This window comes from Mustelus asterias, chromosome 15 (assembly GCF_964213995.1).
Source record: "Mustelus asterias chromosome 15, sMusAst1.hap1.1, whole genome shotgun sequence".
NCBI lineage: Eukaryota > Metazoa > Chordata > Chondrichthyes > Carcharhiniformes > Triakidae > Mustelus > Mustelus asterias.
Genome location: NC_135815.1, coordinates 13,067,033 through 13,206,295, shown reverse-complemented (window position 1 = coordinate 13,206,295; position 139,263 = coordinate 13,067,033). Strand labels below are relative to the sequence as shown.

The 139,263-nt window shown below is 42.2% G+C and overlaps 1 protein-coding gene across 3 annotated transcripts; it reads left to right on the top strand.

The window, feature by feature from the left end:
* The first annotated feature begins 45,772 nt into the window (after nucleotides 1–45,772).
* On the top strand, nucleotides 45,773–132,579 carry ahctf1 (AT hook containing transcription factor 1). 3 transcript variants are annotated; one of them, XR_013499615.1, is made up of 37 exons: nucleotides 45,773–46,010; nucleotides 56,471–56,599; nucleotides 71,025–71,278; nucleotides 72,982–73,162; nucleotides 74,986–75,193; nucleotides 75,457–75,573; nucleotides 76,419–76,503; nucleotides 78,094–78,244; nucleotides 79,277–79,409; nucleotides 80,914–81,095; nucleotides 82,146–82,207; nucleotides 83,063–83,191; nucleotides 87,974–88,064; nucleotides 90,696–90,785; nucleotides 92,801–92,941; nucleotides 93,231–93,335; nucleotides 93,452–93,551; nucleotides 93,793–93,916; nucleotides 93,998–94,054; nucleotides 94,225–94,371; nucleotides 96,597–96,787; nucleotides 97,746–97,890; nucleotides 98,091–98,219; nucleotides 100,289–100,433; nucleotides 103,565–103,715; nucleotides 105,131–105,238; nucleotides 110,096–110,291; nucleotides 110,639–110,836; nucleotides 112,209–112,722; nucleotides 113,118–113,223; nucleotides 113,941–114,050; nucleotides 114,158–114,259; nucleotides 119,689–119,867; nucleotides 121,444–123,039; nucleotides 129,273–129,384; nucleotides 129,779–129,915; nucleotides 131,226–132,575. XR_013499615.1 is itself a non-coding variant. In XM_078229513.1 (37 exons), exons 2-37 carry the CDS (start codon nucleotides 56,479–56,481, stop codon nucleotides 131,446–131,448), a joined length of 6,819 nt encoding a protein of 2,272 aa, XP_078085639.1. In that variant the 5' UTR covers nucleotides 45,773–46,010; nucleotides 56,471–56,478; the 3' UTR covers nucleotides 131,449–132,579. The 3 variants fall into 3 exon arrangements, 2 of the variants coding, with proteins under 2 accessions (XP_078085639.1, XP_078085640.1); XM_078229513.1 differs by having other exon boundaries at nucleotides 121,444–123,031; nucleotides 129,266–129,384; nucleotides 131,226–132,579; XM_078229514.1 differs by lacking the exon at nucleotides 114,158–114,259 and having other exon boundaries at nucleotides 121,444–123,031; nucleotides 129,266–129,384; nucleotides 131,226–132,579.
* The last annotated feature ends 6,684 nt before the right edge of the window (nucleotides 132,580–139,263 follow it).

The window sequence follows — 139,263 nt, the reverse complement described above, 5'->3', positions numbered from 1 at the left end:
AACATGCAAACTCCACACAGACAGTCACTCAAGGCCGGAATTGAACCCGGGTCCCTGGCACTGTGAGGCAGCAGTGCTAACCACTGTGCCGGTTTATCTTGATGAAAGAAAAGAACGATTATTTTGAGTGGGTTTACAGGACATTTACAAGAAGAATTTGAAATGGACCTAAGACCATAACATATAGGAGCAGTATTAAGCCGTTTGGCCCCTTGAGTCTGCTCCGCCATTCAATCGTGGCTGATATGATTCTAATCCCCATTCTCCTGCCTTCTCCCCATAACCCTTGATCCCCTTATTGATCAAGAACCTATCTATCGCTGTCTTAAGGACACTCAATGACCTATTTATGGCAATGAGTTCCACAGATTCACCACCCTCTGGCTGAAGAAATTCCTCCTCAGTGGTGGGCCTCATGAGTGCCAATTGTGGCATAAGTGATACCACTTGTTGAGTTAGCTCTAAAATTATCTAGTGGGACGAGTGCTCAAGCAGCCAAATTGACTGCTGTGGTTTATATGGTTAGCCACCCTGATACATTTCCACCACTGGCAGATATAAATTTCGACAGTATGCATGTCTGCAATAGTTTAACTGACTTTCTGCCATTCAGGAGGGGGAGAGGTTTTGTTTCAGCTACCATCTGCACCTTTGCTGAAATATATTTTTCAAATTGCCCAAGGATGGGGATATGGGATTATTAAGGTTAGGGCACATCATATATCTTCTCCAGTTGGGAATTCTGGAGCAGATGAATTAGCAAAACAGGGTGCTCAAGAGGGAGAACTATGGCAGCCCCCAATGGGTGAATAGGTAGATGCTGTTACTATTAATCAGGTTAAAGTGGAAGATCTCAAACAGGCTCAGTGCGGTGATGATGCTTTAATACAGTTACAGGTGGATCATATCTGCTTCTTACTGAAAGATAAGTTATAACTCCAGAATGGAATTGTTCTTAAAAATGGACAGAATGTGGTGCCAACCCAAGATCATTTATTAATGTCATGATGTTCAGAGTCATCAGGGAGCAGAAACAACTGCTAATCAAATTAAAAGGCTATGTTGGTGGCCTAATATGGATAAAGATGTAAAGCATATGTGGACAATTGTTTAGCATATGTTCAACCCTGATATGTATGCAGGTGAAGAGAAATTGAGGCATAGAAGACCAGTTGAAGGACCATGGACAAATTTGAAGGATTGAGCGGAATTTTACGAGAAAAATTCTAAGTGTCCAGCTTACAGTTACAGATCCATTTTTTGGGTGAGTTTTTATGTCCAATCTTGTGCACATAGTGCATGAGAAAATGGGCTAGACTGTTTCTGGCTACTACAGGCAGTAGGGCTTAATTCACCAGCCAGCAACAGAGGGAGCTATTGCACATGTGCAAACCTCTGCGTCTGCACATACACAATTCCAACAACAAAGGTCAGACAGAGAGAGAGAGAAGGCTATCAGGCCTCTGCTGCTGCAACCAGCCTGAACCAATTCCCCCGTCCCCCCACTCCCACAATCACGGACAATTGGGCGCCGTGCTCAGTAAACACATGCTAATGGAGATTTAAATATATTTGAATAAATTATTCAGCCACTTGCTGGAAATGGGCAAGAGGCTGACCTTGCCAGAAATCTGGTTCTGGTAAGATTGCAAGAGCCCATCCGCGCTGATTTCTCGGCCCTCCTGCGATTTTACCGGCTTTCTCCGCCCATCGATGGATGGGGTGAACCTGTAAAATTCTGCCCATTATGTTGGTCCTTTACCACCATGTCAGGGTGGATATAGATATATCCTAGTAATAATTGACACTTTCAGTAAATGGGTTGAAGCATTCCCTGCCCAAAGTAATACAGCTAAAGTGATAACTAATATCCTGGTACAACAAGTATTTACTAGATGAGTGCTCCCATGTAGCACTGAATCAGATTAAGGCACTCATTTTACTGTTCAAGTAATGCAGGATGTCATGACCATATTTGGGATCAATCAAAGGTTCCATATTGCCTATCATCCTCAATCAAATGGGATAGTAGAAAGGATGAATCATACCTTAAAAAAACCCTGATTCAGAAAACTGTACAGCAAAATAATTCCACATTGAACCCTTTGTACTGGTGATTGTGTGAAATACAGTCTCAAGTTCAACTTGAATTACTGCATGTTCTAATGACTGGACGTCCCATGATGGAAATTGAACTTTTGGGATTGAACTTTTCTGAAATTATTGACCTTAGACATGAGAGAATTGTACAGCAATTGCTGGACAATGTTCAAGCTGCCTAGATGTTAGCCACTGTTAAAATGAGACATAGAAGGAAACAGAGTAAGGCTTATTTCGATGGTAAAGTGAATCCCATAGAGTTTAAGGTGGGACAACAGATTATGGTCCAAATTTATCAACCAGATACATTCTTGTTTCTGAGATATTCTGGACTCCATTCCATTGTACATAAAGTAGGTCATCTGTGTATAAGGTGTTAATGGATGCAGGAAGGAGTGGATGGTATCAAGTAAATCAAATAAAAGCACATGGTGCCCAGTATAAGCATCAATATCATGTTATGTTGGAAGCATGTGATCTATATGTTCATTCTTTTCCTCTTGGGTCTGGTTCCGATCCTTTATCAACACAGACTTACCTCGCATTAAGTTGATCTTTCTCTACACCCTAGCTATGATTGTAACACTATATTCTGCACTCTCTCGTTTCCTTCTTTATGAACGGTATGCCTTGTCTGTATAGTGCGCAAGAAACAATATTTTTCACTGTATGCTAATACATGTGACAATAATAAATCAAATCAAATCAAATCAAATCAGATAGTCAGACAGTCAATCAGATAGTCAGATTCTTTGTCAATCCAGTCACAGGGATCAATGAAGCGAGGTTGGGTATGAGATGAGCAAAATTGTTTAGTTAGAATCCCAGGTGAGAACGAGGGGACGAGTGATGATCCAACAGGTGTTCAAAATGTAGAACTTGAGGATGAGGGAAATCTGCTAGAGAATGAGGGGCGGCACGGTAGCACAGTGGTTAGCACTGCTGCTTCACAGCTCCAGGGACCTGGGTTCAATTCCCGGCTTGGGTCACTGCCTGTGTGGAGTTTGCACATTCTCCTCGTGTCTGCAAGGGTTTCCTCCGGGTGCTCTGGTTTCCTCCACAGTCCAAAGATGTGCGGGTTAGGTTGATTGGGCAAGCTAAAATTGCCCCTTAGTGCCCTGAGATGCGTAGGTTAGAGGGATTAGGGGTAAATATGTAGGGATATGGGGGTAGGGCCTGGGTTGGATTGTGGTCGGTGCAGACTCGATGGGTCAAATGGCCTCTTTCTGCACTGTGGGGTTTCTATGATTCTAATGATACGGCAAGAGGATTCTTCCAGACAGGATGTATTCCCACTTGGAAATAAGTGGACGTATTAATGAGAGGCAACATGGCTTTGTGAAGGGGAGGTCGTGTCTCACGAACTTGATTGAGTTTTTCGAGGAAGTGACGAAGATGATTGATGAGGGTAAGGCAGTGGATGTTATCTACATGGACTTCAATAAGGCCTTTGACAAGGTCCCTCATGGCAGACAGGTGCAGAAGGTGAAGTCGCATGGGATCAGAGGTGAGCTGGCAAGGTGGATACAAAACTGGTTCGGTCAAAGAAGACAGAGGGTAGCAGTGGAAGGGTGCGTTTCTGAATGGAGGGCTGTGACAAGTGGTGTTCCTCAGGGATCAGTGCTGGGACCTTTGCTGTTTGTAATATATATAAATGATTTGGAGGAAAATGTAACTGGTTTGATTACTAAGTTTGCGGACGACACAAGGTTGGTGGATTTGCGGATAGCGATGAGAACCATCAGAGGATACAGCAGGATACAGATCAGTTGGAGCCTTGGGCGGAGAGATGGCAGATGGAGTTTAATCCGGACAAATATGAGGTAATGCATTTTGGAAGGTCTAATACAGATAGGAAATACACAGTAAATGGCAGAATCCTTAAGAGTATTGATAGGCAAAGGGAACTTGGTGTACAGGCACACAGGTCACTGAAAGTGGCAATGCAGGTGGAGAAGGTAGTCAAGAAGGCATACGGCATGCTTGCCCTCATCGGCTGGGGCATTGAGTTTAAAAATTGGCAAGTCATGTTGCAGCTTTATAGAACTTTAGTTAGGCCGCACTTGGAATATAGTGTTCAATTCTGGTCGCCACAATACCAGAAGGATGTGGAGGCTTTGGAGAGGGTACAGAAAAGATTTACCAGGATGTTGCCTGGTATGGAGGGCATTAGCTATGAGGAGAGGTTGGAGAAACTTGGTTTATTCTCACTGGAATGACGGAGGTTGAGAGGTGACCTGATAGAAGTCTACAAGATTATGAGCGGCATGGACAAAGTGGATAGTCAGAAGCTTTTTCCCAGGGTGGAAGAGTCAATTACTAGGGGGCACAGGTTTAAGGTGCGAGGAGCAAGGTTTAAAGGAAACGTATGAGGCAGATTTTGTACACAGAGAGTGGTGGGTGCCTGGAACTCACCAGGGGGAAGTAGTGGAAGCGGACACGGTAGTGACTTTTAAGGGGCGTCTTGACAAATACATGAATAGGATGGAAATAGAGGGATATGGTCCCCGGAAGGGTAGGGGGTTTTAGTTAAGTCGGGCAGCATGGTCGGTGCAGGCTTGGAGGGCCGAAGGGCCTGTTACCGTGCTGTAATTTTCTTTGTTCTTAGTGTTGGGCAAGTATTGGGCAAATGTTGGGCAAATGTTGGGCAAGTATTGGGCAAATTTAAATGATGAGATGATTCCTGTTCACCAGAATGCTCACGATTAATTGTTTCTGATGCCCAAGAACTGATTTTCATTTTTTACTGGTTTTTGGACTGGCAGTTGTGGCCAAACGGGCCACCTAAAATGGCGGTTTACAGTACACGGTGGGATAATTGGACAAGCACTGAAACAGCAGGCTGCAGCTTAAAAGACAGAGATAAACAGACTGCAGCTCAGAAGACTGGATACACAGGAAATAGGCCATCCGAAAGACAATGGACACTCTCTGGTCAAACATACTTGTTTACCAGACAAAGGGGACACACAGTAAGAAGTCTAACAACACCAAGTTCAGGTGACGAAGGGACAGCCTGTTCCGAAAGCTAGTGGCTTTAACTGTTGGACTTTAACCTGGTGTTGTTAGACTTCTTACTGTGTTTACCCCAGTCCAACGCCGGCATCTCCACATCATGTTGGGGGCACACCCAGAGATCGGTGTGGCAGCACCTGATTAGACTCTTATCGATCAGGGTGATCACGCCCTGATCGATTGATTGACAAGAATTAGGAGACCACCCAAGAGGACACGAAAGCAAGGAGGGATAAAAGGTGCTGCACAACAGAAGAAGCTCTCTTTCTCTCTCTGACCCCACGAACGACCTACAATAACGGTGACCATCGCCAGCAACGACCAGCGCAAGGAGAGCCACCACACCCGAGAAGGAAGGAAGACCAGAGCCAGAGTGTCAGACCAGACCAAAGGACCAGACTACACAGAGGGCTATAAGACCACCACACAGATAAAGACCAATATCAGCCTGGGTACTTGCCAGTCACGCAAAAGTTAAGTCAAGGTCTAGTATTGGACTTGAACTTCAGTATTTCTGAAAGATGACTTATTGTTGGTTGAGTGGATGATTATTGATTGTGTGTTTAAATAAATATTGTTGTACTAACAAGAAGTCTACTCGCAATTCTTTGTCTACCGTATAAAGGTTAAAACAAGACTGTGTGGCAGGCACAACATTGCCATTATCATCATACATAGGTGAAGTTTTGGTTTTGACACTTTATCAATATTTTTATTGCTGGAGGTAACTTGTCGACGCCTTATCAATATTTTTATTGTTTGATGTAATTTGAAAGTTTGGCTTGTCTTCCGTGTGCAGATCATTGCAATTAATGGATCTCTGCGATTTATGATAGGGGTGTATTTACTCTCGCTGTTAATATATAGCTCACTAATAGTCTGCTAGGGTTTAGTCTTCTAAGGTTTATTCTTCTAAGGTGTAGCTTTTAGGTTTGGTCTTCTAGGGAAATCTTATAGCATATGTTGTCATCCTAACCATTAATATCTGCACAAACTGGTTGTAAAGTAGTAAAGGTTGTATATCAACTGTTTCTGGAAATTAAAATAATTAAAATAAGGAATTGATTGTAAACTGTACGTAATAGCAGGTACTATTTTGATTCTATTACAGAGTGATTGAAGATGGAGTTCTTCATTGAAATCATTCTTCTTGGTTTGGTGATCAATGCATTATTGGGGGAAGCAGTGTTTCGAGATAAATATACTGAAGATCAGATGGGAGATCCATGGTTTACTCCACGAAGTTCCAGGATATTGTAAAAATTGACATTTATGTGTTGCATTTGATACGTTGACAATGTTTGGGTACGAATATCAATTTGTGGGAGATTTTTTGTTAGATGGTACAATAGATTCTATTTTGACATAATTCAGGTTCAATCTGACCCAGATCAAAGTCTTGCTGGATCCATATTGTTTACATTTCGGGATTCTATGTAAAGCAGGTAATTCAGAATATTCCTTATGATAGTGAAGATAGGGATATTTGTAGGGGTTATCGAAATAAAGTGATTATATTTTTTTATAATATAAAGAGGTAACCTAAACCTAGTGCAGCACCTTCAACAAGGGGTGCCTAGAGTGAGTTTACCTGGATGACATTTTAATCTCAGGAACTACTGCAAAGGAATATTTGGAGAGTCTGGAGAAGGTCTTGAAGCTTTTTTTCTAGTGCTGGTGTCCAATTAAAAAGGGAAACATGTGTGTTCCAGGTCAACGAAGTAACATACCTTGGGTACAGAGTTGACAAGGATAGAGGAGGTGAAGGCCGTAAAAGGGTCTCCGACTCCAAGGGACGCAGCAGAGTCGAAGTCTTTTCTAGGTCTTGTAAATTACTATGGATATTTAATACTAAACTATGTATTGTTAAAAAAATCAGAAATGGTCATAGCCAATGTCACAAGAGAAAGCCTTTCCAAACGTCAAGCAACAATTGCTGTCAACAAATATACTAGCCCTGAGACCACTCATTGTTAGCTGCAATGCCTCTCCCAATGGGAAATAGGAGCGGTATTATCATACAGTTGGGATGATAGGACAGAATGTCCAATCGTGAATGCTGTAAGTATCCCCATGTCGAAAAAGAAGGTTTGGCCTTGGTGTTCACAGTGAAAAAGTTCCACCAGTATGTTTCAGTCGGCATTTCACCTGAGTAACCGATCACAAAGCTCTGTTGGACCTCTTCAAGGAAGACAAGGTGATTCCTCCCATTGCATCAGCACAGATCCAATGCTGGGCACTGCTAATAGGTGCCTATGAATATACCTTAGAATATCGTCCAGCGAGACATGTAGCCAAACCACATGCCTTGAGCCACCTGCTGCTACCCACCAGCCTACCTTCTCCTCCGAAGGTAGACAAAGTCTTCATGGCTCTAAACTTCATAGACACTCTGTCAATATCTGCCAAACTAATCCAGTTATGGACCCCAAAGGACTCTGTTGGTGAAACTACATCACGTCATCCTATGTGGTGGACCACAAGGGTGTCCCACGGAGGATTTGAAACCTTATCTCTCTAAGTATCAGGAGCTGAGTTTAGAAGATGGCATCAGTTTGTGTGGAGCCTGGGTGGTTGTCCCATGTCCAGGCAGGTGACCAATACTTCAAAAATTGCATGATGGCCACCCAGAAATTTCTAAGATGAAAATACTCACAAGGAGCTATGTCTGGTAGTTTGGTGTAGACAGTGATATTAAAAACCTGGTCAAGTGGTATGAAATGTGCCAGGAAAACCAGAAGGCCCACAAGTAGCCTCGTTGCCAATGGGAATGGCCGGGAAGACCCTGGGTGTGAGTACATGCAGGCTTTGCAGGGCCATTTATGGGCTCCATGATTTAATTCTCATCAAAGCCCATTCAAAATGGATTGATGTGCACCGAATGGCCTCTACTGTCACTTACAATACCATAGAAAAACACCATCAATCTTTTAGATTGCATGGTATACCCAAGGCTCTCGTGACAGACGCTCCTTGACCAGATGCTATAAGCGATGGAGATGAGGCTACGGGAAATGAGATGGAGAAGGTCCCATCATCATGGGAGCAAGGGGTAACCCTTGGACTCAGGAAGGGGAGGCTGTGATAACCCCCACAAGATCCATGGGGAATAACTGATTGACCAATTTGTAGGGTTCGTTGAGTCTGAGTTCCTCTGGTAACAGACAGCGAACAGCCTGCCCAGCTAGAACTCATTACCAGAGCCTTTTAAAGGACTGAGCCTGCTGAACTGTAGTCCCAGGCAGGGACCAGTGTGTGTACACCATGGTAGTGGTTTTACTTTGTATTCTGTAATAAACTATGTTTCTTATCAGTCAGGCTTCCTGAGTCATTATAGTAATGAAGCAAATTTTTTGCTGTCCTTGTAGAGGGGAGATATTGGATTTCCTGAGAGTGAACATGGAGGTGGAATACAAAGTAAAATAATGGGTGAGGGAAACAGCAAAATTATTAGCCCATCTATTAAAGTGATGAAAACAGACTAGCTTAGAATCACTCATTGCTTCCCACCTGATTTACCTTGCTGTGCCCAGGTGATCTAATAGCATCCGGATTAGGAAGAGGAAACCTACCCTGTTGAATATTGTACTGTATGTGTTAAAGTTACTACATGCTATATTTTTCTAAATGATTTAATGTACTACATTTAAAAGCAACTCCTTCATCCAAACATTATTATACACTTGCAGATTTTAAAAGTTTCAATGTTTCCAGTCCTAGGTGAAGCTTGAACGAAAACGGTCCATCTTTACTTAACTCCATCAGTTATTGATCTACTTGCAGAGTACAGCGTGCCAAGGCATATTCAAACATTGATATGATTTAACAGGGACAAATCTGGACAGTTTGTTCACCATTGCTACTGACCAACTGCAACTCATCCCAGTTTGTACATGGTATCATTGTTCTCTTCTCATTTAACATTTTGCAGTGACCAGAGATAACACTTCTACATCTACACTGTCCAAAGATGTGTGGATTAGGTTGATTGGCCATGTTAAAATTGCCCCTTAGTGTCCTGAGATGCGTAGGTTAGAGGGATTAGCGGGTAAATGTGTAGGGATAAGGGGATAGGGCCTGGGTGGGATTGTGGTCGGTGCAGACTCGATGGGCCAGATGGCCTCTTTCTGCACTGTAGGGTTTCTATGATTCTATGATCTATTAACAAAATCAATTTTGCCTGCATTTAGAGCTCACCTATCTTTTATTGAACAAGTTGGGACTCTTTCTCCTTTGAAAGAAGATGAGGCTGAAAGATGATCATTAGAGGTCTTTTAAATTATGAAGGAGTTAATAGAGGTGATGTAGTGAAAATGTTTCCCTTCAGGGGAAGAGCAGAATAGGGCCTATGAATATCAGACCACTAATACATCTATACAATTGGACAGAAATATCGATAGAGAGTGATTAGAATGTGAAATTTTTACCACATGGAACAAATAGTGCACATGCATTTGAGAGGAGCAAGTCAAGGATATGAGGAAGACTAGAAGTTAGGGCTGATGGGAAGGAGGAGACCTGTGTGAAGTGTAAACATCAGTGTAGATCAGTCAGGTCAACTGGAATTTGATATTTGATATTTTTGGTTTCCCATTTCTTTTAGTATTTTGGGAGATTTATATCAGCATTTCCAGTTATTGTAGTATTTAGAAATACTGTTTCAGACTACTCCAGTAATAACTAACTTGGTAATTTCCACTTCCTATTGCTTCACCATGCTCCTGTCATGTGCTCACTGCAAGAGCAACTCATTTATATACTACTTTTAAAATAGTAAAAATCCTGAATTACTTATTAGAGCATTCATTATCAAATATAATTTGGCATTAAGTCACATAAAGGAGATATTATCAAGGAGCAGTGTTGAACAAACATGTAATTGCAGCATTGCTGCTGATATGTAAGTCACGTATGATCTCTGTGCAAGCAAAGGATTCCTTTATCTGAATGAAATACTCACTCAGAACTGTTACAGCAACTTGTTCAACTACTTGGCCAGTTCATGTTGCACAAAACCTGTTCTTCGATAAGATAACTAAATGAGACACCACTTCTGTGTCTTGGGCAGTGTGGTGAACCATCGTTGGTTACCACTGGGGGTTGTTATTATGTTACTGTTGGGCTAGGGTGTTGTTACTGTGGGGGTTGTACAATGTTGTTGGGTTAGGGTGTTTACCTGTTATAAGTGTTATCATGGCACATCCCAGTGGGGCCCCGCCTCCGGTGGCGAGGTATAAGACCCTCTGCTCCGGCAGGACCCCTTCAGTCTGAACTGGTGTATTCGTGTTAGTAGTTCCATTGTTACACAATAAAAGCCTTCAATATCGAAGCCTTGGTTCCACGTGCTTGATTGTCGCGCATCAGGCAGCACGTACATTTGTGGACAAATCCTGTCACAGACCTCACAAGGCAGCTCGTTATACTTACGAAAGTTACAAAAACGTCTGTTACACTTGAGCAAGAGTAACAAGCTTGTGGTGTCTGTGGTAGGATTCATCCTCTTGATTCACTATGTCCCATGTAAATATGTCTGTTTCCAATGTGTAGATGATAGAACATAGAAAAGCTACAGCACAAACAGGCCCTTCGGCCCACAAGTTGCGCCGAACATGTCCCTACCTACTAGGCTTACCTATAACCCTCTATCTCACTAACTTCCATGAACTTATCCAAAAGTCTCTTAAAAGACCCTATCAAATCTGCCTCCACCACCACTACCGGCAGCCGATTCCACGCACCCACCACCCTCTGAGTGAAAAACTTACCCCTAACATCTCCTCTGTACCTACTCCCCAGCACCCTAAACCTGTGACCTCTTGTGGCAACCATTTCAGCCCTAGGTAAAAGCCTCTGAGAATCCACTCTATCAATACCTCTCAACATCTTATACACCTCTATCCTTCGCTTCTCCAAGGAGAAAAGACCTAGCTCTCTCAACCTATCCTCATAAGGCATGCCACCTAATCCAGGCAACATCCTTGTAAATCTCCTCTGCACCCGTTCTATGGCTTCCACATCCTTTCTGTAATGAGGCGACCAGAACTGGGCACAGTACTCCAGATGGGGTCTGACCAGGGTCCTATACAGCTGCAGCATTATCTCCCGATTTCTAAACTCAGTCCATACGCCTTCTTAACCACAGCTCTCTACCTGCGACGTTGCTTTGAGCCTCCTATGAACCCGGACCCCAAGATCCTTCTGATCTTCCACACTGCCAAGCGTCTTACCCTTAATATTATATTCTTTCATCCTATTCGACCTGCCAAAATGAACCACCACACATTTATCTGGGTTGAAGTCCATCTGCCACTTCTCCGCCCAGTCTTGCATCTTATCTATGGCTCGTTGCAACTGCTGACATCCCTCTACACTATCCACAACACCACCAACCTTTGTGTCATCAGCAAACTTGCCAACCCATCCTTCCACTTCCTCATCCAGGTACATGATACATTTGCTATTTTTGAATCCGCAGCTTAAAAGTTTATTTATTAGTGTCACAAGCAGGTTTACATCAACACTGCAATGAAGTTACTGTGAAAATCCCCTCATCGCCACACTCTGGCACCTGTTTGGGTACTGAGGGAGCATTTAGCATGGCCAGCACATCTTTCGGACTGTGGGAGGAAACTGGAGCATCCGGAGGGGATCCGCGCAGACATGGGGAGAACATGCAGACTTCGCACAGACAGTGACCCAAGCCAGGAATCAAACCCAGGTCCCTGGCGCTGAGGCAGCAGTGCTAACCACTGTGCCACCATGCTGCATGTATGAATTTCCTTACACACTTTAATGCGCTTTATCCCATTTTCAAATTCATATTTTGAAATGGAACAGTTTAACAAGCTCCTTTTCCCTATGTTAGTCGAGAAATTGCAAATGGGTTCTTAATTGCTAAATGTTAATGGTAACACTTGTTCTTAGTATATTGGGCCCAGTCTTCCCCACTGATGTCATAGGGCTCAAAAAGAGGCATAATGGCTTTTTCTTACCAGAGAAGATTATTGACTTGCAGAGGTTGCCTGGAGGGAAAGATGGACAAAAAAAATTCTCCTGCTTGCCAATGTAGTAATTTAGCCAAACGCCAGTTTCCCGTCACCAACACCCTTTATCATGCACCAAAGAAAAGGGCCGTGTCTGCAGCTTACAGTCAGGTCGTCTTCAGCTTGGGACTTACAACATTGGTCTGGGTGGAATAACAGATTTAAAAACCACACTGACTGCTTCCCATTGGGCGAGCCTCTGCTCACTCAATAAGGCAGCCTGTATTCTATGAAGCCCGGTAAGAAGTTTAACAACACCAGGTTAAAGTCCAACAGGTTTATTTGGTAGCAAAAGCCACACAAGCTTTCGAGGCTCTAAGCCCCTTCTTCAGGTGAGTGGGAGAGAGATCTATGGATGACCCCCCGTGGCCTTTGTGGCTATCATAATAGTCATCATTAAACTTCCAAATGGAATTCAAATTTAATCTCTCATGTTGGGATTCAAACCCAGGTTCCCAGATCTTAGAGGGGTTTAGGCTAACTAGGGACCAAAACACTAATAGATTAAGATAAACTAATTTAGAGAGAATGTAGTATAGAAAAAGTACAAAGTACCTCGAGTTACAAAGGTATTGTTTTGCATAGAAATGCATATAACCACTTTTAGAGGATTTAAACATGTATTTTTGAATATTCTGTGCACCTTGGCAAATGACACTCTAAAGCATGATGGGATATAGCTGAGCAAGAAGAACCACAGTCCTACAGTTACTGAGTGGAACAAAAATAATTCTTTTATCAGTGTGGGCTTTATAAAGTTCAATCTTCCCAGACAGAAGAATGAATAGAATAATTCAATTTTCCCGATAAGGGAAAGTAGCGGACTGTGGGAAAAGAACTTTTGAACTCTACGGATCTACGTATTAAGGTTGCTTAGGAGACAGTGGGATGAACTTACATATTCTCACGCTGCCAGAGAGTAAAATGTCATTGGCCAAGGTAAATGTTTCATACTAAAATGATTGGCTCATGCCCGGCTAGGATGAGCAAAAGAGGCAGGAAAATGATTTTTGAAAACTACAATTGTACTACCGATAACAATGCAATTTAGAATGATTTGGGCTGCCCTAAATCATTTCTCCCACATGTGTGGACCAGACCAGGGCAACAATAAAGTACGTCTTCAATCAGAATTGTGAGTTCTGTGTACTTGCAGGGCTGTAATTAATAAAGAGAAATCGCTCACATGAAAGCCAGCATAATACATAGGTCTCTGAAAAACTCCTAGACTAGAGCATTACCCTGGGTCTCTGGATTACTAGTCCAGTGACAATACCACTATACCAGAGTCTCTTCAGATTGGAGGTTGGTAGACCGTGCTGTTTTATGAGAATTGGTGCTGGGACCACTTCATAATTTGGACTTGGGAGCAATAAATAACAACATTTGCAAATGATCTCAAATTGGGAAGATAGCTAACAAACACTGAGGAAGAATTATACAAGAACCCACTAAAGAACTTAATTTGCCTCTCAACTGCCTAATCTTTAACAGGTAAAATGTAAGTTGATGCACTTTGGTAGGGGAAAATAGAAACACCATCTACAACTTTAGAAAACAAATGGGGGTAGCAGAACAAAGAGATCCAGATGAACAAATCATTAACATCAGGCTCATAGATCAACAAAATAACTCTAAAAAACTAATAAAGCACTGGGATTTATTTTTCAGGGTACTAAATTCAAAAGAAGGAGTTATTCAAAAATTTTATAGGTCCATGGTCAAGTTATGCTTGAACTGCTGTCACGGTTCTGGTCGCCATACTATCTTAAAGGACACAGAAGCATTGGATACATCAAAAATAACTTACAAGTTTGGGAGCAGAACTGAGATTACCCCAACAGGAAAAATTGAACAGGTCTCTTCAGAAATGAGAAAAGATACAGGAGGTCTTTAAAATTATGAATGAGTTGGACATGGTAGATGTGGAGTGAACATTTTCACTTGTGGGAGATGTTGATATTCCTGCATTTTTTTCTCCCAAGTATTTTTATCAATTGCTTTTTGGACAGCTACAATTGAAGCTCTCCACATCCCTATCACGCAATGCACTCCATATCTTAACCAGCAATGCAGTTTCTCCTCCTTGTGTTGTCTCTCGTTCTTTTGTCTCTGCCTCCTTTCAGCTTTTCCTATTGCAAGGGGTCATCATAATGCAATGCTGGTTAATCACCCTTCTTCATCGCCACCTGTATGTCATCCATTCTTCTTTAATCTTGCTTTGTTTAAGTATCCTCCAGTTGGTCTTAAGCTTTCCTTTTTGATTTGATACAGATAAAGCCTACCATTCATAGAGTACAGAGGGGAGAAGGAATGAGAGAGTGCAGAATGCAGTGTTACAGTCATAGCTAGGGTGTGAAGGGAGATCAACTTAATATAAGACCATTAGACATAGGAGCAGAATTAGGCCACTTGGCCCATCAAGTCTGCTCTGCCATTCAATCATGGCTGATATTTTTCTCATTCCCATTCTCCTGCCTTTTCCCCATAACGCCTGATCTCCTTATTAATCAAGAACCTATCTATTTCTGTCTTAAAGACACTCAATGACCTGGCCTCTACAGCCTTCTGCGGCAAAGAGTTCCACAGATTCACCACTGTCTGGCTGAAGCAATTCCTCCTCATCTCTGTTTTAAAGGATCGTCCCTTTAACCTGAGGTTGTGCCCTTGGGTTCTAATTTTTCTTACCAGTGGAAACATCCTCTTCACATCCATCTTTCTAGGCCTTGCAGTATCCTGTAAGTTTCAATAAGATTCCCCCGCATCCTTCTAAACTCCAATGACTACAGACCCAGAGTGTTCAACCGTTTCTCATACGACAAGCTCTTCATTCCAGGGATCATTCTTGTGAACCTGCTCTGGACCCTTTCCAAGGCCAGCATATCCTTCCTTAGATACAGGGCCCAAATGGGGTCTGACCAGATCCTTATACAGCCTCAGAAGTACATCCTTGCTCTTGTATTCTAGCCCTCTTGACATGAATGCTAACATTGCATTTGCCTTCCTAATTGCTGACTGAACCTGCACGTTAACCTTAAGAGAATCTTGAATCTTGTGCTTCTGCTTCCCTAAGTATTTCCCCATTTAGAAAAAAGTCTATGCCTCCATTCCTCCTTCCAAAGTGCATAATCTCATACTTTTCCACATTGTGTTCCATCTGCCACTTCTTTGCCCACTTTCCTAACCTGTCCAAATCCTTCTGCAGCCCCCCTGCTTCCTCAATACTACCTGTCCCTCTACATATCTTTGTATCATCTACAAACTTAGCAACAGTGCCTTCAGTTCCTTCTTCCAAATCGTTAATGTATATTGTGAATAGTTGTGGCCCCAGCATCGACCCCTGAGGCGCACCACTAGTCACCGGCTGCCATCCTGAAAAAGACCCCTTTATCCCTACTCTCTGCCTTCTGCCAGTCAACCAATCCTCTATCCATGCCAGGATCTTACCCTTAACACCATGGGCTCTTAACTTATTTAACAATCTTCTATGCGGCACCTTGTCAAAGGCCTTCTGGAAATCTAAATAAATCACATCTACTGGTTCTCCTTTATCTAACTTCCTTGTTACCTCCTCAAGGAACTCTTGTCAGACATGGTCTCATCTTGAGGAAGCAGTGCTGACTCAGTCCTATTTTATCATGCACTTCCAAATACTCCGCGGTCTCATCTTTAATAATGGACTCTGAAATCTTGCCAATGACCAAAGTCAGGCTAATCGGCCTATAATTTCACATCTGCTGCCTCCCTCCCTGCTTAAACAGCGGTGTTACATTAGCTGCTTCCCAGTCCTCTGGGATCCTCCCTGCCTTCGGTGATTCCTGAAATATCACCACCAATGCCTCCACAATTTCCTCAGCTATATCTTTTAGAATCCTGGGGTATAGTCCATCCGGTCCAGGTGATTTATTCACCTTCAGACCTTTCAGTTTCCCCAGAACCTTCTCCTTAGTGATGGCCACTGCACTCACCCTGATTCTCCTGGAGCTCTGGCATCCCATTGGTGTCTTCCATCTTGAAGACTGGTGCAAACTAACTATTCAGTTCTTATGGCATTTCTTTGTTTCCTATTATTACTTCTCCAGCCTCATTTTCCAGTGGCCCAATGTCTATTTTTGCCTCTCTCTTACCTTTTATTGGGCGGAGAAATGGCAGATGGAATTTAATCCAGATAAATGCGAAGTGATGCATTTCGGTAGATCTAATGTAAGGGGGAGCTATACAATAAATGGCAGAACCGTCAGGAGTATAGACACACAGAGGGACCTGGGTGTACAAGTCCACAGATCCTTAAAGATGGCAGCACAGGTGGAGAGGGTGGTCAAGAAGGCATATGGCATGCTTGCCTTTATTGGACAGGGCATAGAATATAAAAGTTGGCATATGATGTTGCAGCTGTATAGAACGTTGGTTAGGCCACATTTGGAATACTGCGCCCAGTTCTGGTCGCCACACTACCAGAAGGACGTGGAGGCTTTGGAGAGAGTACAGAAAAGGTTTATCAGGATGTTGCCTGATATGGAGGGTCTTAGCTATGTGGAGAGATTGGGTAAACTGGGGTTGTTCTCCCTGGAAAGACGGAGGATGAGGGGCGACCTAATAGAGGTGTATAAAATTATGAAGGGCATAGATAGGGTGAACAATGGGAAGCTTTTTCCCAGGTCGGAGGTGACGAACACAAGGGGTCACGGGTTCAAGGTGAGGGGGGCAAGGTTCAACACAGGTGTCAGGGGGACGTATTTTACACAGAGGGTGGTGGGGGCCTGGAATGCACTGCCAAGCAAGGTGATTGAGGCGGACACGCTGGGATCGTTTAAGACTTATCTAGATAGCCACATGAACAGACTGGGAATAGAGGGATACAAACAAATGGTCTAGTTGAGCACATGAGCGGCACAGGCTTGGAGGGCCGAAGGGCCTGTTCCTGTGCTGTATTGTTCTATGTCCTTTTATATATTGAAAAAAACTCTATCTTCTTTTATATTACTAGCTAGCTTACACCCATATTCCATCTTCTCCCCCTTATTGCTTTTTTGGTTGTCCTCTGCTCGCTTTTAAAGGCTTCCCAATCCTCTGGCTTCCCACTAATCCTTGTCACTTTGTACGCTTTTTCTTTTATGCTGTTCTTGACTTCCCTCGTCAGCCATGGATGCCTTGTCCTCCCCCTAGCATGTTTCCTTCTCCTTGGGATGAATTTCTGTTGTGCCCCCCGAAAAAACCCCAAAACCTCCTGCCATTGCTGTTCCACTGTCTTCCCTGCTAGGCTCCCTTTCCAATCAACTCTGGCCAGCTCCTCCCTCATGTCTTTGTAGTTACCTTTCGTTAATTGTAATACCATTACATATAAGGTAGGTCCATTCAAAAGTTTGATGGTGACAAGGAAGAAGCTGTTCTTGAGTTGATTGGTACATGACCTCAGACTTCTGTATCTTTTTCCCGATGGAAGAAGGTAAAAGAGAGTATGTCAAGGGTGCGTGGGGTCCTTGATTATGCTGCCTGCTTTTCCGAGGCAGCAGGAAGTGTAGATAGAGTCAATGGATGACAGACTGATTTGCGTGATGGACTGGGCTATGTTCACAATCCTTTGTAGTTTCTTGCAGTCTTGGACAGAGCAGGAGCCATACAAAGCTATGATACATCCAGAAAGGATGCGCTCCAGGATGCATTTGTAAAAATTGGTGAGAGTCGTAGCAGACATATGCTGAATTTCCTTAGCCACTTGAGAAAGTAGAGGCGTTAGTGGGTTTTCTTAACTTTTCTTAATCGATGTGGAGGGATCAGGACAGGTTGTTGGTGATTTGGACACCTAGAAACTTGAAGATCTCGACCATTTCCACTTCATCCCCGTTGATGTAGATCGCGGCTTGTCCTCCATTATGTTTTCTGCAGTCGATGACTATTGCCTTCGTTTTACTGACATTGAGGGAGAGGTTATTGTCTTCGCACCAATTCACCAGATTCTCTCTCTCTTTCCTGTACTCTGACTCATCGTTGTTTGAGATCCAACCCACAATGTGGTGTCATCAGCAAACTTGATAATCGAGTTGGGGGGGAATTTGGCCACACAGCCATAGATGTATTAAGGGGCTGAGGACACAGCCTTGTAAGGGCACTGGTGTTGAGGATAATCGTGGAGGAGTTGTTATTGCCTATCCTTACTGACTGCGGTCTGTGGGTTAGGAAGTCTAGGATCCAATCGCAGAGGGAGGAGCTGAGCCCTAGGCCACGGAGTTTGGAGATGAATTTGGTAGGAATAATGGTGTTGAGGACTAAGCTGTAGTCAATAAATAGGAGCCTAACAGAAGTGTCTTTGTTATCCAGGTGACAATTCCATCTCACAACGATGTTGTGGCCATTACGGAGACGTGGGTAGAACAAGAACAGGAATGGTTGTTGGACGTTCCGGGGTATAGATGTTTCAGTAAGTGTAGGGAAACTGGTAAAAGAGGTGGAGGAGTGGCATTGTTAATCAAGGATAGTTTAACGGCTGCGGAAAGGCACTTCGAGGGGGATCTGCACACTGAGGTAATATGGGCTGAGGTTAGAAATAGGAAAGGAGCGGTCACGTTGTTAGGAGTTTACTATAGGCCCCCAAATAGTAATAGAGATGTGGAGGAAGAAATTGCTAAGCAGATTATGGATATGTGTGGGGGTCACAGGGTAGTTGTCATGGGGGACTTTAACTTTCCAAATATTGATTGGAACCTTTGTAGGTCAAATAGTTCGGATGGGGCAGTTTTTGTGCAGTGTGTGCAGGAGGGTTTCCTGACACAATATGTGGATAGGCCGACAAGAGGTGAGGCCACATTGGATTTGGTACTGGGAAATGAACCAGGCCAAGTGTTAGATTTGGTTGTGGGAGAGCACTTTGGAGATAGTGACCACAATTCGGTGTCTTTTGTTATTGCAATGGAGAGGGATAGGGCCGTACGGCAGGGCAAGGTTTACAATTGGGGGAGAGGTAATTATGATGCGATTAGGCAAGAATTAGGGGGCATAAGTTGGGAACAGAAACTGTCAGGGAAAGGCACTAATGAAAAGTGGAACTTTTTCAAGGAACAAATACTGGGTGTCCTTGATAGGTATGTCCCTGTCAGGCAGGGAGCAAATGGCCGAGTGAGGGAACCATGGTTCACAAAAGAGGTGGAATGTCTTGTGAAAAGGAAGAGGGAAGCTTATGTAGGGATGAGGAAACAAGGTTCAGATGGCTCGATTGAGGGTTACAAGTTAGCAAGGAATGAGCTGAAAAAGGGGCTTTGGAGAGCTAGGACGGGACATGAGAAGTCCTTGGCGGGTCGGATCAAGGAAAACCCCAAGGCTTTTTACTCTTATGTGAGGAATAAAAGAATGACCAGGGTGAGGTTAGGGCCGGTCAAGGACAGTAGTGGGAACTTGTGTATGGAGTCAGTAGAGATAGGCGAGGTGATGAATGAATACTTTTCTTCAGTGTTCACCAAGGAGGGGGACCTTATCAAACGCCTTACTAAAATCCATGTATATGACATCTACTGCCCTACCTTCATCAACACACTTAGTTACCTCCTCAAAAAATTCAATCAAATTTGTGAGGCACGACTTGCCCTTCACGAATCCGTGCTGACTATCCCGGATTAATCCACATCTTTCTAAATGGTCGTAAATCCCATCCCTAAGGACCTTTTCCATTAATTTACCAACCATCGAAGTAAGACTAACCGGTCTATAATTACCAGGGTCGTTTCTATTCCCTTTCTTAAACAGAGGAAAAACATTCACCATTCTCCAGTCCTCTGGCACCATCCCCGTGGACAGTGAGGACCCAAAGATCAAAGCCAAAGGCTCTGCAATCTCATCCCTTGCCTCCCAAAGAATCCTAGGATATATTTCATCAGGCCCAGGGGACTTATCGACCTTCAGTTTATTCAAAACTGCCAGTACATCCTCCCTCCGAACAACTATTTCCTCCAGCCTATTAGCCTGTAACACCTTCTCTTCCTCAAAAACATGGCCCCTCTCCTTGGTGAACACTGAAGAAAAGTATGCATTATTTTTCCTTAATGTTATCATATATCCATACATGTTAATCTCTGAATTTTATGAGTCTGTGAGAACAAGAAACACAGCATATGAGCTGACTGAATTAGGTAGATGCCAAAATTTTAGTTTCCTGATGGCAAGTTGAGATGCAGAGATTAAGGGTGCAATTCTCCCGATTCAGGACTAATTGCCCACGCCAGCAGGAAAACCAGAGTGTTTCTAGCTGGCACTGGCAGCATCTGTCAGGTGGGATTCACCCACCTGCCAACAAACCCACCAGCCAGCCCAGCTGTTCAGAGATCGGGACGCCAATTTTAAAAAGTGTCCCGATCGCCGCGGTTGGAGACAGATCCCTCTCCTCCCAAAACCCGAAATGGTGAACACCTGCTGACCAGGGAAGCACCACCAACTTCTCAGGAAAGAGGGATATCCTCCCCCATCACTCAAATAATGGGTCACCCCCCCTAATGGGTCACCCCCCCAAAACCACACAGACATGAGGGTGATCTGACCCCCACTCACCCTGTCTCCCATCAGAAACTACAGTTGTGAGCAGATCCCTATTAAGTACTGAGAGGAGAGGAGATGTCAATTTCACTGGGGCAGGTGGTTCCCCTCTCCACAGCTCTTCACTCAGTCCCAAAGTATTCACACAGCTTTTGAAGTCTCTGAGTCTTCCTAGAAAGCTGAAACCTCTCTATTGCATTGAAAGCCTTTGATCTCTTTCAATTTCATAGTTCAGTGCTTTGAAATAGGTTTTAATTCACAGCTTAATGGATTTCTACTCACCTCCAGTCATCTGTGTTTATTTACCTTTCCCTTCAGGCTTGAATGCATCTCAAGTACCACCATTTTTCCTAAAGGCAAAGTTTACAAAGACTTTGTCTGATTGACAGCTGTGGTTTTTCAAAGGGATTAAGTGGTCTACAAAAGAGGAAGTGAAGGAATGGAAGAGGGAAGGACCTGTTGTCCTGGAAATGCTTGGAATATTCAGTCAAGATAGGAAAGTAAGGGGCCTAAAGGGCAGTGTCACATAGTTCACACACAAGTCCATCTCAGGGTGTTGGTACACGGATCCATTAAAGGGCTTTTATGTCACCTACATTTCAATTATCCCCACTGAGATGGATTTTAGACAATCTCTATTACTGTGCCTATGGTGGAGAGCCACCTGAGCCTGCAGGTTCAGCCATGTCCTACCGAGTGTCAAGTATAGCACTAGACACTAACTTGATCAATAAAACGTGAATGCAAAACACATCATAGTTTTATCCACAATAAAGAAATGACCTTAATTTCCTTATAACCATCAATGCATGCCAACAACGAAGTTAGCCATGATGTGGAGATGCCAGCGTTGGACTCGGGTAAGCACAGTAAGAAGTCTCACAACACCAGGTTAAAGTCCAACAGGTTTATTTGGCAGCACTAGCTTTCGGAGCCTCAAGCTCCTTCTTCAATTGAGAGCTTGAGGCTCCGAAAGCTAGTGTTGCCAAATAAACCTGTTGGACGTTAACCTGGTGTTGTGAGCCAACGAGGTTTGCCAGAGCATTTAGCACTCTAAGCTTGTCTTAACAAATAACAATGATCCACATGAATAGTGAATCCTATAATGTGAAATAGGGCGGCACGGTGGCACAGTGAGTGGTTAGCACTGCTGCCTCATAGGACCAGGGATCCAGGTTTGATTTCCGGCTTGGGTCACTGTTTGTATGGAGTCTGCATATTCTTCCCGTGTCTGCGTTGGTTTCCTCCGAGTGCTCCAGTTTCCTCCCACAGTCCAAAAATGTGCTGGTTAGGTGGAATGGCTATGCTAAATTGCCCCCTAGTATCAGGGGGACTAGCTAGGGGTCATGGGAATAGGGCCTGGATGGGATTGTGGTCGGTGCAGACTCAATGGACCGAATGGCCTTCTTCTGCACTGTAGGATTCTATGAAATTTAAATTTGAAAACACTCTAACACATTTGTGCTCTCAAGTCTTATGTTAATAGCAAAGGAGTTTAGGCAGGAAAGTTGTGGCCATGATAAAGAGCCTCCATGAGGCTCTTTTATAGCCAAACCATACCCACTGCATTAACAGCTGAAGGTGGGTTTCACCACTGAAAAAAATCCCGCTGTGAGGATTACACTTGTTTCCCATGCACACAGCTGCCACTTCAAATTTTAATTGTAATTGTGTGGGAATCAGCAAAATACAAGAGAGCAGAAATGGTACCGTACCCTTTCCTGTTCCATAGTCGGGAAAAGTGCACCATAGTTGAAATTCTACACATGGAGTCAGAAGGCTTAAATCCTTGCCTTAATGACTTAGAAAGGTGATTGGGCTTCTCCTGAACCCAGACTAACACTCAAGATAATTTTGAAGCTGAAATGACTGGATAAATGTGAGAATCAAACAAAATGAACCCATCAACACCAGTGACTACTGCAAGTGTAGCACTGAAAGGTCCTGAGTAAGGTAGTCTGTCAGAGAGTTTCAGTGCAGACTCAATGGGCCAAATGGCCTCCTTTTCCACTGTCAGGATTCGATGATTCTATGAAGTCAGTACCATTGCAGACCGCTGAATGAAATGATAAATCTTCTGCACAAACTTTAAGTAACGTCTGCAGAGTCTTCTGTTTTAAACAGGATCTAATTCACTTGAAAGGCAGGATTAGTGAGAAAGACAATTTGAAAGCACAAATTATAATTGCGTAAGCTAACAGGAGAACTTTTCAGAAACCTCTTTTAATGTTACATTTAAAGCTATAATTACAACATTATTCTATGCCCTCAGGTCTTGTGATTTAATGATCTCCGCTGGCAGCAATTGATAATTGCCAGGATATCAGTTTCCCACATGCCAAGCAAGGTTTCCTCCCACATTCTGAAAGATGTGCTGGTTAGGTGCATTGACCCAAAGAGGCGCCAGACTGTGGCGACTAGGGGAATTTCACAGCAACGTCATTGCAGTGTTAATGTAAGCCTTACTTGTGACTAATAAATAAACTTTACTTTACTTTTTACCTAAAGCTTTAATTTATTTTCAAAGACAGTCACTTTATGAAAGTGCTTTTGGCCCTTCACATAATGTTGAATTCTTTCCAATAAACAATATTGGAAAGCTTGGCAACAAAACTTTTAGTCATTCAGAAAACAAGTAATTTAGATAAATCTGTGGCCAGAAGCTTGTTTATTTGTATTCTCCACCTACATAACATTGTTTTAAAATCATGGATAGCAATTTTAGTTAAAATGCCGCTGTTTGTAATGAAAAAAAACCACACTGAACCATTCTAAAAGTGTCTCTCCAACTTTCTTGGAGGTTTTCATCTGAGTGCTATTTGCATTGCAGGTATTGTGGGACCTCCTTGGAAGAGAACGAGTGGACCAGAAGGAAAAGACCAGCACCAGAATTTTCCACCCCGCCTGCCATGAGAATCAGAGCGGGTGAGGGGCAGATAATGGGAAGGTTTGTTGACCTCAGGTGAGATTTTCCGGTCACGGGTTGAGCGAGACCATAAAATCCCAACCCCAGATGTCCAAAGACAACATCTAGGAGAGCTGTGGGAGGAGAGGTGCAGCCACTTTGGGTGCGGGGCCAGCAGGAAGGCACTATCTTACATCCAAATTTTTCCGGCAACACTGCAGCTACCTCAACATATTTGAGGTCCAGTGCCTCTCGAGAGAAACTGCGATCTCCATATGCCAGATTGCTTCCAGCTGTGTGGGTGGCCAGTGGGTCTAAAGGTCACAGTAACCCTCAGCATATTTGCCTCCAGTTCTTTCCAGGGACCAGTGGGGAGTCTGCTGCCCAGAGCTGTGTTAAGGTGATCAACGATGCTCTCTTCAGATGGGATATGACATTTCCAGACTGATGGGCCAACCAGGCTGAGCAAGCCAGAGACTTTGCAGCAAATGCAGGGTTTCCCTACTTCTAGGGTGCCATTGACGATACTCATGTGACCACCAGGAGGTGAGCTGGGTGCCTTTGTTAGCAGAAAGGGCTTCCACTCCATGAACATTCAGTTAGTTTGCAATCGCAAGACACAGGTTCTGCAAGTCTGTGCAAGGTACCCAGGCAGCTCCCATCCTGCAACATTTGCAGGTGACAAGGATGTCCATGGCTTCAGCTTGGTTGGATGGTTGGCTTTCGATGGCAAAGGCTTTCCCTTGAAAAGGCAACTCTTGCACCAAGAACAGAAGTGGAGGCGAGGTACGACAGAAGTCATGCCTCCTCAATGGTGTTAATCGAGGGGACAATTGTGCTGCTGAAGATGGGTTCAGATGCCTCGACCAATCAGAGAGTGCACTGCAGTATCCTCCAGAGTGTGTGCCGTTTACTACTGTGCAGTGCAGCAGACAGCAATCTGACTCTGGCATGGGGGGGGGCATGAAAAGAGATCCATTGGGAGGGCCCCAGTGCTGGTGATCCATGTTTGGGGAGGAAAGACGCTCTAATAAGAACAGGATACGGCACTCAACTCATCGATCGACAATTCCGACGTGCCACAGCATAAAACCGCACTGACCTCCTCAGAAGACAAACATGGGACATGGTGAACAGAGTACCCTTCGTCATCTGGTACTTTCCCGGAGCAGAGAAGCTATGACATCTTCTCCGGAGCCTTCAACACGTCATCGATGAAGACGAACATCTCGCCAAGGCCATCCCCACACCCCCATTACTTGCCTTCAAACAACTGCGCAACCTCAAACAGACCATTGTTCGCAGCAAACTACCCAGCCTTCAGGAGAACAGTGACCACGACACCACACAACCCTGCCACAGCAACCTCTGCAAGACATGCCATATCATATCACACAGATGCCATCATCTCACATTAGAACGCCATCCACCAGGAACACGGTACATACTCTTGTGACTCAGCCAACGTTGTCTACCTGATACGCTGCAGGAAAGGATGTCCTGAGGCATGGCTGGGACCATGCAGACGCTATGACAATGGATGAATGGACATCGCTCAACAATCACCAGGTAGGAGTGTTCCCTTCCCGTTGGGGGACACTTTAGCAGTCAAGGGCATTCAGCCTCTGATCTTCGGGTTATCGTTCTCCAAGGCGGTCTTCAAGACACACAACAACGCAGAATCGTGGAGCAGAAATTAATAGTCAAGTTCTGCACACATGAGGACGGCCTCAACCGGGATCTTGGGTTCATGTCACACTACCTGTAACCCCCACGACTTGCCTGGACTTGCAAATCTTACCAACTGTCCTGGCTTGAGACAATTCATATCTCTTCAACCTGTGTTTAACCCTCTCTCCACTCGCATTGTCTGTACCTGTAAAGATTTGATTACCTGTTAAGACTTGCATTCCAACCATTATCTTACTTTGTGTCTTTGTCTATATATGCCCTGTTTGTGAACCCACTCTCCACTCACCTGATGAAGGGGCAGTGCTCCGAAAGCTCATGCTACCAAATAAACCTGTTGGACTTTAACCTGGTGTTGTGAGACTTCTTACAAAGGTAGAAGCTTGCAGATCTGGTACTCACAATCTTTTTTGCACCGTCTCCAGCACCTCAATATTGTTTATATATGTCCTGCCCAGCAAGTGTCGTAGAATTGTAGAATCCTACAGTGGAGAAGGAGGCTATTCGGGCCTGTGGTAAACCACTGTTAAGCTTATTGCCTGTGTGTGTGTGTGTGACATGCCTGGACATGCCCCTGCCGGCCCTGCCTGAGACTCCTCCCCCCCTATCCAAGTATAAAGGTGACTGCTCCCCACCCCCTGCCTCAGTCTCTGGACCAGTTCATCGGCATGGGTGTGCTCCAAGTCTTTTGCGAATAAAAGCCTATTTGTTCTTGCATACAAACTAGTCTTTGCTTGATTGATAGTGCATCAATTTTATTTGCAAAAAGTTTTGGGATGGAGCAGATACTAAAACCCGATAGACTAGAATTCGATCCCCAAGCCGTAGGAGCCTCTAACAGCTTCGATCACTGGCTGCGATGTTTCAAAACTTTCCTCACCGCCTCCGTCGTCCGGACCGAAACCGACAAGCTACACGTGCTCCACGCCCGGGTAAGCGATCAAGTATTCTCGATGATTAGAGACGCTGAAACTTACAAGGATGCGATCGAACTTTTAAAAGGCCAGGACAACAAACAGTCTAATGTAATCTACGCCACTCATCTTCTGGCTACTCGCAGACAACAGCAAGGAGAATCGGGCGATCAATTCCTGCGTACGTTGCAAGCACTTGGCAGAGCCTGCAACTGCAAGGCCGTAACAGCCGCCCAAAACTGAGGACTTAATCAGAGATGCCTATGTCACGGGTATCAGGTCAAACTATATCCGACAACGACTGCTGGAACAGGGTGGGCTGGACCTACAAAAGATTGTGGCGCTTGCCGACTCGTTAGAGGTGGCCTTCTGTAATCTCGGGGCGCATCGTGGTCGCCGCAGTCGCCACCACCTCTGTACTCGGGAGGGCCGGAGGCCTATGCCACGCCACGTCCCACCAATGACCCGACCGCTGCGGCAGTCTCCGGAGGCCCGAAGTGCTTCTTCTGCGGCCTGGGGAAGCACCCCCGACAACGCTGCCCGGCGAAGGATGCAATCTGCTCTGGGTGTGGAAAGAAGGGCCATTACGTGAAGGTATGTAGAGCGAAATCGACCTCCAAGCCCAGTAGCGCCACGTGCGACCCACGGGGGCCGCCATCTTGGGCACCAGTAGCCGCGTGTGAGCCATGTGGGCCACCATCTTGGACGCCTTCAGCCACGTGTGAGCGTGCGGTCCGCCATCTTGGACACCTTCAGCCGCGTGTGAGCCGTGCGGGCCGCCATCTTGGACGCCGTCAGCCGCGTGTGAGCCGTGCGGGCCACCATCTTGGATGCCGTCAGCCGCGTCGCAAAATCCAATGGTGGCTTCGGTTACGCTGGACCAATTCAGGCCTCACCAACTCACCAGGTCCATGATGGACATCGAAGTAAAACGGTCGCACTACAAGCTGTTTCTTTGACTGTGCGAGTACGGAGAGCTTTATTCACCCTAACACAGTGAGTCACTACGCCCTTTCAGTACTGCCAGTGAAGCAAACGATCTCCATGGCTTCAAAGTCCCACTCGGTGGATGTCCTCGGGTACTGCGTGGCGACCCTGACTGTACGGGGCACAATGTACACAAATTTCAGGCTCCTCGTGCTGCCACAACTCTGCGCTGCCGTACTCCTGGGGCTAGATTTCCTGTGTCACTTTAAGAGCATCACCATGGAGTATAATGGGCCTTTCCCCCGCTCTCTATTTGCAATCACCAGTTCTTAGATCGCCCACCGCGCACCACCTGCAGCCTCTCGACCCTTAAAGTAGCCCCTCCCTCACTGTTTGAAAATCTCACCTCCGACTGCAAGCCCATCGCCACCAAGAGCAGATGGTACAGTGCTGGAGACAGAGCTTTTATCAGGTCCGAAATATAACGGCTCCTAGGGGAGGGGATCATCGAGGCCAGTACCAGCCCCTGGAGAGCCCAAGTAGTAGTTGTTAAGACTGGGGAGAAACATCGCATGGTCATTGACTACAATCAGACCATTAACCGCTACACGCAGCTGGAAACGTGACCCCTTCCCTGCATATCTGACATGGTTAATCAGATTGCGCAATATCGGGTGTTCTCCACCATCGATTTAAAATCTGCATACCACTAGCTCCCTATCCGCCTGGAAGACCGCCAATCTACTGCCTTCGAGGCGGATGGCTGCCTCTATCACTTCCTTAGGGTCCCCTTCGGCGTCACCAACGGGGTCTCAGTTTTCCAGCGTGAGATGGACCGAATGGGAGACCAGAACGGGCTGCGGGCCACCTTCCCATACCTGGATAACGTCACCATCTGCGGCCAATGATCAGCAGGACCACGACGCCAACCTCCACAAATTCCTCCACACCGCCACACTCCTAAATCTGACCTATAATAAGGAGAAGTGCATATTCCGCACACGCCGCCTCGCCATCCTTGGTTGTGTTGTAGAAAACGGGGTCATCGGTCCCGATCCCGACTGCATGCGTCCCCTCCTGGAACTTCCCCTCCCCACCAGCCTCAAAGCACTGAGGCGATGCCTGGGCTTCTTCTCGTATTACGCCCAGTGGGTCCCCAATTATGCGGATAAAGCCCGTCCGCTCATCAAATCCACCTCTTTTCCCCTGACGGCAGAGGCCCGCCTGGCCTTCGACCGCATCAAAGCAGACATTGCGAAGGCCACGATGCACGCTGTAGACGAATCCATCCCGTTCCAGGTGGAGAGCGATGCGTCTGACTTCGCCCTAGCCGCCACCCTTAACCAGGCGGGCAGACCCGTGGCCTTCTTCTCACGAACCCTCCAAGGCCCTGAAATTCGACACTCCTCTGTCAAAAAGGAGGCCCAAGCCATAGTGGAAGCTATACGGCACTGGCGCCACTACTTAGCTGGTAAACGATTCACCCTACTCACGGACCAACTGTCAGTTGCATTCATGTTTAATAACATGCAGCGGGGCAAGATCAAAAATGATAAAATATTGAGGTGGAGAATCGAGCTTTCCACCTACAATTACGACATTTCATACCGGCCCGGGAAGCTCAATGAGCGCCCAGACGCCCTGTCCCGGGGAATATTTGCCAGCACACAAATAGACCAATTGCAGACTCTCCACAATGACCTCTGCCACCCGGGGGTCACCAGCTTTTTTCACTTCATTAAAGCCCGTAACCTGCCCTACTCCATTGAGAAAGTCAGGACTATAACCAGACACTGCCAAGTCTGCGCAGAGTGCAAGCCGCACTTCTATCGGCCAGACAGAGCACACCTCATAAAGGCCACCCGCCCTTTCGAACGCCTAAGCGTCAACTTCAAAGGCCCCCTCCCCTCTTCTGACCGCAACATATACTTCCTCAACGTCATTGACGAATATTCACGTTTCCCCTTCGCTATTCCCTGCCCGCATATGACCTCGGCTACGGTCGTCAGGGCCCTGCACAGCCTCTTCACCCTGTTCAGTTTCCCTATCTATATCCATAGCGACCGGGGATCCTCCTTTATGAGTGATGAGCTGCGACAGTACCTGCTCTCCAAAGGCATAGCCTCGAGTAGGACCACCAGCTACAACCCCAGGGGGAACGGACAGTCTGGAAGGCCGTTTTACTAGCTCTGAGGTCTAAAGGTCTTCCAGTCACCCGCTGGCAAGAGGTCCTCCCTGATGCACTACACTCGATTAGATCACTCCCTTGCACAGCTACCAATGCTACCCCTCATGAAAGAATGTTTGTTTTCCCCAGAAAGTCCTCCTCGGGGACCTCACCTGGCTGACGTCCCCAGGCCCTGTCCTGCTCCGGAAGCACGTGAGGACCCATAAGTCGGACCCCATGGTCGAAAGGGCCCAGCTTCTCCACGCCAACCCCCAATATGCCTATGTGGCATACCCCGACGGGCGGGAGGACACGGTCTCCATTCGAGACCCGGCACCCGCAGGTGCGTGGCTTTTGCTACCAAATAAACCTGTTGGACTTTAACCTGGTGTTGTTAAACTTCTTACTGTGTTTACCCCAGTCCAACGCCGGCATCTCCACATCATGACCCGCAGGTGCCCAGGGACCACGACGACCCACAACCGCACACCCCAACCCCTGTACACAGCACGCCTGAGCCCCAGGAGCCGCCACCACGCACCCGACAATCGGAAGACGACTCGAGCGACTACGGCCTGGTGCCTGAACCAACACCGCGGCCACCGGAACCGACACCACAACCGGCTACGGCGGTCGCAGCGGCAGATCAAGCCCCCAGAGAGACAGAATTTGTAAATTAGTAATTCTGTAAATATCGTTCCACCCACCTCACCCCCGCCGGATGCTTTTTTAAAAGCAGGGGGTGAATGTGGTAAACCACTGTTAAGCTTATTGCCTGTGTGTGTGTGTGACATGCCTGGACATGCCCCTGCTGGCCCTGCCTGAGACTCCTCCCCCCCGGTCCAGGTATCAAGGTGACTGCTCCCCACCCCCCTGCCTCAGTCTCTGGACCAGTTCATCGGCATGGGTGTGCTCCAAGTCTTTTGTAAATAAAAGCCTATTTGTTCTTGCATACAAACTAGTCTTTGCTTGATTGATAGTGCATCAGGGCCATCAAGTCTGCACCGGCCACAATCCCACCCAGGCCCTATCCCCATAACCTCATGCATTTTCCCTAGCTAGCCCCCCTGACACTAAGGGTCAATTTAGCATGGCCAATCCACCTAACCCGCACATCTTTGGACTGTGGGAGGAAAGCGGTGCACTCGGAGGAAACCCACGCAGACACGGGGGAGAATGTGCAAACTCCACACAGACAGTGACCCAAGCGGGGAATCGAACCCGGGTCCCTGGCTCTCTGAGACAGCAGTGCTAACCACTGTGCTGCCATATCGATGACATTCGTGCCACCAACCTTCAGTTGATTTGAACGGTATAGCACCTTCAGTGAACAATGACAGCCTTCAGGAGACTGCCTCTAACCTTCTTAAATCCCCTGCCAGATCTCCATTAGACCCAGCAACCAACAAGCTCCTGCCCCCACACAGCCCAAGGAACCAGCGAAAAGAATCATGCTGTGCAGTTGGCCAGCCAGCACGAAACTCGTTTAAATCCCGAAGATTTCCTGGAGCAAATTCCACACCCACTTACGCACCTGCCAAAATTCAGGCCACAAAATTCTTAAGGGGTTAGACAGGATAGATATTGATAGTGTTTCCCTGGTTGGGAAGTCTTGAATTAGGAGTCACAATCACCGAATAAAGAGTCAGCCATTTAAGATCGAGAGAGGAAATTTCTTCACTTGAAGGGTCGTGAATCTTCAGAAGTCTTCACCACAGAGAGCTGTGGATGTTCATTTTTTAAGTAAATTCATGTTAGAGATCAACAGATTTTTGGATACTGAGGGAATTAAAGGATTGGGGATAGTATATGAAGGTATAGCTCAAGTTGATCAGTCATAATTTTATTGAATTGTGAAACAGCCTCAAAGTTAAATGGCCTCCACCTGCCATTTTCTTATGCTCCTGGTTTGGTGTAATTTGCAAAATTAAATCTTAGCCACAATTCCACCTCCTAATTGCAGCTCCAACACCAATTCCTGCCTATTTTCTGACATTTGGGAAAAATTACACCTGATCTTTCCTTTTTTATCTACAATCTTACTTTCACCCGCTGAACAAAATAATTTGTGCAATCTTGACAACTTTTTAGACCTTCAATTTCCTTGAGTGCTTCATTGTGCTCGTCTACTTCTTGCAATTTCTGCTTATGATCTCTCACTCTCGTTCCTATAATTTCACTTCATCACCATCATTTCATTGTTCAAGATCCACTCATTTCGGCATTTCCTAGTGTAGATGTGTGAAATTTATTTATTAAACGACTAAGAGATCTGCTTCTAGCATACGAACCCAGAACATATTTTTGACTCATAAATGCCCCCAAGTGGCAAAAAGAGGATATTTTTGATAGCTGCTCTGAAAACCAAATCATCGATGTTTTAAAATGTTTAGTGCAAATTAATCAGCCCCCGTTATTCTTGAAGAGTAATAAGGTGAATTGCCTACCTAGCTACCTACTTCGGGGGAAATTAAGCACTGGTCTGGTTCCTATGAAGGGTATTCAAAGGCCAGAGATCCCACTGATCTCCTTTTCTTGCCAGGGGTTGCAATGTCCTGGGACTACATTTTGCCGGATCATCGACACAGATGCCATCATCTCACGTGAGAACACCATCCACCAGGTACACGGTACATACTCTTGCAACTCGGCCAACGTTGTCTACCTGATACGCTGCAGGAAAGGATGTCCCGAGGCATGGTACATTGGGGAAACTATGCAGACGCTGCGACAACGGATGAATGAACACCGCTCGACAATCACCAGGCAAGACTGTTCTCTTCCTGTTGGGGAGCACTTCAGCGGTCACGGGCATTCGGCCTCTGATATTCGGGTAAGCGTTCTCCAAGGCGGCCTTCGCGACACACGATGGCGCAGAGTCGCTGAGCAGAAATTGATAGCCAAGTTCCGCACACACGAGGACGGCCTCAACCGGGATATTGGGTTCATGTCACACTATTTGTAACCCCCACAGTTGCCTGGGCCTGCAGAGTTTCACTGGCTGTCTTGTCTGGAGACAATACACATCTTTTTAGCCTGTCTTGATGCTCTCTCCACTCACGTTGTTTTGTTTCTTAAAGACTTGATTAGTTGTAAGTATTCGCATTCCAACCATTATTCATGTAAATTGAGTTTGTGTCTTTATATGCTCTGTTTGTGAACAGAATTCCCACTCAACTGAAGAAGGGGCTTGGAGCTCCGAAAGCTTGTGTGGCTTTTGCTACCAAATAAACCTGTTGGACTTTAACCTGGTGTTGTTAAACTTCTTACTGTGTTTACCCCAGTCCAACGCCGGCATCTCCACATCATGACTACATTTTGCAGCAGGGTCGTGGGTGTTTAGTGGAGGTGGACTACTTGCCCCTTGAAAAGTTGACCAGAAGCTGGTATGACCAGAAGTCCATCCCGCAGTTAAGGATGAGCCAAATTGGTTCAGGATGGATCTTCTATCCCTCTGAGCGCTGCTGGCACTGCAGGGAGCAGGACGAAGAACATCATGGCTGCCCCAGTAAAGTAAGTCTTGGGACTTTATGGCAGGGAGGGAGCATAGAGTGCAGAGAGGTGGTAGGGAGGCCAGGTTTTGAAGAGCAGGCAGTGCAAAAGGAAGGGGGTGGTGTTACCCCAATGCATGCAGGGCAAACCCCTGGATGAGGTGTCCCTCCTTCCTCCCCACCTTTTTGTTGTGGAGGAGTGATGTTTGCCAGGACAGGGAGCCAAGGGATGGGTTAAGCATAGTGTTCCAGTAATAATACGCATTTAGCTGGGTGTGTGTCAACTGTGTGTGTGTGATGATCTTGACCAAACAAGGATGCAGTATTCTGCTACTGAGTATGAGTGCTGAGGTTTGTAGGGTGGTGGCAGCAGCACTCCACATTCAGCCAGCCAGTTTGACAATCAAGTTGTCACAGGACTTGACCTTGGCTGCAGTTGTTTTACATGTTCCCAGAACATTAATGTCCTATCTAGGGTCACTCCAAGGTACATTGAAGTTGGGTAGTGCTTTAGCTTGTTGCAGGATTATGAGCCATTCATTTGAATGTTGATCTTTTTATTAGCTTTGGCATTATGAAGATGGAATAAGCTGGATCCTGATTTTGCAGGGCTTGGCCTGAGTTGCCATGTGTTGCAGTATTGTTCAAGCTTTGACAAGTCCTTGTTTAGGGTCTGGTCCAAGATGTCGAGGTCAGGGGTTTGGGTTGTGAGGCAGGTGTCATCAGCATATATGAATTTTTGGGAGGTAGATTTTGGAAGAACATTTGTGTACAGGTTGAACTGGGTTGGAGCCAGTGCTGAGCTTTGGGAGTACTCCATTGGTTTGTCTTTTCCAGGTACTTTTGCCTGTCCAAGGTGAACTCTGAACCTTTCAACAGTGTTCCGATGCTTTTAGTTATCTGGGGAGGGAGGCCCGTGACAGCTTCAGGAGGAGGCCAGTGTGCCAAACAGTGTCATAGGTGATTGTGAGGTCAAGGAAAACAGCATCTGTCTTCAAGTTTTTCTGAAAGTCATTTTCAATGTAGGTGGTGAGAACCAATACCTGTTTCCCTGTGCTGCAGTCCTTGTGAAACCAACTTGGTCAATGCTAAGGACTCCTTCTACCAATTAGGGATATGTGCTGATAGATGAGGCATTCAAGGATTTTGCATGGGACTGACAGGTGAGTTTGGACAGTAGCTAGCTACAGCTATGCGGTCTTCTCCAAGTTTTGGTATGGCGATGACTTTTGGTGTCTACGATTTCTTTGGAGTAGTATTGGAATTTTTGACCATCGTGTACTTCAGTTATGTAGGTAGACTGGTACTTTTCTATGACATTTCTCTTATGAGGAGAAGGCTAAGAGGAGATCTGATAGTTATTCAAAATAATGATGGATCAGGACAGAGTAGATAGGGATCAAAAACCAGAGGATGCAGATTTAAGTTGATTGGCAAAAGCAATGGCAACATGAGGAAAAACTTCCATGCAGCAAATAGCTAGAACTAAGAATGCATGAACTGAAAGTGTGGCAGAGGCAGATTCAATCGAGCCTTTCAAAAAAGAATTGTATAATTATTTTAAAATATTTGCAGGGTTATGAGGAAAAGTGTGTGTATGGCACTAGCTGAATTGCTCTTGCATAGAGGCAGCACAGACACAATGGGCCAAGTGGACTCCTTCTGTGCTATGACCATTCTGATTCTATTTTGAATTTAAGTAGATATATTGATATCAGAACATTGCAGCAATTTAGCTATCAAATTCAGAATATTGTAGTACTGAAGGAATGCTGCACTGTCAGAGATGCTGTTCTATAAACAAAGGACCTATCTGTTTGTTCAAGTGGATGTTAATTATTCAGGATGATACCTGGGATGGGGAACTAATTGAGGAAAGGGATGGGACTATTTCCATTGGAACAGAGAAACTAAGAAAGATTTAAAGAGGACTTTAAAATTAAGAATTTTATTCAGTGTGAATAAGGGTAAATCTAGTTAGGGAGATAATTACAAAACACATGAAATTAAATTGGTCACTATAAGAGTGAAGGGAAAAAGTGAAGAACAGAGTTGGATTTGCCCCATGGAGCAACTGACACATTTTTGAGGAGACACCAGATAAACATTTGAAGTAGAGAAAGAGACAGAATTATGTAAGAAGTGGTGCTGTAGGAAGTTTTGAATTGCTCTAGAAAATAGAAGATTATTGAGCCCATTATACCTATGTTAAACTTATACGATTCTGTAATTCTGTTGTAGGGAAAAATCCCTTGTACCAGTGTATTCAAGAGGTCGAGTCTCAAGGCAAGGTTCAAAGTGTTTTTCTTTATTGTACAATTACTGGGATCCCAGGGAGACCCCCATAGCCAGCTCAGAAACAGTGGCTTGGCCACGATGATCTCAACAGTTACACATTCGCTCTGGATATTTATAGGAATCCAAATTCGAGCGGGAACATTTACTCATACATTTTTACAATACCTAAAAAGTGGCCTATCTGGTCAGGAAGTTCCCTGGTAGACTTTGTCAATTTGCATCTGTATGGTGTGTGTCCGTGTTAATGGGACTGCCTGTTCTTGCCCCGGTGTTTTAATGTGTTTCCCATTATCCTCTCGATGTGTCCCCTTATCTAAATCGACCTCTGATGTTTTGTGTCTGTATTCTATGCTTGCGAGATTAGGTGTTAATGTCATTTTGTCCTGCTGTGTATAGGGGGATTTAATCTAATCTTTTATTCTTTTTATCCTGGTTTATCAAGTTTCTTTGCCTGCCTTGGCCATTTTATTCCCATAATATTTTATTTACAGTACAGTTGTGCCATATATCCCACTCCCAGGTCTTGACTCGCAGATATCCCGATCTTCTGGCCAAGGGCCGTTTTAAAATGCAGCTTTGTGCTGTTGCTGGGCAGAATAAGGATCTTCTGTCGGCTTTGAAATTAAAGGTCTCTCAGCTATGCAGAGGGGGATTTAAACGAATGTCCATTCGGGTGTTCCCCTCTGCATTGTGGGCACGTTATGAATGGTGCCAATCAGTCCAATAAATGAATATGTTTAATGAGGTGAATATTGATGAGATAATAAAAATATGGCTTTGGAAAATGGCCTACTTCAATTCTATTTATAGAAGAGCAGAAAGCTCCCTTAATCAGTGCACTAAAACAGTGCACTTGCACACATAACATTGAATGAGCTTCAAAAGTAATCTGAGATAAGCACTTTCAGAAATTTGGTAATATGCTACCTAACTGCATTTACTACTACAATAACAACTCATATCTTGGCACCTTTGAAGTAGTAAATTCCTCTAAAGTACCTCAGACATTGAAACAAAATCTTGATAAGGATGATAATGGCCTTTGGCTGTGCCTGCTCACATGACTTGTGGTTCATAAGATATCCCCAATATAAACTTAATGACCTAAACCTTGATGTCTTAGGTGAATTGTAAAGGTCACAAATGTAACCATATATGGACAATGAAATGCCTATAGGAGGGCAAAACTCTTGAAATCTGTCACTTCGGGTGAACAGAAGACATCATCCAAACCCAGCTGTGTTCTAAGCGTGAGTATCCATGGGAGTCTTTGCTTTGCCAGATTTTCTGTTTCCCTCCTCCTCTGCTATTAACTCCCATTTTTTTTCCCGAGGTCCTGGCTGGCCTGTCAAGTGTCTCCTACATTACCCGTTTACATTATAATGCTAATTAGATTGTCTAAAGGGGTTCACATGTTTAAATAGATGCAAATATTATGGCAACATCATGATTGAATGTACAAATTGCTCTATCAAATATTTAATACACAGAATGATTTTACAGCTGATGAATGGATTTAAGTATCATCCAGGGTGTGGTGACAGAAGAACAGCATTTTTTTCCTAATGAGTGGATCAGTCTTTGAAGTCAGAATCTACAAATTATTTTAAAAGATGTTATACTCAAAACAAAATGTATTTTTGCTCATCTGAATTTAAAGCTCTGCTTCTCCCCCTACCTTTCCTCCTTTAAAATATTCCTTAAAATCCACAACTTTGACCAAATGGCATGGTGGCACAGTGGTTAGCACTGCTGCCTCATAGCACCAGGGACTTGGATTTGATTCCCGGCTTGGGTCACTGTCTGTGTGGAGTTTGCACATTCTCCCTGTGTCTGTGTGGGTTTCCTCTGGTGCTCTGGTTTCTTCCCACAGTCTGAAAGACGTGCTGGTTATGTGCATTGGCCATGCTAAATTCTCCCTCAGGTGCCGGAGTGTGGTGACCAGGAGATTTTCACAGTAACTTCATTGCGGTGTTAACATAAGCCTACTTGTGATGAATAAATTAACTTTAATAAGCCATTGATCTTCTGCCCCAATATTCTATTATGTGAGTTAACATGGTTACTAAAGGGAAATGCGGGGAAAGGTGAGATTATTCACTTTGGTCGAAAGAATAGAAGAGCTGAATATTTTTTAAACAGCGAAAGAATTGTAGTTCAAAGAGACTTGTGTGTGCTTGTTCATGTTAACTCAATAAGTTAATATACAGGTACAGCAAGCAAGCAATTAAGAAGGCAAATGGTACGTTGGCCTTTATTGCAAGGGGGTTGGAGTACAGAAATGAAGACGTCTTGCTGGAGTTGTGCAGGGTTTTGGCGAGACCACACCTGGAGTACGGTGTGCTGTTTTGTTCTCCATATTTAAGATGTACTTGCATTGAAGACAGTAGAGCAAAGGTCCATTTAAATTGGTCCCTGGCATAAGATCCTATGATGAGAGACTGAGTAAATTATTTTCTCTGGAGTTCGGTGATTATGTTTCGAATAATGGGAAAATCAAAAATTGTCTTTGGTTCTTGCTATAAAATTTGTTCTTTTGCTAATGATTCCATCCTTCCACTCAATCACTCATGATGAACCTGGCTATTAACAACCAGAAGTGTTACCCTAATGCTTTCCTTACCACCCACCATAATCTGTATCTGGTTCATGTACACCATCTCCCATCAAGACTTGCTCACCAATCACCACCATCCTCAACCCAGCTACTTTGGTTCCACAACTCAATGCCTCAAATTTAAAATCATCTTTAATTTCCCTTTATGGCCTTACTCCACCCTATCACCGTAACCTCCTGCAGATAACCACTCACTTTTGGGCATTCTTCATTCATTCATCCACACTATCAGCAGTGGAGCTTTCAGGAATTCAGTTCTGAAGTCCATTCACATTGTCTCTTTCTTTAAATAAAAACCTCCCCTTTACAAGCTTTTGGTCCCAATCTCTCATTTCCTGTCTCAGCATATGTTTTCCCTGAAGCGCCTTGGGATATTTCTTGTTTTAAAAGCTAATGTGACAATTGAAACAAATTGCATTTTTACTCTTCTCATTTGCTATTTGTGCAATCTTGCTGTGTGAAAATTAACCGCTGTGCTTCCCTAACAAACAACCATTACTTTTCAAAAAGCAATTAATTGGTTGCCAAGCATTTTGAGACACTAAGAATATGAAAATACTTCCTTTTGTTTTAGTCTTCCAAACTAAATTACCGTTGGAGCAAAAGCAAGAAAACTCTAAACAGGCAGTGGTTTACAAAGAACAAAACAGCACAGGAACAGGCCCTGCGGCCCTCCAAGCCCGCGCAGCTCCTTGGTCCAAACTAGACCATTCTTTTGTATCCCTCCATTCCCACTCCGTTCATGTGGCTATCTAGATAAGTCTTAAATGTTCCCAGTGTGTCCGCCGCCACCACCTTGCCCGGCAGCGCATTCCAGGCCCCCACCACCCTCTGTGTAAAATACGTCCTTCTGATATCAGTGTTAAACCTCCCCCCCTCACCTTGAACCTATGACCCCTCGTGAACATCACCACCGACCGGGAAAAAGCTTCCCACCGTTCACCCTATCTATGCCTTTCATAATTTTATACACCTCTATTAGGTCACCCCTCATCCTCCGTCTTTCCAGTGAGAACAACCCAAGTTTACCCAATCTCTCCTCATAACTAAGCCCTTCCATACCAGGCAACATCCTGGTAAACCTCCTCTGCACTCTCTCTAAAGCCTCCACGTCCTTCTGGTAGTGTGGCGACCAGAACTGGGCGCAGTATTCCAAATGCGGCCGAACCAACGTTCTATACAACCGCAACATCAGACCCCAACTTTTATACTCTATGCCCCGTCCTATAAAGGCAAGCATGCCATGTGCCTTCTTCACTACCTTCTCCACCTGTGCCATCACCTTCAAGGATCTGTGGACTTGCACACCCAGGTCCCTCTGCGTATCTACACCCTTTATGGTTCTGCCATTTATCGTATAGCTCCCCCCTACGTTAGTTCTACCAAAATGCATCACTTCGCATTTATCTGGATTGAACTCCATCTGCCATTTCTTTGACCAAATTTCCAGCCTATCTATATCCTTCTGTAGCCGCTGACAATGTTCCTCACTATCTGCAAGTCCAGCCATTTTCGTGTCGTCCGCAAACTTACTGATCACCCCAGTTACACCTTCTTCCAGATTGTTTATATAAATCACAAACAGCAGAAGTCCCAATACAGAGCCCTGCAGAACACCACTAGTCACAGGCATCCAGCCAGAAAAAGACCCTTCCACTACCACCCTCTGTCTTCTGTGACCAAGCCAGTTCTCCACCCATCTAGCCACCTCCCCCTTTATCCCATGAGATCCAACCTTTTGCACCAACCTACCACGAGGGACTTTGTCAAACGCTTTACTAAAGTCCATATAGGCGACATCCACGGCCCTTCCCTCGTCAACCATTCTAGTCACTTCTTCAAAAAACTCCACCAGGTTAGTGAGGCATGACCTCCCTCTCACAAAACCATGCTGACTATCGTTAATGAGTTTATTCCTTTCTAAATGCGCCATACATCCTATCTCTAAGAATCCTCTCCAACAACTTCCCGACCACGGACATCAAGCTCACCGGCCTATAATTTCCCGGGTTATCCTTCCTACCCTTCTTAAATAATGGGACCACATTAGCTATCCTCCAATCCTCTGGGACCTCACCTGTGTCCAGTGACAAGACAAACATTTGCGTTTCATTGGTATCTGTTCCTCTTTCCAAAACCCAACTGATCTGCCTGTATGCTGACAGCATATTAATTTTTATTTCTGATTTGCAACAGTGCAATGTTTTCTGTTGTATCATTTAATTCCTCTCATTGATATTAGGGGTTTGGAGGTGATGGGGTTTGTTCTCGGATTCATAATCCAGGGCAGGCGCGTTTAAATCCCATGATTGGCAGTTTGAGAATTTGGATTAAATTAAAAGAAAAAAAAATTCAGGAAACAGACCTGGCTATTAATTAAAATAACTGTGAAGTGGAAAATGCTGGACATACTCAGCAGGTCAGGCAGCATTTGAGAGGAGTTAATGTCCATTCATCAGCATGTAAATTATGTTTCCCTCTCCACACGTGCTGCCTGACCTTCTCAGTATTTGATTTGGAATTTATTTGATTTATTATTGTCACATGTATTAGGATACAGTGAGAAGTATTGTTTCTTGCACGCTATCCAGACAAAACATACTGTTCATAGAGTACATAAGGGAGAAGGAGTGCAGAATATAGCGTTAGAGTCACAGCTAGGTTGTAGAGAAAGATCAACTTAATATATGGGAGATCCATTCAAAAGTCTGATGGCAGCAGGAAAGAAGCTGTTCTTGAGTCCATTGGTATCTGTTCTCAGACTTTTGTATCTTTTTCACAACAGAAGAAGATGGAAAAGAGAATGTCCGGGGTGTGTGGGGCCCTTGATTATGCTGGCTGCTTTTCTGAGGCAGCAGGAAATGTAGACGGAGTCAATCAATGGGAGGCTGGTTTGTGTGATGCACTGGACTATGTTCACAACCCTTTGTAGTTTCTTGTGGTCTTGGTCAGAGCAGGAGCCATACTGAGCTGTGATACATCTGGAAAGGATACTTTCTATGGTGCATCTGTAAAAATTGGTGCGAGTTGTAGTGGACATGCCAAATTTCCTTAGCCTCCAATGAAAGTAGATGTGTTGCTGGGCTTTCTTAACTGTAGCGTCAGCTTGGAGGGACCAGGACAGGTTGTTGGCGGTCTGGACACCTAAAGGTTTGAAGCTCTTGACCATTTCCACTTCATCACCGTTGACCCAGACAGGGCATGCCCTCCAATACATTTGCTGAAGTCGATGACTGTCTCCTTCGTCACACCATTTCACCAGATTCTATATTGCTTTCCTGTACTCAATCTCTTCATTGTTTGAGATCCGACCCAGTACGGTAGTGCCATCAGCAAACTTAAAACTGGAGTTTGAGCGGAATTTGGCCACACAGTCATAAGTGTACAATGAGTATAGAAGGGGCTGAAGACACAGCCTTGTGGGGCACCGGTGTTGAGGATAATCGTGGAGGAGGCATTGTTGCCTATCCTTACTGATTGCGGTTTGTGGGTTAGGCAGTTCAGGATCCAATCACAGAGGGATTTGATTTAATTTATTATTGTCACATGTATTAGTATACACTGAAAAGTATTGTTTCTTGCATGCTATAAAGACAAAGCATACTGTTCATAGAGAAGGCAACGAGATAGCACACTATGTAGTGTTACAATCATAACTAGGAAGTAGAGAAAGATCAATTTAATGCAAGGTAGATCCATTCAAAAGTCTGATGACAGCAGGGAAGAAGCTGTTCTTGAGTCGGTTGGCACGTGACCTCAGACTTTTGTATCTTTTTCCCGACGGAAGAAGGTGGAAGAGAGAATGTCCGGGGAGCGTGGGGTCCTTAATTAATATGGCTGCTTTGCCGAGGCAGCAGGAAGTGTAGACAGAGTCAGTAGTTGGGAGGCTGATTTGCGTGATGGATTGGGCTACACTCACGACCTTTTGTAGTTTCTTGCGGTCTTGGGCAGGGCAGGAACCATACCAAGCTGTGATATAACCAGAAAGAATGCTTTCTATGGTGCATCTGTAGAGGTTGGTGAGAGTCGTAGCTGACGTGCCAAATTTCCTTAGTCTTCTGAGATAGAGGCGTTGGTGGGCTTTCTTAACTATAGTGTCAGCTTGGGGGGACCAGGACAGGTTGTTGGTGATCTGGATACCTAAACTCTTGAAGCTCTCGACCATATCAACTTCATCCTCATTGATGTAGACAGGGGCATGTTCTCCACTGTGCTTCCTCAAGTCGATAACAATCTCTTTCATTTTGTTGACATTGAGGGAGAGATTATTGTCATCGCACCAGTTCACCAGATTCTCTATCTCATTCCTGTACTCTGTCTCATCATTGTTCGAGATCCTACCCACTATGGTGGCGTCATCAGCAAATTTGAAAATTGAGCTGGAGAGCAATTTGGCCACAGTCATATAACGAGTATAGTAGGGGGCTGAGAACAGAGCCTTGTGGGGCACCAGTGTTGAGGATGATCGCGGAGGAGGTGCTGTTGCCTATCCTTACTGATTATAGTCTGCGGGTTAGGAAGTTCAGGATCCAGTCACAGAGGGAGGAGCCAAGCCCCAGGCCACGGACTTTGGAGATGAGTTTCGTAGGAATAATGGTGTTGAAGGCTGAGCTGTAGTTAATAAATAGGAGTCTGACATAGGTATCTTTGTTATCTAGGTGTTCCAGGGTTGCATGCAGGGCCAGGGAGATGGCGTTTCTGTGGACCTGTTGTGGCAGTAGGCGAACTGCAGTGGAACCAGGCAGTCCAGGAGGCTGGAATTGATTCGTGCCATCACTAACCTTTTGGAGCACTTCATAATGATGGATGTCAGAGCCACTGTAGATTGTCATTAAGGCACACTTCTTGGCTTTTCTTTGGTACTGGGATAATGGTCGCCTTCTTGAAGCAGATAAGGACCCTAGGCCACAGAGTTTGGTGATGAGTTTGGTAGGAATAATGGTGTTGCAAGCTGAGCTGTAGTCAATATGTAGGAGCCTGACATAAGTGTCCTTGTTATCCAGGTATTCCAGGGTTCAGTGTAGGGCCAGGGAGTTGGCGTCTGCTGTGGACCCTTTGCGGCAACAGGTGAACTGTAGTAGATCCAGGCAATCTGGAGATTGGAGTTGATGCATGCCATGACTAACCTTTCGAAGCACTTCATAATGATGGATGTCAGAGCCATCGGGTGGTAGTCATTAAGGCATACTGCCTAGTTCATGGATGATGGTTGTCTTCTTGAAGCAGGCAGGGACCTCAGATCAAAGTAAGGAGAGATTAAAGATGTCTCAAATACCCCTGCCAACTGATATCTGAATCTGAGATATTTTTGACATTTTCTATGTTTATCATTGAGTTGTGCTTGGTATGACTTCAACCAGTGGAGAGTTTTCCCTGAATATCATTGACTCGTTTTACTTGGGGTTCCTTGCTGCCATACTTCTGGCGTACATTTGATGCCATATTTGGTCAAATACAATCTTGATGTCTAGGGCAGACACTCTCACCTTATCTCTGAAGTTCAGCTCTTTTATCCATGAACCAAGGCTGCAATCGCAGCAAGGAAAATGGAGTTGGTGAAATGGCACAGTCTTGTTGAACCTAGTCTTCAATGAGGTGGGTTTTTGGTGGTTCTGTTTGTGAAGATCATGGCTTGCATGTCATCATGGAAGAGACAGTGGAAAGGGCTGATGGTTACAGCCCTTTTTTCTGGAAGGGCCTTCCACACATATGAGCTTGTTTGGCACTTCAGCAATTTCCCCTTTGGGATAAGAAAGAGCCTTATGACTGCACAGCATTTCCTAACAAAAAAATCAGCAAGCCACAGTCATCAGTGATATGTTCCTACACTTGAGGCAACAGATGAGGCCAAGGTGGGATTCTAGACTTGTCTTGAGCAATCCCATGACTGGGTCACAGCAAGTGACAAACTCATCCTTCTCAGAGATTCATCTTGGAGAGTTGGGAAAGATCAGAATCTCTGGAAGGGTGTGACAGATAAGGAAGGAGCATGGAAGCAAACTGCAACCACGTCCCACTCCTGACAAAATGTCTGGGACATGACCTTGTCATAACCTTGTCATAACCAACACCCAGCAAAATAAGCACAAGAATTCAAGGCCAGGATCTAAACACTGCCCACCTGCTCACCACGTCATCATTCAAACAAGGAACCACAAAGATGTCCACATCACCTGCACTATAACATAAAGAACAAATGGTGGGTAGAAATAGTATGGGAGATCCAACAACCGATGGACACCAATGACATACACTTGTGTTGTCAAAACCCATCCCACTGAGAGCCAAGCATGGAGGGGAGTGCATTCAGGACAGGAAGGCAGTTAGTGCTTATTGGAGAGAACATTCTGAAGAACACCTCATTTGAGAACATCTTCAACTTGAACATTCTCAATCCCATTCCTCATTAGGTTTGGTCCTGGCATTATCCTGATCCAGAGCAAAGTTAAAAACGCCATTTGACAGTCGAGAGTCAACAAGGCCTCTGGAGCAAATGAATCCCTCCGAAAATTAATTCTGAACCATGACAGAAATACACTTCTGACACAGCTGCACAACCTCACTTGAAAAAAGTGCAAGCCAGGGGATCTCAGGACCAGAGAGAGGAAGGATGTGGTGCATTGGAGGCAGTTCAGAGGAGGTCCACCAGGTTGATTCCAGGGATGAAAAGGTTGGTGTATGAGGAGAGATTAAACAGTTTGGGCTTACACTCCCTGGAGCTTAGAAGGATGAGAGGGGATCTGATCGAGATATTTAAAATATTTAAAGGGATTGATAAAACAAAATCCGGGAGGCCAGAGATTAGGGGTTGGGGGCAGGGGGGGACAGAGATCCAGTGATGTGGGGCCACGGGCCTGGCCAGCAATCAGAAGGCCGGTAGTGCAGGACCACTGCGCGTGCGCCAATCTCAGCGCTGACAGATCAGCACATGTGCATCATCATGCAAATCAAAGTGAGATACCACAGATGCTGGAACCCTGAGATAAAAACAGAAAGTGCTGGAGAAGGCTCAGCAGGACTGACAGCATCTGTGGAGAGAGAATAGAACCAATGTTTTGAGTTTGGGTGACTCTTTGAAAAGTTGGCTCTATTCTCACTCCACAGATGCTGTCAGACCGGCTGAGTTTTTCCAGCATTTTCTGTTTTTGAATCAGATTCCAGCATCAGCAGTAATTTAAAACCAAAAGGGACGTGTTCGAGATTATGAGGGGCATGGACAGGGTGGATAAGTAACCCTTAGTTGAAGGGTCAGTTACAAGGGGACACAAGTTAAAAGCGAGGGGTGGGAGGTTTAGGGGGGATTTGAGGAAAAACCTTTTTACCCAGAGGGTGGTGACTGTCTGGAATGCACTGCCTGGGAGGGTGGTGGAGGTGGGATGCCTCACATTCTTTACAAAGTACCTGGATGAATACTTGGCGCGCCAGAACATTCAAGGCTATGGGTCAAGTGCTGGCAAGTGGGATTAGATGGGCGGGTCAGGGCATTTCATGTGTCGGTGCAGACTCGATGGGCCAAAGGGCCTCTTCTGCACTGTAGTAGTATTCTGCGAAAATGCTGGAAAATCTCAGCAGGTCTGGCAGCACCTGTAAGAAGAGAAAAAGGGAGTCCAGATGACCCTTTTGTCAAAGCTCAAAACTTTTATCGGCAGTAATTTGCCTTCATGGCTCTTCTTTGGTTTATCACAGATCCTGGTCATGAATACGCAAATATTGGGAAAGTAAACACTCATTTCTGTATTTTTAAAAAAGCCAATACAAATTGGGGATTGTCACAGTAACTTCATTGCAGTGTTAATGTAAGCCTACTTGTGACACCAATAAATAAACTTAAACCGCCAAGAACATTTCCTGGTCAGGTGTGGACTTACACTATCTCGCTTTGCAGTCCCTCACAGAGAAGGCTGTGCGCTGCGGGCGGGCGGGCCCGCTGGGAGGGGGGGTGGTTTAAATGAACCTTTAGCCGAATGGGGCCTCCTAACGGCTGCGGTTTGAATGCGAGCAGCCCGCGCGCGCGGGACTCCCGCGAGAGGCTGACGTCAGACGGGATTTGGCGGGTAGGGGGCGGGGGGGGGAGTGCGCAAGCCCCAGCTGGGAAATGGCGCTGACGTTAAAGTGAAAGGAGCGGGAGAGTGAGCGAGTGTGAAAAGGCTGGCGGGAGGGGAGAGGATAGGGAAACGGGGAAGGGCAAAGGCGCAGCCGGACACACACACACACAGCCGTCACCGCACTGAGAGCGGGCTGCTTGCTGCTGGAGGGACCATCGCGCCCTGGATTTAATGACGGGATCAGCCCGGCGGCGGTGCTGGTGCTGCATCTGATCACAGGTAAGGGACCCCCTCCCTCCTCACCCCGGTATTGTAGCGTTCCCTCCTCCAGATCCCCTCTCCCCCCATCTCTCATCACCAAAGCACCCGAAGCTTCTGGGCCTGCGAGTGAGGCCTGCACTAACGCCCTGGTTTTTACTGAGGCGGCCGAGGAGGGCTGGGAGGCGGGGTGGGGGGGGGGGGGGTGAGTCACTCCTGTGTAGGCCCCGCCGCGCGCCGGGATCTCTATCCCACCCCTCTCTCCTGCTCCTCCCCATTACCATGTCCAGCACTTGGAATTGGGGATCTTAAAACTAGGGCCAGGAAGCTGCAAAAAAATAAGGAGCAGAATCTCCGAAGAATCCTGCACAGTCGGATTTTTAATCCACTTCGTGTAAAGGAGCTGCTGCCTCTCCCTCCCTCCTCCCCCCGTCCCTCTGAACTTGGAGTCGTGAGCATGTGTCAGATGTTCATTCCTGTATTTATTAACATTCATAACGTCTGCATGGTGGTAAAGTCCACAAGGGAGTTCAATCCACCCAATCCTGCCGCCCCCCTTCTATCTGTGAAGGCAATGCTGGGATTTGTAGTCTGGTGGATGAAATCTGCACGTTGTGCTCTTGAATAGGAAGAAACCAGACCCACGTTATCCTAGGCACCAGTTGAATGGTATCGATTGGATTTGAACGGATGCACATGGGGCCGAAACCTCTTGCGTAGAGCTAATCCGTACATTAAACTGGTCGCGAAATGTGAGTCTTTAATAAATAGGGAATTAATAGCAGTGATCGACTCTTTTGCGAGAACGAGTTGTAGTTTGCACTTGTTCTTTGTAGCGAAACGTTTTTAAAAAGATGAATACAGCTAGTCAATGCCGCAAGGGTAAAGATCTTTGTCAAAGTATATTGCATTGAAGTTATCCAACGGTGTTTTGTGCACTGAAAATTTAATTAATACCTCTTGATACCTTAATTTTAATGTCTTTGTCTTCTGTTATGCTTTGTGTTATGTAGAGTAATATTTTAATACTGCCTCTGTGCTTTGCACTGTATAGTGATAAAGAAATAAAACAAATACAATTATGTCAGTGACCATTTTATGGACAAAAAGGTTCCACAAAACAAACAAATGATCAATTGCCATGGTGGTGCCATGGGATTATTTACATTCACCTGAGCAGGTAAATGTGTCTTGGTTTAACAAGTTGCATAGGAGTTGGGATCATCTAGGAAAGTGCAGCATCCTCCCAGTTCTACATTAGTCAAGGTTATGTGCTCATTTTTGGTGCAAGTGCAGATCATAATTCTGAATATTAGAAAACGTTGTACTGTGGCAGAATAAACTTTATTTGGGCTTGCTTCTGTTGAATTCTGACCAGTTATATTTCATAGAATCCCTACAGTGCAGAAAGAGTCTGCACCGATTCTCCAAAAGAGCATCCCACCCAGGCCCTTGCCTCCACCCTATCCTTGTAGACCTGCGTATTTACTTTGGCTAATCGACCTAACCTGCACATCCTTGGGTGTGGGAGAAAACCCACGCAGACATTGGGAGAACATGCAAACTCCACACGCACAATCACTCAAAGCCGCAATCAAACCCAGGTCCCTGACACTGTGAGGTAGCAGTGCTAACCACTGTGTCACCATCCTTGAGGCAATTTGAAATTGGAGTTTATTTTTGTGTGTAATGTGAAAGCAATAATGCATTTCGGTATTGGCAACACTATTGATTTTGGACTTTGTTCATGAGCATTGAAGTTCAATATTGTGTAAGGGTGAGAGCGCAGTGAAATGAGCAAATAAAATCAAAAGGGAAAATTGTAAATGCAGGAAATCTGAAATGGAAGTGTTATACTGGAAATGCACAATAGGTCATTTTAGTATCTAAATATTTGATTAAGAGAAGGTTAAACTCTTAAAAGAAAGTTCTTGTGGTGAGGTGGGTAGCGCTCTGCCTCTGAGCCAGAAACCCCAGGATCGAGTCCCAGCCCAGGATTTGATGGTCAAAGAATGTGTTCATAACGTGGCCAAAAGGGTTGCATATCAACCTGAATATCTGTCCAACACATACCAATGGCACGTTGTAAGATTGGGAGAGATTCTTGGTTAGCTGTTAAATGGTAAGAAATTGGAGCCTCTACCATCACTAACCATAGCTCCAGGCTGCAACATGCATGTAAAGTGTATATTGTCACAGCAGCTTCAATTCCTTGGGAGATCAGTTAACTGGACAGCAATGTGGGTCAGATTGGTGCCAATAGCTGCGAATCTGAGACCTGCCTTCTTGCTTAACCATGATGGAGGACATAGTGCTGCACCTGTCTTTGGGCAGAGAACCTTAGAGGAAGAAGCTCTGAAAAATCCCCAAATTTGCTTGACTGATCTCGTCATGGGTCATCTTCCAACTATACGCTGTCAAAACAGTTTGAACAGCAGTAGAGAAGCTATTCAATTTGTAGTTTGACACCATGTTGGCTAATGTGATTTTCTTGCAGTGGTTTGCTGAAGCAATCTGTTCTGCCACCCAATGTATACTTAAATGGTTTGTGACATTACTTGTATTGAGAATATTTTCTTATGCTGGTGCTCACATCAGAACTAGAAAATGACATCAGCGAAGATAATTTTACTTCTTTATAATGTTTTACAGACTGATGCCTGATGAGGATAGCTTAGCTATGTTTTTGATGTGCCAGCGTAAAATTAATGATATCAGGCAATGGACTGTAACTGTGAAACACGTAGCTTGTATCTGAGGTCTCTTTCTAGCAGGTTGGTTACTTTGTGTCAGCTTTTGACCTGCACTCTTAATTCAGTAGTTGCCTTTTATTGTATGCAGCTCAAAGCAAATCTCTGGATTTAAAACAAAGTACTTATTCAATAGTACAGTCTTAAACATAACTGGGGCGGCACGGTAGCACAGTGGTTAGCACTGCTGCTTCACAGCTCCAGGGTCCCGGGCTCGATTCCCGGCTTGGGTCACTGTCTGTGTGGAGTTTGCACATTCTCCTCGTGTCTGCGTGGGTTTCCTCCGGGTGCTCCGGTTTCCTCCCACAGTCCAAAGATGTGCGGGTTAGGTTGATTGGCCAGGTTAAAAATTGCCCCTTAGAGTCCTGGGATGCATAGGTTAGAGGGATTAGCGGGTAAATATGTGGGGGTAGGGCCTGGGTGGGATTGTGGTCGGTGCAGACTCGATGGGCCGAACGGCCTCTTTCTGCACTGTAGGGTTTCTATGATTTCTATAACACTATGCATGAGGCCAGAGGTGGTGTTATAACTGTAACGTTGCTATTATAGCAGTGGTACATATCTACTGTTATTGACAGTATCAGGCATACAGACATATGTTCTGCACAAGGGAGCTGGTTTTGAGTTGTTAGCGCCTTGTTGCTGGAAAAGTAGACTTGGGAGAGGGCACTACCTTCCTCACCACTAGATGTGAAGATGCCGCTGGTGGTATTTATCCTGTACTTTGAAGTGCGCATTATAGGTTGGCCAAATCTGTGAAACATATAGGATCGCAGGGATCACTGCTGCCTGGTAAAACATGACTTGGGGTTTGAGATCCTGGTCCTCACATTCTCTGTTTCGGTTGACCAAAGGCTGAACTGGCATATCGGAGGCGATAATGAAATTCATTGTTTATGTCTGCCTTTGTCATGAGAGGTGAAATATACCCGCCCACCTGTGAGAGATCCTGGCTTGGCTTGTGACCGACCAAAATGGCTCATTGAGGAAGGTACCAACACATAGAGGAATCGCCATAAACATAAAAATTGTAAATTTAACACGAGTATATACCGGCCTACAAGAGGGAGTTCAAAACAATACATGGAACTGTGTATGCACGGTATTTTAAGTATTGCAATTGGCCATCTCAACTTCTATCATCTTTGAAAACATGACAGTTCCTTTTTAGTTCATAAAATTGTTTGTGTGCTGTTGATGTGAACTGCAACTGCCCATGGCAGAAACTGACGAGTAATCAGTGATAATTCAATTGTTACATAACAAAATGTTGGCACAGAATTATGAGGATAATTGTAAATGTTATCCACTGCAGAAAAATAAAGTCATATAGTTAAAGCAATATTTGCTCTTTTATAAAAAGAGGTCCATTTCTCTCTTTCTGTTCTCCTTTCTTACCCACCACCAAACATTTTGTGTATTACCTTAAAAGTCCTGTTAACCTGCAGTAACTTTACAGTTACCAAGATCTGTGCTGATTTTGTACGGTTTTGATAATATGTATATTCTGCTCACACTTCAATACATCGTAAAACTATTCCCATACTGCTCAAACAAGCAATATGCTTTCACACAAAGCTCAGACAGTAACGCAAATAAATCCTCATAAGTGGCAATAAGTGAATAAAGGCTGCAGAAAATTATTTGAATCTTGGTTTTCCTGTCCATGCATTTATAAGCAGATATTGATTTTAAGAACCCTTGCAATAATTCCTAAAATTACGCCAGCTGTAAGTGTTTTGGTGGTAATTTTGCAAATTCCTCAAACCATCCTTCTGTTCTTCACAGACCCTCCAGTCAACAAACTTACACCTCTTCAGGAAAATATTGACATCCTAGGCCAGACTAGTTTTTATTAAATTTCACAGGGCTCTCACAGGTTCTAACCTAACCTGATATTGAAGTTGAAGTTTTTCTTCACTTGACATACGTTCCATGTGGTTGCTGTGATTTCAGGTCATGTTCATAGAATCCCTACAGTGCAGAAGGAGGCCATTCGGCCCATCGAGTCTGCACCGACCACAATCCCACCCATGCCCTATTCCCGTAATCCCACGTATTTACCCTGCTAATGCCCCTGATACTAGGATCAATTTCACGTTCCTGTAAGGAAAGTGAGATGGGAGAGGAATAAAAATTTCCATAACTTAAAGCAGATTTTTAAAATAAACATCTTTTTAACAGTAAGATTTGGGCTTTTACATTTGGAGCCAAGAAATATGAAACATTGAACCATAGAATCCCAATAGTACAGAAAGAGGCCATCTGGCCAATTGAGTCTACAATCATTCCCTGAAAGAGCATCCCTTCTGCCCTATCCCTGTAACCCCTTGCATTTACCATGGCCAGTCCACTTAACCTGCACATCTTTGGACTGTAGAAGGAAACTGGAGCACCCAGTGGAAACCCATGAAGACACGGAGAACGTGCAAACTCCACACACTCAGTTACCCAAGGCTAGCCACCATGTCACTCAATATATTTTAACCTAATTGATACCTTATTTACAAAGACTCATATTTATGTAGCACCTTTCCAAGCAGTGATGTACTTGCACAGTGAGATTGCTGTAGGAATTATGGTACCAATTTGTGTGGCGAGGCGTGGTCCCATGAAAGGAAATTAAGTAAATAACCGGATCCTCCGTTCTAGCTGTTGGTTGGAGCTTAAAATTGGCCAGGACACTGGAATGAACTCACCTGCTCTTCAATATATGTATGGGATTTTTTGTACCCACTTAAAGGCAGGCTCTCTGCATTGAAGTGCCAGTCTAGATTATGTAATCAAGTTTCTGCTGTGGGGCATGGTCCCACAATCTTCTGACTCCCAACATGAGTGCTACCACTGAGTCAGTACTAACACGGTTGCCAAAAAGCTGTTAGTGACAAAAGTGGTGTTTCTATAAGGATCAGTATTGGGACTGTTGCTGTTCACTGGTTACACTTTTCTTTAATGGTTTCGACTTTGGAATCAAAAATGTGGTTTCTAAATTTGTGGGTGCCATCATTTTGGGCAGCAGGCTAGTCAGTACTGAAGCACACCCTAACAAATTACAGGAAGACACTAATAGGAACAGACAAATGAAGTTCATTGATAATTGTGAGACGGTACATGTTGAAGGGTTGAATTGAGGGGTCACATTACTTGGAAGGGGCAAGTCTCGGTGGGAGAGGGGATCAAATGGATCTCGGCATGCAAAGGTTGTGCTATAGATTAGCAAGGCCATATTCAAAACAAACCAAGCACTAAGCTTTTTCTAAAGAAATAGGAAAGGAAATGAAGGGAAATTATGCCAGACCTGTATTAAATCTAAGTTAGATCACATTTTGAATAATGCATTCAGTTTTAGTCACCATACTATAAAAAGGGTGTCGAGGCACTGGAGAAGCATGGACATATCAGAGCAGGATTGATTTGATTTATTATTGTCACATGTATTGGCATACAGTGAAAAGTATTGTTTTTTGCTTGCTATACAGACAAAGCATACCGTTCACAGAGAAGGGAATGAGAGAGTGCAGAATGTAGTGTTATAGTTAGGGAGTAGAGAAAGATCAACTTAATGCAAGGTAGGTCCATTCAAAAGTCTGATGGCAGCAGGGAAGAAGCTGTTCTTGAATCGATTGGTATGTGACCTCGGGCTTTTGTATCTTTTTCCCGGTGGAAGAGAGAATGTCTGGGGCCATGGGTGCATGGGGTCCTTAGTTATGCTGGCTGCTTTTCTGGGGAAGTGGGACGTGTCGACAGAGTCAATGGATTGGAGGCAGGTTTGTGTGATGGATTGGGCTACATTCACGACCTTTTGTAGTTTCTTGCTGTCTTTGGCAGAGCAGGAGCCATACCAAGCTGTGATATAACCAGAAAGAATGCTTTCTATGGCGCATCTGTAAACGTTGGTGAGAGTCTTGGCTGACATGCCAAATTTCCTTAGTCTTCTGAGAAAGTAGAGGCGTTGGTGGGCTTTCTTAACTGTAGTGTTAACATGGGGGGACCAGGACAGGTTGTTGGTGATCTGGACACCAAAAAACTTGAAGCTTTCGACCCTTTCTACTCTGTCCCCATTGACAGGTTGGGTCTCTTTTTTGAAAAATGAAGGCTGACAGGCAGTTTTTAAAAATTAGGAAAAAACTTTAAAATTATGGAAGATTTTGATAGTGTGGAGAATGTTTCCTGTTGTGGTGAAAAGCATAAATAGAGGTGATCAATATTAAGGTAGTCACCAAGCAATCCAGTAGTAAGTTCAGGAAAAAATGCACTGGTGAGAATGTGGAACTTGCTACCACAAGAAGTGGTTGAACCAGATAGTGTAGAGGCATTTAAGGGAAACAAGACAAGCATTTGCAAGAGTAAGGAATAGGCTTATGATGAGAGATTTAGATGAAGAAAGATGGAAGGCTCAAGTGGAGCATAAACATCAGCATGAACTGTTTGGGCCAAACGGCTTGTTTCGGTGCTGCATATTCTATGCAAATACTTCTGCAGCACTACTGAATGTTACTAAGATTTCTGCTGAAACATGTACTTATATTCAGCTCCTTCTTGGAAACTTAAATAAGGTAATTCTTCCAGAACATCTATATTCAAGAACATAGGAAATTGGAGCTCGATCCAGCACTGCCAGTCAATAAGATCATGGATGATACATCTCCTTTCCCACACTAAATCCTTTTATTAATTTCTTCACCTTTTTCAAACACAAAAGAAATGCAACTGTTAATTACTTTAGGAAGAATGCGAAGACATTAGAGAGCATGCAGAAAAGATTCACAAGAATGGTTCCAGGATGAGCAGCTTCAGTTACGTGGAAGGTTGAGAGGAGATTTGATGGAGATACTTAAAATTGAGGGGACTGGACAGACCAGGTAAAGAGAAACTGTTGCCATTGGTGAATTGAGAACCCGAGAGCACAAATTTAAGGTAATTGGCAAAAGAAGAAATTATGATGTGAAGGTCATTTTTTTTTTTATGGAGCAGGTGGTTGGGATCTGGAAAGTACGGCCTGAGTGTGTGGACTGTGATGGAGGCTAATTCAAAAATGAATTTGATTGTTATCTGAAAAGAAAGAAAATTGCATGGCTATGGGGGGGGGAGGGAGGAGTGGCATGAAGTGAATGGCTCCTTCAGAGGGCCAGCACAGAGATGGCAGGTTCAATGGCTGTCCTCCTGTACTGTAACCATTCTATGATTTCGAAATACAGTGTTAAATTTGTCACAAGCAACATATTTCTAAGTGAACACTTTCTAGAATGTAGGTATTTTTTTTAGTCAGAATTCTCAATAGCGTGCCCTTTACTGATTTTTATACAAACATGTTCCAGTTACTTTCACTGCTTAAATTAGTTCCCTATGAATTTGCCTGCAGTAATTTTTCACTGATGCACAAGAATTGAGGAAGGAATGCACTTGCATGCTCTGTAAAGCATCGGTCTTCCTGTCAATAATTGGAGAATTGTATTTGCAGCTGTATAGTGGCGTTATGATCTGGTACCTTGCTGATTTACTTCAGTGCTCGTTCTGAGAAGTCCTAGGATCTAAAGCTCAAGTTTGTTGGAACTACAAGTTTTAAGATGAAAAATGTTATTTTAATAATTGTTTTGATATACTTTTCCTGTAATTATTTTGTATCTTAATGTTGCAAATCTTCTTGCCCTCAGCAGTGATGTACATTTTCTTTCCTCAGGGTTGGGTCAAAACAGATTTGTTTGAAGCAATATGACAATTGTTTTACGACGTATCCAAGTCTGAGCACAATGTATATACTATCGACACACTGCAAAACTGCATAAATCTTGATAACTATAAAGAACAAAATGCACACTAGAAATAAATGATGTGGGTGGTAGAGGCCAGCATTTTTGTGTCGTGGTTGAGGCAAATAGTATGGAGGGAGCCTGCAAATGGAATTAGATGATGTAGGCTGGGAGGAGGCTATAGTACAAAACCAAAATATCCTAAGGACTAAACTGTACAGCCCTTACTGTTCTCACCTAATGGTTGATCCAGTTTTTTATTTCATGGGATTTGGGCTTCATTTGCTGCCCATCCCTAATATCAGAGGGCAGTTAAGAGTCAACAATGGTTTCATGGCCACTATTAGACTTTTAATTGTAGATTTTTATCAAATTCAAATTCCTTTTCCCATGGTGGAATTTGAACCTGGGTCTCTGGATTATTTGTCCAGTGACACCACCACCTACCCATGGTCCATACTTGTTTGAATCTCATATAAACTGCAGTATTTCCTTTTCTTGATTTAAAGATGGAATAATTCTTTTTCCCATGGGATAGATAAACAGTTGCTTTGAGACATAAAAGATAACGCAGGATTGCTTAGAAATTATAGGATAGAAGTAGGTCGTTAGGTTCTGTCCAGATATGTGCCAGACATGAGCCTCTCAGCTCATTAAATAATAGCTAAAACTGAGTTCTATAGATTGTAAAAGAACTCTGATTTAAATAACACCTTTAACATAAATGGCACACTATCCTAAGGCGGGGATAATTTGTCCCTGAAAGAACTAGCAAACAATTAATCTAAAGAATTGAGAGCGTGTGTCTCTCCCACTCATGTGTATGTATGATGTGCAATTCCAGTATCACAATTTTGAATCATCGCTGTTGGAAATCTGTTGTTCTGCATTTATTTTTGCAAAGCTCCACTTAATTTTGTCATTTGTTAATGAAAATACTTTTCTTAAATATTTTCTCATGGCAACTGATATTTGTATGTCCAAAATAAGATTTTAAAAATCAAATTAAGTATTTTACATTAACATCAATTTTACCAAGTGGTTTTTATCTCATTGTTTGAAGGCGCATATGTTTCTGAAAATCTTCATTTGGACTTGACTCTTTTTGCTGAAATTAGTAATAGCCTGCTCACACTCGCTCTCACTTATGGTGGCACAGTGGTTAGCACTGCTGCCTGGCAGCGCCAGGGACCCGAGTTCGGTTCCCGGCTTAGGTCACGGTCTGTGGAGTTTGCACATTCTCCCTGTATCTGCGTGGGTTTCCAACGGGTGCTCTGGTTTTCTCCAACCATCCAAAGATGTGCAGATTAGGTGAATTGGCCATGCTACATTCTCCCTCAGTCTACCCAAGCAGGCGTCGGAGTGAGGCGACTAAGGGATTTTCACAGTAACTTCATTGCTTTGTTAATGTATGCCTACTTGTGACTAATAAACTTTAATTTGGATTCTGCCACTCATCTCCTGACATCATTACAGCCTTGGTTCAAACATGGACCAAAGAGCTGAATTCCAGATGCGAGAGTGGCTGCCCTTGGTATCAAGGCACATTTGACCAAGTATGGCATTGAAGTGTCCTAGCTAAACTGGAATCAATGGGAATCAGGGGAAATTTGGTGGTTGGAGTCATACCTGGCACAAAGGAAGATAATTGTGGTGATTGGAGGTCAATCATCTCAGTTCCAAGACATTGCTGCATACTATTTTGAAGTATGGTTTTAAAACTGGAAAAGGATTTTTGAAGTTTGTAAAATGGTTTCACACAATAATGAAAAGCCATGGAATTCCATCCCAAAAATATCCTTTTAATAAAAATAGAATTTGTCAATGTAAATGAATTATTTTGGTCTTGCCCCTAAAATAATTATAACAATATAACCTCTAACTCACCATGGGAGCGCTGCTTAGTGTTTTATAAATTATACTGAAATTGCTGTGCAATTCATCTGTAGCGCCCCATTAATTTTGGCTTATTCTATTTCAGAGTGAAGCATGTGTGAACTTGCAGCACAAGTCACCAGTGGTCTACTGCAATTTCCAGAAGTAACCATCGAAGCTCTTGCTGATGATGAGTCAACACAAGATGAAGGTCTATATGGGAAAATTGCTGCAGGTACAGCATAATGATCATGTTTGATCAAAATTAGTTTATTTGTTTATTGTTTTATTTATTTAACCTGTAACCCAATTTGTTTTCTTAAATGTTCATTATGGTATTTGCAGAATATTGATTTAAATTTTCTCCACTTCGTCTCCAGATTATTAGACATCACTGAATATCAGTGTGCTTTGACTACAAAAATTTTTGCAATGTATTTCTGGAAAATGTGACACTGCTTGTATTTTATACCGTTTCACTTCATTAGCTTGTGGTGTTGGATACTTTAGTTTCAAGTTATTGATTGATTCTGGTCAATTTGTCCTTGATGGATTTCAGTGCTGGCGTTTGGTTCCTCTGGTTTCAAGATAAGAATTTTTGATACAACTTTCTAGGAATTAATGTGCTATTTTTGGGCATCATTTATCAATACAGTACTTGCTATCTGGAAGCATGTTGTAGGTATAAGCGTTAGAATTAATGTTCCCTCCAAGCTAAGTGATTGCGCAGTAACTTGGAAGCTCCAGTGAAGCCGACCAACATGTCAACCCCTTTAAGTACCAATGACTGTACAAAACATTAAAGGACTTGCACATAAATTGCCCACCCACTACATATAAAGATTAGCGGGCACATTGTTCAGAACTGGTGAAAATGCTTTGCTGGAATCTTTCAATTGGGAGGATGTTTGTAACTGTCCTTTGCAATGAGAGCGACTCCTGATGACTGAGGTCTACGGTTAAAGTTTAGGTTTTTAGAGAAGCTACACTCAAGTAGATTTATTTTCTGGCTCAAGCCAAAACCTAGGAGAAGGATTCTTTTGAGTAGCGGGTAAGCAAAGCTCCAGTTTGTACGCAGATGTTTTCCAGGCTTTCTCTTTTTGGTCCAACAATATGCAAAATCTAGAATGTTTGACAAGTGCTGGAGTTCTATACAGTGCAGTTTTAATTCACATGGTGAATTTATTGCTTTTCATTGCATTCATTACCAAGTTTTCTTTGGCAAGCACCCTGTCCTCCTATAACTCAGTACAAGGGTCACATCAGGGTAAAATACAGTAAATACTGTTATTCCGTTACAGTGGTGGCTTTATTGGGGCTGCCTTGCATCAAATAGAGTGCACAAACTAGATTACATTGCTTTAAACACTTCTCTCATTCTTTGTGGTATAAGGAATTAAATATATAATTTTAACCCAGTATTATTATTCCTTTCACAAACTGTTATTAACAATCTTGAGTAGGAAAGCTGCCCATTGGTTTAGTGCCTCAGTTTTATAAATCATAGAAATCCTTGATCACTAAATAGAATACTTAATAAAAGATGCTGGTGTTAAATTCAGTTTTATTCAGAAATTCCCTCCAAACCTGAATAATGGTGCATTACTTTGAAGAGTGGCTATTGTTATCCACAATATAACTACATTTTGGAATTGACTTTTATATTGTAGCTCGGACTTCCGAATAAACTCCATTTTAGAACATTCATTTGAAATGACATGTAGTTTTTGGATCAATTATTTCCACTCTCGAAATCTGAGCACACAATTTGTGGGTGACATGGTGGTTAGCACTGCTGCCTCACAGCGGCAAGGGCCTGTTTTGATTCCCAGCTTGGGTCACTGTCTGTGCGGAGTCTGCATGTTCTTCCTGTGTCTGCGTGGGTTTCCTCCCACAGTCCAAAAATGTGTGGGTTAGTTGGATTGGCAATGCTAAATTGCCTTTTAGTGTCAGGGGGACTAGCTAGGGTAAATACATGGGACTGCGGGTGGGATTGTGGTCAGTGTAGACTCCATGGGCAGAATGGCCTCCTTCTGCATTCTAGGATTCTATGATCCATCTTGAGTCCAACTTCAAGATTTATTGGTGCAAGCTTGCATATAACTTGTATTTGCATGCTCAGTTATTCCGCAAGATTTCTGTTCTGCCAAAAAAACAAATGTGAACCTGTGATTAAAATTGTCTTAATCTGTGTCTACAGATGTGACTAAAGGTTTGGCTGCAATACCTGACATTTAGGTTACATTCCTAATTCTTTAATGTGAAGACGTTAATTATGAATACAACATTTTTGAAGAAAGAGAAACCAAATTCCTGAAATTCTGTGGCCCAGTGGTTAGCACTGCTGCCTCAAAGTGCCAGGGACCTGGGTTCAGTTCTCAGCTTGGGTCACTGTCTGTGTGGAGTTTGCTCATTCTTCTCCTCATGTCTGTGGGTTTCCTCCAGGTGCTCCTGTTTCCTCTCTCAGTCCAAAAGTTGTGTTGGTTAGGTGCATTGGCCATGCTAATATTCTCCCTCAGTTTACCTGAACAGGCACCGAAGAGAGGGAATTTTTACAGTAACATTGCAGTGTTGATGTAAACCTACTTGTGACAATAATAAACTTTAAATTTTCATTGTAACATTTTGTTTTTGAGTGCTGGTTTTACATAAATTTTATTAAAGAGAATATGGTGCACATATCTCTATATTTCCTGTGATGTAGATTGCATTCTGGGAAAGTCTTCACAGATATAGTCGCAAGTATAAAGTTGAAACGTATGTTTTAAGAGAAGCTGAACACCAAGTAAAATTTTCTTACCAAACATATGAAAAGACAGAGCGTTTATTATAATGTGAAACCACAGAAAATGCATGAATTTTTCATAGAATCATAAAATCCCGACAGTGCAGAAGGTCATTCGGCCCATCAGGCTTGCATCGATAACAATCCCACACAAGCCCTATCCCCACAGCCCCATGTGTTTACCCCGCTAATCCCCATGACACTAAGGGGCAATTCAGCATGGCCAATCCACCTAACCTGTTTGGACAGAGGGAGGAAACACCGGCACCTGCAGGAAACCCACGCAGACGCAGGGAGAATGTGCAAACTCTGCACAGTCACCCAAGGTCGGAATTGAGCCAGGGTCTCTGGCGCTGTGAGGCAGCAGTGCTAACCATTCTGCCAACATGCTTTCCATAATCCCTTATTTTGATTTAGAAATGTAATATAGGGGCGGGTGTAGGTGAATTGCGGCTTTAGAAAGCTATTTCAGAGATGCCGTATGGAAATGTACCTAGAAAGTGAGCGCAATTATGAAATTTGCCCTATGGTTTTTCGATTTAAGATTAACGTGTACAATATGTGAGCGCCATATGCAACAATTAATGTGTTTGTATGTTTGAGGTTATTAGATGAGAGTTCGGGTCAAGAATGGGATAAGAGCTGGCACTTGTTCCAGCAGCTTTGTGTACTGTTTTTATTGCTGCCTTGAAATAGAAGTATAATTATAGAAATTAGATCTTAGTGCATAATTATTTCGTGCCAAACTATAATTGTAATTGAAGTTCTCACACATTTCCACAGTTTTATAACTAGAAGTTAAGTATAGGGGTGTGTGAAATGTTCACACTGTGTCCACTTGAACAATGAAGAACATCTAAGGGTGCAATTATAGGTTTTGTCCTTACAAATTTAAGTTTTGCCTGCAGTGAGCCATTTGCTCTATTCAAGACTGGGGTGTAACACTGATGATAGGAGCAGAGAGATTAATTGGCTGAGGTACAGTTAAGTAATATAATCACCAAGTTGCTTCCTTCCATTACTTAGAACTTCATCAATATTGCCCACTTGTTATCTTTTTAAAAGGATTGCACAATTGCTTTAAGAGCTGATCGCATGATTTGATGGTGATGATTACAGGAAAGAGAGAATCCGGTGCGATGATCTCTCCCTCAGTGTCAATAAAACAGAGATAGTCATCAACTTCAGGAAGTGTAGTGAAAGACATGCCCCTGTCTACATCAACAGGAATGAAGTGGAAGTGGTTGAGCGCTTTATGTTTCTAGGTGTCTGGAGCACCAACAACGAGAATAGCCACTGTTGTTCGTTGTTTTAGAAAGGAAGCAGGGATAACCCAACAAATTATAGGTTGGTGAGCCTGATGTCTGTGGTGGGGAAACTTTTGGTGAAGATACTGAGGGACAGGATATATGCACATTTGGAAGAAAATGGACTTGTTAGTAACAAGCAGCATGGTTTTGTACGGGGGAGGTTGTGTCTCACCAAACTGGTTGAATTTTTTGAAGAGGTGACTAAGATCATTGGTGAGGAATGGGCTGTGGATGTTGTTTATATGGGCTGTAGTAAGTTTGACAAGGTCCCACATGCAGACTTTATGGGGTGGCACGGTAGCACAGTGGTTAGCACTGCTGCTTCACAGCTCCAGGGTCCCGGGTTCGATTCCGGCTTGGGTCACTGTCTGTGTGGAGTTTGCATATTCTCCTCGTGTCTGCATGGGTTTCCTCCGGGTGCTCCGGTTTCCTCCCACAGTCCAAAGATGTGCGGGTTAGGTTGATTGGCCATGCTGAAATTGCCCCTTAGTGTCCTGGGATGCGTAGATTGGAAGGGATTAGCGGGTAAAATATGTAGGGATATAGGGGTAGGGCCTGGGTGGGATTGTGGTCGGTGCAGACTCGATGGGCCGAATGGCCTCTTTCTGTACTGTAAGGTTTCTATGATTTCAGACCGGTACAAAAATTAAAATTATATGGGATTCGAGATGGGCTGGCTACATGGATACAGAACTGGCTTGGTCATAGGAGACAGAGTAGCAGTGGAAGGGTGTTTTTCAGAATGGAGATCTATAGCTAGTGGTGTTCCGCAGGGATCAGTGCTGGGACCTCTGTTGTTTATATTATATGTAAATGATCTGGAGGAAAATGTGGGTGGTCTGATTAGTAGGTTTGCGGATGACTCGAAGATTGGTGGAGTTGCTTATAGTGCCGGGGATTCAGCAGGACACAGATGGATTGAAGACTTGGAACAGAAATGGCAGATGGAGTTTAATCTGGACAAATGCGAGGTGATGCATTTTGGAGGATCGAATTTAGGTGTGAATTATACTGTAAATGGCAGAACCCTTGGGAACATTAACATTCAGAGTGATCTGGGCATGAAGGTCCATAGTTCCCTAAAAGTGGCAACAGGTGACCAAGGTGATTAAGAAGGCAAATGGCATGCTTGCCTTCATCGGCTGGGGCATTTGAGTACAGCAGTTGGGAAATCATGTTGCAGCTAAAACCTTGGTTAGGCCACATTTGGAGTATTGCATGCAGTTCTGGTCACCACACTGCCAGAAGAAAATGGAAGCTTTGGAAAGAGTGCAAGATGATTCACCAGGATGTTGCCTGGTCTCGAGCGCATTGGCTATGAGGAGAGGTTGAATAAACTAGGATTGTTTTCATTGGAAAGACAGAGGCTGAGGGGAGACCGGATAGAGATCTACAAATTTGAGGCGTAGACAGGGTGAATTGTCGGAGGCTTTTTCCCAGAGCGGAAATGTCAATTACAAGAGAGTACAGGTTCAAGGTGAGAAGGTGAAAGTTTAAGGGAGATGTGCGAAGGAAGCTTTTCATGCAGAGAATGGTGGGTGCTTCGAACTCGCTGCCAGAGGGAGTAGTGGAAGCAGGAACATTAGCAACATTTAAGAGGCATCTGTACATAAGGGGGAAATAGAGGGATACGGCCCAAGTAAGGGCAGAAGTGTTTTTTAGTTGGGGCATCATGATCAGCACGGGCTTGGAGGGCTGAAGGGCTTGCTCCTGTGTTGTACTTTCCTTTGTTTTTTCTATCCTGCCTAGTCCTCCCATGCCGAAGTGTTAAGAAAGCACACCAAAGCCTCTACTTTCTCAGGAGGCTAAGGAAATTCGGCATGTCCTATACGACTCTCTCCAATTCTCACAGATGCACCATAGAAAGCATCCTTTGCGGATGTATCACAGCTTGGTATGGCTTCTGCTCAGACTAAGACCGCAAGAAACTACAAAGGGTTGTGAATGTAGCCCAGTCCATCATGCAAACCAGCCTCCCGTCCATTGACTCCGTCTACACTCCCCGCTGCTTGGAAAAGCAGCCAACATAATCAAGAACCCCATGCACCCAGACATACTCTCTTCCACCTTTTCCGATGGGAAAAAGATACAAAAGTCTGAGGTCACGTGTTAGAGAAAGAAAATTAGTGACGAGTCGGGATTTTGCTTCTTCGAGAAAAATCCGAAGTACAGGGGAAAAAAAATTGTGGCTCTTCACTCTTAGAAATTTGAAGGCTGGGGAGAAGCAACATCAGGATTAAAGATTGTAGAGCTTGTGAAGGAAGACTCGTAAGGAAAAAGCTCTCTGATCAGAAATAAACCACACAAAGAAGGGTCAGATTCCAGGCAGTATTTGGCATATTTGAAAAGAGAGGAATGCTTTGTTGTGTGGCTGGGGCCATTTAAAATACATAAGACCATAAGACATAGGAGTAGAATTAGGCCACTCAGCCCTTCAAGTCTGCTCCGCTATTCAATCATGGCTGATATTTTTCTCATCTCCATTCCCCTGCCTTTTCCCCATAATCCCTGATCCCCTTATCAATAAAGAACCTATCTATCTCTGTCTTAAATACATTCAATGACCTGGCCTCCACAGCCTTCTGCTGCAAAGAGTTCCACAGATTCACCACTGTCTGGCTGAAGCAATTCCTCCTCATCTCTGTTTTAAAGGATCGTCCCTTCAGCCTGAGGTTGTGCCCTCTGGTTCTAGTTTTTCCTACTAGTGGAAACATCCTCTCCACGTCCACTCTATCCAGGCCTCGCAGTATCCTGTAAGTTTCAATAAGATCCCTCTCATCCATCTAAACTCCCATGAGTACAGACCCAGAGTGCTCAACCGTTCCTCATACGACAAGCTCTTCATTCCAGAGATCATTCTTGTGAACCTCCTCTGGACCCTTTCCAAGGCCAGCACATCCTTCCTGAGATATATAATGCTAACAGTCTCTGGGGTAAAAAGGGGAATACTGGGAAGACAGTAAAACAAAATATACTGAGCAGTCTCTAGTAAGAGAAATAATGCGTTAATTAGCATCCATGCGCCCTTTCAATGAAGAAAATAGAAATGGAGTTCCTATGCAGAGTGTTTTCAGTACTTTGTACAAGTGAATAAAATTGCTGGTGAACTGCTCGTACCCTTTTTTTCTTAGTACAATAGTGAGTCAAAGCTTTAATTTGCGCCGGATTTTGGTTCATCCAGCAAATCTGGGGACCAAAATTTCCGATGACTTGACAAAGATCCTTAAAGGGCAGCACTCTCCAAAGCAGTTCAGGTTCCACCAAAGGAATCAATTCGAAGGCGAAAGCATTATGCAGTTTGAGTCGTTAGAAGATACTCTTCGAGATTGTCTAGTTTGTGGTCTAAAAATGAGGCTGTCCAAAGAAGATTGCTTACTTGAAAATGCTTTGAATGCTCAGAATGTCGATGGAAATAGCTGGTAAAGGGGCTGCACAATTTGGTGCCGAAATGAAGATCCACAAGGTGGAAACTGGCCATATGAAGTCAAAACCACAATAGGCATATCATAGATATGCCAAAATGGATCATTCAGAATGAATGCTGGAGCAATGATAATCAATGCAAGATTTGTGGCAAAATTGATCACATTGTAAAAGCTTGTTCGCCTAAACGAGCTTCCCGTGAGAAGAATATTCAGATGAAGAATTTGGGTACTTTCAAGAAGAACAAATTGCATTCCACAAAAAGAATTACGTCTGTGAAGAAGAGAATGTCCATAAATATGATGAAGAGATCCAACTGAATGTCTTATCCATACATGGTGGATTACATAGATTCCAGGTGATTCTGAAGTTAAGTGGACAACAGATTAGGATGGAGGTTGATACTGGCGTTGCTGTATCTTTAATTCCTGAGACTACATACCAGCAAAAGCTGAAGCATCTTCCTTTAAAACTAGCTTACATGATTTAAAGGACATACCAGGAAGAGATGGGTCGTTGAGTGGACAAACAACAGAGTTGCCCCTTCATGTCGTCTGTGGTAATTTTCTAGTTCCATTGAGCAGATCATGATTGGAGAAGATAAAGCTTAATTGGAATGTTGTCAATAAATTTGTTGATGTCTAAACAGACCGACAGCACCATCTGGATAAATAGAAGAGTGTATTCGAAGAGTCACTTGACTGAATGAGGGAGTTGAAGAGAAACTTGACATAAAACTAAATAGTCAACCAAGAAGTCTTGAAACAAGAGCGGTGTCATTTGCAATTCATCCCAAGGTTAAGAAGAATTAGTGCGACTTGTTAACATTGGTGTGTTGGGTAACGTGAGTGACTGGGCTGCCCCCATCATACCTGTCATGAAACCAGATGGTTCCGTTTGTATATGTGCTGATCAATATCTGCTTCCTTTTTAATTGAAGATTTGTTTGCTGGGTTATCAGGTGGGCAGAAGTTAGCAGGATTGATCTTTCACAAGCATGCGTACAGATGAATATAGCTGCTGAATTTTAACCGTTGCTTATAATCATTACTCATGAAGATCTTTTTCATTATAGAAGATTTGGAATAACATCTGCACCAGCCCTATTCCAAAGATCGATGAATCTGATTTTATGTTGTCTCTCTGGTGTACAATGTTATCTGGATTTGAATAATTTAGAAGCAACATTGGGATGTTTCCAAGAACATGGTCTGCGTATCAAGAAAGAAAAGTATTTCAGGATCGATGATCAGTCAATAATGTGAAATGACGACCATATAAATAATATAACTTCGGTGCACCAAAAATTATACTCAATGCTGCTTTTTTTTCTGGCTGGGCATAGGTTGAGCACTAGTCAGAGTATGCAAAGCAAAAGCTATTGGTTGTTCTTCTCCTGAAGGATATGTGAAACTACTGCCCCTACTCCATAAGGTGAAGCACCACAATTGAGCAGTAATGTTACAACTGAACAAATCATTGAAAAATTTGACACATTTCTCCATTGCCTCCAGAGGTACCAACTTCTTTAGTTACTAATGTTGTGAATACTATGGAAGACTTAGTTGAATCTGAGTTGTCTGATGATTGTGTCTTAGCTACAATACCATGTGAGAATGATGCAACATTAGTTCCAAGAGAAGAATCCTACTTCCAGGGTCAAGGAAAGCCAAGTTCCAGAACATCATATGCAACCAAGAGGTCCTCCTGATCGACTGTGTTATTGCTTCACCAGGTTGCCACCTCACTTTTAGGTATGCCCAGTGCTACTCCTGGCATGCTCTCCTGCACTCCTCATTGAACAAGAGTTCATCCTTATATTTATTGGTAAAGGTAACGCAGGCATATCGCTGGCAACGAAGTTGAAGATTGTGGTTGAATCCAATTCTACTGATGCTGATGGGCCATAGTGCCATGCGGATGCTCAGTTTACGCTGCTGGATCTGTTTTGAATCTATCCAATTTAGCACAGTTTATAGTGCGAGACAGCATGATTCTTTATGAAAATGGGGCTTCACCTCCACAAGGACTGTATAACAGGCTCCCCAACCAATACTGTCGTGGACAGATACGACTGCTATAAGTAGATTGGTGAGACAAAGTAAGAGTTTTCCCCCTCCTTTTTGTTCACTCACTACCTGCTGCAAGCCTTGGCTGTCCTTCAGGACCTAGGTTATCACATCTTCAGGACCTAGCCAGTAGCGGTGCTTCTGAGCGATGGGCATTGAAGTTCCCCACAGAGAATGCATTCCTTACCCTTGATTATTCTTCCAAGTGGTGCTCAACATGAAGAAACACTGATTCATTAGCTGAGGGAGGGCAGTAAGTGATAATTAGCAGGTTTTTGATTTGATTTATTATTGTCACATGTATTAACATACAGTGAAAAGTATTGTTTCTTCCGCGCTACACAGACAAAGCATACTGTCCATAGAGAAAGAAACGAGAGAGTGCAGAATGTAGTGTTACAGTCATAGCTAGGGTGCAGAGAAAGAATAACTTAATGCGAGGTAGGTCCATTCAAAAGTCTGATGGCAGCAGGGAAGGAGCTGTTCTTGAGTCAGTCCGTACAGGCATTTACACTATTAAAATCCTTCATGATTTACTGCTCCATTTCAGAGGGAAGTTAAGAATGATCAACATTGCAGTGGGTTTGGAGTTGCGTGTGGGCCAGAACGGGTAAGGATGGCAGCTTTCCTTCCCTAAAGGGCATTAGTGAATCACATGGGTTTTCGCAGCAGTTTTATTCTACATTTATTAATTGAGTGATTGAATTTAAATTCCCTAGCTTCTACAGTGGGATTCGGGCTCTTATCTCCAGTACATTAGTCCTGGCCTCTTGACAACTTGTCCAGTAAACCTTGGATAATTTCTAGTTCTGTTTGGTTGCATTGTTTATCATAGCTACACTGTTGCGTTACAACACACATTCTGACTTTAAAAGCTATATTTGTACAGAGGATGATCAAATATGCATATTTCTCTCATGGACAGCTAAGGTTAGCTATTTTTATAGGGAATCTGATGGTTAATATATGATCGAACATTTGGGTGTACCGTGCTGCTAATGCCAGTATGTACTGTTGGGGTGCTTTTTAAGATGTTTAATGTACATTTTCTTTTTCTTAAGCTCCAATCTGGTGAGAACAGCTATGGTGTATTTTACATTTTTCCAATGAGCATGCAAATTCTATTGCTTTCTTTAGTTACGTGAAAGGTATGGTCCTGGCTGAAGTCTTTTTCCATAGCTATTCTTTATCCAAAGAAGCAATACCATTAATTTACTTGTGCAGCAATGGCAAGTTGTACTCTTTATGGCAGTTTAGGTGGGACATGGTGCTATCTTGTAGAGATCAGGTTTACTGTCTGGTCTTGATGTCCAAATCAATGACATTCAAACTTTTCTGTGAAGGCAGAATTGATTTGGAATCATAGAATCCTTACAGTACAAGGAGGTCATTTGGCCCATCAAGTCTGCACCGACTCTCCGGCAGAGCATCTTATCAAGGCCCACCTCCACGCCATTCCCTTAACCCATGCATTTACCCTTCTAATCCCCTAACCTACGTATCTTGGGACCCTAAGGGGCAATTTAACATGGCCAGCCCACCTAACCTACACATCTTTTGGTCTTGACATTGTACAGCTACTTCATTCAATCTACCATATAATTTTTTCTTAGACAACAGTTTTAAAATTTGTACCAGGTTTAAGGGGATTGGAGCCATCTTCATGTGAAGTTAGGTCAGGCTATGATAACGCAAGGAGTATGCAAACCTGTGTAACAGTGCTAAGACGTTAGATATTTTTATAAAATATGCCCTCAAAGTTACTTTATAAATATCTTGAAACTGGGCAGTGCCATTTTAAAATGACTGAAGCTGTGTCTGGCTGTGATCCTCTAATACTAAGAGCTATTTCGTAGTATCGCTGCAGTACCTTGTGTCTTGTTGTCTCTGAAGAGACTCTAATGACTCCTGTGGGCTGCAGAGACCAAAGTCAAAGGGAGTTATACAAGGCAATTTGCATTTCATCAGCCAGGCCTGGCCAGCGACGTCTAATAGTCTGCTAGGATAAAGAGCCCTGTGATCATCCTTTGAAATTGTTACTGTTCCAACCATTAAGAATCTCAGCAACCCAGACCATGTAATATCCACCTTTCGTCAAAGCCAGAGTGGAGAGGTGAGAATCATGTGATATGACCCACCCCCAAAAAGAAAAGAAGCTGGGAAATCCAATTATGCAGTTCTTCACTGCAAATCAGTGTTTCATTTTCCATCTACCAAGCACCAGGTCCGAAAAGAGCCTCTGTCCAGTTTTGTTTGCCTGCCTTCCCCATCCCCCTGCGGTATGTTTTGTGGTGGAGGAGGTGACCTGCCATTGGCCTGCAGTGGGTCTTCTGGACCCACTGCCGTCAACAGGGTTTCCCATTGTATGTACTCCCTGCTAGCGAGAAGTCCGTGGAGGGTGTATGGCATCGGCAGGACCACAAGATCCCGCCAGCATGAATGGCTGGAAAATTCCGGCCTCTGTTTCTACTGGAATCTCTGAACCTTTATACCATTGCCTGCCAAACTAACTCATCTCGGTGTATCTATCTCATTGTGGCAGTCTTCTCCTAGTAGAAAATATTATCTAGCATCGTTTTCAGTTGTCAGCTGCTGACCTCTGAAAGAATATACCATTGGACTTTGATTCTGTGCTCACATGAAGTGATCATTCTTTGTTCTGTGGCTTCTGCTATGTGAACCTTTCTTTCTCTTGTTCTCTTTCCCTTGTTTATTATATGAATACACTGGGGGTTAATTTGCAACCTTAGTTTTCTTCTGAGTGTGTGCGAATAAACTAAACCCCTCTGTTCACCCTATATTGAGTTTGTTGTGGGGTTATTAATTGAAATTGGATCACTCCAAAACTGAGAGGTTGGGAAAATACGCCTCTTATAAAGGGGGAAATCAAATCGCCCCTTCTGTTTACAGACGAGTGGTGAGAGGAGAAATTGGGGCTGTTTAAATTAAACCCGTTCCTATGCATAACATCCGATTTTTTTCAAAAGGCAACTTTTCCATATGCCTTGCACCAATGTTGCTTTGGTGAGATCTAATTTCTTTTGCACAATCCTGGCAAGCGACAGTTGACATAAGGGACAAGAGTATGCCTTGTGGCATTACAATGTGTGATGAATTCCAGCCAGTTTTCTGCTCCAGCTGTGCTTTTGAGCCAATGTGTTGATTGCTTGGGGTTTGTGGGGGGGATATCGTAAGTGTGTTACAGCTGTTTGAGATTTGCTTGGACCATACTGCACTTTACCAATTTTATGTCAGTGTGTGTGTGAATACAGTGAAAGACTATATAATCGAAACACATGTTAGGAGTTGAAGGTCCAGCATTTTAGTTTCTGAGCCATCTGTTGTCCGAGCTCTTGCTCCTCGGCCTTTTGGCTAAGATCAAGTATAGTTTTGCTGTCTGCACTTGATAGAAGTCAATGAGGTTACACTGAGGCTTCATTTGAAGCAATTTTTAAAAATGGCATCTAGGCCTTTTGGCTAAGATGCAAATGGGATCAAGCCTTGGAGGGGGTGCAATGCCTGCTCCAATCAGCTTGGATCATGTAGATCAAACCCAATACAGGAAGAGGCTTGGATCTGGAATGTCTCACTTTTGAGACTTTGAATTGGACTTTGATTGGATTGAATTGGATGTAACAAAAAAGATCTCTTGTCAGAACTCCGTACAACACTCAAAGTACTTTTCTGAGAGCACAACTGAGATGTGTTTGATTGCTGCTGTGAAAATATCTCATTAGTCCTTCTGTCTGTCTGTCTCACACTCGCTCTTCCTGAGGTGACTTCTATGAAGAAAGCAAATAATCTGAGCTATTATATTTAATCCATTGTTGTCTGATAGCCATTGCAGCACATTCCATGGAAGAAAATACTGTGAAATCTTGTTCTGTAAGATAGTCTAAATGGTTACTGCACCCTCTTATTTACATTTCTCCCAAATAAAGCTGATAGAAAAAGTATTGGGGGTTGTAGCATTGTTCAAATTGCAAGGAAGATTCTGATAATCCTACATTTAAGATGTGTATTTGGCAGAGAATATTTTCGGCAATGTTGACTGCTGTTGTGGCCATTAGCTGTGGAAATTGCAAACGTTACTGAGCAAATTCAGAGTTTAATGCTGAACTTTTAACAAAGAATACCTTTATTAAACACACGAAAAGACAAACTGTATTGCCCCAGACAAAAAAGTTGGAAGGATCACAGCACAAACACAAGAAAATGGTTCAAACTCATACCATTTATTTTATCCCAGCAAAACCCCAGTGACAATTTACTACCATCTTAACACTAAGGATTCTTTCTTGGACTGGCCCTGTGGCAAATGGTTTTCTTCTCGCAAATTTCTGAGCATTCACTGGATACTTTTCTCCCAGATTGCATTGCTCCCCAAGAGCCCAAAACCGCAATTACTTCGACTGGAGGGCAAACACGAGTTTCCTAAGCTCAGTTCCCAGCAGCCTTTCAGTATTTCTATCAGAGAGCTTAGAATTCCTGTCTTCACTCTGACATACACACTCTGAAGTTCTTTTCTGTTTATCACCAGGCCCCAATGGCGAGGCACCAACACAGTTTTTTCTACTATGTTTTTTCTCGAAAATCACAAAACTATTAACCCTTTTGTCACCTATCTCTTCACTTCAGGGGTTGTAAAACCTCATTAAAATGCATGTGTGTAAACTAACCCAGAAAATCTGGCTTTTTTTATGCTGAGGAACCCTCTAGACTTCCCAACACCAACCTTACAAGCAAACAAAATGAAGCTGAAACCATGTTCCACCTTTCTTAATGCACAAGTATAAACATAGTTATATGTTGTTCCTAACACTGGTCTTTTTCAGTGGGCAGTTAATAGCCAAGACAGTGAGTGCAGGGCATCAGTAGCCAAGCAGTCGGTGATGAACTGAAGTCTGATATGTTGCCAGTTCTGGTACATACCAAGCTTGCTGCCTGCAAGAGTATTAGAAATCTAGTTTCCTTGTATGGTCCTTTTTTAATCATAAAATCATATGTGAAATGTTGAGGAAACTTTGTGTTCACCATAATAACTGTAGCTATTGTGTTATGTTTCTCTTTCAGGTAGAAATGGGTTGTCCTGGCTGGCTTGTGGTGCTCATTTGGAGCTGCTTAACTCGCTCACAGGTGAACGACTATCAGCCTATCGGTTCCGTGGAATTGGAGAACAACCTCCAACCATTCTGGCTGTAAAAGAATTTTGCTGGCTGAAAAGAACTGGATTATTGATAGGATTAAAAGAATCGGAAGGTAGCATCCTCTGCCTTTATGACCTCGCAGTATCCAGAGTGGTTAAAGCAGTGTTTCTCCCTGGAAAGGTACATTATTATAATCCTTTGACCATTGCCCCTCTCCCTTTACAACTAAACACAGCGATTAGGCATGGAGCCTTAATTTTTCATTATTAAGAGGTTATTGTTGTTTGAAATTTGTCATGTTTGTTTTCACATTCTCAGTTTTATTAATGCTAAGCAATAGTTATTTCCATCCCTTCACAGATTGCAAAGAAAGATGATTTGTCCCTTTGTTTTCTATTTAACATCAACCAACTGTCGTCCTTCATCTGGGACAGAACTGTTGTGTGTTTTGTTCTTTCCAAAATGGTCTGAATTTCTTTTACAACCAAAAGAGAGAATGCTGGAAAATCTCAGCAGGCCTGGCAGCATCCGTAAGGAGAGAAAAGAGCTGACATTTCGAGGCCGGATGACCTTTTGTCAAAGTTCACCTGGACTCGAAACGTCAGCCCTTTTCTCTCCTTACAGATGCTGCCAGGCCTGCTGAGATTTTCCAGCATTTTTTCTTTTGGTTTCAGATTCCAGCATCTGCAGTAATTTGCTTTTCTTCTTTTACAATCCTTTCTTTGCACTTAACTTTGCTTGACAAATGGAAAAGTTTCAACAGTGCATGTGCACTGGGCTTTGCATTGTGGGTCAGAAGCTTCGTATTCTGCAGCAAGTTATTAGTCCCCCAACTCTTCAGCAGCTTTCTACCATCTATAGGATACAAGTCTGGAATGTGATGGAAGGCTCTCCACTTGACTAGATGAGCGTAACTGAACAACACTCGAGCTGGATTCCATCCAGGATGAACCATTTAATTGGTACTATATCCACCACCTTAAACATTCAACCCCTCCACTACTTGTCAAAACTACTTTGACGCACCTTCTAAATCCATGATCTCTATTGTCTCGATGGATGGGTGCATGGGAGCACCACTACCTCTGATTTCTCATCCAAGTCTCGCACTTGGACAGGAAATGTATTGTTTTTCCTTCAGCATCATTGGCTCAAAATCCTGGCACTCCCTACCTAGCTAGGATCTTTTTACGTTTTCATCCACTAAACGAAACCTATTTGTATTCCACATGTGAAGCTTCATGATTCATGAAATGTCCCATGTTGCCAGCTGGGAACTTGGTATCGTTCAACTTAATTTCTGATCAATCTTGAGGTTCATTTTTAATAATCACTAATAAGATGCCATTTGAATTAATTCTTGCACAATATATTGATTTTTTTTTTAGCCTATCTACTGAGGATATATGCATTTCTGGTGGATGTGTTTCAAATATGATTGTTCCATCTTGATTTTGGTTAGGGTAGCAAGCCTAAGAAAGTTTCTTCTTGAAGATGCTTAATCTTTTAACATTCCACTGTAATATTTTTTCCTCAGTTCTTTTCTATGCATTACTGGGATTTAAGTCAAACTGCTTATCGGCTGCTGAAGTACCACCGAGATCTGGAAGGAGGGACATGGCCTGCTTGCTGACTATACCTGTCCTGTCCTGTTTCCCCCAACCCACCCCAAAAATTGCCCCATGGGTTAATTGTGAAGTGATTGAAACAAAACAGACAGCACTGAAGCAAAGCACATGATGTTAAGACACAACATTAAAAATTGTGTTCATTAGCACTATTGACTTAAGCTTGTTTTTGGTTTTTATTCAACATTTTGGATGTATTTTCTGGTATTTTGAAAAAATATTATTCAGGGTTTGCTTTTTTAAAAAAAAACACAGGTGACTGCCATTGAACCAATAGTAAACCATGGAGGTGCCACTGCCAGCACACAGCGCTTACATCAGAGTCTACGATGGTTTTTCGGCATAGTAGCTGTTGTGACTAATACCGGACATGTTCTACTCATCGATCTGTGCTTGGATGACTTCTCGTGCAGTCAAAGTGAACAGGAACCAGCAGGTAAATTGACCTGAACAACTGCCTGAGAACAGAAGAGAAAATGCTGGAAAATCTCAACAGTTCTGTGGCAGAACCCTTTGTCAAAGGGGTCATCTGGACTCGAAGCGTCGGCTCTTTTCTCTCCTTACAGATGCTGCCAGACCTGCTGAGATTTTCCAGCATTTTCTCATTTGGTTTCAGATTCCAGCATCCGCTGTAATTTGCTTTTATGCTTGAGAATAGAAGTACTAATGCTTGTTTTGCTTTGTGCTCAGAATTATAACATGTAATTTGCATTTATTACTGGTTGGCAGTGCAGGTCTGATGCATGGATTACATTTTCCTTGCCCTACTCCATTTACCTTGCTGTTGTCACTATGGTGTGCAAACATTCACCAAGCAACAATCTCTCATCATACAATAAATGGTTATTTTCTTTAAGCACACAGATACCACTGCACTGCACCCCACCCTACCTGCCACCTAGACACCCAAAGACAGAAACTCTTTTCATAGGTGTTTATTTAACACTGCCCAAACCTGCAGGTAGTGATGAAATTGATCTGCAAGGAGAAAATCTTCTTCATCTGAAACACTCCCAAGATTTTCTCCACCCTTTCCAAGTTAAATACTCTGTCCTTGATCTTTTTTTCTTTCCCCAAAGTAAGTCCCAATTTCACTTTGGATTAGGTTAGACTTGAATCTTACAATTATTTGTGCTGCTACATTGCGATTTAGTATGCTGTTTTATTCTTGTATATCCAATGGTAGACTGAGAATCTTTTGCAATGGTTTCTCTTTCTGTTGGTGCACCATATTCTCTGGAGTTCCCCCAAGGAGCCATCCATGGCTTCCTCCTATTTTACATCTACATGCTGCCAGTTGACATTACCCAAAAACATGTTGTCAGATCCCAGTTGTAGCATAACTGCACTACTCTCTTCCTCAACAAAATCTTTCTCTATCTTCCCACTGCCTCTGTGTTGTCATACTGCTTATCTGACATCCAGTCCAAGATGTGCTCAAATGTTAACCTCACCTTGATGTATAGATTCACTGTTCCTTGCAGTCAGTGATCATTTCATACTAGTACTTGGTTATTGGTTTCTTTGTATTAACTCTTAGAGCATTTTTACATGTAACCGCCATTATTTTAGCTTTGCTTCACTGTCCCCCACCATAATGGTGAAGCCTAATGGAAAAACTGCCAGGGTAGATGCTTTGACTGATGGATTAAATGCTGGAAGCTAAGTTTCCCGGCTCTCCTCTTGTTGCTCACACTGTTTTTAATGTTTTTGTCTTTCATGCTGTAGCTGCCACTGCTGTTGTTGGAAGGGTAGTTGGAAAATTGGGAGGATTAGGAACAGTAGAGTGCTGGGTGGCATCTCTTGCTCCTTTTTTTTACTTCCCTCCTGAAAGGGACTTGTATACACTAGTCCCATAGATCTATATGTGCCATACTAATACAAACCAATTAGTGGAGACAGGCACTGTGCTGTCCTGAAGTCTCCCACGAACATTGTAAAACAGAGCTCTTCTGTTCCCATGTGGATTTCCATTGCTTTTGCGGCCATGGTCATGTAACTCTGACTTGGGCGCATAAACTGATTTGCCAATATTCATTTGAAAATTTGTGGCCATATATTATTGGTTTTAGTTCTACAAGTAAAAGTTACTTCATATTTGAAAATATTACTTTAAGAATGGCTCTTTTAAGATGTTGATTATAGACTCAGTGTGATCAACTGATTATCCAGCCAGATCTGTCAATTAGCCTTAGATGTGTTAAAACATTTGTTTGGAAGCATTTTCACTTGCTGCATTCTGAATTGATGTCTTTTCAGATCTTGAAGTGGTCAATAGGTCCCCTGCAGAAATTCCTCAAATGAGGGAAACTGTGATGAGGGAAGGACGACACCTCTGCTTCCAGTTGCAGAGCTCATCTGCAGTAGCAGCCACTGCAATGAGCTATGTGCCCAGAACAAACCAGTTGGTAGTTGGCTTTGCTAATGGTTATGTTCAACTCTGGAACTTGAAGACTTTGAAAAAAGAGTAAGTATTATAAAATGTGGATTTTGCATGCTCCTTCATCGTGATTGTCTCTAACTTATCTGTAGTGCTATTTGGAGTTTTTAGGTCTCTTGGTAGATCCCGCTTATCCCCTAAAATTTAACCAGTTTAAGTTTCATTAACTGTTATGACTAGGAGAGAGGGATTCTGAAGAAACATGCATACACAGTAGTAACAGCAGATGCCACATTCTAGTGGACTCCTGAAAAATAGTTGATTTGATGGGACCATTTTCCTTGGTGCAGATACCACTCGCAGTTGGAAGGAGGGAAGGTGCCCGTCTATGCATTCACCTTTCAGGAGCCTGAGAACGACCCTCGGAACTGCTGTTATCTTTGGGCTGTGCAGTCTGCTCAGGATAGGTGAGTGTCCATAATTACGTATGGAAAAACAATAAACATGTTGCAGTATAGTTATTGAGAGCAATTCATGTTTTATGTAAATTGTTTGCTTTGTGAGGTGATTAATATTAATACTGAGCATGGAAGACTTTGGGAGGGATTTTCCAGCCGCACTCACCCCAAAACCGGAAAACCCCACCCAAAGCCAGCAGACCGTTGCATGATCCCGCCCTCCCCACCTGCTACATTATCAATCATTCCAAAATTGGGTATGATGCAGTTAGGTGCAGCATAAATCTGTAACAGTGCATCTTGTCCCCAATCGCGGGAAAGCAACTTCTCATGTTTCATTGAGATCTTATCTACGGTTCTACCTTTAGGTGAGGAAAGATGAGAGGAGGCCCAATTGGAATATAAACGTGGTCATGGACTGGTTGAGCTGAATGGCCTGTTTTGTGCCATATATCCTATGTCAGTAGTTATTGTGTGGGCCCACTTGAGCTCAAGGGAAATGTTCTTGCTCTTGCTATAGGACAGTGTCCGTTAGGAATAAGATCAGGAGATCCAGAATTAACTTCGAATGATAGTGCAGCAGTAAACAATGCTGCATAATATTGGAATTCTAATCTCAAGAGTCAAAGGCTAGCATCTAATTACTGCTTTGCCCGATTCTTCCAATATTGAATTTTCCAGAAGAAAATTAATCTTCAGTTTTGTTTGTTCATTTTAAGTTCTGATCATTTTAAAGCACAGGCAACATATGTCATTTAAAGCTACGTTTGCAGATAGTTTCTGTGGTCAACAAACACCTAGAAGGAATGGTAATGTGGTCCAGTCTTAGTTTACTACTTTGTTTTTGTTTTTAGTGAAGGGGATGTGGTAAGCCTGCACTTACTCCAGTTGGCATTTGGCGATCGGAAATGTTTAACATCTGGACAAATCCTCTATGAGGTACACATTTTTCTTACTATGAACAAGATATTTTGATGCATTCACAAAGTAACAACCCTTGTTAATTTTGAACAAATGGCAGATTTTTGAGTCTAAATAGGGATAGGATTAATGATATATGAATGCTAAAAATATTTAAAGTAGTTGCAATTTTAAAACTAAAAGTCTAATCCAGTTAGTGATTGCTGTGGTGTCTGGTTAATAAATGAATCCTCCAACTTGATTCACTGTTAGGAGCAATCTATACAATGGACGAGAACACAAATTCGAAGAAGGGATAGGATGAATAGTCTATTGAATCTACTCCACAGTTTCAATTTGATCATGGCGGATGCTGGGTTTGCCTCCATTTTCCTGCTTGCCCCCCATGTACTAGAATCCGGTACATCTGTTATACCACAGTGATATAAATACAAAGTGTACTTAGACAATTACCTGATTTACAAACTTGTGGCTCAGGTTCGCTCTTGTGAAGGGGATAACGTGAGGAAGGAATGACAGATTTCATGGGGCTGTATTTTATGAGGTATGTGGAGCTGTAGTGAGACTGCTCAACCCTCCCAGAAGGAATGTTGGTTTTGACAGACTAACTCTTAAAAAGCTTGCTCCGCAACGATAACATGGAGCTGGGCTAAACAGATTCAGATGGGCCAAATAGCTTCCTGTGCTGTAACGACTGTGTTTCTGAAGGTTGGAGTTCAGCCCCACAGTGGACAGGAAGGCCTACCCTCAAGAGCTGTCAACCAATTGGATTGGACAGCAGCTCTAGCAATTTTAGCAGTGCCAGAACTCAATAGTGGCCGCTGCTGGTATTGCAAGGAGATGAGAAAGAAGAGCGAGGACTGTGAGCTGTTAAGTTCTGGACTTTTAGAGTGGGTGGGGATCAGAAATCTGGAGGGGATCGTGGCCTTCGGAGGGCAGGCAGTGAGGCCCAAAAGTGGGGGTGCCCTCCAATTGATGATCCCTCCCCCCGCTTCCTGACTTTTCAAGGAAGCCCTTTCAAAAACAGCATTTGCACTCTGGCCTAATTGCCACTGCCTAGCATGTTTTGAGAGTGGAGGCAGATTGAAACCCTCAATTGCCAATTAATTGAAGAAGTAAGGGCTTCAGTAGGTCAAAGAGCAGTCTGCCCATTGGGTGCCTTACCCACCTTCCTGTATCGTGGGGAACAGGTCATGGGCAGGAAGGAGATTGGATACTCACCATATTACAAGTACCCCCAACCATCCAGCAAAGGGTATAAAATCCGACCCATGGTTAATATAAAGCTGTTGATAATGGTCATTTCTAGAGAGGTCCTGTGATTTTCCTCGCACCTTTACTTCAACTCCATGATTCTCAATCGAGATTTAGATATAAACAGATAAAGATTATCTGGCAATATGTATGGAATATAATATGAAATAATATGTTAAGGCAACAAACTTCAAAAGTCTGATTTTGTAGACCTTTGGGCCCTGGTGACATGATTGGAAATCTATGCTCCAAGAATGAACACGTGCCATAGAGGTTGGTGGCACATTAAGCAGCAGCAACATGGGTTCTAACTTGCTTTCAGAGTTTCTAAATAGACTTTCTGTTATTTTGAAGGGCTTGGAATATTGTGAAGAGCGTTATACTCAAGATCTTACCTATGAAGTATTTTCTTCAAGGACTAGGAATACCAATGCTCGGCTGCTGGGCTGCCAGACTATAGAGAAATTTCGCAATCATGGTGATAGAGAAGAAAGTGTGACTGAGGGTGAGTTTAAAGTATTACTTATATAGAGCAGGTAAATCCTAGTAGATTGTTCTTGAAGATCAAACGGCAATGTTACTGCTTATGTCCAAAGCTGTCCATAAATCCCCTTGGGAAAGATTGGGAGCTTCAGGCTGTCAACATTCACTTAATTGAGAAATAGTGGAATTTTCTGATCTCAAATGACACTACTACGTAGTTTAAGGATTGAAATTTACAAGATATCGGCCCTGAATAGGTTTTGAAGGTTGTGAGGTGAATTCGGGACTCAGCCGTTGCTGTAGAAATCTTGTAGGCTATTAAACATACGGGTATCATTAATATGCTGCAAGAAAGTCTGGTTCCCCGTGGCCACCTGCTGACATTCTCTGGTAAGTGCTGGCAGGAGGATTCCAAGAAGGTGTCCCAGAAGGAAAGAAGTGTGGTGCAGAAGTGGGCTAAAATTCCCATGTAGAACCCGGAGCCGCATTCCTGCTCTTTATAAATACGTATGTGCTCGAATCTCTTCATCTTCCCAGCAGATCCCGACTGTTCAGCTTGCCGGGAAAGCTGCAAAACCTTTCCTGCTCGGGCCTAGTTACAATTGCAGTCAGGGTTCAATGATAACATCAGACCCTGATGTGATGTTATTTAATGAATGACCTTGCCAGGTTTGACTGGGTGCCTTAGTTTTCTGTCCAGAGGCTTGGGGGAACCGGGTAATCAAAGGTAAGTGACTTGGATGATAACTACCCAGCTAGTTTTGCGCTGGTCGGATGTGGTTAAAAACTCTCCCACAGCACAATTGTTCAAAAAATGAAGTGGTTCTATTCAAAGTTTTCCAAACTTTTGATGTGTTGTTTTACTTGGGACTATTGTTGCTGTCTAGTGATCTCCTGAATTGAATTTACAATTTTTTCAGAGGATACGAAGTTCCACACTGATCCTTGCATTGTACAGAACAAAAATAATTGAATATATCATTGTAATTGTTATTAATGTAATTTTTGCGCTGATTTGTTTACAATAAGCTTAGTGTGATCCTTTTGCTTACAGCCAGCTCGCCAGACACCAGTGTGTCTATTTTCAGTTGGCAGGTGAATACATATGGGCAACGAAAGCCATCCACCTACCTGGGTATTTTTGATATCAATCGTTGGTATCATGCACAGATGCCTGATTCACTAAGGTATGAAATCTGGATTTCCTTATTTTTCTATTCATAACTGTTCAATAAAATTTTATTGATAATCATGAAGCACCAAATTGGCAAGCTCATGTTGAGGATGAGGGGACCTGGTCAGGAGTAAGTGTTATTCTGACACTGATAGAGGAATTGAGGTAGCTCTTGCGCATCTGACTGTTTGCTCAGTAGTCCTCACCCAGAAGAAAGGAATGTTCCATTTCCTGGTATTGATATTCCTCAGTTTGAGCAGAGAAAAGTTGAAAACATCAAATCATTTTCCTTCCTGTCAGAACACCACAAACTTTCAAGCCAGTGCGCCATCTCATTGGCTTGATTGTGTGACTTAAGCTCAGCAAGAACTTAAACGAGTTGTCTGGGTGTGGCTGAGCAGGGATAGTACCCGGCTAGCTTGGAAAATTCCCAGTTAATGTGGAAGCCTGTCGCCCACATCAGTGTAATAAGCTGACTTTGGACTACCTTGGGATAAATTTCAGTGTCTTCTATGTGTAATTGCAAAAGAAACTGAGGTTTATGCACTGGTTATTCAAACACTTAACACAATCAACAGAAAGAAGGACACGTCCATTGTAATAAATGATCCAGCTTCCAGATGATTAATTTTTGTACATTTGGCCATTATGGAACAATTGGAATTGGAGAGACTAAGTCGGTTAGGATTCTATTCACTGGAATTTAGAAGAGAGAGGGGATCTCATAGAAATTTGTAAAAAATTCTAACAGGGTGAGACAGCTTAGATTCAGAAAGAATGTTCCTAATGGTGGGGGAGTCCAGATCTAGGGGTCGTGGTTTGAGGATAAGGACTAAACCTTTTAGAACTGAGGTGAGAAGACATTTCTTCACCCAGAGGGTGGTGAGTGTGTGGAATTCACTGCCGCAGAATGATCAGCCATGATCGAAATGAATGGCGGAGCAGGCTCAAAGGGCCAAATGGCCTACCTCTGCTTCTAGTTTCTATGTTTAAGTGTTGCATCCACATTTTTCCTGCATGATTCTTTCAAAGTGCAGAAACAAATTTTCAAATTGTATAAAAGCAAAATACTGCAGCTGTCAGTAATGCTGGCAATACTCAGCAGGTCAGGCGGCATCTGTGGAGAGAAACAGAGTTAGTATTTCAGGTCAATGACCTTTCATCAGGACAGGTATTGATCATTTTTATTATTTATTCATGCTAGGCTAAAATTCATGGGCCATTTTTTTGTCCATTCTTAATTGCCTTTGAGAAGGTGGTGGTGAGCTGCCACCTTGAACCATTACAGCTCATCGTGCTGTTAGGAAGGGAGTTCCAGGATCTTGACCCGGCAACAGTTAAGCAACGGCAATATAGTTCCAAGTCAATATGTGTGAGAGACTTGTAAAGGAACTTGCAAATAGTGGTGTACCCAAGCGCTTACTGCTTTGTCCTTCTAGGTTGTAGAGGTCATAGGTTTGAAAGATCTTGTTGAAAATTGTAATTGTGACTGGATATGGTTATTTTAATTTTTACAGGGCGGGAGAGCAACTCCATAACTGCCCCTATTTTGCATTATGGTCCCTTGATGCTATTGTGTGCATGACCTTTCCGTATTATCTGCTGGATGTTTTGGTACACGAAAGAAGCCTGAGTCGTGGAGTTCCTCCTTCTTATCCCCCACCAGAGCAGTTCTTCAATCCTAGTACCTACAATTTCGGTAAGTGTACTTGTATGGTTTAAGACTTCTATGGTGCTATGGCATGATGTAACATTTATGTAATTTTAAAGGTTCATGCTTGTGTAATGGCCACTTAGGTGAGTTAACTTTGATCACTTGGTCTAACAATTCTGTAGCCTTGGTGTTAAATTTAAATCTGATGATGCTTCTGTGAAGTTGGGACATTTTACTACATTAAATGTGCCAAAAAAGTGCTATTTCTTACTTCAAGAAAACTTGTGTGCAGTTCTGGTCACCTCACTATAAGAAGGATGTGGAAGTGCTGGAAAGAGTGCAGAGGAGATTTACCAGGATGCTGCCTGGTTTGGAGGGTAGGTCTTATGAGGAAAGGTTGAGGGAGAGCTAGGGCTGTTCTCTCTGGAGCGGAGGAGGCTGAGGGGAGACTTAATAGAGGTTTATAAAATGATGAAGGGGATAGATAGAGTGAACGTTCAAAGACTATTTCCTCGGGTGGATGGAGCTATTACAAGGGGGCATAACTATCGGGTTCGTGGTGGGAGATACAGGAAGGATATCAGAGGTAGGTTCTTTACGCAGAGAGTGGTTGGGGTGTGGAATGGACTGCCTGCAGTGATAGTGGAGTCAGACACTTTAGGAACATTTAAGCGGTTATTGGATAGGCACATGGAGCACACCAGGATGATAGGGAGTGGGATAGCTTGATCTTGGTTTCAGATAAAGCTCGGCACAACATCGTGGGCCGAAGGGCCTGTTCTGTGCTGTATTGTTCTATGTCTAAAACTTGGAACTAGTTGTTGATATCTCACCCCAGTGTCTTTGCAGTGTTCTCCAAATGTTTCCATTTATACATCAGTTTTGTTCATTACTGCTCCCTTATGAATGCTACAGTGTGACTAGTATAAATTGAAATTGTAATACGGTGGGATTTTAACTAATCTGCATTGTTTGAATGAGTTGCTAAACATTGATGTTTTTAAATTGGAGGCCAATGTTGTTTAAGATATTGAGCTTGAACAAAATCTAACTGACTTTTGTATTATGAAAAGGTATGTTTTTTTATTTTTACAGATGCAACTTGTTTGATAAATTCAGGTCTTGTGCATATAACATGCTCTGGGTTTCAAAAAGAGGTGAGTTCTGATGCTATTTAATACAGCAATAATTCAGTGTCACTTTTTATTAAACTGAGGTAATTTTAAATTTACAAAAAATCTGATTTCAGATTTAAGCTGACCCAACACTACTTCAGCCAGAAATTAGACTAGTCTCTTATATACGTATCTGCGGTGGGTGGGGAGGTTATGAAGGGGAGAAAAGTAAGTCAACGTGGGAGAAAGAATTTATGTAACATCTAAATCCTTTTGTACTTGACAAATATATTTTTGTTGATTTCACTATAGCCATTTGCGCTGTGGTTCTGTTTTAAGTTCCAGCTTTCTGGACAAGACACTGACCACTCCACCATTGTAGTCATGGGCTGGCCTTCATTTTTACCTATTACTCAACTGGATCTTGGCTTTATTTCCTCCTCTACTCCTCCTTGCCATCACTTATTTCAACAAATCAACAGTTCACTGTGGTATAATTTACTTAAACTGGTACTTGACACCAGGTTTTCTTTGTGGAAACTGATTCTGGGCAAATTCAGTGTAATGTAGTAGTCCCCAGCTAGCCATTCAGTAGCAACACTCACATTCCAGAAAGCTTTCATTTTAAAACTGGTATCACGCAAGTTTTGAAAGGAGATTGTGCTTTCTCAGTTATTTACTGGGTATCTATGATCCATAATCTCTCGGCCTCTATAGAAACTGTCATGAACTGACTGTGTTTTTGCTAGATGTTCAACTTGCCGCCTTCAGCTGTCCTCACTCAGTTTACAGGAAAATGCTTTATTGGCCTTGTGTCGTAATGTTTATCCTTTGATCATACACTTATACGGAGAACTTTTGTTCATCGCATTACTGACATCTAATTTTGTTTTCTAGACATTAAATTATTTGAAGAAAACTGGTCCTTTTCTCAGTGAAGCTATACCTGATGGTTATAGTCGTTGCCTGATGGCTGGCCTTCTGTCTCCAAGGCTAGCAGATGTACAGCCTTCTTGTCTCTCACAAGTAAGTTGAAAATAAGAGATGTGTAAAATCTTCTATTGATGGATTGAAAGAAACATTGAAAGATAAGCAAAAACCATTTGACCCATCAAATTTTGTTTTCCAACTCTTATGGCCTATTATCTATGTTGTAAAGTGGATTTTATTTTAGTTTTTTTTCATCTAACTTTTTTTTTATTTTATTCATCATTGGCACTTCTTACTGTGCCCACTTCAGTCCAATGCTGGCATCTCCACATCATGATTTATTATTGTCACGTGTATTAGTATACAGTGAAAAGTATTGTTTCTTGCGCTTCTCTATACAGACAAAGCATACCATTCATAGAGAAGGAAAGGAGAGAGTGCAGAATGTAGTGTTAGTCATAGCTAGGCTGTAGAGAAAGATCAACTTGGGTCCATTCAAAAGTCTAATGGCAGCAGGGAGGAAGCTGTTCTTGAGTCAGTTGGTATGCATCCTCAGACTTTTGTATCTTTTTCCCGACAGAAGAAGGTGGAAGAGAGTATGTCCGGGGTGCGTGGGGTCCTTGATTATGTTGGCTGCTTTGCCGAGGCAGCGGGAAGTGTAGACAAAGGTTCCTGAAATAATTAACTTTATAATCAAATGAAGCTACCTTATTAATTTGAATAAATTATTGTCATTAAGTGTTCTTCCAGTCTACTCTACAGAGTGATTTCCATTACTTTGCCTGTTACTGTTAAGCCAATGGACCTATAACTGCTTGAGTTTAATTTGTTGCTCTATTAAAATATGTGCATGTGATTTCCTTGCTTGTTTCACTCTGTAAACCCTCAAGTGCTTAATGCTTTTGTGAAAATTGCTAACACCCAACAAATTTATTCACTTGTCTCTGTGATCATCCTCGGTTTGTGCTATGCCAACAGGTCTAAGAGATTGCTAGCCTTCCATTTGATTTATCTAGCTACTGTTTCTACCTCATTGATCTCTGAATCTTTCAGAATTCAGTTTACTTTAATAAATTGATAACAATAGTATTACCGGTTCAGCATTTCTTAAAAATATTTTGGACTAATTTCCCTTCAACTTCTCTCTCTTGGAGCTTGAACATTTGTTCAAATAACTGTTTTAATATTTGTTTAGCATCTTTTGTTGTGGCTATCTTTAGGATATCAATTGTACTTTTGTGTGTTTCCTAACCAATTGCTTTTAGAATCTTGCATTCGGTAAAGTGCTACTTCCTTTTAGCAGTACCATGACTGTGTTATCAAACTTTACTCCCAAGAATCAAGCACTTTATTTAATCTGACACATCAGTGTAATACAGAAATGGCCTTTTGGATGAAGTATTAAGTAAGCCAGGTCCCAGTTTAGCTTGTTTAGGTGGATGTAAGTGATTCTATTCAGAGAAGGACGCAAGTCCTGCATTCTTCCCTTAATCAACAGAATTTTTTTAAAAGACTGATCATTCATGCCAGTTGTTTTTGGGATTTTGTTTTGCGCAAATTCTCTGAATCAAGTCCATTATCTTTGATGTGATTTTAGTTTTCCCGAGGGCCTGCAAGGTGTGACTTAAATTGAAACTTGTTCTGCCAGTTTTCTATTTTTTATAACTCTTCTCCCCCACCGCCACCACCATTTATAAACAGCTTTTGCCCCTTTATTCATTCCTCGTGCGTTCTGCTTGTTTAGCTTACACCCACTTGCAGTTAATAAAAACAAAAGTGCTGGAAATACTCAGCAGATGTTATGGTCTCAAGGGAGTCCATTAAATTTTTAAAAATTGGAACTCGAGTTAAGTAAAAGAATCATGCCACCAGATTTTGCATTTTTAACAAACATTTCACTGTACAAGCATTAAATAAAGCAAGTACTTAACACCATATTTCATGAACCCTTGCTATTTAAATGCAAATGTCTCAAAGGATCACTTCCCGTTCTATGCCTTACAGGATATTGAAGGTTCCTTCACTCATCCTGGGATAAGATCATGGTGTGCTACAGGCCTTAAGAATTTACTTTGACTTTCTGTTTCTCAGCCTGGTACTCAAACCTCCAGTCTCTCTGTCTCTCCCCTCCCCCTATCTCTCTCTCTCTCTCCCCTCCCCCTCTCCTCTCTCTGCCACTCCTCTCCCCTTCCCAACCTCACTCTCTCTCTCTCCCTCTGCCTCACTCCTCCCCCACACAAGAAAAAAAACTAACATGGATTATAATATCTAAGAAGAAAAAGGCCCAGGAGGCGAGAAGGCAACAAGCCACAAGATAAGGGCATGGCACCACAGAGAGCAACAAGGGTTGGATGTGAGCCAAAAGAAAACTGGCAGAGCACGAAGAAAAGGGGACATGTCCGACCCCAAAATCTCAATCAATTTCTCTCTCTCTCTCTCTGGGAGCAATTCCCCCCAAAAATTGTAAGTGTTGAATTCGTGTAAAAACTGGTGTCTGTACAGTGCACAGAGTGTAGGAGCTTCATTTTGAAAATCCCGCTGAAAAAAACCAGAGCCCGAGTGTAAATCACTCCAAAAATCAGTGGGTGGGGCCCTTTTCCCACTGGAGAGGCTGGAAGCATAGTGCTGAACGGGCCACTGCGCATGCGCCAATCTCAGTGCTCGATCGCTGGCCACCCCCACGGCACCCACATCGCTGGCCTTGCCAATCTCCCCTCGCCCCGATCACTGGCCCTCCCGAACATGCCTGGGCCAGCCTCGATCCTGGCTCTAGTCCGCCTCAATGTTCCCACCCGCACCAATTTCCCCCTCCGCCTCTCCAATGCAGACTGACATCCCCACCCCGGCGCCCTGTGGGGGGGCCTCGATGGCCTCCCTTCACTCCCGTGGGGTCGGGCCACCAGTTCCCCGCATGTAGGGATCTATACTAAACCCTGCTGGAATGAAACATTCCTGGAAAGCGGTCGAGAGATTTCAGTCCTGGGCTCACTAATAACATTTAAATTGTATGGAAATTAGAATTTCCATGATTTATTCAGCTCCACACTGACTTCTGGCACGGAGTTAATGATGTCGAAATTCCGGTGCTTGGAGACTCATGGAGGCAGTGGCGGCCAGCAGGAAGCTCGCGAAACGGCCTCCGCTCGAGTCTCCTGGCCCGCTGTGCTGCTTTTGTAGCCCCCTCTGCCTCGCTCGCTGTCTCTCTCTGAAAAGTATATGGATGCTGTAAGAACTTCCCCTTGTTTACTTGTTGCCTTTCAACCTGCCTTTGATCTGGGGAATTACATGAATAATTCATATCTCTAATGAAGAGACTTCCTCAGACTTACTGTTTTCAGTCCCTGGCCAACTGGGCCAACCTGCCATTTTGTGGCTCTCAACGTTCTAACTCTGACCTTGAGTACACATGGAAGTACCTTTGATGTGGAAGTACCGTGCATGATCTAGCTACTTTGAATTCCAGATTACCTTACGTTGACAAATTTAATTTCCCCAAAACTAAAAGTTATATTCCTACAAAACATGAATTATGAAATTTGATGGATTCTATAGAAATTCGCAGATACTGCAAGATCTATGTTGAGGAAATCGAGTTAATGAGTCAGATATCGTTACTACAGTCGTTCTGAAGAAGTCATATTCAACTCCAAATGTTCATTTTGTTTCTTTATCAACAAATGTTTCCAGCATCCGCAATATTTTACTTATATCTACTGGCTATGCAAGTATCCTCAGAGTCCTGAAGCTTGCAACCAAATACATTTCTAATCTCTCAGCATTGAAACTGATGCTTGCGTTTACATGCATATAACTTGCTCACCAGGATTGGCGAGATGTTTATTGGGCCTTTTTACAAGGGAACATGATTTTATTGACTCTGTATTTTGACAAGAAAAATGCTCTGCCTTAAGCAACATTTACAGGGAGCTGTCTAAACATTCATTGTTGATGGGATCTAATTCCTACATCGCCTTCCATTTATTTATTTATGTCCCGAGGAGATCTGACTGCTTCAGAGCTTCAATTCTGGAGGTAGTGGAACCGTGAAAAATTTAAGCAAGGTCAAGCATGCTGCCAACAGGCAAATAAATGATTTGGTGCGTGATGTGCTTATTGACTAGTTTTGAACTTCACAAATTGTAGTTTGCATTTCTCCTATTTTTTAGCGCGGTAACTCACTGTCATCTTTGAAAGTGAGCTATTCAGAGCTAAACAGACAAAAGTATAGAGCTGCACATAGTAGTTGATGAATGCATCATTGACAGCCTTTTCTATGAACAATTCCATGAATCAGCTACTTTTATCAATTCTGTCGGATGACGAAAGCATGAACACATGAGCAATAATTCAAGCCCAGTTTGACCTCTAACTAATTTTCTGTTTAAGTCTTTCTTCTGCTTTTGCTTAAATCTTTGATGTGGTCTTGTAACTTGATTTCATTGAGGATGGTTAATCAATGTGTTTTAGCAGGGCTTTGCTGTATGGAAATGAAGGTGACAAAGTTGACGCACAACTTTTATTCCTCAGAACTAGTTGGTGTTTGACTCATTAAATGTCTCTAAAATTTGATTAAGTTGCTTAATTAGTTTCTTACATGCAGGCTATATGTTTTTGCTTTTTGAGTTTGCAGTAATTTGTTTATTTTAAAGAGTTTTTTGGATTTAAAATGATGAAATGTATAATGTCCGTTGTGCACCTTATCAGTACAATGATTCATTATTCACCTTCAGGCATATTATACAAGGTTATTTTATACATGAGGTCCTGTTTCATTTCAGAGGGACTTGTGGACGTGTCTATGGAAGCAAACCCTTAAAGCTGGGATGAGATACTATCAGGAGTGCAAACTCAATTATAACATTACTTTTTTTTTCTAAGGAAGAGAAACTTGAAGCAATTTTGTCAGCAGCTGTGGAATCTAGTTCCTTGGGGTTAATAACGGGATGCATCAAACAATGGACAGCAGAAGGTAAGCCTGTTGAAATCTATATATAATAACCCTGTTTTAACCTGGTTGCTCTGTTCGTTTTAAACTTTTTATTGGATTTGCAGTTTGTTTTGAAGTTGTGACTAAATGGAATGTATCAGGTTAGTCATAGGCCAAATTATAATGTATTTTGAAAATATTGCTGCTTTCAACTTTTGAAAAATTCAGCTTGGTATTCTGGCCTTATTAATAATACACTCATTATTTTTTTGTAATGCCAGGTGAGTTTTTAAAGCCATTAACACCACTATAGCAGTACATTTACAGAGCCCAAAGAAGGCTTCTGTGGACTGAAAAGTGTGCAAGCTTTTAAGAACATAAGAACCAGGAGTAGGCCATCTGGCGCTTCGAGCCTGCTCCGCCATTCAACAAGATCATGGCTGATCTTTCTGTGGACTCGGCTCCACTTGCCTGCCTGCTCACCATAACCTTAAATTCCTTTACTGTTCAAAAATTTATCTATCTTTGCCTTAAAAACATTCAATGAGTTAGCCTCAACTGCTTCACTGAGCAGGGAATTCCACAGATTCACAACCCTTTGAGTGAAGAAGTTCCTCCTCAACTCGGTCCTAAATCTGCTTCCCCTTACTTTGAGGCAATGCCCAGTAGTTCTAGTTTCACCTGCCAGTGGAAACAACCTCCCTGCTTCTATCTTATCTATCCCCTTCACAATTTTATATGTTTTTATAAGATCTCCCCTCATTCTTCTGAATTTCAATGAGTCTCGTCCCAGTCCACTCAGTCTTTCCTCATAAGCCAGCCCTCTAAACTCTGGAATCAACCTAGTGAATCTCCTCCACAACTCCTCCAGTGCCAGTATTGTTCCTCCATTTTCTTCTCAAAAATGACTAATGGGACCGTTGAGTCTTCTAATTAAAACAAAACATATTGCCTCTGAAAGACACTCCCATCTTGGAACAAGCTTGAGGGACTGAATGGCCTACTGGGTCTTTTGCTTAAAAAATGTAATATGTACTAAGATATGAGGGCAGCACGTGGCACAGTGGTTAGCACTGCTGTCTCAACGCAGGGACCCGGGTTCAATTCCCGGCTTGAGTCACTGTCTGTGCAGAGTTTGCACATTCTCCCCGTGTCTGCATGGGTTTCCTCCCACAGTCCGAAAGACATGCTGGTTAGATGCATTGGCCAAGCTAAATTGTCCCTCGGTGAACAGGCACCGGAGTGTGGCGACTAGGGGATTTTTACACTAACTTCATTGCAGTGTTAATGTAAGCCTACTTGTGACACTAATCAATAAACGTTTGAACTTTAAGATATTGCACAGGTCAAGAGTACACTGAAACAGGCAAAAGAAATAAAATGGAAGTAGCCCAAATGTCATCAGTCTCGCTCCAAATACTTTGTTGCACTCTGGAGACGGTTGAAGGCATGGCAGGAGGTCCAATTGTGGAGTGCAGTGAGATAAAAACTTAGCCAACTTTTTTTTCCAGTTTTCGATCCTCTTCTGAAAGTAGGGACACACCAAGGTTCACAATTACAAATCATCCTCCAGTACCTCCTCCCAAGTATCCAATTTTTTAATATTAGCCTATTTGTGATCTGATGTGGGGAAATCACAGCCAACCCTTTCCTGTCCCTCTTCAGCATATTGACTTGCTCAACAAAGATTGTTAATTCTGGCTACCTTCCCCTCCCTCTCATCCATAATGCCCCCCCACTCCCCAGCTACCCGAAATAAACAATACATTTCTGTATGTAAATATGAAGCTAAAAATTATGTTTTCAAAATAGAAGGCTTATACTTGAACTGAAAGTTGTTTCACTGGGAAAGCTTGACAAAGTTGGAAATTATAGTTTTCCTTAGCTTGAACTTTTTGGTACATATTAATGTTTCTGTTCAAAAAAACAAAGAAAACAGATAATGAGGCACTTTATAGCTTTGTGAATGATTATGGTTTTGCTGTGTTTTCAAATCATAAAAATCAAATCCCTTGGAATTTACTTATTTGACTTTCAATGTACTTCATGAAGAAATAAAATGACACCTGGTAAAGGAATGTTATTTTCTGACCGTTGAGCTTGCCCAATAATTTGAGCACATCACAGCTGAGTTAAACAATTGAACACCAATGGAATGCTGCCAACATTTTTTTAAAAAATGGCATTTCAGCTTAAGTAATGGGGAGATAATGGCACAGGGGTTAGCACTGCTGCCTCACAGCGCCAGGGACCCCGGTGCAATTCCGGCCTCGGGTCACTGTGTGGAGTTTGCACATTCTCCCCGTGTCTGCGTGGGTTTCCTCCGGGTGCTCCGGTTTCCTCCCACAGTCCAAAGATGTGCAGGTTAGGTGGATTGGGCATGCTAAATTGACCCTAGTGTCAGGGGGTTAGCAGGCTAAATATGTGAAATTACAGGATAGGGCCTGGGTGAGATTTGGTCGATGCAAACTCGATGGGCCGAATGGCTTCCTTCTGCACTGTAGGGTTTCTATGATTGAAATGTTGAGTGTTAAAAAAAATGCCCTCTTAACAGTAAAACCTATTTTCAGGCACCTGCTTTGATCTGTGGATATGTATATATATATATATATATATGATGTGGAGACTTCTTACAGTTATATATAGTAATGTTTTTATTTACTCCATCATAAGAACAACCTAGGTCAGCTGCCAGCCTGCGCTTTGTGCTTGAGTGGACCTGGAAAAAAATAACTCGGACCAAGGAGGAACTCGACAACATCTGTAAGTCTCCACACAGTTTGTGAAAGTGCTTTTTTCCAGTAATTCGCTCAGCTTTTATGATGCATAATCTAGTAAATGAGGTTATATCATCTTGGGTGGGAGAGAGTCTGAGGTGGTAGGAAGTATAACTACCTTTTTCCCCCTTCTAGATTTCTATTCTCTGAAAGATGGTGGCTTGCCTCGGTTGCAGAATCACACGGGCCAACGTATTGTGTTTTTAAGCTGTACATCTTTCGATTTACTATCTCTTAGTGTCCATAAAATTAGCATTCTTTCATTACTCTGGTGCAATTGTTGCCCTTGTTAGCATTTGTGATACTTGGAATAAGTTTGAATCATCTGTCTCATCCCCAATACCATTGAAACTCTTATCTATTCTTTCGGCATCTTTGGGACTATTATTCCAGATCTTCCTTGTCAGCTGTCATAAACTTGGTCATACCTCTTCCTGCTTGTAGCCTTTTCTGCTCTATCAGCCTCCTCTTCTGTGATCTTCACGGGCTTCCTATTTCCACTAAAGTGAAAACTTCTGTCCTCATTCTAACCCTTGCACCCATAACTTTCAGTCCTCTGATTCTGGCCTTCCCTGCATCCTGTTAAGATGCTGGAACTGAACCCCAAGATATATTAAGAAAGTAGACTAGCCCCCAACAATTTTTCTATCTTGGCATAAATGTGAGGAAAAGATGCTTCACCTCAGGAGTAATGCCACTGACAAATTAGGGATTCTTTTATCAAAGCAAGCTTTATTCATAACACAGTAAGTATAACTTGAACAAAATGAAGCAATTTAACTCTTAACTGTTGAACAATCTTTAAGCATGAAAAAAACAACTCTAATTTCTAACACATCACTATTTCAGTTCCAAGTAAACAACAGACTTAAACCCCACTTTAAATATAGTTAGCAAATCCAGGCATTCTTGTTTTACTTTGTGGTAGCAGCCGTGAAGATTTCTGAGAGAGAGACACTCTTTTAACAGCTCCAGTCACCAACTCACTTTTAAAATTAAAATGAAGGAGGTTTTTTGTTACAAGCCGAGCTCCTCCCCTTAACTTAGTATCACATGACTCTGTCAATCACTACTCTGAAACCCCAGGGGAACTTACGTAAACAAAAATGCATTAAGCCTTCTAAATAGCACTGCATGGCTAAAATGAGTAATTATCGTGCTTTCTCAGCATCTGCGCTGTATTCCCTCCAAACAAACCAACTTGCTGTAACAAAACACTGACTCTTAAAGTAGTCTTAAGCATAAAAATATATCAATAGCACAGTATCATTACAATCCCCATTCCTTTTCGTTCCAGTTGGTGGTAGAGACAGCTGCACTATCCCATTTATCTGGAATTCACTAGCCACCTCCCCCTTTATCCCTTTATGTAGGTGTGTTAGGTTAATACAGAACTAAATTAGCACTTCACTTTTGAACTCTATGTATTTAGGCCAAATCTTTAATAGCACTTGCAATTTTTTATTTAAAGGAAGATGCATTTTTTGCCAAGTTCACATTTACATATTTTGAATCCATAAACAACTTCCTAAACTTCCATTTTTCCTTTTTTATGGTCTTGTTATGCTATCATCTTCTGGCTGAAACTTTTTTCTGGCAATTTGCCTCCAGGCCGCAAACTAACATACAAGTGGGAGACACAAAGGTCAACCAGGAGTGAATCTACACTTGTGGGTGGTGGGATGGCAGGATTTTGTACTTCTCAGCTACGTGTCTGGAAGAGGCTGGTGTTTGCTCTGTAGATTCCACTGATTTAACAAGGCTGACATTAACTTGCATGCATCGTACTGTAGGCATGATCACCCCAAATTAATTCATAGAAATAAAGTTACGTGCTCAGTTGTTTTTTTTTGAACTTGCATTTCAGGTATATTATTCTCATTTTGAAGTTGGTATTTGTGCAAGTCTAGAAGTGTGAGGGTTAACAGCTGTGAAAATGGTTTTGAAAAGGTCGCCACATGCTTAACTCTGGTGTGTTTCACTTTATCCTTTAACCACTAGGTATTCCACTTTTTGATGGATCGTGTCACTTCATTGACCCACACACACTCCAGTCTCTGCAGCACTGCCAGATGTTACTTAGCAACCTCACCACCATTGTTAGCTGTTTCCTTACTGAGGCCCAGGAGCTGACTGAGCGAGGTGTGTGTATAAGTGTTACAGCTGCATTCCTTTGCATAAATTGTTACTCGTATGCCATTTTAGTTTGGCTGTGCAGCAATATCTTTAAGCTTTTGCTAATTGTGTTTTGTTAATCATATTAACAAATAGCCACCAAATATTCAGTATACATTTGTGTATGGCATTAACCTACAAATAAACATTACGAGAGAACTTTTCCAGCCAGAGGCTCCAGCTGAATATTTATCTTAACTACATAGTTTGAATATAGAAACCCTTATAAGTATATTAATGAAAATATTTCCAACAGGATTGATTGACTTAATGAACAAACGCCTTGTAGGCACTCTACTTTCCCAATACACTCAGGTTGTATTGTGGTTCTGTCGTGCTGGCCTACTCCCCGAGGGTTCAGGTACGATCAAGATATATATTTTAAAACTGCTGATTGATTAAGCAGGAATAACATTTTTATGCTGTGCTTCAGTTGGCTTGTGCAATCTATATAAATGTTATTTACTTTTCTTTTAGATGATGTCGATGTGTTGCAGTTATCCAGGCCCATCTACAACTACCCCATTATACAAAATTATTATACCAACAGACGGCACAAGTTGGAACGTCTATCCAAGTACGTTCCTCATGGATTTTTTAAACAAATTAAATGTGCAGTAATGATCCTCAAAATTACTGATTTATTGTACAGCACAGCTCTTTTTGTAACTTAGTTCATCATTTCTAGTTTTGAAATCGATGTTTTGAACTTGGATTTTCCCAGGGAAAACCCATCTTTCAAGGAAAACTTGATCTTTAGACAAGAAACATTGGGTAGCCACAAGGTGACTCATAATATTTCATATTCCTTTACCCAGAGGCAGATGGTGTTCAGACTGCCTGTTGATCGATGGAATGGTATCAGAAACAGGGGACTACATAGAGCACCTGTGGAAGAGGGACGAAGGAGGGACAGGAAAATATCCACCCTCAACTCTTCATGTAAGATATGATGCACAAATGGCAAAATATGTTTACTTGAAATTTTTGCAAATATTAAACTGACCTTATTTTTAATAACAGGCTCTTCTTGATGTGTATTTACTGGAGAATGTAGATGAAACAACAAAGCATGCCATTGTATCCTTCAGCAATGTGGGAGGTATTTTTGGTTGTGTGCAGCCTTTCTGGCATACTGATGAATTAGTGTTTGCAAATATCTGGCCTCCTATTGTGATTTTTAATTACATAATTACTTATAATTTGGGTCATTGCACTTCTGTTTTGGAGCCTTAACCTCTGATTTACAGGCCATTTACCTGCTGCTAGATGTTCTTTCTTCTGCCCCTAACAAGAATGAGTCTTCAATTGAATCCTTTCCACCTGCTTTTGCCGTTCCTGTGGGTCTGGTGAACCTTATCCAAGGATTTTGGCTTTTGGATCACAGTGACCATGAGGTAAAGAACCTCTGCTTTCTAGTCAGTTGAAGTACATTATTGACTTTCTTGTTGAAAGTATCTTGGTGCATTGAAAATTGACAGTTAACATTGTATGTAATGATTTAAAACTTTTAACATGTCCATACCTGCCATGGTAGTGTGTCCAAAGATGTGCATCAAATGGCTTCAAATTCTGAGCTATGTAGGAAATTTTTATTTCATTCAAACTCCAGATGTTCAGGAACTAAATGTTTTTTCATTGACCGTTGCAAGTAAAGACAATTGTGCTAAAATAAACCCATTTTTAGGCTCCGTCATCTACAATACAAGTAGATATCAGTGAAACGTGTGCTGCGAAGAAGATTTTTTTAAAAAATCATGAAATCCAAGTTAGCTGCATAATACCCTAGAATTCGCAAGGTAAATGAGAAGAAATGAGCAATGCACAATTAAATTTCTGAAGAATCAAATGTTACTAGTGCAGAATTAGTGGATGGTCAGTTGCCATCTTTGTACAAAGAGAGGCATGGTTTATAAAGTAAACACTAAATTACCAAATATCTACAGTGAGATGAAAATGCTTGACGGCATTATATACAAGGTTATTCTGCTTCATCAAAAGCCAGCTCCATTAGGAGTAATCAGCATAGAGGTGGGAGCATTATGCAATCACTTCTCTGCTGAAATGCTTTGAGGAGGTAACTGGAGTCGCGGTTATGACCGTCACAAGGTAGATGCACGTGAAGCACTGCCTTGGCCAATCCGGTAAGAGCTGACAGTGTGTCCACATGTCTTTATACATTTATTAAGTCATTTCTGCAAAGGCAGGGAAGAATTTTTAAAATGAATTCAAGGTTGCTGAAAATGTCAATGATACAGAGTTGCGTCTTTTTTGTTGGGGGGGAGCTGTTCGTGCCAGACTTGAGCAAGGCCAGGGGAAGATGACGAGTCTTTAAAATGCCAACATACACAATCTACTGACAGAGGCAGGGTATTCGACCCAGCCCGTGAAGATAAACCTTGAAGATTTAAAAAGGATGAACAGCATATGAGACTAGAGATTGATAATCGCGAACAAGATAGGTTGATGTAGAACCAAGCACACACTATAATTAGCAAACACTCCATAGTGTAATTCTTGTTGGTTGGGCAGTTAGTAATGCCTGTGAAAGATAACAAACTTTTTGAGTTCCAGCCATATCATGCTGCAAATTATGCACAATCACTTTGTCACAATGTCAGTGTTATCTGAAACTGTTGATTTGTATATTATTAGTTGAGAAGGCTAAGTATTGTATTAAAGAAAATCCTAATGAGGTGAGAAGCATGTTATGCAGTGTGGTATGTCTCTAACAATCAGATGAACTAGAATTATGGCAAAATTGAGGTGGTTGTAATAGTGAGGTGTTAGATCCTCCTCTCTGAACAGATGGTGGACTGAGTTTTTACAACAACATTGCTTTACTTGCAGCTCAAATTATGACTACAACTTCCTGAGGCAGGCTGGGGCAGCATAGGGGCTAGATACAAGAAAAAGTTTCCAGTAGGTTACCTTACTATAAGGCCTAGTCTATCAAATCAGCGCAGCAATTTTTATAAGCCACATCAGCTGTCTGAATGAGATTGCCTGCCAAATTTGAAATCTATGAAGTCTGTCTTCAGATAATCACCACTCCAGGGGCTGGGCCCTGAGCTCCCTTAGAGTACCATAGGGAAGAGGCAATTCTTTGCACAGCCATCTCCCGTGACCCAAGCAGTTACCTCCTTCCAAATGCCATTAGCACAATTACAATTAGCTAAAATTTAATACCAACTCTTAGTTTAACATTTATTTACCTGCAGTACAAAAGTCCAGTAAGTTGGGTGACAATTTATTTACTGATAAGATTTCTGTCATATATCCTAGAAACAAATTCCCATTTGATTTCTGTTTTAAGATGTGCAAAACAATCTGTTAGATGATTTGGTTGAGGTAGAGGCTCATGGAGCGCAAGTCCCAAAAATAGACTGATTGACCTAGATTCCATGCTGTAACTTCTATTATTGACTAAGGCACAAGGTATGTCTGTGATAGATATATACCCAGGAAAGTAAGATCTTTCAGTATATTGTGTCGCAAGAATAGCCATGAGAATCACTGATGTAAGATTTGACAAGTCTACATTAATTTAGTATTATGTGGTAGTGGTCTTCAGTTGGAAAGTATTGCATTTTGATCTCTCATTTCTTCCCTTTCTCTCCAGAATGCTTTGGATCGTATTTTGCATCCAGCCACCAGCAGGTCACTGGCCTCATGGCAGCATGTCCGGATCATACAAGCCTTGATGTGCCAAGGAGAGCCTAGAAAGGCCCTCCGGTATATGCAGGCAATGAAACCTTCAATGGCTAGTAGCAATGAAGTTAAACTGCATCTTACCGTTTTGCTATTTAACAGGTAACTGAATTGGCCATCCGTTTATTTTTGTAGGTTCTTCTCACTGATAGTAGTGTCATCCATTTATCCGCTCAGTTACTAAAGGTAGATTTTGTTACATGAAGTTAATATAGCAATACTTGGCAATTCTGCCAACCATTTTTCAAGCATGAACGGCACAGGTGTACTTTCTCATTGGACTCATATTTATTGTGCAGCAGGAGGGACTAACTTAACTGCCTTGTTATCATGTGTATATGCACACTACACCAGAGCACTGAAAGACCTGGGCATTTAAACTGCTCTTTTGAAACTGCCTTTGGTAGGCAATGATTGAAAGCTTACCTGTATTATGGTCATGCTAAATTTTCCCTCAGTGTACCCGAACAGGCACCGGAGTGTGGCGGCTAGGGGATTTTCACAGTAACTTCATTGCAATGTTAATGTAAGCCTACTTGTGACATTAATAAATAAACTTAAACTCAAAAAAGAGGATTAACCTTAAAATTAGAGCTAGGCAATTCACGAAGAACTTCGTCACAGAAAAGGCAGTAAACATCTGACATGTTCTCCTGTCTCTCTCTCTCTTCCTCTCTCTCTCTCTCTTGTGTTCTCCCCCCCCCCCCCCCCCCCGGTAGTAGGTCAGTTGAAAATCTAAAAAACAAATTTGATGCATTTTTGTTACACAACAAAATGGAGGATTATGGAACAAAGGTGGGTGGAGCCATTCCAACAAATCAGTCATGAGTTAATTGAATGATGGACTCAAGGAATGAATGATCTAATGTTGCAAAAGGGAGGCATTGTTGCTTAGCTCTTTTTCATCAGCAACTTGCTACTTATTTTTGAGGACCAGTCCTTTAAAGGTTCCTATGTGTTGTATAGCCTTTAAATGGATAGGTTGTGCATGTTAAGTTGAATTGTGAAAACTGGCATTGAAACTAAATAAAAATGTTTATTTTGTAACATAAACTTTCAGGTGCATGGTGGAGGCTTGGCATCTACTTCGACTAAACTCGGGCAGAATAAATGTAGAGGACCTGCTAAAGCACATGTATGAGCTATGTCAGGAGAACGGGTTGATGGAAGAACTACTTAAACTTCCTTTCACTGCTACTGAACAGGTATACTACCCATAAATCACTAATTCCTAAAGATGCCTGTAGTTGGAAGTAAGACTAATTTTTAGTTGTAATTTGAAAACAAATATTTTCCATTTAAATATCTTTTCCGTAGACGTGTTTGCTGTTATATGGTCTTAGTGTGAATACATCATGATCATTGTATCTGCAATATTTATATAGTGTTGTATATCTATTCACAGGAGTGTTTGGAGAAGTTTTTGAAGAAGAGTGGCAGTCTTCAGAACCAGGAATATCTGTTAGTTCACCATCTTCAACGTGCCAACTATGTCCCAGCCTTGCAGCTTAATCAGTCGCTGAAAATGAATTTGGTAAACTGAAAACCACCTTTTTGAATTGTTTTTAATTATTGGTGACTGAATTTATTAATTCAGTCTCTAATCTGCCAAGATGTGTGCTTGAGATAGTGGGGAAAGAAATCTGTCTAATGCACCTTCACACAACTGTATGAAATGTCAACTTTTACCCCATTTTTGTATCGTGTTTAAAAAAAAACTTTATTATAGGATAATGTTAGAGTTGTAATATACCATATACAAATATTAATATTTATTTTGGTTACAAATATTGCAACTCCCTTTTTTAAAAAAATATTTTATTTACTTAAGTCCATCTGAAATTGTTCAAGCCTTCTCTTTGCTACTCAGGAGCAATGTTAATTGCCCATCACATTTATGTATGTAATCTAACTGGTTTTCTGTGACAGCAATTGCACCCCCCCACTCATCCTCGTTTGCTTCTCCCCCCGACCCCCCCATCCCATTGATTAATTGATCAGTTCACAAGCTTTTGAGTCCCTAGGTTATGCTTTAGGCTAGTGAATCAACTCCCATAAAAGTTAAACACTCTGATCATGAGAGTGACAGATGCTGCTGAACCTGAGAAAGTACCTGAAGTACATGGAATTTGTAACATTTGGAAAGAATATGATGAAATCTCTCTCACCACCACCCCACTCTTTAAATTGGGTTTCACTGTATCACCTGGCACTGAACTAGAAGAGGAAGTTGGCATTCCCCCTCCATCCGTTGGTGCATGTGTGGTTCCTCTCTCTACTGCGTCATTGTGCAGCTATTGAGCATTTGCCATTCACTCCTGCTTGCCACCCCAATTCCAACCTTTCACCTGCTCCCTACCTGTGGCTGCTTCACTTGTTACTCTTTGCCTGAGCCCTCACTGCCTCACTAGCAGCGAGTGATAGACAGTGAGGGAGCAAGGCAGTGAGCAGGAGGGAGGCAATGAGAGGTAGACAGTGAGCAGCCAACAAGAGGGTGAGCAAGGCAGATGAGTCAGGAGCAGGGCGGCGAGCAAGATCAAGCAAGATATGGGGTGGCACAGTGGTTAGCACTGCTGCTTCACAGCGCTAGGGACCCGGGTTCAATTCTGGCTTTGGGTGTCCGCGTGGGGAGTTTGCAAATTCTCCCTGTGTCTGCATGGGTTTCCTCCAGGAGTTCCGGTTTCCTCCCACAGTCCAAAGATCTGCAGGTTAGGTAGATTGGCCATGCTAAATTACCCCTTGGTGTCAGAGGATTAGCAAGGTAAATATGTGGGTTACGGGGATAGAGCCTGGGTTGTCAGGTGCAGACTCGATGGGCCGAATGGACTTCTTCCGCACTTTTGGGTTCTATGATTCTAGGTCAGATCACGATCCCAGAATTTTCAAACTGGTATTTTGAGGATCAGTGTTCTGCAAGAACTGCAATCCTTAACCATGGTATTTAGACTGTCAGAGCAAGCTCATACATCATCTAAGACTGCATGTCAGAGAGAAATTTGAAGAAGAACATTTCCTTGGTGGTGCACTTGTTAAAATATCTTTACACTGTTCAATGTTATGAACGATTCTATTCTTTGATGCTGACAGCTACCTGCAGTGTTGCTGGCAGTGATAGCACAGACAATCACTGTGTGCAGCGAGTGCGACCACCTCCCCCGCATAGTTGAAGTGTTAGCAAGTGCAACCACAAATCATTACTCTTGAGCTACTTTCTGTTTTAGGCCATGTCTACAATTTTCATGGCCGCTATGCACTTAGTTAGTAAACAGTGTGCCAGCAGCTTTTAGTTGTTTTCCTCTTGTCGAGAGATATAGGAAAGAACGTACTGTTTCAAATTCTGCTGAACATGATTTAACACAACGTTCAGACAATAGGTCATAAACAAATGATAAACCAGGGTAAATCCACCAGTGATTAGACTTGTCTATGGTTATCTATGCTGCATTGTACATCTTTCTTCCTGTAGAAAGAAACACATTTCAGTGTTGATTGTGTGGCATAAAAATGATCTAACTCTGTAGGAAGAAAACTAGAAAGTTAAACATGTCGATGTAAAACAGGAAAACAACAGGAATAAAATATTTTCTAAATTTTTGTTGTCAGAATGACCGTGATCCTCACATTCGAGAAAGAACAGCTGCCAGGAATTCCATTCTGGAGCAGTATGGAAAAGTTCTTCCAAGGGTTCAAAGAAAGCTAGCAACGGAACGTGCAAAACCGTACCATCATTTAGCAATTTTACGCGAAGGTGAGTCTGTGCTTTGAGATATTTTGAAATCTGCAATGTTTAAAGCTACCTTTAAAGTTTTTGTTTTGACAAGACAGATACTGAAGAAAACTTAAGTGCGTCTTAACTCATCCATCCAAAAGGACCCTAGAATTGGCAAGTGTTGGAATCTGTTATTGAGGTGGTGTTGACAAGGCACTTAGAAAATCATGGTATGAATAGGTAAAGTGAACATGGTTTTGTGGAAGGAAAATCGAGCCTGACGAAGTTACCGTTTTTTTGGAGAATATAACAGGGTAGATAAAGAGGGAACCAGTTGGTGTAATATTATCAACATTATGTTCTTAGATTCTAGAATTCCAATTTTGAGGTGCCGCATAACAGGTTATTACACAACATAAAGAATCATGGGGTTGGGATGATGTATTAGCATAGGTAGAGGATTGGTTAAAGGACAGAAAGCAAAGGTAGGGAAAAGGCGGGCATTTTCAAGTTGGCAGGCTACAACTAGTAAGGTTGTTGTATGGATCAGTTCTGTGACCATAGTTATAATCTATATTAATGACTTTAACGGTAATGAGTAATGTCATATTTTCTCTGACTGTACAAAGCTAGATGGATCAGTGAGCTGTAAGGACGACAGAAAGAGGCAGCAGAGAGAAATGGGCAGTAAAGGGGCAGGTGGGGTATAATGTGGGGAAATGTGAAATTATTCACTTTGATAAGAACAGAAAAGCAGAGTATTTTTTAAACAGAGTGAAGCTTTTAAATTATGTTCAGAGTAGTTTGGATATCCTTGTAAAAGAAACACCAAATTAGCATGAAGGTACATCCAAGCAGTTCCGAAGGAAAATGACATGTTGGCCTTTATTGCAAGGGGACCAGGGTACAAGTGCAAGGACGTCTTGCTACAACAGAAAATGCTGGAAAATCTCAACAGGTCTAACAGCATTTTGGAGATAGAATAGAACCAATGTTTCGAGTCTAGATGGCGCTCCTCGTCAGAGCCCTTGCTACAGTTGTGTGCAGGGCTCTGGTGAGACAAAGTACTGCACGGTTTTGGTCTCCTTATCAAAGGAAATGTATACTTGACTAGGAGGCAATACAGTGAAGATTTGCTGAGATTAATTTCTGAAATGAGAAGTTTGTCTTGCAGTAAGAGTTTGAGTAGATTGGCCCTATACTATCTGGATTTTAAAGAATGACGGGTGATCTATTTTGATGGGGCTTGATGCTGAGAGGTTGTTTCCCCAGGCTGGGAGAGTCTAGAACTGGGGGGGGGTGTAGTCTCAAGATAAGAAGTCAGTCATTGAAGGCCTGAGTTGAGAAGGAATTTCTTCAAAGGGTTGTGCATCATTAAAACTCATTATGCCCGAGGACTTTGGATGCTCAGTCGTTGAGCATATTCAATGGTGAGGTAGATTTTCAGACGCTAGGAGAAAGATGAGGAGGTTTTGTGAAAAAGTTGAGATCAGCCATGATATTATTGAATGATGGATGGAACAGGCTCAAGGGACCTTATGGTCTAATCATGCTGTTATTTCTTACGCTTTTAATTTGCTGCTGTTATAAAATTGATCTGTTTCTTTAACATTGCTAGTGTTCTTTGTTTCCTTCTTGGCCTTCAAATCCATATTGTGTCTCTATGTATAGAACTGCTTGTTGCCGCAAAACCTGAATTTGGCTTTTTATTAAACTGAAGAAATATTTCCTTTATACAGGCATAGTTTAAGTTTTTTAAATATTTTGGATTTTTTTTTTACTGTACTGTTTATTATCCTGTATATCTGTTTGTGGTCAATACTCTGTTGCTTCAGTTCAAGAGCGTAAAGCTCAAATATTTCTAATCTTTCCTATAACTCAAGTTCTCTAATATTAGGGATTGGCTTTCAGGTTTTTCTGGGGTACATTTTGATGACAAAGGATGACACAAGATTTCTGGCTTTAAGACATTTACTGTAATAAAAGCACTGTTGACTAAACAGTGCCTTTGTAAGCAACTTGAACTTCAAACCGCAGAACAGAATACCCACATTATTTTCAGCAGAACCAAAGAAACACACTTCACAGCCATATGTTACAGTGCCCTTAAGTAAATATTAATTTCTCCCACTATCAGTTCAATATAATAATAAGCTCCAGAGATGTTCTCTTTCTTTCTCAGCCTGCTAACGTTTAATCCCAGAACTGTCCTTCACGGTGAGAGTATTACTGGAGATCCCCCCTCCAGTGCAAGCTAGGTGAATGTTCCGGTTTTGTTTTAACGTCTCACAGATTTGGTCTTTTCAATCCAAGCATGAGCTCCCACCCATGTTCCAGCGTGAAGAACCAGAGTCTTTTGGCCTCTCGCTGCCCTTCTCTCTTTTGGACCTGGCAGACCATTCTGTTTGTGGTATTCAGTGATGTTTTAGGAAAGCCTGTAAAGTGATTTCACTGGCTTCCTCAGTACCCTTCCCATCCAAAAAAAACCTAATCACAAGGTAATGTGAATCACATTGACCTTGTATCCAGGTAGAGGTATTGATTAGCTATACTGAAGAGCTTAACTTCATTTTGGGAAGTAAATGTCAACTATTTACAGTCCAACATCCTCAACATTTTTTTGCAACTGGGAGACATGGCAGCACGATGCCATTGCTGCCTCAACTCCAAGGACCCAGGTTCGATTCCAGTCTTGGGTGGAGCTTGCACATTATCCCTGTGTCTGCATGGGTTTCCTCCAGGTACTTCGGTTCCCTCCCACAGTCCAAAGATGTGCAGATTAGGTAACTTGACCATGCTAAATTGCCCCTCAGTGTCAAAAGACGTGCAGAGTATGTGGATTGGCTATGGTCAATGCACATGTGGGCATAGAGTGGGAAAATGGGCTGAGCTGGAGTGCTCTTTCGGAAGCATCACTGCAGACTCGATGGGCCAAATAGCCTCTTTATGCAGTGCAGGGATTCTATGGAACTCAGTCTGTCCACCAGTGTCACAGCTGTCTTCGCCATTGTCTACAAGCAAGAATACCTTGCACTGTTTTCCTAGTAAAACATTCTAGGCCTTCCTTTAATCTTTAGCAGTTAGTATTTGGCCCATTGTTCCACTTGCTTTGTTAATGGCCACTACATAGTGGTTTGATGTGTTGAATCTTGGGTATGTTTTGTAAACAGTTACGCGGCCCAAACCATTATCTACTGTGGCAAGGCGGACAACTTCAGGAAGTGTGGTTACTCGTGCAACATTCATCAGCTCGGTGCTTTCAAAGGTTAATGAGGTGTGGCAAAAAAATGAACAAGAGTCTGCTCTATCTCCTCCCAACAGGTAAGTAATTCTAGTACATCTGTAGTGATTTTACTTATTCAGCTGTGTCCAGAAAATGGTCGAGGATGGTTTCATAATGTATGTCTGTACCATGCAGAATCAAAAGGAGATAAGAGTTGAATAAAAGTAGTATATGTTGCCAAACATAGATCTTAAAAATTGGAAGATAAAGTTGAGACTGATTTAAGATGTCTGTAATTTTGAGATGGCAAATAATTAGCTCAAACAGCTAATAGCGCAATGAGTGTTGATTTTGGCATAGGGAAGCCAAATTGTTTATGGGATGGTTAATTTGTAACTTAACAGAGATGAAATGGATAACAACTGTAGTATTGATAAGTTAATGCTGAGAAAGTTTGTGTGACTTAGGCTGTAGGTGCAAGAGTGAAGATCCATCCAGTAATTGTCTGCGCAGATGCTGACAAAGACTTGGTGTTTAAGAGCAATTAAGAGTTACTGAGGAGAAAACGAGCTTCAGTACAGAAAGGGGCAGTCAAAGTTTTAACTGCAACTTTAGCAATGGAAGTGATTTGGGAGCTGCATTTAATATTAGGTGAAACAACCAGATCAACTGATAAAGGACCAAGAGTGAACCCATTAAAGACAGTAAATAGGGATGTTAATATTGAATTTATGCTGTAATAGAATTCCTGCTTTAAGCTGTTCATTCAGCACAGCTGTCCCCAATCTGGGAAGGATTCGAGAATTATTGCAGGAATATATAAACCAGTTCACTGTGTATCTGGCAGGAGCTGGGAGAGTCTGTAACTTTTGCTTTCTTGAAATGCAAGCTAGCTTTCGACTCGTTCTTCCTAAACACACAATTATTGGAGTTAATGAGGAGAGAGCTGTGGGTTTGCAAGAAATATGAAGCAACTGTCTTCAAAGAATTGGCAAAATTCAAATATCTATTGCCACAGGGAAGGGTATGAATCACTCCAGTATATGAGAAGTGGATGGAAAGAAAGTGAGTCACTCTTAAAGATTGCTGTGGGTGATTTTCATCCTTTGGGAGTTGCCAGTGAGAAGTGGGTGAGGGAAAAACCACACTACTGTTTAATCAGTCTTTAAATACAGTATTATTATCTGAAAGGTCTACTTTGTTCTTGTAAGGCAAAGGGCTTGGATTCTACCAGTTAAGCATCAGGCAGAGAACTTGTGCCTTTAATAAGCAAATTTTAAAATTGCCCATTTTGTAGAATGATATAATGTGGACATTAAAATGATGTTGTAAATTGTTTTGCTCTCTAACTTCACCCTGGCTACTCGGTAACCTTTATTGCAGTACAGTCTTCTTGCCATAACCTGCATATACACATTTTTTGAAAAGGTGAAAGTATTTTAAATATTAGAAAAACAGTCGATCTTGATCTTTGTACTAAAGCATATTTTTCTTTCTTAAAAATAAACTTCAGTCCTAGGAATAGCGAACCACCTTCAGTTAATCCAGCTGCCAGGACTACTGAAGTATCTAATGCTTTTGTTGGGACACCAATCAACAGACAATCTAAAAGACTTTCCAGGTAGACATTGCTTTATTTAATAAATTTATTTGCACTCTGTCTCACATGCACTCTTTCTTTATTATTCTTGTGCATTCTTTCCCTGCTTTTGGAATGTTGCTCCTTATGAGGATTTGTTTTAGAAATGAGTTTTAAGTTGTGTGCTGACCGACATCTGTAGTTAATAACTTGGATCTTAGAATAAACGCACAGCAGGCCACTGACCTCCAGCAAAGCTGCCAGCAAAGATCGAGCAAACTGTGTGGTGCAGATTTATCTTATCTCAACGTTAATTTCATTCTGACACCATCTATAGGAGATCTCTAGCATTCAGTGAGCACAGTATCTCCAAGCAAGCTAAGTGTCCAAACACATTGAAGAATTTTCACAGACACAAACCAGGAATTAACACTCTTTTATCATTCAGAGCATTAGCCTGGATCTCTGGATTATTAGTCCAGTGACATTATCACCATCTCCCCATTATAATACAATAAGATTTTAGTGAAGTGTTTGAAAGGAGGAAACATAAAACAGCTAGATTTAGCTACGGCTGACTTGGGAGAGACAGAAATGGTCCACAGTAAACTGGGCAAATGTGTTAATTTATAAAATGATAAAAGCTTAGTGTGCGTTGTTAAATTTAATGTGATGCAGCAGCAGTTTATACCCCCAAAGGAACAAGAATTCTGCTTGTCAAAAAAGACAACCATAGCTAACTAAAGAGGTAAGAGACAAGATAAAAGTGAAGGAAAAGTATTACAGAATGCAAAAAAAAACATCCTGGCAAATGGGAAAGATGTGAAGAACAGGACAGAGTAATAAAACAGGAGTATGGAGAGTCAAAATCATTTCAAAAAATGCTTACGATTAGGAAAAATAGTGATTCGGTGCAATGTAGGGCCCTTAGGCATTTGGCAGGGAGATTGTCAATAAAAATAAGGAAACAAGACCTGATGAATAATTTGTCCGTATTTACAGGAAAGGAATAGATCAGAATGCTGGAAATTGCAAGAAATTAATCCTAGAACAGTCAGAGGAGCTCATTAAAATGAATGTAAACAATAATGTAGAAAATTATGGCACTGAAGCGTGAAAACGTCCCAGGTCCAGGTGGATTTTATTCCAGGGTTTAAAAGGATGCAAGTGAGAACATTGCAGTCGCTCTAACTACAATCTTGCAAAAGTTTCTTTTTGATTTGTGAACCGTTCCTTTTAGATTGGAAAATTGCACATGTTGCTCTATTATTTGAGGAAGGTGGCAGAGAGAAACCAAGGAATTTTATAAACCAGTTAGCCTAAATCTGTTCTCAGCAAATTGCTGAAGCCTATAATTAACTTGAAATTTTTCAGCTGATCAGAGGAAGCCAGCATGGATTTGTAAAGGGTAGGTCATGCCTGACAAATCTGATTGAATTTTTTGAAGCAGTAACTAAACTAATGAGATGGGGAATATCTATTAATATTATCTAATGTCTTCTGGAAGTAATATAAATAAAATCCCTCAAAAGAGACTGTTTAATAAAGTTCAAACCCATGAAAGAAAATGATTGACCTGGTCAGGAGATTGGCTGAGTGTCAGGAGACAGCGAGTAGGAGGTAATGGCAGCTACGCTAATTGGGAATATGTGACTAGCAGTTTTCCACAAGGATTTGTTGAGTACCAACTATACACTATTTGTTAATGCCTTGGATAGAAAGCTAGATAGCAAATTTGCCAATGATGCAAAGATAAATTACATTGTATGCAGTGTATGTGGAAGCTTGATGCTACAAAGAGATATAGATAGATCGAGTGAATGAATAAATTTGTGGCAAATGGATTTCAGTATAGGCAAATATGAGGTCATCCACTTTGGACCTAAAAGGTTAGAACAGGATGCTTCTAAATGTTGAAAAGCTAGGAACAGTGGAGGCGCAAAGACGCTTAGGTAACCAAGTTCATAAGTCATTAAAATGTCATGCACAGGTACAAAAAATAATCAAGAAGACTAATGGAATTAACCCTTGATATCTAGGAGGCTAGAATACAATGAGGTAGAAGTCATTGCTTCAGCTGTACAAAGCTCTGGTTCAGCCACACCTGAAGTAGCGTAAACAAGTTGGCACCACACTTTGGGGAACATAAGTTGGGATATGCAGTGTAGTTTTACAAGAATGGTGCATGGACTCCCAAGGGTTCGGTTATGAGGAGAGATGAACAAATTAGGGTTATTTTCTCTGGAATTTAGAAGGTTACGAGATTACTCGATTGAAGTTTTACAAGGTATAAGAGGAAAGATAGTAAAGGTGGAGTGAAACTTTTTCTGTTAATTGGGAAGTCTAGGATTAGCCTGCATAATATAAAAATTAGAGCCAGTCCTTTCAGGAATGAAATTAAGAAACGCATCTACAAGCAGAATGGGAAAGCTTTGGAACTCCTTTTGAAAATGTCAGTTGGTACTAAGTTGTAAATTGTAAGTCTGAGTTTGATAGAATTTTTTATCCACACGTTAAGGTATGTGAGGCAAAGTCTGTAAGGCCTCTGATCAATCATGATCTCAAATAAACTGAAGGAGTTGATTGACCTGCTACTGCTTCCTTGTTCCTACAAATATAAAATCAGTTTTTTCAAGGGACAGCGAGGTTGCTCAGCAGTAACTCTGATGTGGTATTATATTAGAAACCCACTACACCTCATTCAACAAGACTTGCACATTGAGAATAATAGTGTAAAAAGTGGAAATTCACGTCAATTTTGGAATTTCTAATTGATTTCAATCTGTAAAGACTTCACATCCTGTGGACGTGAGGAGAATCACTGACAAGAGCTGAAGGATTTCCACTTTTAATTATGCATGGACATATGCCAGCAGTTGCTGTCAGCTTCTCATAATAATGACGTTGGTGCTGACCGTTTTACCATCATACAGCTGCAAAATTTGGGCTATTTTGTATTCCTCAGAGAGAAGGATGTTAGTGTCAGGTACCTGAACTATTTTCATAAGTACTTCCAGGTCAATAAAGGAGACCGGATGCAATGCAAAATTCCCTTGATCATGCCAGACTAGGTAGTTATTTGAATAGTAAGCCAGAGATGTGAGTGCAAATCTCACATGGTTATTTGTGAATTTGAATTCAGTTATAAAAAGTTAAAACCATTGAATAAAAAGCTAGTCTCAGGAATGGTCATCGTAAAGCTACTGCATTGCTGTACAAACATAACTGGTTCAGTAATGTCTTTAAGGGAAGGAAATCTGTCATCTTTGTCTGGTCTGACCAAATGTGACTCCAGACCTACAGCAATGTGGTACTCCTCATTGCTCTCTGAAAAGGCCTAGCAAGCCATCAGTGGTGGTGGAGGCAAACTCAATAGGGTCTTTTAAGAGACTCCTGGATGAGTACATGGAGCTTAATAGGATGGAGGGTTATATGTAGGTCTAGAAGGTAGGGACGTGTTCAGCACAACTTGTGGGCCGAAGGGCCTGTTTGTGCTGTAGTTTTTCTATGTTTCTAAGCCACTTGCATCAAATCAAACTGCTGCAAAGAAATGTGATTAAAATAAAACTGGATAAATCATTTGAGTTTGTTCTAGCTATCAGGTTTCAATAGCACACCCAGTCAGTCGAACTTTAAAAAAAGTCCTCCTCGTTATCATCTAGGATTTGAGCCACTATTGGAAGAGCTGTCCCACAGTCTTGTCAAACCTGACCTATTCGTACTTCGAATTTTATTTTTCATGGGTGTTGCTCATCTCTAATTGTCTTTAGGAACTGTTGAGTGTCAACCACATTGATGTGGGTCTTTGGCAGATTTGTTTCCCTAAAAGGGCATCAGTGAATCAGATGGGTTTATCCAACTATTGATAATAGTTTAATTTTCAGCATTACTGAGACAATCTTTCAATTCCAGATTTAAAAATTAATTAGTTGAGTTTAAATTCCACCAGATGTTATGGTGAGATTTGAGCATGTGTCCCTAAGGCATTAACCTGGGCCTCTGGTCTGCTAGCCCAGTGACATTGCCACTGTACATCATATTCAACAGTCAACATCTCCGACTCCCCTATCACCATGTCTGTCCCTACTACAATGTGATAGCCTCCTGACTGCGAGCTATATTCCTAGGAATCTTCAATAAGGGGTGGCACAGGGGCCTGGGTTCAATTCCGGAGGCCTTGGTTGACTGTCTGCGTGGAGTTTGCATGTTCTCCCTGTGTCTGTATGGTTTTACCTCCAGGTGCTCCTGTTTCCTCCTACAATCCAAAAATCTGCAGGTTAGGTTGATTGGAGATGCTAAAATTGGCCCTTAGTGTAAAGGGGGTTAACAGGATAAATATGTGGGGTTACGGGGATAGGGCCTGGGTGAGACTGCTGTTGGTGCAGGCTCGATGGACCGAATAGCCTTTTGCACTGTAGCGATCCTATGAATTACCCCAGGCTCTGAATTCCCATGGCATGAGGTAAAGCACGGACAAGGAAACCTACTGATACCACCTACTCTTTCAGATTAATCAGTACTGCTCCAATTATTACCATTTGGACTGAGAGCTTCAGTTTCCATCACCAAGAATAACTCAGTAACACTCCACTGATAGAGTACGCCAAGTCCTGAAGGGCATAGCTACCAAACTGGACTTGCAGCAGTTGGTGAGAGGAAAGAAATACAAGGGGAAAACCCATTTATTCTTATCCTTCTCTTTCAACCTGTCCCAGTGACCTGTCCATGACGGTATTGGTAGGAATGACCACCACCACAGTTTTTGTTCTTGGGGACACAGCTCCATCTTTACACTGAAGGCACGCTGCATCATGTGTGGCGATGTGAAGAAATTAAATTGTTGGAAGAAAGGCTTTTATAGAGAGAGTACATTTCCGACAGAGTTTTTTCTTTGATTAGGATATTGGATTCTGTACGGCAGCTGAAGACCCACTCTCCCTTGAATGCAGAGACTACTCCATGTGCACAAAGTAAGGCTAGTCCGTCTTGGATGGCAACCAATCCATTGCAACCATACACTATCAATTCTGGCTATCTTGGAGGCATTTCTAAGGCATCGGAGCTAAAACTTTTGCAGACCCCTCCTGTGATGAAGGTATGCAGTTAATTTCTATGCATGTTTCTAGATTGAGTATGTTACGTTTTATGAAACTTTATTAAATAATTCCTAAGCAAAGGAACGATACTGTAGTTAATGTTACTCCCCCATCATGGGAATAGTTTGTCATGTGCGGGGGAAAAAACATGAAATAACTTTTGTACCACCTCTTAATAAATATCTATTTGAACTGGGTATTATATGGTATGAATACATTGTATGTACTCCATATTGCTATGATAGTTACTCCATGTATCTGGTATTAACTTTTTAATTGGAAAGGCACTATCATCAAACTTAGTTTTCATTTACCAATATATACTTTGTTTTGTGTTTCTATTTAGAGGGCAAGAGCATTTACATCTTCAGAGACCACCTTTGCCAATTTTACTCCTCAATCGATCTTAAGATCCAGCCTTCGTCCCACACCCCTAACATCACCATGTGCTTCACCAAGTCGATCTTCAACTCCTCCACTTCATGCTAAAGAGACCAAAATTTCTTTTATGAAGGAAGAACCAACTATTCGTTGGACTAATGGAGTATGTACTTTGTAGTTTTGGATTAGGCTAGCATTTAGGTGCTTCATTAAAGGGAGTTGTAAATCTCTTTAACTGCTAATGTCAGGACCATTAGCTATCTGTCTTCCAGAACTTTTGAATTCTAAACTCAAAATGTTAATGCTTAATAATCTATATGGCAGGACTGTATTTCATGACACTTCTCTGTTCAATTGAAGGTATTTACGACCAGATAAAAGTCAGGGAACATTCTGTGCAAATTCTTGAATTCAAGATTACTCCATGGATTTCATCAATACTGTTGAATCACAAACATTTATCTAATTTATTTTCCTAAATTTTTGAAAAGCGCAGGATGAATGTTCGATGCCTTTTCATGTCATAAATGCTAAGATAGGTTAATTTAGAAGTTGTCATAGTGGGCTAATTGTGGGGACCCAGCTGTCATAAAGCTCGTGAGAGATCTCTCAGAATGTCCTTCAGATATGTTTTTAATAAAAGTACTAATTTTGAAGCTAAAATACCCTTTAGCATAGTGGGCACCAGTGATGAAGAAAGCAACAGGGCACATAGCTCAAGCAATTGAGCATGTCCAAGTAAGTGATCCAAGAGGTGATAGATTGATCTCTTTCTGCCTTGAACATTTTGTCCATTTCTGGGCACTCTTTATCAAAAGGGGTGACATTGTAATCATGGAGGGAATGAAAAGGTGTGGCATAAATCTGACAAATTGAGATTTTGGCATTTGTGTTACGGAGAGTGCAGAATTTGGAACATTTGCAATGGGTGATTTTTTTTTTTGATTTAAATTAGAACTTTAAAGGGGATAGATCACCTGGATCCCAGGGTTTTCTCCCGTATCAACACAAACTGAGATCAAGCTTAGACTAGACAAAGGTAAATGGACAGTTAAGATTGAGCTGATGCCGGAAGTAAATTTGTGGAATCGTATACTCATAGGCAGATTGCAGGAGTGATGGATATGTTGTCCTTTGCCTGTGTTCCATGTCATCTTTCAATGCTCATCTCCCCTTGAATTGTCTTTTGTTTGGGACAAGAATAAAATTATTTCAATGGTTACTGTATGTGCAGTTTAAAAAAGAATCCTAACTAGTCATTGAGAATTCTAATAATGCCTGTTTTAGGTGTGGTCTTATTGAGTGCACAAAAATATAACTTAATGAAATTCTCTGAGATCCTTTAAAGAGGTGCTTGCCACCTAATTATTTTATTCTCCTTTGCCAATTGTATAAGCATTTTGTCAATTATAGGTGAAGCAGAAGAGCATTTTTAACCCATGGCTGCCTGCAAGCTCAGAATTTACAAGGCGCAGATTATTGATTAACCTGTTATTTTATAATTGGTTGCAAATTGACATCCCTTTTAATTCAAGGTTGCAGCTGCTGATCAATTACAGCTACTGGCTTCATCATCTGAACGGATTCCGCGAACGCCATCTATAGAGTCGTGGCCCTCAACTACAGACAACCAGGCCCCTGGTGAGCTAACTCCAGACAATGAGGTCCTGTCGGAGCAAGTGGCGGTGGTTGATCTTCCTGGTACTGACATGGATGATGATCAAATTCAAGTCCCAAAAGATAACGTTGATAGTTCAGAAAGAACAGAAGAGTGGTCCATGGAAGAATATGTGGATGCTGCTGAGTCTCTGGATAGAGGGGACACGTCCAAGGAAATGAGCAAAGAGGCTTCTGCAGATGTATTCTTCCTAAGTGATGGAGAGAGAATCTTGACTGGTGATCCTCCTTGTGCGGAGAAACAAATTGTGGAGGAGGGTGCTGCAAGTGAGCAAGAACTGACAGTGCCTCAAACACAAAATGAGGATGTGCCTGCAAATGAAAATCTGTTTGTTGTGTCAGATATTGAGCAAACTTCTGAATGCAAAGAAGGTATGTTTTGCTAAACTGAGTAGATTTATATTTTTGTTTTAGACATTGATTGGCCTGTTAAGCCAGCCATGCATGCATACTGTGTAACGCAGGTTAAAATAGAGCTGTACAATGGTATGCCAAATGCCTTGAACACTTCATTGCTCAGACTTGGGAGTTACTTGGATCCTCCTAGAGGTTGGTAAGGAGCAATATGTTTGGGTTTATTTGTTTCTACTGCTCTTGCAATTCATTTTGTAGATGTTGCCATGTACACTGGTTGACTCCTTTGGGTCTCAATCAGAGAATTGCAGTGTTCTAGGAAATCCTACATTTTAGGATTGAAGTAGATTTAACTTCAATTAATTTTGTTTGTCAGACAAAGGCACTAACTTGCTTATACTTTCTGTTGTTAGTTTTGGACACTGATTCACCACCAGAAAATATTGCAACAGCATTCATCACCTCAAATAATGAAGAAGCCGCCCCATTGAAGTATAACCTTGAATCTGCTAATGAGGGGTAAGACTGGAATATTTTCCCCTTTAGCTTCTTTGTCTGCATTACGGTGTTGCCTGCATGCTTCTATATTCTACAATATTTGCTCAAATTGTTGCAGCAATTGTCCAGGGTATTTTCCTTTCCTTATGATTTTTATTGCAAATAGTTTTGCGCTGTCTTGGCATTTTGGTTAAATCGGTGTTTCTAAGCATTTTTCTTAGAAGGCCATGTCACTTCGACAGCACACCTTTAGAAAGCAGTTTTCATCTGTTAACTTTTTCTACCAGTCTTGGACACTTCTTGACATGTTGACCCAGGGCTTGAGAGCAGATTGTATGCCCGCTCTTGGAAGTATTGTGTGAGGGAGCAGTCGTCATAAGATGGTAAAGAATGATGGCATTGGGGTGGCTTGGAAGAAGAACATACAATTATCAGTTGCAACTCCATTTTATTTTAAGGAAACCTCCACGGCTGGCAAATTACAGTGGAAGAAATTAGGCTAATCGAGTAATCATGGAAACTTTAATCCTCATATAGACTGAGGCAGCCAAATCTCTTTCAGGGAAGTCAGATAAGTAAATGGAGGGGAAAGGACCAGAAGGGTCTGCTGATGTGAATGGGTGAAATAGGATGGTAGTAGGCTCATGTGGAACCTAAAAAGTGACATTAACAAGTTAGGGCAAAAAGTCTGCTTCTGAGCTGGTAGTTCTATGTTTGCCTTTTTGTTTCTCTGTACAGGGATGGCACGCATCCAGAAATGCTTGAGGAACAACTGCTGTCTTATGAATCACAGGAAAAGGACAGATTGTTCCAGAGCGAGGAGCACCCAGTCACTGCAGAGGCTGAATGTATGTGCAATTCATTTTATTACTTGTGTAAAATTACCACCTCAAGTTTAAATAGAACTAGCTTTCTATTGCAGGTGAGCTTTTATTGTGAATTTTTTTCAATGCAGCATCTACAGTCAACAGGTTTGTTTGCCAAGGAACAATTGAAAGCAACTGGAGGGGCTTTAGCGCGGAAATCCAAGTCGGCGGGAAACCACCTGAACAAAAATGTGTGTAAAGATGATTGTCCAGCTAATAAAATGAACGGCCCGATTTGCTGTTGTTGAGCTTGTTTATACAGCACCAATACTGTCTAGTTATACAAGTATGCAGATTCTACACATGTCTCCTTGGGTTTATGTATCAGCATGATATTAATGAATGGCGAAATGGACTTGAGGGGCCAAGTGGCATACTCTTACTCCCAATTCATATGTTAACTTGGAAGAAAGATTTGCATTTATATAACACTTTATCACATTTGTGAGTCACTTTAAGACACTTTATCCACAATGAATTATTTTGAAATGCAGTAATTGTTACATGGGTAATTAATTTGTTGATAAGCTTCTTAAACCGTCCATTTTGTTTCTTCCTGTAACATAGAAACTAGAAGCAGGAGTAGGCCATTTGGCCCTTCGAGTCTGCTCCGTCATTCATTTTGATCATGGCTGATCATATTCAATATTCTGATCCCCAACCTTCACCCTTAAATCCTTTGATCCCTTTAGCCCCAAGAGCTATATCTAATTTCTTCTTGAAATCAGACAACATTTTGGCCTCAGCTACTTTCTGTGGTCGTGACTTCCACACATTCACCACCTTCAGGGTGAAGAAATTGCTCCTTGCTTCAGTTCTAAAAAGTTTACACCTAATCTTCAAACTGTGAACCCCAAGTTCTGGACTCCCCCACCATTGGGAACATTCTTTCTGCATCTACCCTATCTAACCCTGTTAGAATTTTATAAGTTTCTATGAGGTCCCCTCTCACACTCTTCTAAATTCCAGTGAATATAATCCTAACTGATTTAGTCTGTCCTCATATGACAGATCCCAGAATCAACCTGGTAAACCTTCACTGTACTCCCTCTATAGTAAGGACATCCTTCCTCAGATAAGGACACCAAAACTACACGCAATACTCCAGATGTGGCATCACCAATGTCTTATACAATTGCAGCAAAAAATCACTATCCCTATACTCAAATCTGCTAGCGATGAAGGCCAATGTACCATTTGTCTCTTTACTTCCCGCAGTACCTGTGCGCTTGCTTTCAGCGACTGATGCACGAGGACTCATATATTGTTATGAGTCCTCGTGCATCCACGTTATAATCATAAGAAGGGTAAAAAGAACTTGGATCTCTGGTGCGTGTATGTGTGTGGGAAGAGCGTAATAGTTTATATAGAATCAAAGAAATGCCTGTGCGCCACCGCTTTTGTTCAGATTCTAAGAGAAAGTTTAAAGTACCAACAAAAATCATTTATGGCCATTAACAGGTCCAGACTGTCTGCCCCTCTACCGCGGCTATGTTCGCTGCCAGGTGTCCCTGGAGAGGGAGCATGCGGCGTCCACGGGCACAGTTGACGCCTTCCGTGCCCATTGGGCACCGCAGGGGCTGGGGTGCATTATAGACCCCGACAATCACATTTTGATTTGATGTTTTAAGTTTCCTTTGCACTTTGTTTCTGTTCGGGCTGCTCCCCCTCCTTTTGGGGAGCTGCCCCTTTTACTTTGTCCCTGAGTTAATTTGAGTTAGTTTATTTGGTTTGCCTGAAAGAGGGAGGAGGCCAGATGACCATCATATCTTTGCCAGTTCTTTGCTTGAGCAAATCAAAACTAACTTCAAAATCCTATTGTCTCCCCCTGTAAAGGTTTATCTAATCTTCTCTGAAAGATGTGGTACTGTCTGCCGCAGCTGCATTTTGTATAAAGCATTGAATGGCCCAGTAATCCTCAACATTAAAAAAATTACCAACTACTTTCCTCACTCTCTTGCTAACAATCTTAAATTGATTAAATGTTGACTCCCCCATCCAGAGATGATGGTCTCTTGCTATTTACACACTCAAAACCCTTCACAATTTTAAAAACCTAAATCTTGTAGCCTTCTCTGTTGCATTGAGTGCCACGATTGCACAGTGGTTAGCGCTGCTCCCTCACAGCGCCAGGGACCCGAGCTCAATTCTGGCCTCGGATCACTGTCTATGTTTGCACGTTTTCCCCGTGTCTGCATGGGTTTCCTCCGGGTGCTCCGGTTTCCTCCCACAGTCCAAAGATGTGTGGGTTAGGTGGATTGGCCATGCTAAATTGACCCAAATTTCATAGAATCCTACAGTGCAGAAGGAGGCCCTTCGGCCCATCAAGTCTGCACTGACCACAATCCCACCCGGGCCCTATTCCCATAACCCATGCATTTACCCTAGCTAGTCCACCTGACACTAAGGGATAATTTAGCATGGCCAATCAACCTAACCCGCACATCTTTGGACTGTGGGAGGAAACCGGAGCACCCGGAGGAAACCCACCCAACGGGGAGAATGTGCAAACTCCACACAGACAGTTACCCAAGCCAGAAATCGAACCCAGGTGCCTGGTGCTGTGAGGCAGCAGTGCTAACCACTGTGCCACCAAATGTCATGGGGATTAGCAGGGTAAATGAGGGTTACGGGAATAGGGCCTGGTTGGAATTGTGGTTGGTACAGATCGATGGGCCAAATAGACGCCTCCTGTACTGTAGGGATTCTATTCTATGACTCTAGTGCCAGTATCTCACCTTCATTACTTAAAAAATAGGGATTGCCTTAATATCAAAAGATAAATTTTCACATTCATCCAAATGTCTGTGTTGGAGAAAACAATCTCTTAATCCAAGGGCAAGTATAGGATGCCAAATTTATAGTCAGGTTCCTCTGTTGTTCCAACTTGTTCAAAATTCAGAAGGTTGATCTGCCTTGGGTTAGTATTTACTTTTGCGGTTTCCTGCACCAGCCACACTTTAATGAATGTAATAGAAGTTTTGCACTTAACTACGTGTGATTGTACACTGAGTTTATGTTGTTGGAATTGGCTACAAACCTTCCAAGCTCATTTCTTGTAGAGTCAGGAGAGAAAAATTGTTTATATGTCGTCAATAAATGCTTGTACACCATCACTTTTGTTAAGAGAATGGTATCCGTGTTTGGCTTGAGACATTTATGCTGCTGCTGTACCTTGAAGGCAAGAGTTGTGAGCTGATTTTTATGCATTTCTTTTCACCAAGGGTAGGATAGTCAGATTTAGTTGTGCAAATGCAGGAAATTAGATGTCCAGAATTTGATGTAAAGAAGCACTAATATAAAAGTAATTGAGGTTTGAATTCTAGTCCCCGTGCTAAAAAGAGATTATCCTAATCATTGTGCTACTTAGTTTATTATTTGTTGCCACCAAGTTGCCTCTGACCTTCACTAAATATCTTTGGTCAAATATGCTCCTGACGACATCTGGGATGATGTCCACCCAGACAGCTTTCTCAAATATCTAAAGGGGTTGTACTTAGGCACCCAACAGCTGCTTTGCTAGATGTCTCTTGTACAAGTAAACCAATTATGAAAGTAAGCATAAACAGCTGAATCTGTGGATTTAAGAGGTTTTGCCATGCTATTTCTATGATGATGTGGTGAGAACTAAAGTTCCACTTATGACTAACATTGGTCATCCTTAAAAGGCACTGCTGTAGTCAGTACTCTGTGGATGTGTTAAATGCTGTACCAGGACTGCAGCTTGGGGCATTATAATAGGGCATTTGATAATCTTGGGTTTTCCACTTGGCCTGCAGTAATGGATAATCAGGCAACAAGTTAGCTCCTGTTGTAAAACTTCCAACAGTATTGGGAAAGCTTACATGCAATGTCTTTGGAGGTCTGTTTTATTTTCTCTCTCTATCCTTTTGTATTTCTGCTCATCCCCAAGTTCAATACTATTACTTCTCATGAATTTAACCAGTGAAAATATTTGTATTCTTGTACCCAAATGGGTGGGCAAAGAGCAACAAGTACGCTGCAGAATTGTCGTTCATTCCCCCACAGCTGAACTCTCTGGATTTGGTTAATTGGAGTATGATCTTTACAGGAGGAAAGTGCGCACTCCAAATTGTTCAAATGGAAACTCTTACCTTTGTCAAATTTTCAATACTTTCATTTGGAGACTCTGAAGTATTGTGCAAGGTCTCTGTTTGTTAGACACACGACTGATCAAAATGGGAGTACTTGATCTATGGTTCCTCCTGACATTTATCTTTGTAATTGCTTTCAACTTAATTCTGTTGACCACGTGAAGTTCAACGTATAATGCAACAGATGAATAGAAATTATGTCATTGCTGTACGAAGCAATGGGTAGACCCCCATTTAGAATACCTCCTTCAGTTCTGGGTACAGCACCTGAGGAAGGATATATTGTCTTTGGGAGTAACTGCAGCGTAGCTTCGCAAAATTATACTGGGGCAAAAAGGGTTTAGTTATGAATTACATAGGATTGTATACCCTTCAATGTAAAAGGTCCATGGGTGTGATCTAATTGCGATGTTTAAGACGATCCAAGGAATTGATATAGTAGATAAAGAAGCTCTGGATCCTCTGGTGACAGTCTCAAACCAAAGGGGCAGAACCTTAAAATTAGAACTAGGCTGTCCAACAGTGATGCCAGGAAGCACTCCTTCACAGGCAGCATAATGGAAATTTGGAACACACTTCCCCCAAAAAGTTGTTGACAATGTCAGTGCTGAGAGAGTTTTTTTGTTAGTCAAGACTATTAAGGATTACAGAACCAACATGGGTGAATGTTGGTACAACATGTTAAGAAACAGATCTACCCTGCTTCAATTGAATAGCCGAATGGGCGTACCCCTATTCCTATTGAAACCAACAAAGACGTAGAAGACATTAACATATTTCTATATAAGTCCTGATTTCAACAAGAAAAACACCAGCTGCTTCCCAAAAGAAAGGGAAAAATCTGAGATTTGGTCACAGTTGCAGTCCATCTGGAGGGTGCATTCTCTCAATTTAGCCTTTGTATCCTAATAATATAATAATCTGAAATATAAAGCTAGAATCCGTAATGGTGACACTGAAAATGTCATCAGTTGTCATAAAAACCAATCGGGTTCAGTAATGTCCTTTAGGGAAGGGAATTTGCCATCCTTATGCAGTCTGGCCTAAATGTCACTCCAGACCCACAACAACTGGTTGACTCTTAGCTGCCCTCTGAAGTGGCCTAGCAAGCCAACTCACTTCAAGTGCTATTAGAGATGGACAACAAATGTTGGCCTTGCAGGTGATGCTGACGTCCCATGAACAAAAAGAAAGAAAAGGATGCTTTTGCATTAATTTTATTGATTGATTTTAAAAATTGACCCATATAATGTTTTAAAGATGGTGAAAATGTTTTCTGTATTGTTGAAGCTGTGCTAAGCTTTAGTTAGATGGCATGCAAAAGATAAGACTTCCTCAGTATTAAATTTTATGGTATGCAAATGCAAAGAACAGCTAAACACTCGTGCATCTAATGTCACTTTACAAAGCTACTGTAGTTAGTACATATTTAGTTTACTTTGTGTTTAAACAGCAAAACAGGAATCGTTACTCCGATCCAATTACACTCCCGTTTTCTTTTCCAGCTGTGGTAATTGTAGTTGATGATGAGGGCATTCCTGCCACACAGTCAAGCAGTGAAGAGAATGAGTCTGTGCTATTAAGAAACGAAGAAAATGATGTTGAAATAGTGAGCGATAATGCTGTGTGTACACTGGATGAACCACTTACAGTTTTGCTTCCTGTAAGCACTCAGCATTTGCAGGTAAACATTTATCAGACTACTTTTGTGTATTATTTGGGCATTATGTATAATACAAGCTGTCCCTCAATCATTCATCTTCATACAGAGGAAAATGTTGCCTCCAAATTAGAAGGAAGTTATAGGACCTCTTGGTAGCCACAGATGCATCTTTCCATCTCTTTCAAGTCATGAATGTCAGTGCTGCATCTCCAATCCCTTATTGTCTCAGTCTGTTGATCCAAATTGTTGAGAGTTGATATAATGGCCAGTTGCGCATCTTTGATGGGAAATGTGATTGAATTTCTAATGGTAACCTGGAATCTTAGTTAGCTTAAATTGGTAGATATCATACAAACTATTCATTTTATGTAGTACGTTTTGCCCAAATCATTTGTGCAGCCTGCACTATCTCCTCTGTATCAACTACCTCCCAAGTTTGGTATTGGCTCCAACTGAGTTTTTGAACCCACCTCACTAATGTAAATTAGAAACCGGAAATGCTGCAATATGAATACCACAGTTCCCTTTTGGATTATATACACGTGCCTGGGACTAGTTAATGGATAGGTTTTGTCCTACTCTTGGATTTCTCTAATTGTTGGACAATCATTACTCATTTTTGATGTGTTCTCTGGATGTGGGCGACACTGGCAAGGCGCATTTATTGCAACTTTCTTATCATGAGGTGGTGTTGATGGGCTTTTTGCTTGAACCATTGCAATCTACTACTGATAGTGCTCTCATCCCGATGGTGCTAGGTAGTCAGCTCCTGAGATTTCATCTCACAAACATGGTTGGAACAAAGATTTACTAACTAATCCAAAACTCATACCAAGTATTTAAACCTTTCACTGTCTGTATAAACATTTGCGCACTGAGTATCTCGATTCCTTTAGATCTGTAAGCATATCATCTATTTTCATTCTTTCTCAATCTCTCTCCACCTCATTCAAAGTAATTGCAGTCCAAACTAAAATGAAGCTTTCTGTATTGTGTGACTAAAGGAATATAAGTGTGTTAAAAGTAAAAGTTTATTTATTAGTCACAAGTAAGGCTTACATTAACACTGAAGTTACTGTGAAATTGCCCCAGTCGGCACACTCCGGCGCCTGTTCGGGTCAATGCACCTAACCACGCCTTTTCAGAATGTGGGAGGAAACCGGAGCACCCGGAGGAAACCCACGCAAACACGGGGAGAACGTGCAAACTCCGCACAGATAGTGACCAAAGCCGGGAATCGAACCCGGGTCCCTGGCGCTGTGAAGCAGCAATGCTAACCACTGTGCTACTGTGCCGTGTGTGATTCCTGTAGAGAACCAAACACTCAAGTGATTCCTCCCTTTTAAGGATGGCCACCTATTTCTTTGTATGGAAAGGTTGTAAACTATTATCAAACTCTAACTAAAAAGGTAATGTAAGTTTTAAGTGCTTACCTTTCACATTACTTTCCTCTTTTAACTGTAATCCATTTGTATAAGTGTATTAAAATAAACTGCAGTGGATTCCCCTTTACATCCACCCTGATGCTTAAAATGTATACGTGGAATTATTTTTGTGAAGTATTTTCTTATTCAAAACTTCAATCTTCTGATTACAGGATGCTGACGATGTTGAAGTGCAGCCCCAAAGAGAGATGTCTTGGCCGATAACTCCTGCAGAACTGGAGGAGCGTGAACCAGTTGTATTTGTTGGAGAGAATGACTTTGAACTTGCAGAGCAGTCCTACAATACAGTAAAAGCTGTGAGTGAAGCTGAAGAAGAAGTTGATGAGATTACAGAGCAACATAGTATTCAAGAAAACTTTACTTTAATATTGGAAGACAATGATGGGGATGAGGTTGACCTGTTGACAGCCACAGAGACAAATCAACAACCCCCTTCAGTTGAGAATGAAAAGGTAATTCCATTGGAATCAATGGAAACTAAAATTAGTGAACCCAATAAAGAGACTCTGGAGGTTAGTACGTTTGAAAGTGAAGAGCAGACATGCATAGAAAACAATTCTTTAGTTCTTCAAGAACCATTGGAAGATCAACACAACTTGGCTGAAGCGTTGCCTCATGTGACTGAACCAATTAAAGTGGCCAAAACAGATAACTCAATAGAGGTTCTTAAGGTAGATCAGTCAAATGTAGAATTACCTGAACTGATCTCCCTACCTGTTCAGGTAGCTAGCCCAGTAATAAGTGAGAGGAGTGGCTCGTTTCAGGACAAGGCAGTAAAGAAAACACAAACGGGTCAGTCGGAAGAGATTGTTGGTAAAGTTGTGCAAACGAAGCAAGTGGCAACACCAACAAGGTCCTTGAGAAAAAAAGGTAATAAAGTGACTGAAGATAATGCTGTAGATAATGAGGAGCTGGTCTTGTTGGAGATACAGGAAGTTAAACCCAAAATTGAGAAAACTGCAACACCAAGGAGGAGTACAAGGAGAACTGTTACAGGTGTAGTTGAGATCCTGAAAAATAACTTCACTGACCCAAAGAAGGTACCACTTGATCAAAAATCTGACTTGGTTCATTCTACTTCAAGGTCCTCCAGAAAAGCTAGCACTCGTAGAATGAGTGCAATGGAAAGTAGTCTTGTTGCCAAAATGCCACTCACTCTACATACTGAAACTGTTCCTGAAACTGTGGTTTTGAGATCCACGCGGAGTAATGCTGCTATTAAAGCAGATACAGAACACATCTTGCATGATCCTTTAAAAACACCACTAAGTCAACAAGCTGACATCGTTCCTATTTCTCATCGATCTACGAGAAAGAAGAGTGGGAAACCTTCTGAAGCTCATGCCCTGCTAAGCGACCCACTTTCAACATTGGAGATTAGTGAACAAATGTCTATGCCACCCACACCCAGCAGACTTACAAGAAGCAGGGCCAAAGATGCCCATCTTGTGGCACTAGAAAACATTGCTGAACTGAGTTCCAATGTTGAGATAACCTTGCCTGCTAATTCTCAGACAACCAGGAGGAAGCAACCTGTTTCAAGCAAAGAAACATCTGATCCTGTTGTTAAAGATGATATTGAGGATGACGGGCAAGAGGAACAGCTCACGGTAACTTTTACCCACAAACCAACTAGAAGGACACCTGGTAAAAGTTCTGAATCACGGGCAATAATTTTAGCAGAAGAGGATGCTTACACTTTCTCTCCTCCTCTTACAAGATCGTCAAAAAAACCAAAAGGTAATTTTGTCTAAGGCTGTTAAACTGTCCTTGTTCAAGTATATTTTGAACCTTTTCGTAGGTACCAAGTTAGTTAGTTTAGCCTGTTTGTTTGATTTTAGTTATGGGAATATATAAAGTACAGCCAAAAATTGAATTGCTGTTGGTCTGAAGTATGGTAAGAAGTCTAACAACACCAGGTTAAAGTCCAACAGGTTTATTTGGTAGCAAAAGCCACTAGCTTTCGGAACAGGCTGTTCCTTTGTCAGGTGGGTGAGAGTCCCACCTGACGAAGGAACGGCCTGTTCCGAAAGCTAGTGGCTTTTGCTACCAAATAAACCTGTTGGACTTTAACCTGGTGTTGTTAGACTTCTTACAGTGTTTACCCCAGTCCAACGCCGGCATCTCCACATCAGGTCTGAAGTATGAACATTTAACATTAATGTTACCATTTTTACTTTTGTAAAGCATTCCTCATCTGCTTGCTTGTCTCTCACAAACGAATACACGAGCAACTATACTCTGGCTGGGTGAGTGGTGATGGGCAGAACTACAGGAGCATTGGTGTAAAACCACCTCCAGGACAATTGGGGATGGGCAAGAAATACTGGTCTAGCCAGCGTGTGCTCACCCTATGAAAGAATTAACAAAAACATGTAATTTTTCACTTGCATGTGTAAGAACTTCTTACAGAAGTATATATCACTTTTGTGTGAGAGGGTAGTATCATTGCTATTTTTGGAAATAAATTTGCATTCATTTTATTTTTGGAGGATTTTTTCCCCTTTTTGCACCAACTTTCTTTTCCCCCTTCTGAAAGCATTGCCTGCTAGCTGGTTCACAAGACTCTGGATATTCCTGAGTAAAGTACCCAATGGCTATTCTGCGTGCATGAGCACATATGATGAGCAAAACCAGCAAAAAATTACTATCAAGCTTTCCACTGGGCCCCATGCTATAAAATTCACTTCTTTCCTTTTGTTTCCTTCCTCCATAAGTGAAAGTCAGTTTCCTCGGGTTTTTTCTATTCATTTGTGGGACGTGAGTGTCGTTGGCTGGCCAGCATTTATTGTGTGGAGATGCCGGCGTTGGACTGGGGTGAACACAGTAAGAAGTCTCACAACACCAGGTTAAAGTCCAACAGGTTTATTTGGTAGCAAATACCATAAGCTTTCGGAGCACTGCTCCTTCGTCAGACTGCTCCATCTGACGAAGGGGCAGCACTCCGAAAGCTTATGGTATTTGCTACCAAATAAACCTGTTGGACTTTAACCTGGTGTTGTGAGACTTCTTACAGCATTTATTGCCCATACCTAGTTGCCCTTGTACTGCTACCCATTTGCCCCTTGTTTTCATCACTGGCTCCAACTTGATAAGCTACTGCTTCAGTCCAGGAACAGACTAGGCTGAATGTGTGTGGGAATTTATGATCATGGTGCGATAGAAGCCAAGGATTCCAAGGAATCAGTAACATCAGATAAGCTGCAGTGCAGATCAGCTCTGAGACTGTCTGAGGCAGTGAAAATTCTATTTGCCAAAAAAATGGCACTGGTGTTTCTCCCCTGAGAAAGGGGCAGATTTTCCAGCAAGATCTTCCCACACTTGCTGTCTTTTTGGGGCGGGGGGGGGGCATGTTTTTGCACTGTCATTGTGAAGGGCGGTGCCTAAAGACACTAGCCAGCCCAGCTCCACAGAGATCGACAGGACATCTCAAACACACATTGGATTTAAAGGACCCCATACCCCACCCCTCATGGACATCAGGACACTTCTTCCCGCCCACCACCACACAATCACTGCCCTGCCATATTCCCAAACACCCGGGGCTACAATGGTCGCCAAGCACCCCGGCTCGGTCGTCACATCTGGTCTTTGTTTGTAAAGACCGATCGAGATTCCTTAGATTCCGGCTTTACGTCACACCAAAGGGTGAGAACATTCGACGTTCCAGGAAGATTTGGCGTTAAGCCGATTTTGTATATTTAAATCCATGGTAATCCGGTTCACTTTCCTCGCTGGGCGTCAGTCTGACACAGCCTGCTGGGAGGGTATAGGAAGAAGATCGCAAACTGTTTTACGTCCTGTGAGAATCCTGTTTTAGTCCTCTCGCTGAAGTTTCCTGACATAGTGGGATTTGCGGCGGACATAATGGTGTTTGAAAATCTCCCCCAATGGACTGAATGGCTTCGTCCTGTGATCTATTCTATGTGCCAAACCTAAACAAGCAGATTTATTTAGTAAGACACTGTGTACATATCCACAAAAGTCCATTTCTCTGCGGAAAATTCCTCAGTTTTACAATTTCCTGGGTTTCACACTGGCTTCATGACTCCTTGATTCTAACCTCATCTGAAGTTGCATTTATCCTTTCAGAGTTGCTGGATGGAAAGCAGGATTTAAATTTCTGCTTCATGAATGTTTGGGGTGCTGATACGTTATTTCAGGCTGAGAATAGGGACAGTGTGTAACGGAGCCCAGTCGAGCGGATATAATGACGGGAAGAAGGGGCAAGGAAATTTGAGCAGGAGTACCCGCACCAGATTCCTGGCGGTGGGAAATTTTCCCCACTAAAGTTAGTGCAGAAAGGGCCTAATACAGGAATTCTGCCTGTCAGTGGGATGTCAATTAGGCCCATTAATGAGCCAATTAAAATCTATTATTCATGAGCCCACTGACAAGAGATTAAATGGGAGCTGCATGTTGCTCCTGCACTCCCGAAAAACCACCTGGAAAGTTCTTTCCGGTGTACCAGCCACCTCCTTGTATTTGACAGGGATTCCTTCAATGTCAGGCACTCGGAGCTTGATCAAGGAACCAATTCCTCTGTTTGCGTGTTTCCCTCCCTCCCTCTCCGCCCTCGCACCCCGCCCCAAAAGTGTTCCCCGATTTCTCCAAAGAAGTGGGTGAGGCCCCTGTGGAACCCCATAGTTAACTTGGCCCAAGTTGAGGAATGAATCCAGGTCAGTGTTGGTGGATGTCGCTCAGCTACCTATTGTCTCAATTGGCTGAATTTGGGAATTCGGGATATTTTAGACTAAAATATCCGAACGTTTTGCGAAAAAATGTATTCCAGTTTATCAACCCACTCTCTTCAGCATCAAGGCATAGACTCTCACGCCACCTGGTGACCATTTACTATAAGAAAAGTTGATTTCTTTCTGATTTCCCCTCTCCATTGATTCATTTCTCTATCCATCTCCTTTTAAGTTGCCATCCGGCGCTCAGTTAGCTCCTTTTTAAGTCCAGCCCACCTTTTGACAACTTGCAAGAGCTCGAAGGTGATGTGTTTTAACCAGTAACCTTGCTTCAAGGGTTGTAAACTTTGTATTTGAGTCTTCTGGTCCTCTGCTCGTGCTCTCCTAAGTAGCTCATTTACATCCTTATCATTTGAACCTTGCCTGATTTTTGTTTTCACTGTGTCATATTCTCCACCTCCTTATCTTTTTCAACAAATTTCAGTTTGCATCACTTCACTCCTCAATAACTTTCCAAGAACTGATTATCATCCCTGTTATTCATCATCGATTATCCTGAATGCACTTTTGAGTCAGTTGAGTTACCTTCTATTTTAGTTAATCCTCACACGGGCTTTTGTGCATTTTAATGAAACCTTCCCAGTGGCCAGCCTGAATGAGGTGTGCAATTACAATAAGATAATTGCCTCAATGTATTCACACTGTGCAAGTATTACAGATGTTAGAATTTCCATACAAATTGAATCATCTGGTAGGGAGCAGTACAAAATCATTGAGGGGCATACCAGTGAATCTATGGGTGTGTTCTTTGTGTGTTCACTAGTGTTAAGGGCTGTGGGTGCCATCGTTCATATTAGGTACCATTGTGCTATGTGTAGCACAGGTTAGGAGTAGAATTAAATCATTTCGTCCCATCGCAGTGTCTTGGTGTCAGCTGCAGAATATCATTTACCACACCAACAATTCTGCTGGCCTTTAGTGAAGTTTTCAGTTTTGTGCCTCAAGTTACTCTGGTTTTAACTAGACACCCACCTAACTACAGTAAATCCTCACAGTGATGGATACACTCCTGAAAATTGTGACTTCTAAGTGAAACAATTTTACACGAATCATGGGTTCCCATAGGGATCGTTGTTAACGCCAGAGTTCGGTTCCTTCAGACATTTCTTGCCTGGAAGAAAATAATTTACAAGTTGAAATACTGTGCCAAACATGCACGTTTCTAGCTGAAATAACTTGCAAAATAAAATAGATCACCAAATTATACCATATGTATCTTAAATTTAACGGTTAAACATTGCGGAACTGTGGGGAAAGCTCAGGGGACTGGGAGTGGTTGGATAGCTATTTCCAAGAGCTGGCACAGACATGATAGGCCAAATGGCTTCCTACTGTGCTGTATAATGTGATTGATTAGAAGCTGAGGAGTGGCCTGAAGCCTAGCTCTGTGATACTTACCCAACACTCCACAGAAAAGCTGTATTTTCCTCTTGGGTTCAGAAACCCTATTCCCCCGCATGCTTTCTTCTGCAGGTCTTCCAGTCTTACAGCTAAATGTATTTTAAAAAATCTTTTGGTAATCTTTCAATTATTAATGCTGCATTACATTTTCACATCTCCTTTTACCTCTACATTGCATTGAGTTGCCCCAATTATTTTCTTCCTGAGTATTCCTTCAATTCCTTTTCAAATTTCCGATATTCTTGACCCAAAGGTTTACAGGTTCATGTCAATGCATTTCTGTTCATTTACTGTATGTTGATCTGGGAATCTCCCAAACTTCCAACTGAGGTTGCAGACGGACATCCCAACAGTGCTGTTCTGTTGCTCTGTTAACTGCAATGATAATGCGCAACTCCGATGACAACGACTCAAGTCTGCCAATGGCGTATGCAAACAGCGTTTTAAAAACAAAAGTGGCCATGCAAATCGGAAGAATGGGCCCTAAAGAATAAATGACTTTAAAGTGAGACCATGTTAAACAGGGTGATTTAAAGCCAAGGACTTGCTGTACAGCTTGCATGTCATAGTGTTACAGAACAGAAAGAGGCCCTTTGGCCCATCGTGTCTGCGCCAGCCATCAAGCTGGGATCAAGCTGTGCCAGCCATCAAAATGGGACTATTCTAGTCCCATTTTCAGCACTTGTAGCATTGTCTGCTATGTTGTTTCAAGTGCTCGTCGAAATGTCTCTTAAATGTTTTGAGGAAATCAAAAAGAGTTTCATGGTCACCATTACTGAGGCTAGTTTTATATTTCAGATGTATTAATTGAATTCTAGTTCCACCAACTGCTGTGGTGGGATTTGAACCCTTGTCCTTGGAGCTGTAGCCTGGGCCACTAGACTAGTTATATTATCAGTACACCACCATCTCTTTGTTGAAGTAAGAGGGAACAAGGCAATGTTAAATACAAACAGTCTGACCTTGTAAGTTCTTATTTAGGCAACCACGAATAAATGAACCTAAATCCACCTTTTTCACAGCCTCAATATCATTTCTGTAATGGGCATTCATGACTGGTACACACCTTCTGGATCAAAAGAATTGAGGTGTGCTTTTTATGGTAATGCCCACCAGTATTCCTGTTGAAGACTTGTGTACCTGTATCCCTAGATCACACCATTCCTCATCACCACTGGGAAAGTTACCACATTGAGTATATTGTCATTCATTGTCCTTTTCCTCAAAGGACTACTACTTTTGCCACGAAAACTACAGTAGTCAGACTAACCAGTATCTCTACTGAAATGATGACATTGTTTTAAATGAGTGATATTGAACAATATTGATATTGTACAGCACAGGAACAGGCCCTTCGGCCTTCCAAGCCTGTGCCGATCACGTTGTCCTATCTAGACCAACCGCCTGTATCTCTCTATTCCTTGTCTATTCATGTCTATCCAGCTGAGTCTTAAATGTGGCTAACGTATCTGCCTCAACCACCTCACTTGGCAGCGCATTCCAGGCCCCCGCCTCTCTCTGTGTGGGAAAAAAAACTTTTTCAATTTTATCAATTTTCACTGGCACTTTGAAGTTTAGTTTTTGCATGCATTGATCATTTTGAGACTTTTAACCACATTAACAAGCTTTTAAATGTCTTTGGGACTTCACTTTAATGAATAAAGTAAAGTGAATGACAACTTCATTTTAATGAATAAAGTGAAGTTGTCATTTTTAATAGACAGTTCATTAACAGATTTGATGGGCCGAATGGCCTCTTTCTGCACTGTAGGATTCTATGAAAATATATCTAGATTTTGTTTCCAATTATTTTTCACAGAAAGAAGAGTGTTGCAGGATTCTTCTGCAAAAGAGCCACCAGAGTTCACTTTTTCTACTCCTCTAACGAGATCCAGAAGAAAAACAGGCAAAGCAGCCTTGCAGATAGTAGAAGAACAAGTAAACAAAACTGCATTTTACAATCTAGTATAAATATTATTTATTTTAAAAATTATTCTAAACTGGGCATGTAGATTAAAACTGCCTGATTGGAATTAAAAGTTAAATTTAAGTTGAGTGTAATTGTACAAATTGGGAGAGTTTGCACAATAAAGGAATTGATGTAGATGTACTGAATGGGATTGTTTCATATTCCTGGTTTATGTCCTAAGTTCTGCACAAGACTTGACCTGTAGCTTTAAGGAAGCCTCATTTCCTTTTTAACTGTAACCATCAAACTGACTTTGGTTGATGTACTTGCCGTATTTAGGAGTAATAAGTCTAGAAGGTAAATTACGATATGTATTTTAGTGGAAGAAATATTGATGCAGATTTTCATTTTTGCGGACCTCAGGATTCGTGTGTTTTGGAGGATGATGTCCCCAAAGTAAGAGGTGCTAAAAAACAGGAAGGGGAGAAAAGTAAAAAACATGAGCAGAAAATGAGTACCAGAAGCAGAACTACAAGACTCCGAGTGAAAAGGAGTCCCAGGTAATACCTCATTCTTTAAAAAAATAACTGTTGTGGAGGCAGAGTAAGATAAAGTCATAGAGGTTTACAGCATGGAAACAGGCCCTTCGGCCCAACTTGTTCATGCTGTCCTTTTTTTAAACCTCTAAGCTAGTCCCAACTGCCTGCATTTGGCCCAAAGCCCTCTATACCCATCGCACCCACGTAACTGTCTAAACGCTTTTTAAAAGACAAAATTGTACCTACCTCTACTACTACCTCTGGCAGCTTGTTCCAGACACTCATAAGAACATAAGAAATAGGAGCAGGAGTAGGCCATCTAGCCCCTTGAACCTGCCCCGCCATTCAATAAGATCATGGCTGATCTGATAGTGGTTTAGTTCCACTTACCCGCCCGTTCCCCATAACCCTTAATTCCCTTATTGATCAGAAATCTATCTACCTGTGACTTAAACATATTTAACGAGGTAGCCTCCACTGCTTCAATGGGCAGAGAATTCCAGAGATTCACTACCCTCTGAGAGAAGAAGTTCCTCCTCAACTCTGTTCTAAACTGACTCCCCCTTATTTTGAGGCTGTGCCCTCTAGTTCTTGTTTCCTTTCTAAGTGGAAAGAATCTCTCTGCCTCTACCCTGTCTAGCCCCTTCATTATCTTATATGTCTCTATAAGATCTCCACCCTCTGTGTGAAAAAATTGCCCCTCTGGACCCTTTTGTATCTCTCCCCTCTCACCTTAAACCTATGCCCTCTAGTTTTAGACTCCCCTACCTTTGGAAAACGATATTGACTAGCTGATCTATGCCCCTCATTATTTTATAGACCTCTCAGCCTCCTATGCTCCAGAGAAAAAGTCCCAGTCTATTCAGCCTCTCCTTATAACTCAAACCATCAAGTCCCAGTAGCATCCTAGTAAATCTCTTCTGCACTCTTCCTAGTTTAATAATATCCTTTCTATAATAGGGTGACCAGAACTATACACAGTATTCCAAGTGTGGCCTTACCAATGTCTTGTACAACTACAACAAGACGTCCCAACTCCTGTATTCAATGTTCTGACCAATGAAACCAAGCATGCTGAATGCCTTCTTCACCACTCTGTCCACCTGTGACTCCACTTTCAAGGAGCTATGAACATCTACCCCTAGATCTCTTTGTTCTGTAACTCTCCCCAATGCCCTACCATTAACTGAGTAAAGATGTGGTTATAATTTACAATTCTGTGTTACTCAAAGGACAAACGTTGAATTTTAAGCTCTATCATTTTTATTGACTGCTTTTATTGAAAGCCTGTGTAATTAATGTGAAACTTCAACATGTATTGATCTTGACAGAATAACAAAGAAGGCTTCGTGGTCAGCTCCTCCGGTGCAAATTGAATTTCTCTCTCCTTTAGCAAGTCCTTTGAATACACGGTCCAGTAAAAGAGGAGTGGAGGAGGAGGATGATGATGCTGGGTCTGTAGAACACAAGATGACACTTCGTTATAAGAGGAAAAAACTGATCCCAGTATTCCGAAAACCAGTCACACGCAGAAAAGTAAACCGACACAAATAGTGAAAAGTTTTACTGTTTTATCAATTTAATACTTGGATGCAGTTTATATATAAGAGTTATACAGTATACAGAACTGAGCGAATTTCTGAAGTTCATCTAATTTTCGGAAAATAATTTATATAAATTATTTTAACATTTCATGAACAAATGGTCTGTAAGGGGAACTGTAGCTCCGTATGGAGTATTGTAACTGCTATTTTTGTTTTTAGGCAAATGTTTCTCATTTTAATTTTGTAATGAATCTTACATTTTATTAACGTATATAAAATGATTAAATGTAAATATTTTTGACATTTTAGGGAAGTTATAAATAAAATGTATACTTGGCAGTTTGATATGTTTTTTGCATTTTTGTGATGGAACATTTTGCCAATGGGGTAAATGGTACAGTATATGCAGTTGTACATCTCTAAAGTTTGTTTTTATGATCATTTTAGAGACATGGTAAGATTGTCAGTAATCTGAGGCACAGGCCAAAGTGGTGCTTGGCTATCTTAAGTTATCATACCTCATTCTGTTTATGTTTAAGGTTATAATTTGTGTATACTACTTGTATCCCACACCCCTGCTAAATCCATGAAGGCAGTGTCTCCCCTCCATGGGGAAATGCCTCCGGTTCAGTAAGCTGTTTTCTCATTCCATGGGTACTTGTCATTTCAAATATTGCGCACATCAAATGCAGATATAATGGTTTCCAATATTGATCAATTGGAAACTACTCACTCCAGTTCGATTTGGAAAAGAGAGGTCACGGTGGGGAAAAAGAAGCAGGAGATTTCATCTTCAGTTTTTAAAATGAGGGGTGGGAAATATTTTATACTGGGGATTCTTTCTCCCCCCAGCCACCCTGCAACCCAGCCGTTTCCTAGCTCCTTTAAGATAGTCAAGCACTGATTTTGAAATCTAGCCCAGGTATCTCACAGAACTTTGTAACATACTAATTTTATGTCACGTGATGCTACATCACGTTATTTACTTTTGTCACAATGCTTGTATCATGTTTTTGGTTTTCATCAAGAAATGCTTGGCGTGCTGCTATAAATCACACAACAAACTGAGATAGCTCAGCAAATACTGGTAAGTCGGGCAGATTTTAAAAAAAATAAAAAGATTGCTGAAATTTCTTTATACAATGGATTTGTCTTATTTTTTATTTATTGTCACCAGTATTTAATAACTTTCTGTAGTTTTCCTTTTTAATTTGCCTCCAATTCATTAGGAGGACGATTAACATCTGTTCTTCCCCTTTTCAAATGATAATTTCACACGTGTTGTTTATAAGTAAGCAAGAATGTCTAGACTTGTGCAACTAGGGAACTGAAAAATTAAAAAATGGACTTGCAGGAGAGTGACGTAGTAGGAATATATTTTCTGGGTAAATAAACTAGATTGTGCATCTTCATCATCAGCTTGATCAGTTTTGTTAACCGTTGTAAGTTCCAGTCAGAGCCAGAGCAGACTTTTGGGCCTGAAGCATTTCAATTTAAACAATGAATTGGTAATTTCAGTTGAATCTTTATAGATGAACTTTCAGGTTCACACACAATGGCAGGGGATCCCAGTCCTTTGCAAAACATGGTATCACCCAAATTGTTGTACTGTAAGTTTTGCCAACCCTCTTTTGGTTTTCTCTCCATGTCAGATGCACTGTTGTAATATCTGTGCATGAATCGATCATTTCCACCGTGCAGCGACCTTCATGTTGGTTTCCAAGATGAGAAAAGGTTGGCTTCCCCAAGCAGACTTGCCCTGGTCTTACCGCAATTTCACCCACCGACAACAGCCAAACTACTACTCTGCATCCCCTGAGTGACCAAAACTCTGACCTGTAGCCAATTCACCAGCCCACTTGGAAATTCTCCTCCATTCTCGTGGGCAAATCAAGAAATTCCGGGAGATGTCAAACCAGTAGTAGTTTGCCAGAATTTATTCTCCTCTTCTATACAATGTGATCATTTCACGTTCCATTTTCTTGAAGGATTATAGGGAATCCTGCTCGTGGAATCCTGTTCCATGTTTATCACCACCTGCATACATGGGGACCTGTAAGTCTAATGGGTGAATGTGAACGTCTAGTGTGTGGGTGAAGAGACTTGGCATGTTTTCTGCTTGTGTGCTAGTATCTCATTTTCTGCCCTCATCACTGAGTGGCAGCAGTGAGAAAAGGGAGCTAAAAGTGTGTCTGTCCATCACTTTGTAGCTTCTCCATCAGCAGTCCAAAGATGTGCGGGTTAGGTTGATTGGCCAGGTTTAAAAAATTGCCCCTTAGGGTCCTGGGATGTGTAGGTTAGAGGGATTAGCGGGTAAAATATGTGGGGGTAGGGCCTGGGTGGGATTGTGGTCGGTGCAGACTCGATGGGCCGAATGGCCTCCTTCTGCACTGTAGGGTTTCTATGATTTCTAAGTCCTCAGTTAGGTCTCCTCATGATGACACATGGAAACGGAAGCTTTCGTGGCCCTCGGCTAAAGCTACAGAGGAGTTTCTAATTTATTCTTTAATGGGATGTGAGCTTCACTGGCTATGCCAGCAGTTATTGCCCATCCCTAATTTCCCTCGAGAAAGTGATGGTGAGCTGCCGCCTTGAACTGCAGTAGCTCATGTGTCAGTACTGGTTATTAGGAAGAGAGTTCCAAGATTTTGACCCACAGACAGTGAAGGAATGGCGATATAGTTCCAAGTCACAATGATGTGTGGTTTGGAGGTGAATTTGTAGGTGGTGGTGTCCCCTTGCACCTGCTGCCCCTGTCCATATATCTGTGGCACTGTGCTTCAGTGGCAGAGGGAGTGATTGTTTAAGGTGGTGGTGGTGGTGGGGTGACATTCAAGCAGGCTGCTTTGTTGAGCTTCTTGTGTTGTTGGAACTGTACTCAACACTGGCAAATGATGAGAATTTCATTGTCCTGTAGATGGTGGACAGGCTTTGGGGAGTTGGAAGATGTTGTTTGTGCGCAGTCCCACCGGCATGCAGACATGAAATGCAATCATGAACCATTCTCCCAGCTATGGTCAAATAGCCCTGCTGCCTTGTGGTGACCTCTGGAGAGTTGAAGGCAAGGGAGTAAGCCCTGATTGAAAAATATGGAATGGAGCCCAAAAGCTCGTGTTTAAATGTTATTTCCCAGCAACTCTTGCAATCAAGATGGTGCCAGATATAGTGCTTTGCTTTCTCTGAACTCAAGCCTGGAAGTCAAGAGACGGTTCCTCATGTTTGGGCAATTTAGGGTCTCAAATTTTGCCCAGATTTTCCACTGGAGAGGACGCTCCAGTTTTGCTGCAGAGCGTTAGCACGTGAGACACCAGTCATGCAAGATGTGATTAAAATTCTGACAGGATCGATTCAGAAAGAATGTTCCTGTGGTCAGGGAGTCCAGAACTAGGGGTCATAGTTTGAGGATAAGGGGTAAACCTTTTAGAACTGAGGTGAGGAGAAATTTCTTCACCCAGAGGTTGGTGAATATGTGGGATTCACTACCACAGAATGTAGTTGAGGGCAAAACGTCTGATTTCAAGAAGAAATTAGATATCGCTCTTGGGGCTAAAGGGATCAAGGTATATGGAGGGAGGGCAGCAGGGAGATCAGAATATTGAATTAGATAATCAGCCATGGTAATGAATGACAGAGTAGGCTCAAAGGGCCGAATAACCTACTCATGCTGCTTGTTTCTATGACCAAATTGATTGACGTAGAGAATGGATGCGACAGGCTACCTCTGTCCCACTGGTCAGCCACCGTTCATCTCAAGTCACGCAGCTCCTGATTCCGTGCTGACAGTCCTAAATGAGGAAATGCTTAGGAAATCTAAAGCACAAAGGGACTTGGGAGTCCTTGTTCAAAATTCTCTTAAGGTTAACGTGCAGGTTCAGTCAGCAGTTAGGAAGGCAAATTCAATGTTAGCATTCATTTCGAGAGGGCTAGAGTACAAAAACAGGGATGTAGTTCTGAGGCTGTATGAGGCTCTGGTCAGACCCCATTTGGAATATTGTGAACAGTTTTGGGCCCCATATCTAAGGATGATGTGCTGACCTTGGAAAGGGTCCAGAGGAGATTCACAAGAATGATCCCTGGAATGAAGAGCTTGTCTATGAGGAATGGTTGAGGACTCTGGGTCTATACTCGGAGTTTAGGAGGATGAGGGGGGATCTTATTAAAACTTACAGGATACTGTGAGGCCTGGATAAAGTGGATGTGGAGAGGATGTTTCCACTCGTAGGGAAAAACTAGAATCAGAGGGCACAACCTCAGGCTAAAGGACGATCCTTTAAGACAGATGAGGAATTTCTTCAGCTACAGAATGGTGAATCTGTGGAACTGTTTGCAATAGAAGGCTGTGGAGGCCAGGTCTTTGAGTGTCTTTAGGACAGAGATAGTTAGGTTCTTGATTAATAAGGGGATCAGGGGTTATGGGGAAAAGGATCAGGAATACACATCTCTTTAACCTGTGTTGAATGCTCCCTCCACCCACATTGTCTGTGCATTTAAGACCTGGCTGGCTGTAGAGATTTGCATTCTAATCAGTATTCTGTAATTTGATTTCTGTGTCTGTGCCCTGTTTGAGAACAGAGACCACTCCATCTGACGAAGGAGCATTGCTCCGAAAGCTTATGGTATTTGCTACCAAATAAACCTGTTGGACTTTAACCTGGTGTTGTGAGACTTCTTACTGTGCTTACCCCAGTCCAACGCCGGCATCTCCACATCATGAATGGTAGAGCAGACTCAATGGGCCGAGTAGCCTAATTCTGCTCCTTTTGTCTTATGGTCCCTCTGCTTCAAAGGGTTCAAGAGTCTTTGTTCAATAAATGGACAGTATTGCACCAGACAAACAAAATAAAAAGAATGAAGATGCCGAGTCTTTAGTGACAAGCTGGAACATCTGGACCATGTGCACTGGATTAGCAGAATTCATTGCTTCTCTAATGTTCCCAAGACGGTTGTGATTGACATGGTACTTTACGAACTAAATATTGACATGACAAGCCTGGTGTCTTGTATGGAAGCTGAAGGTTGATCACAAAATAAATTATATGTTCATCTAGCAGAAGAGTTTGGAGGAAATGCGTGAGTAAGTTGAGTCTTTGCTGCAAGAAACTGTTCTCTGATCTCCGCAAATGGTTCCGAATGTGTTTTCTCCAATCAGCTCAAGTCCAAGAGGGCCATTTAACATAGGACTAAGGAGTAAGAGTAGGCTATTGGACTCTTCAACCCTTTTGATAAACTCATGGCTGATCTCAACTTCACCTTCCTGTCTGCCCCCATAACCTTTTCCCTTGTCTATTTATCCATCACCACCTTGAATGAACTCAATGACCCAGCGTCTGTTGCTTTCTGGGGAAGAGCATTCCACATATTAGCGACCCTTAGAGAAAAAATGTTCCTGATGTGTGCTTTAAAAAGAGAACCGTTTTCTTAAACTAGTTCTAATCTCCCACTTCCCGTATCCACTCTATCAAATCATCATCTCAGGGTCTTAAATAAAAGCAGGAAATGCTGAAGAAGGTCTGGTAGCAGCTGTGGAGAGAGAAACAGTTAATGTTTCTTCAGAGCTGAAGAGGGGTAGAAATGTGATGGGTTTTGTGCTTCTGAGAGGTGGAGGAAAGTAGGTGAGGGATGGGTTGGACCTCAGGTGCTCGTATGTTTCAGCAGAATCGCCTCATTCCCCTAAACTCCAATCAGTATAGGCTCAAGCTGTTCACTGTTTGTTTCATAATCAAACACTTAATCCCAGGAATGAGTTTTGAGTGAACCTTCTCTGACCTGCTTCTGATGCAATTATATCCTCTTTCAAATATGAGAGCAAAACTGTCAACAGCATGGAAACAAGCCCTTCGGCCCAACTTGCCCATGCTGCCCTTTTTTTTAAAAAATCCCTAAACTAATCCCAATTGCCCGCATTTAGCCCATATCCCTCAATACCCATCTTACCCATGTAACTCTAAATGCTTTTTAAAAGTCAAAATTGTACCCACCTCTACTACAACCTCTGGCAGCTTGTTCCAGACACTCACCACCCTCTGTGAAAAAATTGCCCCTCTGGACACTTTTGTATCTCTCCCCTCTCATCTTAAATCTATGCCCTCTAGTTTTAGACTCCCCTATCTTTGGGAAAAGATATTGACTATCTAGCTGATCTGTGCCCCTCATTATTTTATGGATTTCCATAAGATCACTCCTCAGCCTTCTACGCTCCAGAAAAAAAAGTCCCAGCCTATCCAGCCTCTCCTTATAACTCAAACCATCAAGTCCCGGTAGCATCCTAGTAAATCTCTTCTGCACTCTTCCTAGTTTAATAATATCCCTTCTATAATAGGGTGACCAGAACTGTACACAGTATTCCAAGTGTGGCCTTACCAATGTCTTGTACAACTTCAACAAGACACCCCAACTCCTGTGTTCAATGTTCTGACCAATGAAACCAAGCATGCTGAATGCCTTCTTCACCATTCTGTCCATCTGTGACTCCACTTTCAAGGAGCTATGAACATGTACCCCTAGATCTCTTTGTTCTGTAACTCTCCTCAACGTCCTACCATTAACTGAGTAAGTCCTGCCCTCGTTCAATCTACCAAAATGCATCACCTCGCATTTATCTAAATTAAACTCCATCTGCCATTCGTCAGCCCACTGGCCCAAATGATCAAGATCCCGTTGCAATCAGAGGTAACTTTCTTCACTGTCCACTATGCCACCAATCTTGGTGTCATCAGCAAATTTACTAACCATGCCCCCTATATTCTCATCCAAATCATTAATATAAATAACAAATAACAGTAGGCCCAGCACTGATCCTTGAGGCACACCGCTGGTCACAGGCCTCCAATTTGAAAAACAACCCTCCACAACCACCCTCTGGCTTCTGTCAAGATGCCAGTTTTGTATCCATTTAGCTACCTCACCCTGGATCCTGTGCGATTTTACCTTATGCAACAACCTACCATGCGGTACCTTGTCAAAGATCTTGTTAAAGTCCATGTAGACAACATCAACTGCACTGCCCTCATCTACCTTCTTGGTTACCCCTTCAAAAAACTCAATCAAATTTGTGAGACATGATTTTCCACTCGCAAAGCTATGTTGACTGTCCCTAATCAGTCCTTGCATCCACAGATGTGATCTCACCGAGGCCCTGTACAACCACAGTAAAACTTGCCTGCTTTTGCATTCCATTCTCCTTGCAATAAACAACACTTCATTTGCTTTCCCAAGCACTGGCTGTACCTGCATGCTAACTTTGTGTGATTCATATACCAGGAAACCCAGATCCCTCTGTATATCAAGCTCTGCAATTTCTCCATTTAAATATTATACTGAAATATATGTCCTTGTTCTTGAGTTATATGCTCCAGAAGTGAAAAACCAGCTCTTTGACTCTGCTATTAACAGAATTCCTCAAGTCAGGACTGACTGGGGAATTCCGACACACAAATGGGCACAGACCACCACCTGCCTCAGACATCGTGACCTGGGAAAGTTTAAATCAGACTAATTGAGCTTTGCTGCTCCCACAAGCTTTGTGTAACTAATACCTTCCTTCAGAACAAACCTTGCCACACAATCTCCTGGAATCATCCAAGATCGGGGCATCAGCACCAGCTGGATGTTATTATCATCAGGTGTGGCTCTGAATGGCAGTCTCAATTCATGCTGATACTGCGGTGCTGACTGATACATAGAATCATAGAATCCTGCAGTGCAGAAAGAGGCCATTCGGCCCATCGAGTCTGCACCGACCACAATCCCACCCAGGCCCTATCCACATATCCCTACATATTTACCCACTAACCCCTCTAACCTATGCATCCCGGGACACTAAGGG

Excerpts from the sequence above, each read along its gene's own strand:
- ahctf1 (XM_078229513.1), top strand. The coding sequence starts at position 56,479 with ATGTGTGAACTTGCAGCACAAGTCACCAGTGGTCTACTGCAATTTCCA. Across the intron at positions 110,837-112,208 it reads CTATTCGTTGGACTAATGGA|GTTGCAGCTGCTGATCAATT; the intron begins GTATGTACTTTG and ends TTTTAATTCAAG. Across the intron at positions 114,260-119,688 it reads GAAACCACCTGAACAAAAAT|CTGTGGTAATTGTAGTTGAT; the intron begins GTGTGTAAAGAT and ends TTTCTTTTCCAG.